Below are 144,179 nucleotides of genomic sequence, written 5' to 3' on the forward strand. Positions count from 1 at the left end.
TCTACAGCCATGCTTAAAGTCTTCCACAAAACAGCCATTCTCATTGAATCTTACTTGTAGTCCCTGCTCAACCATTTGGCCTACTGATGCCAAATTCTTTGTAATGGATGGTACATATAGCACTTCTGACATATTCTTCACATTTCCATCATGCATCCTCAAAGGCACACTACCAACATGTGTTATAAGATGCTGAGTATTATCTCCTGTGACCACATAACCATTTGTACCCAATGGTTGCATCTTCTCAAACCACTCACCATGACATGTCATGTGGTTTGAGGCACCCGAATCCATATACCATGACTCATCTCTAGCATTCTGAGAATCCATTGTCCCCATAATGTGCTTCATTGCAAAAAGATGATTTGAACTCCCATCATTGTTACTAGTAGATGCATAATTTCCATGTTGTGGTCTTCCATTCCTGACATCATTCTGCTTTTTGTAACAATCTTTTGCCATATGTCCAAGTTTGCCACAATAGTGACATTCAATCCCATTCAAATTTTGTTGAGGACCTTGCCATCGTCCTCTACCACGAGCACCTGTTCCAACTCTCCCCCTATGGGATTGAAATCCACGACCTCCACGTGGTCCAAATGATGACTGTGAATTCTGAAAATTCTGATTTGATTGTGGTGGTTGAGTAGACCTGTCATTCCAACCACGTCCTCCACGGCCTCGAGGAGAAAATCTCCCCCTTCCTCGTGAGAGCCTCTAGATGGGTAAAAAGCCTGATTCCTTGCATGCTCATCATTACTGGATGAGGATGCACCACCTGTAATATTCATACCACCAAGTCCAAGCTTTAATTCTTCCACAATGAGCAATGATACAAGCTCATTAAAGTCTGGCATTCCTCCCAACCTTACTGAGATGGAAGTATGAAAAGATTTGTACTCCCGGCCTAAACCACGCAATGTGAGAGCAACCAAATCATCATCATCCATTGGGGCATGAATTGATGATAGTGAATCTGCATAACCCTTGATTTCCTGAACATACTCATGAATACTTCTATTCCTGCGTGTCACACTATGAATCTGTTGCTTAAGTTGTATCTTTCGAGCACCTCTGTCTGTTTCATACATCCGACACAATATGTCCCATGCTTCTTTTGGTGTATTTGCATCTTGAATATGTATGAGCAAAGCATTTGTAACACAAATAGAAAGGTAATGCAACACTTTTGAAGACCGCTCTACCCACTGCTTGTGAGCTACCATTTGAGCATTAGTTGGTTGATGAGGTAGAAGTGGCTCCGGGTCTTCATCCAATACAAGGCTCCACAATCCTTTTCCTTTCAAAAAACTCTTCATTCGAAACTTCCACACTTGGAAGTTAGTTCTATCCAATTTCTCTCCAACAATTTGGATCGGACCATCTCCCATGATTGCAAAATGCAGTAGATGCACCCGTTGTTTGATGCTAGTTTTATGTAGTACCTGTGATGCTCCAAATCTCTCCAAATCACATAAAATTCTTGCAATATATGTGCTTTTACATCCCACACTGCTTCATCAACAATGTGTACTTGATCAAAGTTGAAAACATGAGATACTTCTTCAAGAAAAAATTTTCTGGTTTTTTTTTAGCCAGAGAACCAGTCAAAGATCTTGCTCTAATTCCTTCAAATCTTGTTCAAATTTGATGTTTATGCATTCATTGGCTTCATAACACATTGCTCCAACATATCCTAGAAGGGTTTGATCAAATTCTTCAAGTTGAGTGAGAACCACCAAGTTTTGCAACTCTCTGGAATGCTGTTTTCTGCAAATGTTAGGTACCACCTCTCACTAAAAATTCTCTATCTCCTTCAATTCTGATCCAAATCCAAAAATTCTTGAACCAATAGCTTAGAAACTCTTGGGACTCTGCTTGTACCAAAGGAATTTGTCCAATTTGATATAGACAAGGATTAATGCCTTGATTAGTGATGCTCTGTTTCTGGACAGAACTTCTGCAAACCTGCAAATCTCTGATAATTGACTTCAATGAGCTCCAAGTACATCAAATGACCTACAACCAATCTTCACAATGCCTTAGCAATGCCTTTGCTCAACTCCCCAAGCTTTGAATGGCATCAAATGGTGTAGAAATGAGTGAATGGCATGATATTTAATGAAACCTGTCTAGAATTCTGCTCAGAAAAGCGCCGCCTATTCCAGAGGGCTGTAGGAGAGGGGCATTTCACATTTGAGTTGATAGGGTTCTTAGAAATGACCTAATGTACCTTGTGCTTGAAGGGTTTGGCTCAATTCTTGCTCTAACTTCTGCAATCAATCCTCCACGGGGGGTATGTTTTCTGCTTTTGTGAAAAACCAGAAACTTTTGCATAAATTCACTTCCACTTGATTTTGCTCAAATCTGTATGCATCAATCTGCTTCAAGATTCTGTATGTTTCTTGTGCCCACTTTGCTAATACATGTGCAAGCTCAAATACACGTGCCTTTGTGTATACATTTGCCAAGAGTATATTCACTTCAAGCTTTCCATGAAAGCTTAGAGAAAAACCAGAAATTTTCACTTGCTTTATGCACTTCAATCTTCATTGAACCTGCTCTTTGGCACCTGCAATCCACTCAAGGGATTTTTGCTACTCTTACCCATTAGGCCAAGCTTCAGATCTGTAACCGAGGTGAGCTCCACAGCTTTCTTTTGCTCCACAGCTTCAATGGAAATCTTCACAACTTCTTCTTCTTCTTCCCGCTTCTCTCACTCACTCTCACAACACAACTAATGAGCTCTAGGCTCTGATACCATGATAAAAAACCAGAAGAAGGAGGGAGCACACACAAAGAGAAGCAAACCCTAATCCATATTCATCAATCATAAAGAAGGAGAGAAGCCATAGTCATCATCTCTCTCACACACACAAAAGAGAACACAACATAGTGTTATGTCCACACTACAAAGTAAACCTAATGTAATGTCCACAAACCACACATGACCAGCTGGACGCGGTCATAAACACACCACACAATATCCATCTACCATACTATCACTCTGTCAGCACCCATGTGCTATCCTCCAGCTGTATACGAGCTTGACATTTCAACACTGTCATACCATACTTGGATAACATGTCCAAGCCATACTGTCTCTACAGTAATCCAATACCATGTGGTGACCTAATCACCTCAATGCCCAAGAAATATCTAAGCTCCCCCAGATCCTTCATCTCAAACTTCTGTCTAAGCAAGATCTTTACATCAAAGAGCACAACCCCTCTATCATTGTGTCTCACATACAGTGAGAAATATGTAGATGACCTGATCATCTACATAGATGATCAGGTCATCTACATAGATGACAACAAGCACAACCCCTCTATCATTGTGTCTCACATACAGTGAGAAATATGCATTGGCTACATGAAAGCCAATAGTGACAAGATATTCAAAAATCTTGTCAGACCATGCTCTTGGTGCTTATTTTAAGCCATACAAGGCTTTCTTCAACCTGCAAGCATGCTCGGGGTGACTCACATCCTCATAACCAGGTGGCTGCAACATATACACCTCTTCCTACAAATCCCCATGCAAGAATGCATTCTTTGCATCCATCTGATGTAAAGACCATTGCTTCATTGCTATCACAACTCTCACTGTTGCCATCGTGGCAACTCGGCTGAAAGTTTCCTCATAATCAATGCCATATGTCTGCGCATATCCTTTGGCTACCAATCTAGCCTTGTACCTGCTTATGCTTCCATCACTATTATGTTTTACTTTGTACACCCACTTGCATCCAATGGCTTTCTTGCCTTCAGGCAATTGCACTAAATCCCAAGTCTCATTTCCATATAGTGCATCCATCTCCTCATCCATAGATTTTTCCCAACACACATTTTCAACAGCCTCATCAATGCATGTGGGCTCTACAACCTGCACAACTTTTGCCATGTATGCATAGTGATGTACGACATAACCATCATAGGTAATCCTCTGCACAGGATTCTTCACTCTCCTAGATCTTTGCAGCTTTGCATTCATGGCTTCCATAGCCTTCTTTACACCAGGTGTTCTCATATCTGGTATCCCAAGATCCTCATCAAGGCTCATCTCTGAGCCACTAGACTCTCCATCAACATGAGAATGCCCTGTAGAAATGTCAGGCATACTAAGGGGCTCAACCTCAACCACTTTCTCTTTGCCTTTATGTGATGTACTAATCACATTTGCAGGACTGGAATTATGACGCAACCTGCCACTCCATGGTCTATCAACTGAACCACTAGATGAGGACACTCCTGGTCCACTCAAAGACTGTGATTGCTGACTTGTATTCTGTGCAACCACATTTCCACTCACATCAGTCCCAATAGCTTCTTTTTCAACAGCATACCAACAGCTCATCTCATCAAAAACAACATCCCTGCTTACCCTCAACTCACGTGTAGTAGCAGAGGGTTATAACACCTGTATCCCTTTTCCTCCAGGGAATATCCAAATATAAACACACATTTTTCAACTTTTGGATCCAGCTTAGTTCTCAACTCATCTGGCACATGCACATATGCAATGCATCCAAGGACTTTTAGATGAGACAAATCAGGTTTTCTGCCAGTAAACCTCTCCTCTGGAGTTACATCATGTATGGCTACAGATGGAGTCCTGTTCATGATGTAAATTGATGTAGAAACAACCTCAGCCCACCAACAGCTATGTGGCATATTCTTCTCTCCCACCATTAATGTTCACGCAATCTCAGCAATGTGCCTATTTTTCTGCTCAGCAACTCCATTTTGCTACGGAGTGTATCTGCATGTAAACTATCTCCGAATACCATTCTTCTTCAAAAATTCAGAGAACTCATTAGAGAATTACTCTCCCCCTCGACCTTAGGATCTTTTCATATTTCCCTCTTTGCTTTTCAACCATAACTCTGAAACTTTGAAAATGAGTGAACACCTCACCCTTCTCCTTCATGAAGTATACCCACACTTTCCTTGTGTGGTCATCAATAAATGTCACATAATACCTACAGCCTCCCATAGACATGGTCTTCGTAGGACCCCATACATCTGAATGCACAACATCTAGTGCATTTCTACTCGCATTTCTATCACGTGGAAATACATGCTTTATTTGCTTTCCAAATTGGCATGCTTCACATATTTTCTGCATACCTTCAACTTTAAGCTTTGGCAGCCCTGTCACAATTCCTTTAGTCTGCATAGACTTCATTCTCTGCACATTCACATGTCCAATTCTTTTATGCCAAATGTCTGTGTCTGCAACAATTCCTGAACCATTTGCAAACATTGGAGCACTCACTTCACGCATGTTTACATTGTGAATGTAAACATTCTGCCCAATCTGTTGCCTTTTGCAACCAACCTGCACATGTCTTTAAAGTCTTTAACATAACAACCATCAAGGTTAACCTGCAAACCATGCTCAATCATCTGGCCAACTGAAACCAGATTCTTTGTTATGTTCGGAACATGAAGTACATCTGCAAGGTACTTCACTTTGCCATCCTGCATAGACAATGGTACATCTCCAAAATGGGCAATTGGATGAGCAGTGTCATTCCTTGTTTCGACAAAACCTGGTCTTTCAAGGTTTTTCATCTCCTTGAACCACTCCCCATGACTTGTCATGTGGTTCAAAGCACCAATCAACGTACCATACATCATCTTTATGTGTTGTTTCAATATTTTCAGACATGGCATTAATGACATGCTGCATAACAAACAACCTTTCATTATCCTCATTGTTTCTGCTCAAGGATGCATAGTTGTTTTGCTACAATTTCCCATTTTGCATGTCAGCTTGCTTTTTATAACAATCTGTTTGGTGATTTGGTGTAGGCTTTCATGGGCATGATTTTTATGTGGATTTGTATGTTGTGTGGGTCTTCTTGATATAGCTTTTGTTGTATGTATTTTTGGCATGATTTTTATGTGTATTTGTTAGGATTTGTATGTTGTGTGGGTTTTCTTGCTATAGCTTTAATTGTAAGGGTTTTTGCATGATTTTATGTGGATTTGTTAGGATTTGTATGTTGTGTGGGTTTTCTTGCTATAACTTTAATTGTATGGATTTTTGGCATGATTTTTATGTGGATTTGTTAGGATTTGTATGTTGTGTGGGTTTTCTTTAATCTATGGACTCCCTTGTAGTTTTTTTGGTGGGGGTAATTCCAAGATAACCTTGATTTTTCTCTCATCAATTGAAATCCCATTTTTGAACACTATATGCCCAAGAATAACTCCGTGTTTCACCTAAAACTAGCATTTGTAAAGGTTTAAGGACATGCAATAAAATTGACACCTTTCAAACACCTTTTTTAGGCACACTAGGTGCTCTTTCCAAGACAAACAAATCATCCAAGAAAGCTTCGAGAAACTTCTTAAGAAGTCCTTAAAAGCAGTATTCATAAGTCTTTGGAACATGGTTGGTGCATTGATTAGACTAAATGGTGCATTGGTTAGGCTAAATGGCATAACTCTGTAAGCATATACACCAACAAAAAACAAAGGCTATTTTGGCTTAGTCCTCAAGCACAATCAAAATTTGATTATAGCTTGAGTATCCATCCAGAAATCTATAAGCCTCCTTGCGCAACTCATTCAAGCACATGTTCTAAATATGGCAAGGGGTAGTGATCCATGTGCGGCAGCATTCATTTCTTGATATCAACACACACTCTAAGTTTTGGCTTGGTCCTCAGGCACGATCGAAATTTGATTATAGCCTGAATATCCATCTAGAAATCTATAAGCCTCCTTTCTTGCAACTCGTTCGAGTACATGTTTTGAATATGGCAAAGGGTAGTGATCCCTACGTTTGACAACATTCATTTCTTGATATCAACACACACTCTAAGTTTTCCATTCTTCTTGGGCATAACCACAATGGATGAGACCCATTTTGAGTGTTCAATCTCATAGATGAATCCACACTCAATGAGTTTATCGATCTCTTCCTTAACAATTCTTGCATATTTGGGATTCATTGGATAGGGTTGCTATTGGACTGGTTTTACTTCGGGGTACCATGGGGATGGTGTGTCGAACCACTTCTACAAGAATTCCCTTCATATCATCATATGTCCATGCAAAGCAATCCCTATACTCCTTGAGGAAAGCTACAAGTTTAGCCTCCTCAACCTCATTTAAGTCCTTGGCTATGTAGACAGGCTTAGGATCTTCGCCTAGTTCAGCCAAGTCTACTTCCTTAACCTCTGTAGGCCCGAAGACTTCTCACTTTCACTTGTGGGGTTATGTTTAGCATTACCAAACATAACTTGCGTTCCCCTATGGTGTATGACTTGTAATGATCAGATGCTAGGTGAAAATAAGGCTCATTTTCCTTTCCTTCATCACCTGCTTTAATTGCATCTTTATCGTCTTGTTCCTTTTGTGTGAGTTCACAATTTTGTTTCCTTCTAGCGGAGTGGCTTGGTTTTGGTTCATTAGAGACTTTCAACTTAGCTATATCAATTGGGGGTAGTTTGCAATACTAGACCTTTTGTAACTCTTCTCCCCAGTCATCTATAAACTTTCGATGTAAGTCAATTGCACCCATGTACTAGAGCCATTGGGTGGTAGTGGTTCTTTCTTGTAGCCTTTTATGATGATTCACTACATAGCATTTACGTCTCCACCATCTTTAGAGATGCTCCTTGGCATCTTGATGCACTTCATCCCTTTCCTTAGAGTGGAAATCCGTATTAGATTTAGAGCTACTCCTTGACATTTCTTTGGATGTTGTGAGCTCTTTTTTTCTTATGGTGACTGAGGAGTTGGTGTCAATTTCAGTCTCTATTTCAAACCCCTCATCACTATTTGTGCTTGAGCTTGAGTCATCCCATGTGGACTCAAGTTCACTATAACCTATCCCCTCGGTATTGGAATGTAGAGCATGAATCATTCGTAGGGGCATGACCTTAGGGAGCTCCTCACCATTAGGTGTAACCCATGTAGATCTTCTAGCTCCCCAACTATTGATTGTAGCCATCATATGTATCAAGTTAAGATCATCTTCAGGCTCAATATAGCTTGTTTGTTTGCATCCTTGTGGGATGGATCCTTTCCTACCTCAATCTCTTCTCTACAAGTATAGCAATATTGCAATGGGACTAAATGAGTGGTGGTGTCTAAATGGTTTTCAAAAATTCCTCCACTACCCATAGGATGTACGTGGCTAGTCACAAGATCAACTCATGATGATGGAATCATCGAATTGGAGGTAGACATGGTTCTTAGACCAGTCATGTACCATCTTTTCTTCTCTCATGAGTGAATAGGCATCCTAAGATCATTTCATATGATTCTTGTTGTTTGGAAAATTCCATAACAATGAAGGTATGTTTAACCTGATGTTTAAGAACCTTGATCTTTAAATCTCGTAGCATCCCAATAGGTTTGGCAACAGTCCCGTCATCCATCTTGACAATGATGTCGGATACTTCTAGACATGGTTTGGCCATCTTCTCCCAGCATTTCTTGGTGATTATGCTTACTCCCACGCCACCATCTAGGACTCCCATTACTATGATGTCCTTGGTGGCTGTAAATTGGTAGTAGTGCATTAGATTCATCACCCTCAAAATATTGTCCTAGCTTATTATGTGGAATTTTAACCATGGATTTGGTATTTTCTTCTTCCACTGGGACTATCAATTCAAGTACAACTCAAGGTGTCTCCATTGTATATTGGGGACATGCCTTATGCATGCCAACAAATGGTGGTGATTTGATATTGAGTTCCCCATTGTATATTGGGGACATGCCTTATGCATGCCAACAAATGGTGGTGATTTGATATTGAGTTCTCCATTAAGGAGAGCTCTCATTTTTCCAAACAATTCAGGATCTTCACTCAATCGGGTTGTTATAGTTGTACTAGCTTGTAAGGTCATAAAGTCTAACAATTTGGGGATATTTAGAGGTGCATTCATGACCTCCTTGATATAAGTAGATTCCAGTGAGATTGGAAAATCCATTTTTGAGATGGGCTCAGGTTTTCCATATGGTAGTTGTCCCTTGAACCAATCAGGTATCAAACTATGAGAGGTGGAGGCTCGGTCTCTTCCATGATGACACTCATAACATCTAGAGGTTTGTGAATCTCAGTAGGCATTAAGGTACTAGGTTGTATAGTATCTGACACTCTCACTTGCTTGCTCCTCTTGGTTTTTCTTAACTAAATCACCGAATTCTTGGAGTTTCTCAATTTCCCTCTAAGGGTTAGGATAAAATCCAAGTTTTGTCATGTGTAATCTAGTTTGAGGGATCACATGTTCTCATGGGGTATGCTTCTCTATGCTCTTGGTTTTTGAGGGTACTTCCCTACCCTATTCAAAATTAACCCTCGTGTCTAAGGAGTTTGAGTCCTCATCTAGGTCCCTAATGAAGACTAGATCTTGAGGCATCCCAAGATTTCTCTTTTGGTTTCCTTTATTTTCCCATTCTTAACATGCCTTTTTCTCCTATTTTCTTCTTCTTCTTAGATTCAACTATCGAGGCCACATATTGTTTCTCGAGAACATGTTGGTTTTGGTCATGTAGCCAGGTGATAGCATTCAATGGTGTGTGATCTAGATTTTTAAGGATTGGATTTTGAGTTTGATTACTTACCCCAATCATATTTAGGGGTGTGATGGGTCCTCTTTGTGGACTTGTCATATTTAGGGGTGTGATGAATCCTCTTTGTGGACTTGTCACCATAGTCTTGTTAATCTATGCCACAACAGTCCTTAATCCAATGATCTATGCCACAACAGTTTACAAGTAGCTTGTGGCATGTTTGAGGAGACTACTTGGTTGAGATGAGAAACTTAAGAGGGCATTCTGAAACTCGATGGGGACCTTGATAGTGGTAGCATTAAAGAGGCATTATTCTAGATGTGGCATTGATGTCCCGGCCCCTTCCCATCGCAGACAAGTTGGTAAACTAGCTTGACTCCCCCTCTGCCATCCACTACATAATAGTCAGGTTGAAGTTCTGTGGGCTCCTTAAAGAGGTGGGGGGGAGTTTGACATCTACCTCATAGTCTTGGTAATCAATAGGCTCCTTGAAGCTTACTTGATTAAGAGGTGTGATCCTCGGGGAGGTGGTTGAGGTCCCAAAATTAGTGGAGGTAGCGACACATTTTGTGCATTGAAAATCCCCCTTGCAATGGGTTGTTATGTCATTTGATCCACATTGGGTCAAGATGTTGCTATATGTGAGATCCCTCTGCCCCCTCCGTGCACCGGACTCCCGGTAGTAGCTGGCAGTAGCGGAAGCGGCCCCCTCATGCGCGGGGCAGGGTTTCTTACTCGGGGCCTCACCCTCGAATGTCCGGGCACGAGACTAGGCTGGTGGTCACTCCGAAAACCAAAACCGGGAAAAATTCCCATGCCCGGAAAGCGGGGACGATTCCACCTTTTTGAATTTTTCTTAACGAGTTTTCTAACGACATCAAAATCTAAACTATCCTCCACCTGAATTAAACCAGATAGAAGGAAACTATTACTGATATAAATTGATCATCTGAGCAATTCAACGCTTTTTTCCTAATCAAGATTAGGCACAGCCGCCGTTGATCCACTCAATCGAGAATTTTATCAGGGAATTAACTATCTACTCAAATCCTAGCGTAGTCCTAAGATTTTTCAGTTTGATTATTAAAACTCCATGATTCCAGCCTAACCCCATCCGGCCCATGGGTTAGCCACCACCCTACCACTGGAATCGGTGGAACCAAACAAGTACTCACCCACCCATAATTGAAATGCCTTTCTTAACTTTAGCTTTAGAAAATAGATACGCACACACTCCTCTTTAAAACTTTAATAAAAACAATCCATTGACAAACAATTTACTGGTTACATGTCATACTTCAAAATTTCATTGAGTCTTTGTTTCTCACAAAACAGTATCACTCTGGACTCTCCGTTGAGACCAGCGAGTCAACAACGAGATCCAGTGATAGATTACAATAACATTGGTCTGTCATACAATATCTTCCTCAACATGCGTATGGGTGTTCTCGGCATCGCGAGCCCATGCATCACCTGGTCAGAACCCTCCAAGATCCTCCTTAGGTGTCCTGGCACTTCACTCAGGGGACCGCTTCGTCGGCCCTCGTCCATCATACCGGAAGCGCACCATTTTAACCATACTGAGGTTGGTCAAGACCTCGGCAGGCTTTGCCGCGTGAGCTATCCCTCGAACACTCCCCGCCAGCTGTTGCAACCGAACTTCCCTTAGATAAACATATATGCCAAATGCTCCCTCCAGCATTCTGGCGTAAGACAGTCTTTTAAGAAAACAGGGTTTCTATGCAAGTTTTGTTTTGATTTTGTTTGAAAACCATGAATAATCTTAAATCCGTATCTTAATACTTCTAGATCCAGGTCTGAATTCCAAACAGAATTCCTTGAATTCTGTTAACTTGATCCTCAGATCAAAATCAAGAGTCTTAACTAGATTCAGATTCGGTGGGTGTTTTGAGTACATTTTCCCTGAACTGATCACATCGTCATTGTGACGAAGGAATTAGGTCTTGGTCAATAGTCTGAATCAGAGTTTAGGTCTGGAAAGGTTCTTCCTAAATTATCTTTCTCGAAAGGTACTATTTCAATTTCTCTTTTTCTAAATTTCTTTCGACGAATATTTGTTTACAGATTTCTAAAACATGGATTTCTTAAGAGGAATAAAATAATCATTTATCTCGATCTCTGACTTCGATAGTTTAATTGAATTTTCTCATTACCATCTTAGTGAATATGAAATGGTAGAATTTCCTCTCACATATTATCTACCTATTCATTTTTCCAATTCTTACGAAATTTAAATAGAGGATTAAAGAGAACCCTTATTTAATTATAAAGATTCAATATGCATCTAATTATGCATAAAATCCGATTCTAATGAAAGTCACACTTTTATCATTATAAAAAAATCATTTATGGTAAAAATCACTCTTTTAATTAAAAAATATCTTCTATGCATATGTTTATGCATGAAAATCATTTATGATGAAAATCACACTTTTAGTATTAAAAAAATATCTTCTATGCATAAGTTTATGCATAAAAAACTTTTATGATGAAAATCACACTTTTAGTATAAAAAAATATCTTCTATGCATACAAATCAAATATGATAAAAGTAACACTTTTATAATAAAAATTAATCTTTATGCAACCATTTATGCATAAAAATCAATTATGATAAAAGTAACACTTTTATATATATAAAAAATATCTTTTATGCATACTTTTATGCATAAAAATCAAATATGATAAAAGTAACACTTTTATAATAAAAAATATCTTTTATGCATACTTCTATGAATGAAATTCAAATATGATAAAAGTAACACTTTTATAAAAAAAATATCTTTTATGCATACTTTTATGCATGAAATTAAATTATGATAAAAGTAACACTTTTATAATAAAAATTAATCTTTGTGCAACCATTTATGCATAAAAATCAAATATGATAAAAGTAACACTTTTATATATATATATAATCTTTTATGCATAAAAATTAAATATGATAAAAATAACACTTTTATAATAAAATCATAATCTTTTATGCCTAAAAATTCCATTTTGATGAAAGTAACACTTTCATAAGAAAATTATTCCTTTGTGCATAAAAATCTATTTTGATGAAAGTAACACTTTCATAATAAAAGAAAATTATTCCTTTATGTATAAAAATCTATTGTGATGAAAGTAACACTTTCATAATAAAAGAAAATTATTCCTTTATGCATAAAAATAACAATAATCAATAAGCAATTTCTATGCATGAAAATGACACTCTTAGAGTATAGAATTGATAGGAATTACTCTTTTAGCATAATAAAAGATAATTCTTAGTTCTAAAAAATTTTGCCATAACCTCCTTTGTATGGCTGACCATTTTTTAATTTTCCCTACTTGATTTTGTCATAAAAATTGATTCGAATTGATTTAAAGTAATCTATACTACTCAAAAGTTTAATTTCATCCATTATCACTTAGCTAGGATAAAGAAGGGTTGATTTACTAGAGAAGAGAGGGGAATGCCTTTTTGTAATGAGGCATAACATTATTTGCAATTTTTGAGAAGACATAAAACATAAAAACCATTTAAAATCATAAAAACCATAAAATAAGTGTAAAAAGAGAAGAATCACCAACTTACTAATGACTTTGAGAGCTTTCCTTTGGCTTGATGGTTTGAGGGTTCAACTCTTGTTTGAGACAAGAGTGGCCACCAATCTTTGGAAGAGGAAAATGTCAAAAACTAGTGAATTATTAATTAAATTCACAGTTCTTGGCTTGGGAGAAGTAGAGTAACAGTGCATAAAACACTATTAAGTTTCAACAAAGGGGAGGGATTCTATTTATAGGAAAAAGTGAGCTTCTAACCAAGCCAATTGATTCTAGATTTTTCCAGATCAGTTTGGTCAATTTTTTAACAATTTTGGGTTAGTTTTGGTCACTTTTTGGATCTAACTGAAACAGGAGAGAGGAGAGATAAAAATATCCCATTATTTGGGAGTTTAAAACTCATTCAAGCATGTGAAATAGGCGCCTCCTTCATGAGGGAAATTCCCCCATGCAGAGGTGTCAAAAATGCATCATTTCACCTAAATATCTCTCTTTTTTAACTATTAACCTTGTCCTTAGTCAACTCTTCATCTTATGTGAGTATTTACTCATTTTTGGGGGATTTTTCTTTTATTCTTCTATTTATCTCCTCCTTACATTTGGATGAATCTTATTGGTCCATAGGAACCTTAATTTAAAATTTTAAAAAAATCTTTACCCCCAGGATAATGCCTCTTGAACAGATTCTACTTAATTTCTAATGCACCTTCTGAAAATCTTTTTGAGCTTCTGTTTCAGGGAAACTTATTTTAATAAGATGAGAATTTTTTCTATCCAAAAATATTTAATATCTGAATATTATCTCTCTAGAATATTTTCTCTCTCTAGGCCAAAACTGGTAGAAACAAAATCTTTTATATTTCTGAAGAGGGATTTGATTACAGGGGAAGATGCTGGACATCTTGAGAGGCTGGGGAGGAATCTTACATTCTCTCCCACTTGAAAAATGCGAGATGTCCTCATCTCGCAAACAAGGTATAATTCCGCAAACAGATCGGCTTCAATCTCCCAGATGGCATCTTCAAAAGGATAGAACTTCCATTTTACTAATAATTCTCTGAGAATTCTGTTCCTGAGAATCTTCTCTCGAACATCAAGAATTTCTTCAGGTTGGAGTTCCATCTGTCGTCCTTGGGTTGAAGAAGTTAGGATTTCATCATTAAGCACATGATTTGGGCTTGGCACATATTTCTTTAGAAGGCTTACATGAAATACATTATGAACTTTGAGATGAGGAGGCAGAAGAAGCTCATAGGCTAAGTCACCTACTTTCTTTGTAATCAGATATGGCCCACAATATCTTGGGGATAGCTTCTTGTACTTCCCAAGAGATAAAGAACTTCTTTTGGGCCGTACTCGAATGAAGACCATATCTGCTTCTTTGAATTCTCTGTCTGTCCTCTTCTTATCTGCATACTGCTTCTGTCGATCCTGGGCAGCTTTTATATCTTTACGAATTGCCTGCATCTACTGCTCCATGTCGTCAAGCATCTGTCTGGACATCTCAACCCTAATAAATGGGTCGGACCAAGTTAATGGAGTTAAGCAATCTTGTCCATACAGAGCTTTAAAAGGGCTCATCCCGATACTTCGGTGATAAGAAGCATTGTAGGCGAACTCGACTAGATGCAGATAGCTTAGCCATTTCTTGGGTTCCCTGCCACAGCATGACCAAAATATATCTTTGATTACTTTGTTTACCCTTTCAATTTGACCATCCGTCTCAGGGTGATAAGCTGTGCTGAGATCCAAGAAAGTTCCCACTGCTTCGAAAAATGCAGTCCAGAACCTTGAAGTAAATTTGGGATCTCGATCACTTACTATTCTCCTGGGTAGGCCATGCAATCTGAAGATTTCTTTGAGGAACACTCTGGCCACATCCACTGCAATGTAGGTTTCTTTTACTGGGATCAGCAGATGGGCAACTTTGGTTAATCTGTCAACTACCACAAAAATGGAGTTGTAACCTGATTGCATTGAAGGTAATCCCGTAATAAAATCCATACTGATACATTCCCACTTCATCTGATGTAACTTCCCATGCCTTTTTACTCTTTCAGCTTTGACTTTCTGGCATGTTAGACATTGACGTACATGATTCAGTACATCCTTTTTCAGACCAGGCCAAAAGAAGCTTTTCTTTACAGACATGTAGGTTTTGATGAAACCTGGATGGTTTTAATGCTGTCATGGGCTTCATTCAGAATTTGGTCCTTGGTTCCCTCATCATTGGGGGGAATGCATAGCCTGCAATTATAATACATAATGCCATCATCCAGGCTGTACCCTTGAACTCTGTTCAACTCCTACAGAGTTTTGCTTTCCTGCATAAGTAGGGTAGCAATAAGGCCAAAGAATCTATCCTACATGATCTTCTCTCTTGCTTCAATAATCAAGGGATTTGATATTATAGTAATTGCAAGCAAGGAGGCTTTTCTACTGAGGGCATCTGTTACCACATTCTCTTTGCGTGGGCGGTACTTGATTTCAAAATCAAATTCCTGCAAGGTCTGCATCCACCTTCTTTGGTGCATGTTGAGGTCCTTCTGAGTAAAGATCCACTTTAAGCTCTGATGATCTGTCATCAAAGTGAATCTTTTTCCCAGTAGGTAATGTCTCCACAACTTTAAGGCATAGACTACTGAAATCAATTCCAAGTCGTGGACAGCATAATTTCTCTGATGCGTTCTGAGCTTTCGGGATTCATAGGCCACTGCATGACCTTCCTGCATGAGTGCACCTCCCAAGGCAAAACCACTTGCATTAGTTTACTACCTCAAAGGGTAGAGAAAAATCTGGCAGCTTCAGAACGGGACTGGTTACCAAGGCGGTCTTCTTCTTATCAAAAGCACTCTGGCACCTGGCAGACCACTGAAACGGGGTATTCTTCTTAAGAAGATTAGTCAGGGGGAAGCTATGAGAGCATACTTTGGTATAAAAATTCTATACCAACCAGTCAATCCCAATAATCCTCTGACTTCTTTCACTGTCTTTGGTTCCGGCCAATCTATGACTGCTTGGACTTTTGCGAAATCTGGAGAAATTCCATCTTTGGATACCAAAAAGCCCAAGTATTCAACGTGGTCGGTAGAGAAAGTGTATTTGCTCTTTTTGGCAAAGAGTTGATGCCTTCTTAGAATCTCAAGAACTTTTCTGACATGAGTCTCATGGTCAGCTGCATTCCTTGAGTAAATCAGATCAATGTCATCAAAGAAAACTAGAACAAAATCATCCAAGTATTCTCGGAGGATGTCCTGCATTAGGCGATTGAATGTAGCTGGGGCATTAGTTAACCCTAACGGCATGACAGTAAATTCATAATGCCCATAGCGAGTATTGATGGTATATCTTGATCATTGATCCTGATCTGGTAATACCCGGATTTGAGATCTATTTTTGTGAATATCTGGGCTCCATTTAGCCTGTCCAAAAGCTCATCAATTCTTGGGATAGGATACTTATTCTTAACTGTCCTGATTTAGACCTCTGTAGTCTACATAGAGTCTAAGCGTTCCATTTTTCTTTTTCTGAAAGAGAACTGGCGCACCCCAAGGTGAAACACTGGGTCTTACAAACCCTTGTTCTAACAACTGTCTAAGCTGTTCCTTGAGTTCAATGGCTTCTGGAACTGGCATTTTGTACGTGCGTAGGGCTACTGGTTGAGCTCCGGGGGTTAACTCAATCACATGATCTACTTCCTGGATTGGAGGCATTTCAGTTAGCTCTGCTAGGAATAGATCATCAAATTCACTTAACCATTCTGGTTCTTTAGCCTTAAGCTTTGACTCTACTGGGTTCATTTTGACAAGATAAATTTGCTGCTTCTTCCTAAGTCCTTTCAACAACCTGGAAGCTTTTACTAACTGAAGGTCTGGGGATCCGGAAACTCCAGTTCCTTGAACTTTGTTCCCGTGAAGGTCATGGAAGGAGATGGTTCCATTGTGACAGTGTACGTCAGCTTGATTTTTGTGGAACCAATCCATTCCAAGGATTCCATCAAAAACTCCCAGAGGTAAAACTTTGAACTGAGAATTGGTCACATTACCATCTAGATTGAACTGGATAAGATCTGTCTCATGGGGTGAGTGAAAAGAGTCTTCCCACTGGCCAATTCAACTTGCATAGGTTTCCCTGATTTCTGTTCTAAGACTAGCTTACACAAGCATCCAGGGGAAATGAATGAATGAGAACTGCCAAAATCAATTAAAAGCTTAAAAGGCTTACCCTAATACTCTGCTGGAGTATGGATGATAGAGAACTGCTGGTTAGGCCCTTGATTTTCAATTGTAGCATAGATCTACCCTTTTTCCTCTTCTACTACATCTGAAATTGTGACTGCTCTGGCTGCTGCAGTCTGAGGTGGAACTCTTTCTCTTTGGTTGCCCTAGTTTTGGGAAGGAGTTCTGAGATTACTCTCTAGACAGAGGCAGAATTCTATTAACTTGATCCTCAGATCAAAATCAAGAGTCTTAACTAGATTCAGATTCGAAGGGTGTTTTGAGTACATTTTCCCTAAACTGATCACATCGTCATTGACGAAGGAATTAGGTCTTAGTCAATAGTCTGAATCAGAGTTTAGGTCTGGAAAGGTTCTTCCTAAATTATCTCTCGAAAGGTACTATTTCAATTTCTCTTTTTCTAAATTTCTTTCGACGAATATTTGTTTACAGATTTCTAAAACATGGATTTCTTAAGAGGAATAAAATAATCATTTATCTCGATCTTTGACTTCGATAGTTTAATTGAATTTTCTCATTACCATCTTAGTGAATATGAAATGGTAGAATTTCCTCTCACATATTATCTACCTATTCATTTTTTCAATTCTTACAAAATTTAAATAGAGGATTAAAGAGAACCCTTATTTAATTATAAAGATTCAATATGCATCTAATTATGCATAAAATCCGATTCTGATGAAAGTCACACTTTTATCATCATAAAAAAATCATTTATGGTAAAAATCACTCTTTTAATAAAAAAATATCTTCTATGCATATTTTTATGCATGAAAATCATTTATGATGAAAATCACACTTTTAGTATAAAAAAAATATCTTCTATGCATAAGTTTATGCAAAAAAATAATTTATGATGAAAATCACACTTTTAGTATAAAAAAAAATCTTCTATGCATACTTTTATGCATACAAATCAAATATGATAAAAGTAACACTTTTATAATAAAAATTAATCTTTATGCAAAACCATTTATGCATAAAAATCAATTATGATAAAAGTAACACTTTTATATATAAAAAAAATATCTTTTATGCATACTTTTATGCATAAAAATCAAATATGATAAAAGTAACACTTTTATAATAAAAAAATATCTTTTATGCATACTTCTATGCATGAAATTCAAATATGATAAAAGTAACACTTTTATTAAAAAAATATCTTTTATGCATACTTTTATGCATGAAATTCAATTATGATAAAAGTAACACTTTTATAATAAAAATTAATCTTTATGCAACCATTTATGCATAAAAATCAAATATGATAAAAGTAACACTTTTATATATATATAAAATCTTTTATGCATAAAAATTAAATATGATAAAAATAACACTTTTATAATAAAAACATAATCTTTTATGCCTAAAAATTCCATTTTGATGAAAGTAACACTTTCATAAGAAAATTATTCCTTTGTGCATAAAAATCTATTTTGATGAAAGTAACACTTTCATAATAAAAGAAAATTATTCCTTTATGCATAAAAATCTATTGTGATGAAAGTAACACTTTCATAATAAAAGAAAATTATTCCTTTATGCATAAAAATACCAATAATCAATAAACAATTTCTATGCATGAAAATGACACTCTTAGAGTATAGAATTGATAGGAATTACTCTTTTAGCATAATAAAAGATAATTCTTATTTCTAAAAAATATTTTGTTTTAGATGGCTTCCCAATCCACCAAAGGAGACTTTGACCCTGATTATGAAGAGAACTGTGCTTCTGTCACTCAAGAAAGTGCCACCAAATCTTCTACAACAAAGAAGAAGAAGAAGACAAAGTCGAATCCTACGATGGAGTCACCGAAAGGCAAGAAGAGGAGGCATTGAGGAATCGAACTGACTTATCTCAGCCCTGTGCCAAGGACCTGAACGATGATCCAACACGACGTCCAGAAAGAGCAAGGGAACCTCCTCTTCCAATATCACAACCCAAAATTCCTCAAGATTTTTGAGGATACAGATGTGCAGTATAAGATGGAGAAAGTGGAGTTGGGAAGGATGGACGAGGTACTCCCTAGAACCTTCAACCATGCCTTATGTGTAGAATATCTCAAGACATATGGCAAGAACACAAAGAGAGGAACCATCACCAAGCCTGATGGATCCAAGGAGTAAATCCATATCATGGAACACATGATCAGAGAAGCCCTCCACTTGTGACCTGGAGTCACAACACATCTCCACCACATTGATCAAATGCCTGTAGAAGATATGCTGAAGAAAATATCCTACAATTCTAATGGGGCAGAGTACGACAACATAAAGGAAGAAGTGGATGAGAGAGCCTGTCGTGCAATGTCAATGATTATGCAAATCAAGCTGGTGGACAGGTACAGCCGAATTCCCCTTCACAAGATAGCCCGTGTGTATGAGGAGAAAGAAGATGATTGGGCTTGGTACCTACACAAAGAGATATAACATTTGTAGGCCTTTCGATCCTGTGCATATCCAACAAATACACATTTCTCTGCCTTAGGATCCAACTTTCATCTTCTTTCATCAGGCACATGGACATAAGCTACGCATCCAAAGACTTTGAGATGTCCAATGTCTGGCCTGTAACCTGTAAGCCGCATCTCTGGCGTGCTTCCATGAATGGCTGCTGTAGGTGTTTTGTTCAGGATATACACTGCAGTAGCACATGCTTCTGCCCAATAGTAATCTGACATGCTCTTTTCATTGAGCATTGCCCTTGCCACTTCACATATGACTCGATTCTTTCTCTTAGCCACACCATTCTGCTGAGGTGTATACCTGCATGTCAACTGTCTTCTTATCCCATGCTTCCGCAAGAAATGCTCAAAAGCTTTAGAGGTGTATTCACCACCTCCATCTATTCTCAAACATTTAATCCAACAGCCATATTGCTTTTCTACAAGAGCTTTGAAATCCATGAACTTTTCCAGCACTTCACTCTTCTCTTTCAGAAAGTATATCCATGTCATCCTGCTGAAGTCATCTATAAATGTCACATAGTATAGACTTCCTTTGATAGATGGATTTTGTGCTGGGCCCCAAACATCACTGTGCACTATCTCAAGTGGCCTATTACTCATATTTCCTTCTCTAGGAAACCTCAACCTTGCCTGCTTTCCAAACTGACAGGCTTCACAAACATGCATATGTCCATCATATTTAAATCTAGGCAATCCACTGACAATGCCTCTTGTTTGCATGTTCTTTAATCTCTGTATATTGACATGTCCAATCCTCTTGTGCCACATGTCAATGTCCTGCACAATCCCATTGCTCTTTGAAAACATGGCTGAGCTCAATTCTAGTATGCCTGCATCCAATTTGAACAACCTTCCTTCCTTCTTGCCCTTGGCAATCAATCTACAGCCATGCTTAAAGTCTTCCACAAAACAGCCATTCTCATTGAATCTTACTTGTAGTCCCTGCTCAACCATTTGGCCTACTGATGCCAAATTCCTTGTAATGGATGGTACATATAATACCTCTGACATATTCTTTACATTTCCATCATGCATCCTCAAAGGCACACTGCCAACATGTGTTATAAGATGCTGAGTATCATCTCCTGTGACCACATAACCATTTGTACCAATGGTTGCATCTTCTCAAACCACTCACCATGACATGTCATGTGGTTTGAGGCACCTGAATCCATATACCATGACTCATCTCCAGCATTTTGAGAATCCATTGTCCCCATAATGTGCTTCATTGCAAAAAGATGATTTGAACTCCCATCATTGTTACTGGTAGATGCATAATTTCCATGTTGTGGTCTTCCATCCCTCACATCATTCTGCTTTTTGTAACAATCTTTTGCCATATGTCCAAGTTTGCCACAATAGTGACATTCAATCCCATTCAAATTTTGTTGAGGACCTTGCCATCGTCCTCTACCACGAGCACCTGTTCCAAATCTCCCCCTTTGGATTGAAATCCATGACCTCCACGTGATCCAAATGATGACTGTGAATTCTGAAAATTCTGATTTGATTGTGGTTGAGTAAACCTGTCATTCCAACCATGTCCTCCACGGCCTCGAGGGGTAAATCTCCCCCTACCTCGAAAGCCTCTAGATGAGTAAAAAGCCTGATTCCTTACATGCTCATCATTACTGGATGAGGATGCACCACCTGTAACACTCATACCACCAAGGCCAAGCTTCAATTCTTCCACAATGAGCAATGACACAAGCTCATTAAAGTATGGCATTCCTCCCAACCTTATTGAGATGGAAGTGTCAAAAGATTTGTATTCTTTGCCTAAACCACGCAATGTGAGAGCAACCAAATCATCATCATCCATCGGAGCATGGATTGATGACAAGGAATCTGCATAACCCTTGATTTCCTGAACATACTCATGTATACTCCTATTCCTTCGTGTTACACTGTGAATCTGTTGCTTTAGTTGTATTTTCCTTGCACCAGTGTCTGTCTCATACATTCGGCACAATATACCCCATGCTTCTTTCGGTGTATCTGCATCTTGGATGTGAATAAGCAAGGCATCTGTTACACATATTGAAAAATAATGCAACACCTTCGAAGACCGCTCTACCCATTGCTTGTGAGCCAGTAACTGAGCATTATTTGGTTGAGGAGGTAGGTATGGCTCCGGGTCTTCCTCCGAGACGAGACTCCATAAACCTTTGCCTTTTAAAAAACTTTTCATTCGAAACTTCCACACTTGAAAGTTATTTCTGTCAAGCTTCTCTCCAACAATCTGTATCGGACCATCTCCCATTGTTGCAAAAATATAGTAGATGTACCCCTTTGACAAGTTGTATGCAGAACCTGTAAAGCTTCAAATCTCTCCAAATCACATCAAATGCTTGCAAATTGTGTGCATTAACATCCCACAATGATTCACCAACAATGTACACTCGATCAAAGTTGAAACCAAATGATACTCCTTCACAAAAAATTTTCTAGTTTTTTTCTCGCCAGTAACCAGTCAAGATTATGCTTTAAATCCTTCAAATCTTGTCCAAATTCAATGATTCAACTTGCATTGGCTTCCCAACACATTGCTCCAACATATCCTAGAAGGGTTTGATCAAATTCTTCAAGGGGAATGAGAACCACCAATTTTTGTAGCTCCCTGGTTTGCTTTTTTCTGCATCTGTCAGGTACCACCTCTCACTAAGAGTGCTCTATCTCCTTCAAATCTCATCCAAATTCAAAACTTTTTGAATCAAAAGTTTAGCAACTCATAGGACTCTACTTGTACCAAAGGAATTAGGCCAATTTGATATAGACAAAGATTAATGCCTTGATTAAAAATGCTCTGTTTCTAGACAAAATTTCTGCAAACCTGCAAACCTCTGCTAATTGAGTTCAATGAGCTCCAAATACATCAAGTGAGCTGCCCCAAATGTTATCTTGCTCTCAATAACACTTTTTCTAAGTACTCCAAGCTTTAAAACATTCAATTTGGTGTCCAAATGAGGGAATTAGACCAAATTCATTGCAAACTTTCCAAGAAACTCTTCCAGAAAGCACCGCCTGCTCTTGGAGCTCTAGGAGAGAGGGGTAATCACTAATGAGTGGATAGGTCTCTTAGCAATGACCTAATCTATCATGGGTATGAAGGGTTTGACTCAATTTTGAGTAGAATTGCCACAATTGATCCTCCACGGGGCATATATTCTCTGGTTTTCAGGAGTCAAAAAAACCAGAATTTTTCTTTCACAAATCTTCTGAAATACATCAATGTTTCATGCAATGGTTTGCTCCAGTGTTGCTAATACATGTGCCCTTTCACAATACATGAGAACCTCTGTGTTTCCTTTGTATTTGCCCCAATACATTTGACAAAATACATTCCTTCACAAGCTTTCCATGAAAGCTTCAAAACCAGAAATTTTTTGCTTGCTTTATGCACTTCAATCTTCACTGAACTTGCTCTTTGATGCCTACAATCTGTAGAGGGGGTCTTGCTACACTTACCAATGGTCCTTAGCTCTCAGATCTGATGCCGATGTGTGCTCCACAGCTTCTCCTTTGCTCTAAGCTCCAATGGCTTCCTTCACACCTTTTTCTTCTTCTTCCCTCTTCTCTCACTCACTCTCACAACACAGCTAATGAGCTCTTGGCTCTGATACCATGATAAAAAACAGAAGCAGGATGAAACACACACAAGAGAAGCAAACCCTAATCCATATCCATCAACCATAAAGAAGGAGAGAAGCCATAGTCACCATCTCTCTCACACACACAAAGGAGAACACAACATAGTGTTATGTCCACACTACAAAGTAAACCTAATGTAATGTCCACACCACACATAACCAGCTGGACGCGGTCATAAACACACCACACGATATCTATCTACCATACTGTCACTCTGTTAGCACCCATGTGCTATCCTCGAGCTGTATACGAGCTTGACATTTCAACAAATATTACCAGCATGGCTTAGAATTATGGTGAGGAGATAAGGGTTGAAGACCTTGGATTGGTGGGATGTGAGGTACTGCCCTCAAACTAGACAAGTAGTCATCTCACGAGATGTTGTGTTTGATGAGCTTGCTAGTTGGTACAAAGCAAAAGATGAGGGAGTTATTGACTCACTTGAGGCAGATGTGTCTGTGAACTTGCCATCACAGGCAAGTTCTAGTTCTACTACTATGTCTGGGCCAGCAGCAGCTGAGAGTAGCAGTGTACGTCCATGGTCAGGACGTTTGAGGCATGAGAGTGTGAGCACTGGGAGTAGTGCTATGGATAAAGGCAAGAAGAAAGTCGAAGGAATTGGGATCACAGGTTATGAGTCCTCTAGTTCTGAGAGTTTGGATGAGGAGCTCGGCATACCTATTTTACGCACACCTGGTGCTAGGCAGGACAGATATGTGCCACACATGCTCGTGTTACAGGTGTACAGAGTGACCCGCATGCATTGCAGAGATCCCAGAGAGTCAGATATCCAGTGGAAAGATTGACATATAGAGATTTTGCTATGCACTATGCATACATGACATCTATGGTAAAGCATGTGGAACCCGCATGCTATACAGAGGCTATTGGAGAGCATGTATGGCAGAAAGCCATGGATGAAGAGATGGATGCTTTGGACAAAAATGATACATGGGAATTGGCTGAGTTACCTCAAGGAAAGAATGCAATTGGTTGCAAATGGGTGTACAAGGTAAAGTGCAAATCAGATGGCAGCCTAGAGAGACATAAGGCAAACCAGCTAAAGGATATGCACAGACTTATGGTCTTGATTATGATGAAACTTTCAGCCCAGTGGCTAAGATGGCTACAGTGAGGTCTATCATTGCACTAGCAGCACAAAAAGGTTGGGCTTTACATCAAATGGATGTAAAAAATGCTTTCTTAAATGGTGAACTACAAGAAGAGGTGTACATGGAGCAGCCAGAAGGATATGTACATCCAAAATATCCTACTTTTGTTTGCAGGTTAAAGAAAGCACTCTATGGTTTGAAGCAAGCACCTCGTGCTTGGAGTGGCAAGATCAGCAGATATCTTGTCAGTATTGGATTTGTGGTTGGAAATGCAGACTCTTCACTTTATGTGAAGAAGACACATGATGGCATCGTGATGATAGTCATTTATGTTGATGATCTGATTATCACAGGTGATTATGGGAAAGGCATTGATGAGGTTAAGGCCTCTTTATGCAAAGAGTTTGATATGAAAGACCTTGGTGATTTAAGGTTCTTTCTTGGCATTGAGGTGATTAGAACAAGCAAAGGTATATGGTTGGTGCAAAGGCAATATGCACTTGACATGCTGGCAAAGTATGGTATGACAGCATGCAAACCAATGTTGACACCATTAGAGCAAAACATGAAGCTTAGGGCTGATTTGGGTGATGAGCTTGATGATATCACCATGTACAGGAAAATGGTTGGTAGCCTTATCTACATGACCATTACGAGGCCAGATCTCAGTTATGCAGTTGGTTTGGTGAGTTAGTTTATGCAGAGTCCTCGTAAACCTCATTTGGATGCTGTGAGACGTATTCTGAGATACGTCAAAACTACCGTGCATTATGGTCTTTTCTATGAGGCAGGAAAAGACATGCATGTCTATGGATATACAGATGCAGATTGGGCCGGTAGTGCATATGACAGGAGATCTACCAGTGGCTATGTTTTCAGCCTTGGTAGTGGAGCTGTGAGTTGGAGCAGTAAAAAGCAACCTACAGTTGCTTTATCTACCACAGAGGCAGAGTATCGTGGAGCAGCCATAGCTGCATGTGAGGCTATGTGGTTGAAGAAGTTGCTAGATGATGTCAGGTTACAGAGTGATATGCGAGTTGTCATTCATTGTGACAACATGAGTAGTATTCAGCTTGCTAGCAACCCAGTTTATCATGCCAGGACCAAACATATTGAGGTCCACTATCACTTCATCAGAGAGAAAGTGCTAGATGGGCATGTTGATTTGACATATGTGCAGACAGATGAGCAGGTTGCAGATATCTTTACCAAAGCACTTGGTAAGGATAAGTTCGAGTATTTTCGTACTAGATTGGGAGTCCTAGAGATGGACATGTCGAGCTTGAGGGGGAGTGTTGAAATGTCAAGCTCGTATACAGCTGGAGGATAGCACATGGGTGCTGACAGAGTGACAGTATGGTAGATAGATATCGTGTGGTGTGTTTATGACCGCGTCCAGCTGGTTATGTGTGGTGTGGACATTACATTAGGTTTACTTTGTAGTGTGGACATAACACTATGTTGTGTTCTCCTTTGTGTGTGTGAGAGAGATGGTGACTATGGCTTCTCTCCTTCTTTATGGTTGATGGATATGGATTAGGGTTTGCTTCTCTTGTGTGTGTTTCATCCTGCTTCTGTTTTTTATCAATATTATGATACCAAAGGCACCTAAAGAACAAGCTATCCCACAAGCCCAATAGGAGGTGATGCCAGATCCACCATAGCTATAAGCAAATCTACCATTAGGGCAAGCTATCCTAAAGGACACCAAAGAGCTAATGAAGGTCCAAAGGCGCCAAGGAAGGAAAGAAGTGAGACAAACCCCAAAAAATGAGAGGCAGCATTATAGAACCCTCACAAAAGCCAATAACCATGCAATAGATCGAAGAGGAAGCTAGAAGACTGGAAGAAGATGTTGTGAGGAGAATCCTGAGCCTAATTCAAACACGATGTATAGGTGGATGTAGTGTGTATATGATCATGTATAGTGGATCCTTGGTGATAAAAATGAGCATGGCAGACAATGTACATGTGCATGATAGCATAGAGTTTGTCCCCACCAACTCTCACAATGCCCAAATGATGCACCTCTTGATGGGCTTATGTCTTCGCAATGCTGGCAAGACATTGGGGTGTAACTCCTGATATCTTGAATTGATCGAATGAACATGGATGTGTAAACATACTTAGAAAGCGTGCTAGAGGCACGTCCGTATCGATGAACTGCATGCCTATGCTTATGATCGATGGAGATCTTGAAGTACCTCACAAAAGGATAATTACAAATTGATTAGCACATCTGAATCTAAGTTACACGTCATTGTTTAAGTCATAGGAATTTTGTGCTTGTTTGGGGGAGTGAAAAAAAAACCATACATAAAGTATGGTGAGGAGTTGGCACAGTCCTCCCTAAAATTTTATAAACATAAGGGAACGTGCCCTTCCCGCCTTTCCCAAATAACACTCTCGGTATCGAAAGTGGACCAAAGATACACCTTCAATGTTGAAAGTGGCCATTAGTTTGTTCGAATATAAACAAGAGAAAAATAGGAATACCTTTGTCAATCTGCGATACTGAAGTCGATGATGCGACGAGTCTCGTATGATATTGTTTCACAATCACTGATTAATGTAGAGCTATAACCATTGTCGGTGCGCACCAGTCATCTTTGACCTCGTAATTTAACCGAAGCCGTAATTTGTAAAAAAAACATCCAAATCAAGAACAAAATTAAGATGTAGGCAAAGGTTCTCCTACAATTGGTACAATTGGCTATCGAGGTAGAAAGCTCATTTTGAACCTCTTTCTTCCTCTTCTAAGCTCTCCATTGCTGCAGAAACTCCATACCTCTCAAGCTCTCCCTCCTTGTCAAGCTCCCTCTGAGCCCTCTTTCTTCCTTTTCTAAGCTCTCCATTGCTGCAGAAACTCCATCCCTCTCAAGATCTCCCTCCTTCTCAAGCTCCCTCCCTATCAATCTCCCTCTCTCTCTCTCTCTCAAGCTTTCTCCCTCTCCATTGTTGCAGATACTCTATCCCTCTTTAGCCTACTTAAGGTTTAGGAAGCCTATTCTCAAACTCTAACCCTCTTTCAAGCTTTCCATTGCTGCACTGCAAACCCTGAACTTTCTCTCCTCTCCACTCCTCTGTTGTAAAACAAGCTTTTCTTTTCCCTTCTTCTCTTTCTTTACCACCATGGCCTCTTCCAATAATGTGAGAAGACCTAGGGAGCCATAACCTCCTTTGTATGGCTGACCATTTTTCAATTTTCCCTACTTGATTTTGTCATAAAAATTGATTCTAATTGATTTAAAGTAATCTATACTACTCAAAATTCACTTATACAAGAGAAAATATTATAAAAAGTTTAATTCCATCCATTATCACTTAGCTAGGATAAAGAAGGGTTGATTTACTAGAGAAGAGAGGGGAATGCCTTTTTGTAATGAGGCATATCATTATTTGTAATTTTTGAGAAGACATAAAACTAAAAACCATTTAAAATCATAAAAACCATAAAATAAGCGTAAAAAGAGAAGAATCACCAACTTACTAATGACTTTGAGAGCTTTCCTTTGGCTTGATGGTTTGAGGGTTCAACTCTTGTTTGAGACAAGAGTGGCTACCAATCTTTGGAAGAGGGAAATGTCAAAAACTAGTGAATTATTAATTAAATTCACAGTTCTTGGCTTGGGAGGAGTAGAGTAACAGTGCATAAAACACTATTAAGTTTCAACAAAGGGGAGGGCTTCTATTTATAGGAAAAAGTGAGCTTCTAACCACGCCAACTGATGCTAGAATTTTCCAGATCAGTTTGGTCAATTTTTGACCATTTTTGGATCAGTTTTGGTCACTTTTTGGATCTAACTGAAACAGGAGAGAGGAGAGATAAAAATATCCCATTATTTGGGAGTTTAAAACTCATTCAAGCATGTGAAATAGGCACCTCCTTCATGAGGGGAATTTCCCCATGCAGATGTGTCAAAAATGCATCATTTCACCTAAATATCTCTCTTTTTTAACTATTAACCTTGTCCTTAGTCAACTCTTCATCTTATGTGAGTATTTACTCATTTTTGGGGGATTTTTCTTTTATTCTTCTATTTATCTCCTCCCTACATTTGGATGAATCTTATTGGTCCATAGGAACCTTAATTTAAAATTTCAAAAAAATCTTCACCCCCAAGATAATGCCTCTTGAACAGATTCTACTTAATTTCTAATACACCTTCTGAAAATCTTTTTGAACTTCTGTTTCAGGGGAACTTATTTTAATAAGATAAGATTTTTTTCTATCCAAAAATATTTAATATCTGAATATTTTCTCTCTCTAGGCCAAAACTGGTAGAAACAAAATCTTTTATATTTTTGAAGAGGATTTGATTACAGGGGAAGATGCTGGACATCTTGAGAGGCTGGGGAGGAATCTTACATTCTCTCCCACTTGAAAAATGCGAGATGTCCTCATCTCACAAACTGGGGATAATCCCGCAACAAATCGGCTTCAATCTCCCAGGTGGCACCTTTAAAAGGATGGAACTTCCATTTTACTAAAAATTCTCTGAGAATTCTGTTCCTGAGAATCTTCTCTCAAACATCAAGAATTTCTTCAGGTTGGAGTTCCATCTGTCCTTGGGTTGAAGAAGTTAGGATTTCATCATCAAGCACATGATTTGGGCTTGGCACATATTTCTTTAGAAGGCTTACATGAAATACATTATGAACTTTGAGATGAGGAGACAGAAGATGTAAGATTCCTCCCCCAACCCCCTTTTTGATGTCTAGTATCTTCCCCTGTAATCAATCCCTCTTCAGAAATATAAAGACCTTGTTTCTAACTGTTTTAGCCTAGAGAGAGAAAATTATTCTAGAGAGAGAATATTCAGATTATGAATATTTTTGGATAGAAAAATAACTCATCTTATTAAAATAGTTTCCCCGAAACAGAAATTCAAAAAGAACTTTCCAATGTGCAATTGGAATTAATTGGAAATGGGTATAAAGGACCTTAGCCTAAGGGTCTAGATTTTCAAAAAATTTTGGATTATGGTCCAATTAAGGTTCCTATGGGCCAATAGCATCAATCCATGTGTAGGGAGGAGATAAATCCAATTTGTAAAAGAAGATACCCAAAAATGAGTAAATGCTCACATAAGATGAAGAGTTGAAAATATACAAGGTTTATTAGTAAAAAACTATGAGCAATATTAAAAATATGAGATATTTTGGGTATCCAAAAATGAGTAAATGCTCACATAAGATGAAGAGTTGAAAATGTACAAGGTTTATTAGTAAAAAACTATGAGCAATATTAAAATGATTCCATTATGACACATATGTAAGGAAGGGGAGTTCTTTAAAGGAGGTGCATATTTCACATAAGATGAAGAGTTGAAAATGTACAAGGTTTATTAGTAAAAAACTATGAGCAATATTAAAATGATTCCATTATGACACATATGTAAGGAAGGGGAGTTCTTTAAAGGAGGTGCATATTTCACATAAGATGAAGAGTTGAAAATGTACAAGGTTTATTAGTAAAAAAACTATGAGCAATATTAAAATGATTTCATTATGACACATATGTAAGGAAGGGGAGTTCTTTAAAGGAGGTGCATATTTCACATGCTTGAATGAGTTTTAAACTCATAAAAATTGAGATATTTCATCTCTCCTCTCTCCTCATTCAAGTCTAGTTCCAAAAAGTTAGCTTAACTGACCTAAAAATGGTCAAATATTGACCAAACTGATTTAGAAAATTCTAGAATCAGTTCGTTTGGTTAGGAGCTCAATTTTTTCTATAAATAGAAGCCTCCCCCTTGTTGAAAAATAGATAGTGTTTATGCATCGTTACTCTACTCCACCTAAGCCAAGAACTGTGAATTCATTTAATAATTCACTAGTTTTTGGAGCTTCCCTCTTTCTTCAATCCCAATTAGTGGCTCCATCAACATACTTAACCAATTGATTGGTTGGGGGCCTCTACCGTGAACAAAGAATCAAGCAATTTGTAAGGTAATTAGTGAATATTGATCTTTTCTATAATTTCTTAATGTTTCTCTCTTCTCAACCCCTCTCAAGCTTGAGAGGCTTAATTGGTATGGTTTTTTAAATGCTATTGAAGTTAATTGGTGAATAGTAGTGAAGAGTTACATAATTTAATAAATGCTATTGAAGTTAATTTCCATTTATGTTTAAATTCTAATGGTTTTTATGTAATTTCTCTCTCTCACTCAAGAAATGGTCATACTCATGACCCATACTCAATCTAAATCAAGCTTTTCATAAAGCTTTTCCTTAACCCAAGATTAAGCTATGCTTGAGGCCAAATTAATGGCTTTTTTCTATGCTTTTAGTTTATGTATATTGATGATTCAATCCATTATGGATTAATGATCCAATTAGAGATCATTTTAATTATTTCCTTAATGATAAGCTTTATCCCTTAGAAAAATTGAGATTTATCAGTCATAGTAGCGGAGCTATGGCAAAATTTTTATAAAAATTATGCATAAAATAATTTCATTCAAAGCATAAAAAGAGGACTTCCTACCATATTCTAGGAATTATCATCCTAGATTAATTGAAAGATATTCATTGTAATCATAGAGAAATTGATATTATGCATAATTGATTTTCATGCATAGAGGTATGCATAAAAGATTATTATTTTAACATAAAAGTGTTACTTTTATCAATTTTCATTTTCATGCATAGAAGTATGCATAAAGTATATTTTTTTAATATTAAAAGTGTTACTTTTATCATTTTTAATTTTCATGCTTAGAAGTATGCATAAAAGAAAATTTTTATATCAAAAGTGTTACTTTTATCATTTTTAATTTTCATGCATAGAAGTATGCATAAAGGAAAAAAAAAATTTATCAAAAGTGTTACTTTTATCATTTTTAATTTTCATGCATAGAAGTATGCATAAAGGAAAATTTTTTATATCAAAAGTGTTACTTTTATCATTTTTAATTTTCATGCATAGAAGTATGCATAAAGGAAAATTTTTTATATCAAAAGTGTTACTTTTATCATTTTTAATTTTCATGCATAGAAGTATGCATAAAGGAAAAATTTTTATATCAAAAGTGTTACTTTTATCATATTGGATTTCATGCATAGAGGTATGCATAAAAGTTGATTATTTTATTATAAAAGTGTTACTTATATCACAATTGAAATTCATGCATAGAAGTATGCATAAGAGTTGATTATTTTATTATAAAAGTGTTACTTTTATCATATTTGGATTTCATGCATAGAAGTATGCATAAAAGATATTCTTTTTATACTAAAAGTGTGATTTTCATCATAAAGGGATTTTATGCATAACTTAGATGCCTAAGAGAAATTCTTTTATTCTAAAAGTGTAATTCCTACCAAATTGAATTTATGCATAGGAAGATGCATAAAAGATTGATTCAAAAGTGCCATTCTCATCTAAATTGAATTCATGCATAGGAAGATGCATGAAAGATTGAATTTTAATTCAAAAGTGTCATTTTCATTTAAAATGAATTTATGCATAGGAAGATGCATAAAAGATTGATTTTTACTTCGAAAGTATTAATCTCCTTAAATGGAATTTATGCATAAATAAATGTGTAAAGAAATCTTATATCAAATATAAGAATTCTCTTGTATTCTATAAATAGAAATAAGAGGTGATAGGATGTGATAAGAAGTGTATAAGATGTGATAAGAGGTGATAAGATGCTTATGAAATAAGTTAGGAGGTGATAAGATGAATTAAGATGTGTATGGGATGAGGTAAGAAGTGTATGTGATAGGATAAGGGTTGTGATAGGGCGAGAATGGATGTGATGTAAAAGATTAGATGTGAAGGCATATGGGGTTATATGAATGGGAATGTGGAAATGGATGTATGTATGTGGATGTGTGGATGTGGAGATGGGAGTGTGGATGTGTGAATGTGAATGTGGATGTATGCATGAGGATGTATATGCATAGATGTGAATGTGGATGTATAGATGTGAATGGGAATGTGGATGTGGATGTATGTGAATGTGGATGTAGATGTGGATGTATAGATGTGAATGTGGAATGTGGATGTGGATGTATGTATGTATGTGGATGTAGATGTGGATGTATAGATGTGAATGGGAATGTGGATGTGGATGTGGATGTGGATGTGGATGTATGTATGTATGTGGATGTAGATGTGGATGTATAGATGTGAATGGGAATGTGGATGTGGATGTGGATGTATGTATGTATGTGGATGTAGATGTGGATGTATAGATGTGAATGGGAATGTGGATGTGGATGTATAGATGTGAATGGGAATATGGATGTGGATGTATGTGAATGTGGATGTAGATGTATGGAAATGTGGATGTGGATGTATGTGAATGTGGATGTAGATGTGGATGTATAGATGTGAATATATGATATGTGATGTAAAGGAATCTGAAGTGAAGAGATGGAAAATGATGTGATTAGATGAGTACATATATAAATGGATGTGGATATGGATATGGATGTGGATGTGGATATGGATGTGAATATATGATATGTGATGTGAAGGAATCTGAAGTGAAGAGATGGAAAATGATGTGATTGGATGAGTACATATATAAATGGAATGTGGAATAAGTAATGTGGATTAATGAGGGATAATGTGAAAAAAATGAGAGTTAATATAGAAACTGTATTTGTAAACTGTTGTAAATGCTGTTTGTAAATGGCTGTTTTATGTCAAGAATGCTGGGAAAGCATTTTGACCATCTTGTGATTAAGGTCGTGGAGCCTAACTAATAAAGTTGCAACTGCTGACGGAGAGTCAATGGAGGACGTCTCGCGTAGCAAGGTCGGCCGAGGTCTTGACCAGCCTCGGTTCGATTAAAAATGGTGAGCTTCCGGTACGGTGGATGAGGGACCAAGGAAGCGGCCTATGAGTGAAGCGCTAGGTCACCTGCGAAGGATCCTAGAGGGTGCTGACCATACGGTGCTCGGGCTCTGGGTCGCCTAGGATACCCACGCGTGTGTCGAGGAAGATATTGGAACAAGGAGTAAGAGTTGTTTTGTGAAACCGGGCATGGATCTGGTTGATTGACCTTGCTGGTCTTCAATGGATGAGTCCATGGCTCTTTATATGGATCTGTTGGTTGATCTTGCTGATCTTCAATGAGAGTCCATCTTGATTTTTATAAGTAATTTATTGCCGAGTATTATGGGCTAGGAACTATTGAAAAGGCCCCTGTGTGGACAGGTGGTGAGCGTTCTAGTTGCCAATGATGCCATAGATACTCTGATGAAGGAATGATGGGAAATTATGAATCAACCGGATAAATTGGAAGATTGTGATCAGTGGTACTATGGTTTCATTAAAGGATTGTTTTAAAGTTAGCCGATGCTAAGAAAAAGGCAATTTCATATTGGGTGTGTAAGTGGTGTGGCTAGTTTTATGTTTGCATGAACTTCCGGCTAGGGGGCCTTGGAACTCTTTTCCTTGGTACCCGGGACAAAACCTAACCAAATTCCAAATTGGATCCCATCACTACAGTGGTTGGGCGGTTGGCTAACCCATGGGATCGGATGGGGTTAGGCTGGACTGATGGATCCGTAAATCGAGATTTAATTTCTATTATTACGATAGATGAAGTAAATGCCGGATAGAAATTGTTCTATGGATAGGAATCAACGGCTGTGCCTCTTGATGGGGAAAAAAGCGTTGATCCCAATGATCCAAGTGCAAGTTTCTTCCTTGATTTGACCAAGTACCGTTAAAGGTGCAGTCAGATCAGTTGATCCGTAATGATCTTGACTACGTTAGAGTAAAGAGTTATCCTGGTGGAATCGCCCATGTTTTCCGGGTAAAGGAAGTTTTTCCGGTTTCGGTTTTGGACAAACCAACGGATTAGTCTCTTGTCCGGATATCCGTGGGTGAGGCCCCGAGTGTGAGACCCCTACCCACGCATGATGTGCTACTTCCGCTGCTAGTACCCCGAATCCGTCGCATGGTGGGGACAGGGATCTCACAGTTGGTATCAGAGCTTTTTGGTTAATAAGGATCAACCGAGAAGCCAAATATATCAAAAATTTATCAAGAATCAAAAAGGTTGTAATTGTGTGATATAATTCATACAAATTGATATTCAATCTGAAAATTCATAAATTAGTAATTGGGTCTTCAAATGGAAGTACCGCAATTATATAGAATCCTGACTTGCTTGAGGCCTAGACATGATGGTATTTACCTTATAATTCCAAGGGCCTTGACTACCCGTATATACCGAGAGTATACTGCAGCTCTTTACTGACAGTATATACGAGTAAATCTAAGACTTGAAATTATAAGCGTTAATGCTATCTAGATGATGAATTCGAATGTGGTTGATATGATTTTTAATTCTGTTTGAGAATCGATGAATTGAATTGGATTCTGATTGAAAAATGATGATTTTCGAAATTTAGTTGAAATGTAATAAGCTGAGCGAAACCACAATGAGGATGAATGGGACGAGTCCCAGTGATGATATTCATAACTGGAATGATGATAATGATTTCAGCAAATCACTATGAGATTAGTGGATTGTGCTGTCAGATTGCTACTGTTAACACTTGAGACGGTAGATTAAGTTAAGGGATGACAAATTGAGAACTTGCTTAACTAAAATTCCTGTGGAGGAATGTTCAGAAGGAAAATTTTCAGTCTAATGGACCATTATCGTGTTAAAGATATGAATGATATGATCTGAATGAATTGTTATTTAATGATGAGTTCTATATAAGGGATAATTATCCCCGTATTCTGTTGGGTTGACCAGAATATAAGGAACCCCAGAATAAATTGGATCTTAAGAAAAAGAGTTGTCCTCTACCTTGCGAGATGAGGACATCTCGCACTTTTCAAGTGGGGTAGAATGTAAGATTCTCCCCCAGCCTTCGAGGTATACAGGAGTAAGAATCTCCCTTTCTGATCTTATAATTATTCTCTCTCTAAAATAAAAGAAAGATTCTGTTTAAAAAAGGAAGAACCTTTTCCCTGAATACTTCTCAAGAGTCCCACCTGTTTTAAGATTCGGAACAATGAGTTCAGAAGTGAGAATCGATGTTTTGGATATCAAGGTTTTGGTCTTCATTCGAGTACGGCCCAAAAGAAGTTCTTTATCTCTTGGGAAGTACAAGAAGTTATCTCCCAGATATTGTGGACCAAAGAAAGTAGGTGATTTAGCTTATGAACTTCTTTTATCTCCTCATCTCAAAGTTCTAAATGCCTTCTATAGAAAAATATGCCAAACCCAAATCATGGAAAGACGGTAAAACTTCAGTGGCAAGTTACCGTTGGCTTCTAAGTTACGCTAGCTCCTTCCTTTATATAAGTCGTAACTTTTACTTGTCGTTCACAGTAATCTTACTCCCATCGATCTCCTTTCTTTCTTAATCTCCTTCATGGCTTGGCAACAAGAATTAGTTTTATCCATAATGATTCCTCACCTTCAAGACGCAAGTGAGTCTGTGAAGAAGGATTTTATAGAACAGTATGAGCGCTCACTTTTTCCTCACCTAGGAACTTCTGTAGCGCAGACCAAATGGCGGACCTATCAAGACATAACTAGGGTAACACCCTGGGGTCAGCAGCACTTTCGTAACAATGTCCGCTTGGCCATGGTTATCGAAGCCTTGGGTTTGGGTCCTCGATACTACTGCGTCATGAGATCAAGACATCTTGGGTTTTCTGAGCGGGTCTTCTTACTGGCGTGTTTTCTTCCTCATGAGAAGATATGCCTTTACCCCGTTTTTGGCTTGCCTCTCAGAGGTCCTTTTGTTAGAACACCTCATACCACTGAGATAGGCGCAGCAATAACCAACAGAATCATTCCCATAGATGAGTTACCTTATACTTGTGCAGCTTGTGAGGACTGCTTTTGTGACCATATGATGGACGGGCTTATGGAAGTGTAAAGAGTTCCTCTATCTTTACTGTATAAGTTCCGAGAATGAATAAAGTTTAAATCTTGTTCGTATTTTGAATCTTGCTCTCTTTAAGACTTATCTTGGTGGTTAATCTTGATTAAAATTTTTCTCTAAGTCTCATATTCGTGAATCTTGCGAAATTATCACAAGTTGCGAGATGAGGACATCTCGCGTTTTTTAAGTGGGGTAGAATGTAAGATTCCTCCCCCAACCCCCTTTTTGATGTCTAGTATCTTCCCCTGTAATCAATCCCTCTTCAGAAATATAAAGACCTTGTTTCTAACTGTTTTAGCCTAGAGAGAGAAAATTATTCTAGAGAGAGAATATTCAGATTATGAATATTTTTGGATAGAAAAATAACTCATCTTATTAAAATAAGTTCCCCCGAAACAGAAATTCAAAAAAAACTTTCCAATGTGCAATTGGAATTAATTGGAAATGGGTATAAAGGACCTTAGCCTAAGGGTCTAGATTTTCAAAAATTTTTGGATTATGGTCCAATTAAGGTTCCTATGGGCCAATAGCATCAATCCATGTGTAGGGAGGAGATAAATCCAATTTGTAAAAGAAGATACCCAAAAATGAGTAAATGCTCACATAAGATGAAGAGTTGAAAATATACAAGGTTTATTAGTAAAAAACTATGAGCAATATTAAAAATATGAGATATTTTGGGTATCCAAAAATGAGTAAATGCTCACATAAGATGAAGAGTTGAAAATGTACAAGGTTTATTAGTAAAAAACTATGAGCAATATTAAAATGATTCCATTATGACACATATGTAAGGAAGGGGAGTTCTTTAAAGGAGGTGCATATTTCACATAAGATGAAGAGTTGAAAATGTACAAGGTTTATTAGTAAAAAACTATGAGCAATATTAAAATGATTCCATTATGACACATATGTAAGGAAGGGGAGTTCTTTAAAGGAGGTGCATATTTCACATAAGATGAAGAGTTGAAAATGTACAAGGTTTATTAGTAAAAAACTATGAGCAATATTAAAATGATTCCATTATGACACATATGTAAGGAAGGGGAGTTCTTTAAAGGAGGTGCATATTTCACATAAGATGAAGAGTTGAAAATGTACAAGGTTTATTAGTAAAAAAACTATGAGCAATATTAAAATGATTTCATTATGACACATATGTAAGGAAGGGGAGTTCTTTAAAGGAGGTGCATATTTCACATGCTTGAATGAGTTTTAAACTCATAAAAATTGAGATATTTCATCTCTCCTCTCTCCTCATTCAAGTCTAGTTCCAAAAAGTTAGCTTAACTGACCTAAAAATGGTCAAATATTGACCAAACTGATTTAGAAAATTCTAGAATCAGTTCGTTTGGTTAGGAGCTCAATTTTTTCTATAAATAGAAGCCTCCCCCTTGTTGAAAAATAGATAGTGTTTATGCATCGTTACTCTACTCCACCTAAGCCAAGAACTGTGAATTCATTTAATAATTCACTAGTTTTTGGAGCTTCCCTCTTTCTTCAATCCCAATTAGTGGCTCCATCAACATACTTAACCAATTGATTGGTTGGGGGCCTCTACCGTGAACAAAGAATCAAGCAATTTGTAAGGTAATTAGTGAATATTGATCTTTTCTATAATTTCTTAATGTTTCTCTCTTCTCAACCTCTCTCAAGCTTGAGAAGCTTAATTGGTATGGTTTTTTAAATGCTATTGAAGTTAATTGGTGAATAGTAGTGAAGAGTTCCATAATTTAATAAATGCTATTGAAGTTAATTTCCATTTATGTTTAAATTCTAATGGTTTTTATGTAATTTCTCTCTCTCACTCAAGAAATGGTCATACTCATGACCCATACTCAATCTAAATCAAGCTTTTCATAAAGCTTTTCCTTAACCCAAGATTAAGCTATGCTTGAGGCCAAATTAATGGCTTTTTTCTATGCTTTTAGTTTATGTATATTGATGATTCAATCCATTATGGATTAATGATCCAATTAGAGATCATTTTAATTATTTCCTTAATGATAAGCTTTATCCCTTAGAAAAATTGAGATTTATCAGTCATAGTAGCGGAGCTATGGTAAAATTTTTATAAAAATTATGCATAAAATAATTTCATTCAAAGCATAAAAAGAGAACTTCCTACCATATTCTAGGAATTATCATCCTAGATTAATTGAAAGATATTCATTGTAATCATAGAGAAATTGATATTATGCATAATTGATTTTCATGCATAGAGGTATGCATAAAAGATTATTATTTTAACATAAAAGTGTTACTTTTATCAATTTTCATTTTCATGCATAGAAGTATGCATAAAGTATATTTTTTTAATATTAAAAGTGTTACTTTTATCATTTTTAATTTTCATGCTTAGAAGTATGCATAAAAGAAAATTTTTATATCAAAAGTGTTACTTTTATCATTTTTAATTTTCATGCATAGAAGTATGCATAAAGGAAAAAAAAATTTTATCAAAAGTGTTACTTTTATCATTTTTAATTTTCATGCATAGAAGTATGCATAAAGGAAAATTTTTTATATCAAAAGTGTTACTTTTATCATTTTTAATTTTCATGCATAGAAGTATGCATAAAGGAAAATTTTTTATATCAAAAGTGTTACTTTTATCATTTTTAATTTTCATGCATAGAAGTATGCATAAAGGAAAAATTTTTATATCAAAAGTGTTACTTTTATCATATTGGATTTCATGCATAGAGGTATGCATAAAAGTTGATTATTTTATTATAAAAGTGTTACTTATATCACAATTGAAATTCATGCATAGAAGTATGCATAAGAGTTGATTATTTTATTATAAAAGTGTTACTTTTATCATATTTGGATTTCATGCATAGAAGTATGCATAAAAGATATTCTTTTTATACTAAAAGTGTGATTTTCATCATAAAGGGATTTTATGCATAACTTAGATGCATAAGAGAAATTCTTTTATTCTAAAAGTGTAATTCCTACCAAATTGAATTTATGCATAGGAAGATGCATAAAAGATTGATTCAAAAGTGCCATTCTCATCTAAATTGAATTCATGCATAGGAAGATGCATGAAAGATTGAATTTTAATTCAAAAGTGTCATTTTCATTTAAAATGAATTTATGCATAGGAAGATGCATAAAAGATTGATTTTTACTTCGAAAGTATTAATCTCCTTAAATGGAATTTATGCATAAATAAATGTGTAAAGAAATCTTATATCAAATATAAGAATTCTCTTGTATTCTATAAATAGAAATAAGAGGTGATAAGATGTGATAAGAAGTGTATAAGATGTGATAAGAGGTGATAAGATGCTTATGAAATAAGTTAGGAGGTGATAAGATGAATTAAGATGTGTATGGGATGAGGTAAGAAGTGTATGTGATAGGATAAGGGTTGTGATAGGGCGAGAATGGATGTGATGTAAAAGATTAGATGTGAAGGCATATGGGGTTATATGAATGGGAATGTGGAAATGGATGTATGTATGTGGATGTGTGGATGTGGAGATGGGAGTGTGGATGTGTGAATGTGAATGTGGATGTATGCATGAGGATGTATATGCATAGATGTGAATGTGGATGTATAGATGTGAATGGGAATGTGGATGTGGATGTATGTGAATGTGGATGTAGATGTGGATGTATAGATGTGAATGTGGAATGTGGATGTGGATGTATGTATGTATGTGGATGTAGATGTGGATGTATAGATGTGAATGGGAATGTGGATGTGGATGTGGATGTGGATGTATGTATGTATGTGGATGTAGATGTGGATGTATAGATGTGAATGGGAATGTGGATGTGGATGTGGATGTATGTATGTATGTGGATGTAGATGTGGATGTATAGATGTGAATGGGAATGTGGATGTGGATGTATAGATGTGAATGGGAATATGGATGTGGATGTATGTGAATGTGGATGTAGATGTATGGAAATGTGGATGTGGATGTATGTGAATGTGGATGTAGATGTGGATGTATAGATGTGAATATATGATATGTGATGTAAAGGAATCTGAAGTGAAGAGATGGAAAATGATGTGATTAGATGAGTACATATATAAATGGATGTGGATATGGATATGGATGTGGATGTGGATATGGATGTGAATATATGATATGTGATGTGAAGGAATCTGAAGTGAAGAGATGGAAAATGATGTGATTGGATGAGTACATATATAAATGGAATGTGGAATAAGTAATGTGGATTAATGAGGGATAATGTGAAAAAAATGAGAGTTATCCAGTTTTATCCAGTTTATGCTGGACTGGGACAATGCTTGGAGAGCAAATTTTGGGAGGTAAGGTACTTAAAATGAGGGATCCGTAAATCGAGATTTAATTTCTATTATTACAATAGATGAAGTAAATCCCGGATAGAAATTGTTCTATGGATAGGAATCAACGGCTGTGCCTCTTGATGGGGAAAAAAGCGTTGATCCCAATGATCCAAGTGCAAGTTTCTTCCTTGATTTGACCAAGTACCGTTAAAGGTGCAGTCAGATCAGTTGATCCGTAATGATCTTGACTACGTTAGAGTAAAGAGTTATCCTGGTGGAATCGCCCATGTTTTCCGGGTAAAGGAAGTTTTTCCGGTTTCGGTTTTGGACAAACCAACGGATTAGTCTCTTGTCCGGATATCCATGGGTGAGGCCCCGAGTGTGAGACCCCTACCCACGCATGATGTGCTACTTCCGCTGCTAGTACCCCGAATCCGTCGCATGGTGGGGACAGGGATCTCACAGTTGGTATCAGAGCTTTTTGGTTAATAAGGATCAACCGAGAAGCCAAATATATCAAAAATTTATCAAGAATCAAAAAGGTTGTAATTGTGTGATATAATTCATACAAATTGATATTCAATCTGAAAATTCATAAATTAGTAATTGGGTCTTCAAATGGAAGTACCGCAATTATATAGAATCCTGACTTGCTTGAGGCCTAGACATGATGGTATTTACCTTATAATTCCAAGGGCCTTGACTACCCGTATATACCGAGAGTATACTGCAGCTCTTTACTGACAGTATATACGAGTAAATCTAAGACTTGAAATTATAAGCGTTAATGCTATCTAGATGATGAATTCGAATGTGGTTGATATGATTTTTAATTCTGTTTGAGAATCGATGAATTGAATTGGATTCTGATTGAAAAATGATGATTTTCGAAATTTAGTTGAAATGTAATAAGCTGAGCGAAACCACAATGAGGATGAATGGGACGAGTCCCAGTGATGATATTCATAACTGGAATGATGATAATGATTTCAGCAAATCACTATGAGATTAGTGGATTGTGCTGTCAGATTGCTACTGTTAACACTTGAGACGGTAGATTAAGTTAAGGGATGACAAATTGAGAACTTGCTTAACTAAAATTCCTGTGGAGGAATGTTCAGAAGGAAAATTTTCAGTCTAATGGACCATTATCGTGTTAAAGATATGAATGATATGATCTGAATGAATTGTTATTTAATGATGAGTTCTATATAAGGGATAATTATCCCCGTATTCTGTTGGGTTGACCAGAATATAAGGAACCCCAGAATAAATTGGATCTTAAGAAAAAGAGTTGTCCTCTACCTTGCGAGATGAGGACATCTCGCACTTTTCAAGTGGGGTAGAATGTAAGATTCTCCCCCAGCCTTCGAGGTATACAGGAGTAAGAATCTCCCTTTCTGATCTTATAATTATTCTCTCTCTAAAATAAAAGAAAGATTCTGTTTAAAAAAGGAAGAATCTTTTCCCTGAATACTTCTCAAGAGTCCCACCTGTTTTAAGATTCAGAACAATGAGTTCAGAAGTGAGAATCGATGTTTTGGATATCAAGGTTTTGGTCTTCATTCGAGTACGGCCCAAAAGAAGTTCTTTATCTCTTGGGAAGTACAAGAAGTTATCTCCCAGATATTGTGGACCAAAGAAAGTAGGTGATTTAGCTTATGAACTTCTTTTATCTCCTCATCTCAAAGTTCTAAATGCCTTCTATAGAAAAATATGCCAAACCCAAATCATGGAAAGACGGTAAAACTTCAGTGGCAAGTTACCGTTGGCTTCTAAGTTACGCTAGCTCCTTCCTTTATATAAGTCGTAACTTTTACTTGTCGTTCACAGTAATCTTACTCCCATCGATCTCCTTTCTTTCTTAATCTCCTTCATGGCTTGGCAACAAGAATTAGTTTTATCCATAATGATTCCTCACCTTCAAGACGCAAGTGAGTCTGTGAAGAAGGATTTTATAGAACAGTATGAGTGCTCACTTTTTCCTCACCTAGGAACTTCTGTAGCGCAGACCAAATGGCGGACCTATCAAGACATAACTAGGGTAACACCCTGGGGTCAGCAGCACTTTCGTAACAATGTCCGCTTGGCCATGGTTATCGAAGCCTTGGGTTTGGGTCCTCGATACTACTGCGTCATGAGATCAAGACATCTTGGGTTTTCTGAGCGGGTCTTCTTACTGGCGTGTTTTCTTCCTCATGAGAAGATATGCCTTTACCCCGTTTTTGGCTTGCCTCTCAGAGGTCCTTTTGTTAGAACACCTCATACCACTGAGATAGGCGCAGCAATAACCAACAGAATCATTCCCATAGATGAGTTACCTTATACTTGTGCAGCTTGTGAGGACTGCTTTTGTGACCATATGATGGACGGGCTTATGGAAGTGTAAAGAGTTCCTCTATCTTTACTGTATAAGTTCCGAGAATGAATAAAGTTTAAATCTTGTTCGTATTTTGAATCTTGCTCTCTTTAAGACTTATCTTGGTGGTTAATCTTGATTAAAATTTTTCTCTAAGTCTCATATTCGTGAATCTTGCGAAATTATCACAAGTTGCGAGATGAGGACATCTCGCGTTTTTTAAGTGGGGTAGAATGTAAGATTCCTCCCCCAACCCCCTTTTTGATGTCTAGTATCTTCCCCTGTAATCAATCCCTCTTCAGAAATATAAAGACCTTGTTTCTAACTGTTTTAGCCTAGAGAGAGAAAATTATTCTAGAGAGAGAATATTCAGATTATGAATATTTTTGGATAGAAAAATAACTCATCTTATTAAAATAAGTTCCCCCGAAACAGAAATTCAAAAAGAACTTTCCAATGTGCAATTGGAATTAATTGGAAATGGGTATAAAGGACCTTAGCCTAAGGGTCTAGATTTTCAGAAATTTTTGGATTATGGTCCAATTAAGGTTCCTATGGGCCAATAGCATCAATCCATGTGTAGGGAGGAGATAAATCCAATTTGTAAAAGAAGATACCCAAAAATGAGTAAATGCTCACATAAGATGAAGAGTTGAAAATATACAAGGTTTATTAGTAAAAAACTATGAGCAATATTAAAAATATGAGATATTTTGGGTATCCAAAAATGAGTAAATGCTCACATAAGATGAAGAGTTGAAAATGTACAAGGTTTATTAGTAAAAAACTATGAGCAATATTAAAATGATTCCATTATGACACATATGTAAGGAAGGGGAGTTCTTTAAAGGAGGTGCATATTTCACATAAGATGAAGAGTTGAAAATGTACAAGGTTTATTAGTAAAAAACTATGAGCAATATTAAAATGATTCCATTATGACACATATGTAAGGAAGGGGAGTTCTTTAAAGGAGGTGCATATTTCACATAAGATGAAGAGTTGAAAATGTACAAGGTTTATTAGTAAAAAACTATGAGCAATATTAAAATGATTCCATTATGACACATATGTAAGGAAGGGGAGTTCTTTAAAGGAGGTGCATATTTCACATAAGATGAAGAGTTGAAAATGTACAAGGTTTATTAGTAAAAAAACTATGAGCAATATTAAAATGATTCCATTATGACACATATGTAAGGAAGGGGAGTTCTTTAAAGGAGGTGCATATTTCACATGCTTGAATGAGTTTTAAACTCATAAAAATTGAGATATTTCATCTCTCCTCTCTCCTCATTCAAGTCTAGTTCCAAAAAGTTAGCTTAACTGACCTAAAAATGGTCAAATATTGACCAAACTGATTTAGAAAATTCTAGAATCAGTTTGTTTGGTTAGGAGCTCAATTTTTCCTATAAATAGAAGCCTCCCCCTTGTTGAAAAATAGATAGTGTTTATGCATCGTTACTCTACTCCACCTAAGCCAAGAACTGTGAATTCATTTAATAATTCACTAGTTTTTGGAGCTTCCCTCTTTCTTCAATCCCAATTAGTGGCTCCATCAACATACTTAACCAATTGATTGGTTGGGGGCCTCTACCGTGAACAAAGAATCAAGCAATTTGTAAGGTAATTAGTGAATATTGATCTTTTCTATAATTTCTTAATGTTTCTCTCTTCTCAACCCCTCTCAAGCTTGAGAAGCTTAATTGGTATGGTTTTTTAAATGCTATTGAAGTTAATTGGTGAATAGTAGTGAAGAGTTACATAATTTAATAAATGCTATTGAAGTTAATTTCCATTTATGTTTAAATTCTAATGGTTTTTATGTAATTTCTCTCTCTCACTCAAGAAATGGTCATACTCATGACCCATACTCAATCTAAATCAAGCTTTTCATAAAGCTTTTCCTTAACCCAAGATTAAGCTATGCTTGAGGCCAAATTAATGGCTTTTTTCTATGCTTTTAGTTTATGTATATTGATGATTCAATCCATTATGGATTAATGATCCAATTAGAGATCATTTTAATTATTTCCTTAATGATAAGCTTTATCCCTTAGAAAAATTGAGATTTATCAGTCATAGCAGCGGAGCTATGGCAAAATTTTTATAAAAATTATGCATAAAATAATTTCATTCAAAGCATAAAAAGAGGACTTCCTACCATATTCTAGGAATTATCATCCTAGATTAATTGAAAGATATTCATTGTAATCATAGAGAAATTGATATTATGCATAATTGATTTTCATGCATAGAGGTATGCATAAAAGATTATTATTTCAACATAAAAGTGTTACTTTTATCAATTTTCATTTTCATGCATAGAAGTATGCATAAAGTATATTTTTTTAATATTAAAAGTGTTACTTTTATCATTTTTAATTTTCATGCTTAGAAGTATGCATAAAAGAAAATTTTTATATCAAAAGTGTTACTTTTATCATTTTTAATTTTCATGCATAGAAGTATGCATAAAGGAAAAAAAAAATTTATCAAAAGTGTTACTTTTATCATTTTTAATTTTCATGCATAGAAGTATGCATAAAGGAAAATTTTTTATATCAAAAGTGTTACTTTTATCATTTTTAATTTTCATGCATAGAAGTATGCATAAAGGAAAATTTTTTATATCAAAAGTGTTACTTTTATCATTTTTAATTTTTATGCATAGAAGTATGCATAAAGGAAAAAATTTTATATCAAAAGTGTTACTTTTATCATATTGGATTTCATGCATAGAGGTATGCATAAAAGTTGATTATTTTATTATAAAAGTGTTACTTATATCACAATTGAAATTCATGCATAGAAGTATGCATAAGAGTTGATTATTTTATTATAAAAGTGTTACTTTTATCATATTTGGATTTCATGCATAGAAGTATGCATAAAAGATATTCTTTTTATACTAAAAGTGTGATTTTCATCATAAAGGGATTTTATGCATAACTTAGATGCATAAGAGAAATTCTTTTATTCTAAAAGTGTAATTCCTACCAAATTGAATTTATGCATAGGAAGATGCATAAAAGATTGATTCAAAAGTGCCATTCTCATCTAAATTGAATTCATGCATAGGAAGATGCATGAAAGATTGAATTTTAATTCAAAAGTGTCATTTTCATTTAAAATGAATTTATGCATAGGAAGATGCATAAAAGATTGATTTTTACTTCGAAAGTATTAATCTCCTTAAATGGAATTTATGCATAAATAAATGTGTAAAGAAATCTTATATCAAATATAAGAATTCTCTTGTATTCTATAAATAGAAATAAGAGGTGATAGGATGTGATAAGAAGTGTATAAGATGTGATAAGAGGTGATAAGATGCTTATGAAATAAGTTAGGAGGTGATAAGATGAATTAAGATGTGTATGGGATGAGGTAAGAAGTGTATGTGATAGGATAAGGGTTGTGATAGGGCGAGAATGGATGTGATGTAAAAGATTAGATGTGAAGGCATATGGGGTTATATGAATGGGAATGTGGAAATGGATGTATGTATGTGGATGTGTGGATGTGGAGATGGGAGTGTGGATGTGTGAATGTGAATGTGGATGTATGCATGAGGATGTATATGCATAGATGTGAATGTGGATGTATAGATGTGAATGGGAATGTGGATGTGGATGTATGTGAATGTGGATGTAGATGTGGATGTATAGATGTGAATGTGGAATGTGGATGTGGATGTATGTATGTATGTGGATGTAGATGTGGATGTATAGATGTGAATGGGAATGTGGATGTGGATGTGGATGTGGATGTATGTATGTATGTGGATGTAGATGTGGATGTATAGATGTGAATGGGAATGTGGATGTGGATGTGGATGTATGTATGTATGTGGATGTAGATGTGGATGTATAGATGTGAATGGGAATGTGGATGTGGATGTGGATGTATGTATGTATGTGGATGTAGATGTGGATGTATAGATGTGAATGGGAATGTGGATGTGGATGTATAGATGTGAATGGGAATATGGATGTGGATGTATGTGAATGTGGATGTAGATGTATGGAAATGTGGATGTGGATGTATGTGAATGTGGATGTAGATGTGGATGTATAGATGTGAATATATGATATGTGATGTAAAGGAATCTGAAGTGAAGAGATGGAAAATGATGTGATTAGATGAGTACATATATAAATGGATGTGGATATGGATATGGATGTGGATGTGGATATGGATGTGAATATATGATATGTGATGTGAAGGAATCTGAAGTGAAGAGATGGAAAATGATGTGATTGGATGAGTACATATATAAATGGAATGTGGAATAAGTAATGTGGATTAATGAGGGATAATGTGAAAAAAATGAGAGTTAATATAGAAACTGTATTTGTAAACTGTTGTAAATGCTGTTTGTAAATGGCTGTTTTATGTCAAGAATGCTGGGAAAGCATTTTGACCATCTTGTGATTAAGGTCGTGGAGCCTAACTGATAAAGTTGCAACTGCTGACCGAGAGTCAATGGAGGACGTCTCGCGTAGCAAGGTCGGCCGAGGTCTTGACCAGCCTCGGTTCGATTAAAAATGGTGAGCTTCCGGTACGGTGGATGAGGGACCAAGGAAGCGGCCTATGAGTGAAGCGCTAGGTCACCTGCGAAGGATCCTAGAGGGTGCTGACCATACGGTGCTCGGGCTCTGGGTCACCTAGGATACCCACGCGTGTGTTGAGGAAGATATTGGAACAAGGAGTAAGAGTTGTTTTGTGAAACCGGGCATGGATCTGGTTGATTGACCTTGCTGGTCTTCAATGGATGAGTCCATGGCTCTTTATATGGATCTGTTGGTTGATCTTGCTGATCTTCAATGAGAGTCCATCTTGATTTTTATAAGTAATTATATTGCCGAGTATTATGGGCTAGGAACTATTGAAAAGGCCCCTGTGTGGACAGGTGGTGAGCATTCTAGTTGCCAATGATGCCATAGATACTCTGATGAAGGAATGATGGGAAATTATGAATCAACCGGATAAATTGGAAGATTGTGATCAGTGGTACTATGGTTTCATTAAAGGATTGTTTTAAAGTTAGCCGATGCTAAGAAAAAGGCAATTTCATATTGGGTGTGTAAGTGGTGTGGCTAGTTTTATGTTTGCATGAACTTCCGGCTAGGGGGCCTTGGAACTCTTTTCCTTGGTACCCGGGACAAAACCTAACCAAATTCCAAATTGGATCCCATCACTACAGTGGTTGGGCGGTTGGCTAACCCATGGGATCGGATGGGGTTAGGCTGGACTGATGGATCCGTAAATCGAGATTTAATTTCTATTATTACGATAGATGAAGTAAATCCCGGATAGAAATTGTTCTATGGATAGGAATCAACGGCTGTGCCTCTTGATGGGGAAAAAAGCGTTGATCCCAATGATCCAAGTGCAAGTTTCTTCCTTGATTTGACCAAGTACCGTTAAAGGTGCAGTCAGATCAGTTGATCCGTAATGATCTTGACTACGTTAGAGTAAAGAGTTATCCTGGTGGAATCGCCCATGCTTTCCGAGTAAAGGAAGTTTTTCCGGTTTCGGTTTTGGACAAACCAACGGATTAGTCTCTTGTCCGGATATCCGTGGGTGAGGCCCTGAGTGTGAGACCCCTACCCACGCATGATGTGCTACTTCCGCTGCTAGTACCCCAAATCCGTCGCATGGTGGGGACAGGGATCTCACAGAAGAAGGTCGTAGGCTGAGTCACCTACTTTCTTTGTAATCAGATATGGCCCACAATATCTAGGGGATAGCTTCTTGTACTTCCCAAGAGTAAAGAACTTCTTTTGGGCCGTACTCGAATGAAGACCATATCTGCTTCTTTGAATTCTCTGTCTGTCCTCTTCTTATCTGCATACTGCTTCTGTCGATCCTGGGCAGCTTTTATATCTTTACGAATTGCCTGCATCTGCTGCTCCATGTCATCAAGCATCTGTCTGGACATCTCGACCCTAATCAATGGGTTGGACCAAGTTAATGGAGTTAAGCAATCTTGTCCATACAGAGCTTTAAAAGGGCTCATCCCGATACTTCGGTGATAAGAAGCATTGTAGGTAAACTCGACTAGGTGCAGATAGCTTAGCCATTTCTTGGGTTCCCTGCCATACAGCATGACCAAAGTATATCTTCGATTACTTGGTTTACCCTTTCAGTTTGACCATCCATCTCTCAGGGTGATAAGCTGTGCTGATATCCAAGAAAGTTCCCACTGCTTCGAAAAATGCAGTCCAGAACCTTGAAGTAAATTTGGGATCTCGATCACTTACTATTCTCCTGGTGGGTAGGCCATGCAATTTGAAGATTTCTTTGAGGAACACTCTGGCCACATCCACTGCAGTGTAGGTTTCTTTTACTAGGATCAGATGGGCAACTTTGGTTAGTCTGTCAACTACCACGAAAATGGAGTTGTAACCTGAAGGTAATCCAGTAATAAAATCCATACTGATACATTCCCACTTCATCTGGGGGATGTCCAATGGATGTAACTTCCCAGGCATCTTTACTCTTTCAGCTTTAACTTTCTGGCATGTCAGACACTGACGTACATGATTCAGTACATTGACGTACATGATTCAGTACATCCTTTTTCAGACCAGGCCAAAAGAAGCTTTTCTTTATAGACATGTAGGTTTTGATGAAACCTGGATGTCCTGCTATAATGCTATCATGGGCTTCATTCAAAATTTGGTCCTTGGTTCCCTCATCATTGGGAATGCATAGCCTGCGATTATAATACATAATGCCATCATCCAGGTTGTACCCTTGAACACTGTTCAACTCCTGCAGAGTTTTGCTTTCTTGCATAAGTAGGGTAGCAATAGGGCCAAAGAATCTATCTTGCATGATCTTCTCTCTTGCTTCAATAATCAAGGGATTTGATATTACAGTAATTGCAAGCAAGGAGGCTTTTCTACTGAGGGCATCTGTTACCACATTCTCTTTGCCTGGGCGGTACTTGATTTCAAAATCAAATTCCTGCAAGGTCTGCATCCACCTTCTTTGGCGCATGTTGAGGTCATTCTGAGTAAAGATCCACTTTAAGCTCTGATGATCTGTCATCAAAGTGAATCTTTTTCCCAGTAGGTAATGTCTCCACAACTTTAAGGCATAGACTACTGAAATCAATTCCAAGTCGTGGACAACATAATTCCTCTGAGCTTTCGGGATTCATAGGCCACTGCATGACCTTCCTGCATGAGTGCACCTCCCAAGGCAAAACCACTTGCATCAGTTTACTACCTCAAAGGGTAGAGAAAAATCTAGCAGCTTCAGAACGGGGACTGGTTACCAAGGCGGTCTTCTTATCAAAAGCACTCTGGCACCTGGCAGACCACTGAAACGGGGTATTCTTCTTAAGAAGATTAGTCAAGGGGAAGCTATGAGAGCATACTTTGGTATAAAAATTCTATACCAACCAGTCAATCCCAAGAATCCTCTGACTTCTTTCACTGTCTTTGGTTCCGGCCAATCTATGACTGCTTGGACTTTTGCGGAATTTGGAGAAATTCCATCTTTGGATACCAAAAATCCCAAGTATTCAACGTGGTCGGCAGAGAAAGTGCATTTGCTCTTTTTGGCAAAGAGTTGATGCCTTCTTAGAATCTCAAGAACTTTTCTGACATGAGTCTCATGGTCAGCTGCATTCCTTGAGTAAATCAGAATGTCATCAAAGAAAACTAGAACAAAATCATCCAAGTATTCTCTGAGGATGTCCTGCATTAGGCGATTGAATGTAGCTGGGTCATTAGTTAATCCAAACGGCATGACGGTAAATTCATAACACCCATAGTAGCGAGTATTGATGGTGGCTGTTTTTGGTATATCTTGATCATTGATCCTGATCTGGTAATACCCGGATTTGAGATCTATTTTTGTGAATATCTGGGCTCCATTTAGCTTGTCCAAAAGCTCATCAATTCTTGGGATAGGATACTTATTCTTAACTGTCTGATTTAGACCTCTGTAGTCTACACAGAGTCTAAGCGTTCCATCGTTCTTTTTCTGAAAGAGAACTGGCGCACCCCAAGGTGAAACACTGGGTCTTACAAACCCTTGTTCTAACAAGTGTCTAAGATGTTCCTTGAGTTCAATGGCTTCCGAAACTGGCATTTTGTACGTGCGTAGCATAGAAAACTCTAGTGAGGCTTTGGAGTGGTTGTTCCTCAACATAATTAGAGGGAAAAATATCTGCAGAGCAGAGAGACATAAGAAAATGGAGAATCATAAGAAAATTTGAAACAAAAAATCCAATATTAGCATGTTGTTAAGGCTGTGTTTATGTTACACTGACAATTTGAAGGAAACCTTGGTCGTTGGCCTTGAATGTACAGGTCTCCAATGTTGAGATATCGAGCTCGTCTAGTGAGGCGGTGGACACTGATGACCCGCCTGGGGGATAGGCCCCACACTTACACCACTGGCATGGTTGGTGAAATCTTGGGTGATATGCGGCCAGTGGGATGATAGGCTGTGTGACAGCCATTCTAGAGACTGGCATAGTTATAGCGCCAGCTCATTTAGTTGGGTTCACACTATAGAGAACCCGTGTATGTATTGGTTGAGTACCTTTCATATTATGTGTACTCTTATCTTGTATATGGTGTGTTGAGTGTTGAGTGAAGAAGAAGAAGATTTTTCAGCCTCTCACCTTGTGTGTTCTCTATTAGGGTTATGTGAGTGTGTGTGTGTGCTTACAAGAGCTCAAGCTCTCTTCCCCCCTGCATCTTTTCATGGTATCAGAGCCTGGTTCGTGCTAAGGGCTGAGCTGCAAGCAAGAGAACCACAGGAAGCGGTACGAGGGTAAGAGCTGCAACAACTACTCTTCCCTATTTGTGTTGGTGACTACACCCTTGTCTCGGGAGACCCTTGTCGGGAGCTCTACGGGAGGCACCAGTAAACGATCTCTGATTGAGGAGCTTTCTTCGCGGGAGTAAAGCTATAGGGCAACTAAATAGTCCTATTGGACACCCCCACTTGGACACCCCCATTTTCTGGGCCGAAAACACGTTTCGGGCGCGTCTGGACCTCCGTTTTTCAGAAAGCAGGCGATTTCAAGCTCTGCGGGTAAGTCATCGATTCCCTGCAGAACTCTGTTTTAAGAATTGCAGAAAGACAGATTGACTGTGCAGACACTGTGGGTGCTGCAAAGAGGTCAACAGTTGCCATTGGGTGTATGTATGCACATTGAAGTCAAAAGTTGTGACATTTGAGAGTACTACAGTACCGCTGTGCAGAAAATACAACAGTTTATGCAGGAAAAACCAGAGTGCTATTTCTAGTAAATTTGTGTATCTGGCAAGATGTCAAATGATGGCATAACTCAGATTGTGGCTGAGAAGCTTGATAAGAATAACTTCCATGCTTGGAGGTTCAGGTTGACGAATTTCCTGATGGGAAAGGGCTATTGGGACTACATAGAAGGTGAGCATGAAAAGGCACCAGAGATACCGGACATAAATCTGACTGCTGCAGATGTGAAAGAGTTTAAAGACTGGAACCAAGGATCCAGGAAAGTTATGTATTGGCTCTCCATTAGTATACAAGACACCATGATTGCGCACATTCAGGATGCCAAGTCCCCCAAGGAGGTGTGGGACACCTTGGTAAAGCTCTATGAAACAAATACCAAGGCACGTAAGATACAATTGAAGAATGAACTTCATACTGTGGAGAAAAAGAGCATGTCTGTGAATGACTATGCGTTGAAGATAAAGGGTATTGTGGAATCCCTTGCATCTATTGGTGTGTCAGTAGATGATGATGATAAGGTGGAGGTCTGTCTACGTGGTCTCGGGCCACAATACAAGGCATTCAAGACGTCTATTCAGACTCGGGAAAACATTCCCAACTTTACAGATTTGGTGTCTATGCTGATTATAGAAGAGAAGAGCTTGGGTGAAGACCAACAGTCTTCACAAAACAAAAACAGTTCAGAGCAACAGGCCTTCTACACACATTCAGGAAGAGGACAAGGTAGAGGAGGCCGTGGACGCGGTCAAGGAGGTGGCCGAATAGGTAATCAGAATTATGGCCAGCAGTAGCAACAACAACAGTCCAAGAATACACAATAACAACAACAACAACACGCAGGTGGAAGAGGCAAATTCAGAGGCAGGGGGAGTCAAAGAGGCCGTGGAAATTGGCGAAGGCAGTATAATGATGCACGTGAATACTATTATTGTGGTAAGCCTGGACATGTGCAGGCATAATGTTATAAGAAGCAGGCTGACATGCGAAATGGGAAAGTGTAGCAAAACAACTATGCATCCTCAAGTAGAAATAATGAGGATAATGAAAGGTTGTTTGTTATGCAGCATGTCGTGAATGCCATGTCTGAAAATGTTGATGCAGCACAAAAAGATGATGTATGGTATGTGGATTCAGGTGCTTCGAACCACATGACAAGTCATGGGGAGTGGTTCAAGGAGATGAAAAACCCGGAAAGACCAGGTTTTGTGGAAACAGGGGATGACACTGCTCATCCAATTGCCCATGTTGGAGATGTGCCATTGTCTATGCAGGATGGCAAAGTGAAGTATCTTGCAGATGTACTTCACGTTCCGAACATAACAAAAAATCTGGTTTCAGTTGGCCAGATGATTGAGCAGGGTTTGCAGGTTCGGTTTAACCCTGATGGTTGTTATGTTGAAGACTTTAAAGATAAGTGCAGGTTGGTTGCAAAAGGCAACAGAGTGGGCAGAATGTTTACGCTGGATGTAGACATGCCTGAAATGAGTGCTGCGATGTTTGCAAATGGTTCAGGAATTGTTGCAGACACAGACATTTGGCATAAAAGAATTGGACATGTGAATGTGGAGAGAATGAAGTCTATGTAGACTAAAGGAATTGTGACAGGGCTGCCAAAGTTTAAAGTGGAAGGTATGCAGAGAATATGTGAAGCATGCCAATTTGGAAAGCAAACAAAGCATATATTTCCACGTAATAGATATGTGAGCAGAAATGCACTAGATGTTGTGCATTCAGATGTATGGGGTCCTACGAAGACCATGTCTATGGGAGGCTGCAGGTATTATGTGACATTCATTGATGACCACACAAGGAAAGTGTGGGTATATTTCATGAAGGAGAAGAGTGAGGTGTTCACTCACTTTCAGAATTTCAGAGTTTGGGTTGAAAAGCAAACAGAGAAATATGTAAAGTGCCTAAGGTCAAATGGAGGGGGAGAGTACTTCTCCAATGAGTTCTCTAAATTTTTGAAGAAGAATGGTATTCAGAGACAGTTTACATGCAGATACACTCCGCAGCAAAATGGAGTTGCTGAGCAGAAAAACAGGCACATTGCTGAGATTGCGCGAGCATTGATGGAAGAGAAGAATATGCCGCATAGCTATTGGGCTGAGGCTGTTTCTAGAGCAGTATACATCATGAACAGGACTCCAAGTGCAGCCATACATGATGTAACTCCAGAGGAGAGGTTTACTGGCAGAAAACCAGATTTGTCTCATCTGAAAGTCTTTGGATGCATTGCATATGTGCATGTGCCAGATGAGCTGAGAACTAAGCTAGATCCGAAAGCTGAAAAATGTGTGTTTATTGGATATTCCCTTGAGCAAAAGGGATACTGGTGTTATAACCCTGCCACACGTGAGTTGAGGGTAAGCAGGGATATTGTATTTGATGAGATGAGCAGCTGGTATGTGAAAAGATGCAGCGGGGAAGAGAGCTTGAGCTCTTGCAAGCACACACACACTCACAAAACCCTAATAGAGAACACACAAGGTGAGAGGCTGAAAATCATCTTCTTCTTCACTCAACACTCAACACACCATATACAAAGATGAGAGTACACACAATATGAAAGGTACTCAACCAAATACATACACGGGTTCTCTATAGTGTGAGCCCAACTAAATGAGCTGGCGCTATAACTATGCTAGTCTCTCGAATGGCTGCTGCACAGCCTATCATCCCACTGGCCACATATCACCCATGATCTCACCAACCATGCCAGTGGTGTAAGTGTGGGGCCTATCCCCCAGGCGGGTCATCACTGTTGTCCACCACCTCCTGGATGAGCTCAATATCTCAACACTCCCCCTCGAGCTCAACTCCATCTCATGTACACCAAGCGAAGCCCTGAATCTGCGGAGCTTCTCTGTACCCAATGCTTTGGTGAAGATGTCAGCTACCTGATCCTCTGTGCTGACATAAACAAGGTCGAGCTCTCCTGCCAAGACCTTCTCTCTGACGAAGTGGTAGTGGACCTCTATATGCTTCGTACAAGCATGAAAGACTGGGTTCTTGGCCACATGTATACTGCTAATGTTATCACAGAAAATGACAACTTGTCTATCCCCACTGATAGATCCAAATCTGCAAGTAGCTTTCTCAACCAAGCTACCTCACATGCTGCCATAGCAGCTCCTCTGTACTCGGCCTCTGTACTGGATAGAGCAATCGTAGGCTACTTCTTGCTGCTCCAAGTCACAGCAGCACTCCCCAAAGAAAACATGAATCCACTAGTAGATCTCCTATCTGAGATACTACCAGCCCAATCAGCATCTGTGTACCCATGTACACATATCTCTGTCCCAGTCTCATAGAATAGTCCACAATGCAAAGTAGACCTCACATACCTTAGTATGCGTCTCACTGCATCCAAATGCGGTTTCCGTGGAACCTGCATAAACTAACTCACCAACCCAACAGCATAGCTCAAATCTGGTCTGGTGATCGTCATATAGATCAAGCTTCCTACTATGCGTCTATACATAGTAGGATCCTCCAAGATCTCTCCTAAATCTGCACTCAACTTGCCATTCTGATCCAATGGCACGAAAATAGGCTTACAGCCTATCATACCTTACTTGGACAACATGTCCAAGCCATACTGTCTCTACAGTAATCCAATACCATGTGGTGACCTAATCACCTCAATGCCCAAGAAATATCTGAGCTCCCCCAGATCCTTCATCTCAAACTTCTGTCTAAGCAAGATCTTTACATCAAAGATCTCTGCATCATGGTCCCCCGTAATGATCAAGTCATCTACATAGATGACAACAAGCACAACCCCTCTATCACCATGATGACAACAAGCACAACCCCTCTATCACCATGTCTCACATACAACGAGAAATCTGCATTGGCTACATGAAAGCCAATAGTGACAAGATATTCAAAAATCTTGTCAGACCATGCTCTTGGTGCTTGTTTTAAGCCATGCAAGGCTTTCTTCAACCTGCAAACATGCTCGGGGTGACTCACATCCTCATAGCCAGGTGGCTGCAACATATACACCTCTTGTTGCAAATCCCCATGCAAGAATGCATTCTTTACATCCACCATTGCTTTGACACAGCCACTGCTATCACAACTCTCACTGTTGCCATCTTGGCAACTGGGCTGAAAGTTTCCTCATAATCAATGCCATATGTCTACGCATATCCTTTGGCTACCAATGTAGCCTTGTACCTGTTTATGCTTCCATCACTGTTATGTTTTACTTTGTACACCCACTTGCATCCAATGGCTTTCTTGCCTTCAGGCAATTGCACTAAATCCCAAGTCTCATTTCCATATAGTGCATCCATCTCCTCATCCATAGCTTTCTCCCAACACACATTTCCAACAGCCTGATCAATGCATGTGGGCTCAACAACCTGCACAACCTTTGCCATATATGCATAGTGATGTGCCACATAACCATCATAGGTAAATCTCTGCACAGGATTTTTCACTCTCCCAGATCTTCGCAGCTTTTCATTCATGGCTTCCATAGCCTTCTTTACACCAGGTGTTCTCATAGTTAGCTGGGATCCCAAGCTCCTCATCAAGGCTCATATCTGAGCCACTAGACTCTCCATCAACATGAGAATGCCCTGCAGAAATGTCAGGCATACCAAGGGGCTCAACCACTTTCTCTTTTCCTTTACGTGATGTACTAATCACATTTGTAGGACTGGTATTATGACGCAGCCTGCCACTCCATAGTCTATCAACAGACCCACTAGATGAGGACTCTCCTGGTCCACTCAAAGACTGTGATTGCTGACCTGCATTCTGTGCAACCACACTTCCACTCACATCAGCCCCAACAGCTTCTTTTTCAGCAGCATACCAGCTGCTCATCTCATCAAAGACAACATCCCTGCTTACCCTCAACTCACGTGTAGCAGGGTTATAACACCTGTATCCCTTTTGCTCAAGGGAATATCCAATAAACACACATTTTTCAGCTTTCGGATCCAGCTTAGTTCTCAACTCATCTGGCACATGCACATATGCAATGCATCCAAAGACTTTTAGATGAGACAAATCTGGTTTTCTGCCAGGAAACCTCTCCTCTGGAGTTACATCATGTATGCCTGCAGTTGGAGTCCTGTTCATGATGTATACTGCTGTAGAAACAGCCTCAGCCCAATAGCTATGCGGCATATTTTTCTCTTCCATCAATGCTCGCGCAATCTCAGCAATGTGCCTGTTTTTCCGCTCAGCAACTCCATTTTGCTGCGGAGTGTATCTGCATATAAACTATCTCCGAATACCATTCTTCTTCAAAAATTCAGAGAACTCATTGGAGAAGTACTCTCCCCCTCCATTTGACCTTAGGCACTTTACATATTTCCCTGTTTGCTTTTCAACCAAAACTCTGAAATTCTGAAAGTGAGTGAACGCCTCACTCTTCTCCTTCATGAAATATACCCACACTTTCCTTGTGTGGTCATCAATGAATGTCACATAATACCTGCAGCCTCCCATAGACATGGTCTTCGTAGGACCCCATACATCTGAATGCACAACATCTAGTGCATTTCTGCTCACATATCTATATTACGTGGAAATACATGCTTTGTTTGCTTTCCAAATTGGCATGCTTCACATATTCTCTACATACCTTCCACTTTAAACTTTGGCAGCCCTGTCACAATTCCTTTAATCTGCATAGACTTCATTCTCTGCACATTCACATGTCCAATTCTTTTATGCCAAATGTATGTGTCTGCAACAATTCTTGAACCATTTGCAAACATCGCAGCACTCATTTCAGGCATGTCTACATCCAACCTGCACTTGTCTACATCTAACGTAAACATTCTGCCCACTCTATTACCTTTTGCAACCAACCTGCACTTGTCTTTAAAGTCTTCAACATAACAACCATCAGGGTTAAACCGAACCTGCAAACCTTGCTCAATCATCTGGCCAACTGAAACTAGATTCTTTGTTATGTAGTACGGAACGTGAAGTACATCTATAAGGTACTTCACTTTGCCATCCTGCATAGACAATGGCACATCTCCAACATGGGCAATTGGATGAGTAGTGTCATCCCCTGTTTCCACAAAACCTGGTCTTTCCAGGTTTTTCATCTCCTTGAACCACTCCCCATGACTTGTCATGTGGTTCGAAGCACCTGAATCCACATACCACACATCATCTTTTTGTGCTGCTTCAACATTTTCAGACATGGCATTCACGACATGCTGCATAACAAACAACCTTTCATTATCCTCACTATTTCTACTTGAGGATGCATAGTTGTTTTGCTGCACTTTCCCATTTTCCATGTCAGCCTGCTTCTTATAACATTCTGCCTGCACATGTCCAGGCTTACCACAATAATAGCATTCACGTGCATCATTATACTACCTTTGCCAATTTCCACGGCCTCTTTGACTCCCCCTGCCTCTGAATTTTCCTCTTCCTGCGTGTTGTTGTTGTTGTTGTTGTTGTGTATTCTGGGACTGTTGTTGTTGCTGCTGCTGCTGGCCATAATTCTGATTACCTGTTCGGGCACCTCCTTGACTGCGTCCACGACCTCCTCTACCTCGTCCTCTTCCTGAACTTGTGTAGAAGGCCTGTTGCTCTGAACTATTTTTATTTTGTGAAGACTGTTGGTCTTCACCCAAGCTCTTCTCTTCTATAATCAGCATAGACACCAAATCTGTAAAGTTGGGAATGTTTTCTCGAGTCTGAATAGACGTCTTGAACGCCTTGTATTGTGGCCCGAGACCACGTAGACAGACCTCCACCTTATCATCATCATCTATTGACACACCAATAGATGCAAGGGATTCCACAATACCCTTTATCTTCAACGCATAGTCATTCACAGACATGCTCTTTTTCTCCTTAGTATGAAGTTCATTCTTCAACTGTATCTTACGTGCCTTGGTATTTGTTTCATAGAGCTTTACCAAGGTGTCCCACGCCTCCTTGGGGCACTTGGCATCCTGAATGTGCCCAATCATGGTGTCCTGTATACTAATGGAGAGCCAATACATAACTTTCCTGGCTCCTTGGTTCCAGTCCTTAAACTCTTTCATTATCTACAGCAGTCGGATTTATGTCCGATATCTCCGGTGCCTCTTCATGCTCACCTTCTATGTAGTCCCAATATGTAGTCCCAATAGCCCTTTCCCATCAGGAAATTCGTCAACCTGAACCTCCAAGCATGGAAGTTATTCTTATCTAGCTTGTCAGCCACAATCTGGGTTATCCCATCATTTGACATCTTGCCAAACACACAATTTTACCAGAAACAGCACTCTGGTTTGTCCTGCACAAACTGCTATATTTCCTGCAGCGGTACTGTAGTACTCTCAAATGTCACAACCAGTGACTTCAATGTGCATACATACACCCAATGGCAACTGTTGACCTCTTTGCAGCATCCACAGTGTCTGCACAGTCAATCTGTCTTCCTGCAGTTCTTAAAACAGAGTTCTGCAGAGAATCGATGACTTACCCGCAGTGCTCGAAATCGCCTGCTTTCTAAAAAACGGAGGTCCAGACGCGCCTGAAACGCGATTTCGGCCCAGAAAATTTTGTCCGATAGGACGGTATAGTTGCCCTATAGCTTTACTCCCTATAGTCGACAAGGGTGTAGTCACCAACACAAATAGGGAAGAGTAGTTGAAGCTCTTACCCTCGTACCGCTTCCTGTGGTTCTCTTGCTTGCAGCTCAGCCCTTAGCACGAACCAGGCTCTGATACCATGAAAAGATGCAGGGGGGAAGAGAGCTTGAGCTCTTGCAAGCACACACACACTCACAAAACCCTAATAGAGAACACACAAGGTGAGAGGCTGAAAATCATCTTCTTCTTCACTCAACACACCGTATACAAAGATGAGAGTACACACAATATGAAAGGTACTCAACCAAATACATACACGGGTTCTCTATAGTGTGAGCCTAACTAAATGAGCTGGCGCTATAACTATGCCAGTCTCTAGAATGGCTGTCGCATAGCCTCTCATCCCACTGGCCGCATATCACCCATGATCTCACCAACCATGCCAGTGGTGTAAGTGTGGGGCCTAACCCCCAGGCGGGTCAACCGCCTCACTGGATGAGCTCGATATCTCAACAGTATGCTGTTGAAAAAGAAGCTCTTGGGACTAATGTGAGTGGAAGTGTGGTTACACAGAATGCAGGTCAGCAATCACAGTCTTTGAGTGGACCAGGATAGTCCTCATCTAGTGGGTCTGTTGATAGACCATGGAGTGGCAGGCTGCGTCATAATACCAGTCTTGCAAATGTGATTAGTACATCACGTAAAGGAAAAGAGAAAGTGGTTGAGCCCCTTGGTATGCCTGATATTTCTACAGAGGGCATTCTCATGTTGATGGAGAGTCTAGTGGCTCAGATATGAGCCTTGATGAGGAGCTTGGGATCCCAGCTATGAGAACACCTGGTGTAAAGAAGGCTATGGAAGCCATGAATGAAAAGCTGTGAAGATCTGGGAGAGTGAAAAATCCTGTGCAGAGATTTACCTATGGTGGTTATGTGGCACATCACTATGCATATATGGCAAAGGTTGTGCAGGTTGTTGAGCCCACATGCATTGATCAGGCTGTTGGAAATGTGTGTTGGGAGAAAGCCATGGATGAGGAGATGGATGCACTATATGGAAATGAGACTTGGGATTTAGTGCAATTGCCTGAAGGCAAGAAAGCCATTGGTGGATGCAAGTGGGTGTACAAAGTAAAACATAACAGTGATGGAAGCATAAACAGGTACAAGCTAGATTGGTAGCCAAAGGATATGCGCAGACATATGGCATTGATTATGAGGAAACTTTTAGCCCAGTTGCCAAGATGGCAACAGTGAGAGTTGTGATAGCAGTGGCTACGTCAAAGCAATGGTCTTTACATCAGATGGATGTAAAGAATGCATTCTTGCATGGGGATTTGCAAGAAGAGGTGTATATGTTGCAGCCACCTTGTTTATGAGGATGTGAGTCACCCCGAGCATGTTTGCAGGTTGAAGAAAGCCTTGTATGGCTTAAAACAAGCACGAAGAGCATGGTCTGACAAGATTTCTGAATATCTTATCACTATTGGCTTTCATGTAGCCAATGCATATTTCTCGCTGTATGTGAGACATGGTGATAGAGGGGTTGTGCTTGTTGTCATCTATGTAGATGACTTGATCATTACGGGGGACCATGATGCAGAGATCTTTGATGTAAAGATCTTGCTTAGGCAGAAGTTTGAGATGAAGGATCTGGGGGAGCTCAGATATTTCTTGGGCATTGAGGTGATAAGGTCACCACATGGTATTGGATTACTGTAGAGACAGTATGGCTTGGACATGTTGTCCAAGTATGGTATGACAGGCTGTAAGCCTATTTCTGTGCCATTGGATCAGAATGGCAAGTTGAGTGCAGATTCAGGAGAGATCTTGGAGGATCCTACTATGTATAGGCGTGTAGTAGGAAGCTTGATATACATGACGATCACCAGGCCAGATTCGAGCTATGTTGTTGGGTTGGTGAGTCAGTTTATGCAGGTTCCACAGAAACCGCATTTGGATGCATTGAGATGCATACTGAGATATGTGAGGTCTACTTTGCATTGTGGACTATTCTATGAGACTAGGACAGAGATATGTGTACATAGGTACACAGATGCTGATTGGGCTGGTAGTATCTCACCAAATAGAAGATCTACCAGTGGATTCATGTTTTCTTTGGGGAGTGCTGCTATGACTTGGAGCAGCAAGAAGCAGCCTACGGTTGCTCTATCCAGTACAGAGGCTGAGTACAGAGGAGCTGCTATGGCAGCATGTGAGGTAGCTTGGTTGAGAAAGCTACTTGCAGATTTGGGTCTATCAGTGGATAGACAAGTTGTCATTTTCTGTGACAACATTAGCAGTATACAGTTGGCCAGAAACCCAGTATTTCATGCTCGTACGAAGCATATAGAGGTCCACTACCATTTCATCAGAGAGAAGGTCTTGGCAGGATACCTTGACCTTGTTTATGTCAGCACAGAGGATCAGGTAGCTGACATCTTCACCAAAGCATTGGGTACAGAGAAGCTCCGCAGATTCAGGGCTTCGCTTGGTGTACATGAGATGGAGTTGAGCTCGAGGGGGAGTGTTGAGATATCAAGCTCCTTTAGTGAGGCGGTGGACACTGATGACCCGCCTGGGGGATAGGCCCCACACTTACACCACTGGCATGGTTGGTGAGATCTTGGGTGATATGCGGCCAGTGGGATGATAGGCTGTGTGACAGCCATTCTAGAGACTCACATAGTTATAGTGCCAGCTCATTTAGTTGGGTTCACACTATAGAGAACCCGTGTATGTATTGGTTGAGTACCTTTCATATTATGTGTACTCTTATCTTGTATATGGTGTGTTGAGTGTTGAGTGAAGAAGAAGAAGATTTTCAGCCTCTCACCTTGTGTGTTCTCTATTAGGGTTATGTGAGTGTATGTGTGTGCTTGCAAGAGCTCAAGCTCTCTTCCCCCCTGCATCTTTTCTATTGAGATATCGAGCTCGTCTAGTGAGGCGGTGGCCACTGATGACCCGCCTGGGGGATAGGCCCCACACTTACACCACTGGCATGGTTGGTGAGATCTTGGGTTATATACGGCCAGTGGGATGACAGGCTGTGTGACAGCCATTCTAGAGACTGGCATAGTTATAGCGCCAGCTCATTTAGTCGGGTTCACACTATAGAGAACCCGTGTATGTATTGGTTGAGTGCCTTTCATATTATGTGTACTCTTATCTTGTATATGGTGTGTTGAGTGTTGAGTAGAGAAGAAGAAGATTTTCAGCCTCTCACCTTGTGTGTTCTCTATTAGGGTTTTGTGAGTGTGTGTGTGTGTGCTTGCAAGAGCTCAAGCTCTCTTCCCCCCTGCATCTTTTCATGGTATCAGAGCCTGGTTTGTGCTAAGGGCTGAGCTGCAAGCAAGAGAACCACAGGAAGCGGTACGAGGGTAAGAGCTTCCACTACTCTTCCCTATTGTGTTGGTGACTGAATAGTTGCCTTGTAGCTTTACTCCCGCGAAGAAAGCTCCTCAATCAGAGACCATTTGCCGGTGCCTCCCGTAGAGCTCCCGACAAGGGTGTAGTCACCAACACAAAATATCAATCCGAGGGGTGTCGTTTCGGGCACGTCTGGACCTCCGTTTTTTAGAAAGCAGGCGATTTTGAGCACTGCGGGTAAGTCATCGATTCTCTGCAGAACTCTGTTTTAAGAACTGCAGGAAGACAGATTGACTGTGCAGACACTGTGGGTGCTGCAAAGAGGTCTACAGTTGCCATTGGGTGTATGTATGCACATTCAAGTCACTGTTGGTGACATTTGAGAGTACTACAGTACTGCTGTGCAGAAAATACAGCAGTTTGTGCAGAAAAACCAGAGTGCAGTTTTTGGTAAAATTGTGTGTTTGGCAAGATGTCTAATGATGGCATAACACAGATTGTGGCTGAGAAGCTGGATAAGAATAACTTCCATGCTTGGAGGTTCAGGTTAACAAATTTCCTGATGGGAAAAGGCTATTGGGACTCCATAGAAGGTGACCATGAAGAGGCACCGAAGATACCGGATATAAATCCGACTGCTGCAGATGTGAAATAGTTTAAAGACTGGAACCAAGGAGCCAGGAAAGTAATGTATTGGCTTTCCATTAGTATACAGGACACCATGATTGGGCACATTCAGGATGCCAAGTCCCCCAAGGAGGCGTGGGACACCTTGGTAAAGCTTTATGAAACAAATACCAAGGCACGTAAGATACAGTTGAAGAATGAACTTCATACTGTGGAGAAAAAGAGCATGTCTGTGAATGACTATGCGTTGAAGATAAAGGGTATTGTGGAATCCCTTGCATCTATTGCTGTGTCAGTAGATGATGATGACAAGGTGGAAGTCTGTCTACGTGGTCTCGGGCCACAATACAAGGCGTTTAAGACGTCTATTCAGACTCGGGAAAACATTCCCAACTTTACAGATTTGGTGTCTATGGTGATTATCGAAGAGAAGAACTTGGGTGAAGACCAACAGTCTTCACAAAGCAAAAACAGTTCAGAGCAACAGGCCTTCTACACGAGTTCAGGAAGAGGACGAGGTAGAGGAGGCCGTGGACGCGATCAAGGAGGTGGCCGAACAGGTAATCAGAATTATGGCCAGCAGCAGCAGCAACAACAACAGTCCCAGAATCAACAACAACAACAACACGCAGGTGGAAGAGGCAAATTCAGAGGCAGGGGGAGTCAAAGAGGCCGTGGAAATTGGCAAAGGCAGTACAATGATGCACGTGAATGCTATTATTGTGGTAAGCCTGGACATGTGCAGGCAGAATGTTATAAAAAGCAGGCTGACATGCAAAATGGGAAAGTGCAGCAAAACAACTATGCATCCTCAAGCAGAAATAATGAGGATAATGAGAGGTTGTTTGTTATGCAGCATGTCGTGAATGCCATGTCTGAAAATGTTGATGCAGCACAAAAAGATAATGTTTGGTATGTGGATTCAGGCGCTTCGAACCACATGACAAGTCATGGGGAGTGGTTCAAGGAGATGAAAAACCCGAAAAGACCAGGTTTTGTGGAAACAGGGGATGACACTGCTCATCCAATTGCCCACGTTGGAGATGTGCCATTGTCTATGCAGGATGGCAAAGTGAAGTACCTTGTAGATGTACTTCATGTACCGAACATAACAAAGAATTTGGTTTCAGTTGGCCAGATGATTGAGCAGGGTTTGCAGGTTCGGTTTAACCCTGATGGGTGTTATGTTAAAGATTTCAAAGACAAGTGCAAGTTGGTTGCAAAAGGCAACAGAGTGGGCAGAATGTTTACATTGAATGTAGACATGCCCGAAATGAGTGCTGCGATGTTTGCAAATGGTTCAGGAGTTGTTGCAGACACAGACATATGGCATAAAAGAATTGGACATGTAAATGTGCAGAGATTGAAGTCTATGCAGACAAAAGGAATTGTGATAGGGCTGCCAAAATTTAAAGTGGAAGGTATGCAGAAAATATGTGAAGCATGCCAATTTGGGAAGCAAACAAAGCATGTGTTTCCACGTAACAGATATGTAAGCAGAAATGCACTAGATGTTGTGCATTCAGATGTATGGGGTCCTACGAAGTCCATATCTATGGGAGGCTGCAGGTATTATGTGACTTTCATTGATGACCACACAAGGAAAGTGTGGGTATATTTCATGAAGGAGAAGAGTGAGGTGTTCACTCACTTTCACAATTTCAGAGTTTTGGTTGAAAAGCAAACAGGGAAATATGTAAAGTGCCTAAGGTCAGATGGAGGGGGAGAGTACTTCTCCAATGAGTTCTCTGAATATTTGAAGAAGAATGGTATTCGGAGACAGTATACATGCAGATACACTCCACAGCAAAATGGAGTTGCTGAGCGGAAAAACAGGCACATTGCTGAGATTGCGCGAGCATTGATGGAAGAGAAGAATATGCCGCATTGCTATTGGGCTGAGGCTGTTTCTACAGCAGTATACATCATGAACAGGACTCCAACTGCAGCCATACATGATGTAACTCCAGAGGAGAGGTTTACTGGCAGAAAACCAGATTTGTCGCATCTGAAAGTCTTTGGATGCATTGCATATGTGCATGTGCCAGATGATCTGAGAACTAAGATGGATCCAAAAGCTGAAAAATGTGTGTTTATTGGATATTCCCTTGAGCAAAAGGGATACAGGTGTTATAACCCTACTACACATGAGTTGAGGGTAAGCAGGGATGTTGTCTTTGATGAGATGAGCAGCTGGTATGCTACTGAAAAAGAAGCTGTTGGGGCTGATGTGAGTGGAAGTGTGGTTGCACAGAATGCAGGTCAGCAATCACAATCTTTGAGTGGACCAGGAGAGTCCTCATCTAGTGGGTCTGTTGATAGACCATGGAGTGGCAGGCTGCGTCATAATACCAGCCCTGCAAATGTGATTAGTACATCACGTAAAGGAAAAGAGAAAATGGTTGAGCCCCTTGGTATGCCTGACATTTCTGCAGGGCATTCTCATGTTGATGGAGAGTCTAGTGGCTCAGATATGAGCCTTGATGAGGAGCTTGGGATCCCAGCTATGAGAACACCTGGTGTAAAGAAGGCTATGGAAGCCATGAATGAAAAGCTACGAAGATCAGGGAGAGTGAAGAACCCTGTGCAGAGATTTACATATGATGGTTATGTGGCACATCACTATGCATATATGGCAAAGGTTGTGCAGGTTGTAGAGCCCACATGCATTGATGAGGCTGTTGGAAATGTGTGTTGGGAGAAAGCTATGGATGAGGAGATGGATGCACTATATGGAAATGAAACTTGGGATTTAGTGAAATTGCCTGAAGGCAAGAAAGCCATTGGATGCAAGTGGGTGTACAAAGTTAAACATAACAGTGATGGAAGTATAAACAGGTACAAGGCTAGATTGGTAGCCAAAGGATATGCGCAGACATATGGGATTGATTATGAGGAAACTTTCAGCCCAGCTACCAAGATGGCAACGGTGAGAGTTGTGATAGCAGTGGCTGCGTCAAAGCAATGGTCTTTACATCAGATGGATGTAAAGAATGCATTCTTGCATGGGGATTTGCAAGAAGAGATGTATATGTTGCAGCCACCTGGTTATGAGGATGAGGGTCACCCCGAGCATGTTTGTAGGTTGAAGAAAGCCTTGTATGGCTTAAAGCAAGCACCAAGAGCATGGTCTGACAAGATTTCTGAATATCTTGTCACTATTGGCTTTCATGTAGCCAATGCAGATTTCTCATTGTATGTGAGACATGGTGATAGAGGAGTTGTGCTTGTTGTCATCTATGTAGATGACTTGATCATTACGGGGGACCATGATGCAGAGATCTTTGATGTAAAGATCTTGCTTAGACAGAAGTTCGAGATGAAGGATCTGGGGGAGCTCAGATATTTCTTGGGCATTGAGGTGATTAGGTCACCACATGGTATTGGATTACTGCAGAGACAGTATGGCTTAGACATGTTGTCCAAGTATGGTATGACAGGCTGTAAGCCTATTTCTGTGCCATTGGATCAGAATGGCAAGTTGAGTGCAGATTTAGGAGAGATCTTGGAGGACCCTACTATGTACAGACGCATAGTAGGAAGTTTGATCTACATGACGATCACCAGACCAGATTTGAGCTATGCTGTTGGGTTGGTGAGTCAGTTTATGCAGGTTCCACGAAAACCGCATTTAGATGCAGTGAGACGCATACTGAGGTATGTGAAGTCTACTTTGCATTGTGGACTATTGTATGAGACTGGGACAGAGATATGTGTACATGGGTACACAGATGCTGATTGGGCTGGTAGTATCTCAGATAGAAGATCTACCAGTGGATTCATGTTTTCTTTGGGGAGTGCTGCTGTGACTTGGAGCAGCAAGAAGCAGCCTACGGTTGCTCTATCGAGTACAGAGGCCGAGTACAGAGGAGCTGCTATGGCAGCATGTGAGGTAGTTTGGTTGAGAAAGCTACTTGCAGATTTGGGTCTATCAGTGGATAGACAAGTTGTCATTTTCTGTGACAACATTAGCAGTATACAGTTGGCCAGGAACCCAGTCTTTCATGCTCGTACGAAGCACATAGAGGTCCACTACCACTCTGTCAGAGAGAAGGCCTTGGCAGGAGATCTTGACCTTGTTTATGTCAGCACAGAGGATCAGGTAGCTGACATCTTCACCAAAGCATTGGGTACAGAGAAGCTCCGCAGATTCAGGGCTTCGCTTGGTGTACATGAGATGGAGTTGAGCTCGAGGGGGAGTGTTGAGATATCGAGCTCGTCTAGTGAGGCGGTGGCCACTGATGACCCGCCTGGGGGATAGGCCCCACAACACCGCTGGCATGGTTGGTGAGATCTTGGGTGATATACGGCCAGTGGGATGACAGGCTGTGTGACAGCCATTCTAGAGACTGGCATAGTTATAGCGCCAGCTCATTTAGTCGGGTTCACACTATAGAGAACCCGTGTATGTATTGGTTGAGTACCTTTCATATTATGTGTACTCTTATCTTGTATATGGTGTGTTGAGTGTTGAGTAGAGAAGAAGAAGATTTTCAGCCTCTCACCTTGTGTGTTCTCTATTAGGGTTTTGTGAGTGTGTGTGTGTGCTTGCAAGAGCTCAAGCTCTCTTCCCCCCTGCATCTTTTCATTTTCATCCAAGGGTATACACATGTTGCACTATGGCAACCTTCCTTCTTAGTATGCTTGAAGCCTTGTAGCAACCCCTTCCAATGATGTAGCATACTCCCCAGTTGTTGACGCACTCGATGTGGTCTCTTAGAGCTTGGCTGCATGTAGACCCAAGCCCCAACCCTGAATCTTGTTGGAGCCCAAACTCCATTCTCCAATCACATGATCTACTTCCCAGATTGGAGGCATTTCAGTTAGCTCTGCTGGGAATAGATCATCAAATTCACTTAACCATTCTGGTTCTTTAGCCTTAAGCTTTGACTCTACTAGGTTCATTTTGACAACATAAATTTGCTGCTTCTTCCTAAGTCCTTTCAACAACTTGGAAGCTTTTACTAACTGAAGGTCTGGGGATCCGGAAACTCCAGTTCCTTGAACTTTGTTCCCGTGAAGGTCATGGAAGGAGATGGTTCCATTGTGACAGTGTATGTCAGCTTGATTTTTGTGGAGCCAATCCATTCCAAGGATTCCATCAAAAACTCCCAGAGGTAAAACTTTGAACTGACAATTGGTCACATTACCATCTAGATTGAACTGGATAAGATTTGTCTCATGGTGAGTGAAAAGAGTCTTTCCACTGGCCAATTCAACTTGCATAGGTTTCCCTGATTTCTGTTCTAAGACTAGCTTACGCAAGCATCCAGGGGAAATGAATGAATGAGAACTGCCAGAATCAATCAAAAGCTTAAAAGCTTACCTTGATACTCTGCTGGAGTATGGATGACAGAGAACTGCTGGTTAGGCCCTTGATTTTCAATTGCACCATAGATCTGCCCTTTTTCCTCTTCTACTACATCTGAAATTGTGACTGCTCTGGCTGCTCTGCAGTCTGAGGTGGAACTCTTTCTCTTTGGTTGCCCCAGTTCTGGGAAGGAGTTCTGAGATTACTCTGGATAGATGTAGACGGCTGAGCTAGAGTTCTTCTGGGGTTTCCCTGGCAAGATGGACCCTGATTAGACTGGTATGAAGGGGTTGGTCTCTAAATTCAGGGTCCTTGACTTCCGTGTCCCCTTGACATGGCAGGAGTCATGCAGTCTTTTAACTGGTGGCCAAAACCCTGGCATCCAAAACATCGGTTTTCAGTTCTGAGCTCATCCCTCTGATTTCTTGAAAGAGGAGGGGTTCCTGAGAAAGTACTCTGGGGGAAGGGTCTTCCTTCACTTCTGAATCTTCGTGCATCCTGATTCTGATTCGGGCCTTGCTGCCTCTTTGGGGGTGGAAAGTTTGAAGTACTTCCCTGGGCTTGGAATCTTTTAAAGTTAGAGAGTGCAGGCTTTGGCGGGACCTTTACTACAAACGCTTTGGCAAAATCCTTTGCCATTCTTACTGCTTCAGCCATGGACACTGGCTTGGCAGTTTTGACCAGTGTGTCCAAGGGTTTGTTCATTCCCCGAATGAACCTCGCCATAAGTTGCTCTTCATCTAGAGGTGGTGAATATTTGAGTAGAAGAGCAAAGGCCTGGTGATATTCCTCGATGGTTTTGCTCTCCTGCTTTAGCTCTAAGAATTCGTTCATTTTGGTTTCCAAAAATCCAGGAGGGCAAAATCTCTTTCTTAGATAGGTTTTTAGATCATTCCAGGACTGAGTATTTCTGTCCAGACGGTTGGTGTTACAGTGGTTCCTCCATGCTACCCTGGCTGTTTCCACTATTTTCAGCCGGGCAAGAGCCATTTTGCTCCGCTCATTGTAGCCTGTGACGTCAAAATATTCTTCCATGGCTTCCACCCATTTCTCCACAGCCTCGCCCAGGTTCTCCCCTTCTCCTTTGAAGGGTCCTGGCTGAGTCCTATGAAGAGGCTTGCGAACATCAGGGTCAAGCTCATCATCTTCAGAGACAGGGTCTGGCTGACGGCCAGTTTCCTCGTCTCATGATTCTGTCAAAAATTTATATATTATTAAATTTTTATTTTGATATTATCCACGAGATCCTAGGACTTAAGAGGTTCAGAAAACAATTTCTTAAACAAGACAATGATCTTATTGGAGATCTATGACATATGTCCGATAACAGATTTTTCTTTATCAGATCGTCCGTTGTAAACAATCATTTATACAACAGGAAATTTTTCTCCGAAAAACATTTCTTTATTTATATAAAAGTTGCAATATGTACATAGAGCAGCTCGGCTCTAGAATTTAAAATCTCCTCAGGAGACGCATATGACGACGATATTGGGCCATAGCCATGCCCTGATACAAACGTCCACTTACTGACAAGGGAGCTATTATCTTCCATTTAGGAATAAAGCAACTGAGGAGTTTGTAGACTTGGCATGAAAGTCTGAAATTTCGAGGCGTTGAATGATATAGGATGACGCCACACACTATTTTTAGCTTTAACAGAATCATTGCCAAGGAGAGGTTCTGCCACAGCATTGCACGGCGGTCGCAAGAGGTGTGGACATATTGCCCTGCAAACCACTTATGCTGTAGTCTCTCCACTTGGTTAGGAAAATATAAATTCTTGAAATGGCGTGCGAGTCTAGCTCGACTTGTTTGAGTTGAAGCGGAAGAAATGAGATGCTCGAAGTCAAACGCAGTCATATCTAAAGACTGGGTGAGGTCGGAAATACCAGATAAATAGGGAACTTCCATCTATAAAAATAATTTCTTTGATTAAAAATTCTTCATTAAAGAAGCTTATGGAATGAAAATACATTATGAAAAATGCTTTTTTTGAGTTTTTATAATCAATTTCTGATAAGAATTTGTTTATCCTTATTAGTTTTCAACTTCGCTCTGATACCAACTGTGAGATCCCTCTGCCCCCTCCGCGCACTCGACAGAAGCAGCCCCCTCATGCGCGGGGTAGGGTTTCTCACTCAGGGCCTCGCCCTCGAATATCCGGGCACGAGACTAGGCTGGTGGTCACTCCGAAAACCGAAACCGAAAAAAATTCCCATGCTCGGAAAGCGAGGACGATTCCACCTTTTTGAATTTTTCTTAACGAGTTTTCTAACGAGATCAAAATCTAAACTATCCTCCACCTGAACTAAACCAGATAGAAGGAAACTATTACTGATATAAATTGATCATCTGAGCAATTCAATGCTTTTTTCCTAATCAAGATTAGGCACAGCCGTTGATCCACTCAATCGATAATTTTATCAGGGAATTAACTATCTACTCGAATCCTAGCGTAATCCTAAGATTTTTCAGTTTGATTATTAAAACTCCATGATTCCAGCCTATCCGGCCCATGGGTTAGCCACCACACAAGAATTTTATTTTTATTTCAAAAGAGTTATTTTCATCAATTTTGATTTTATGCATAAATAGATGCATAAAGAATTTTATTTTTATTCCAAAAGAGTTATTCTTATCAATTTTTATTTTATGCATAGAAAGATGCATAAAGAATTTTATTTTTAATTCAAAAGAGTTATTCTCATGAGTTTTGATTTTATGCATAAATAGATGCATAAAGAATTTTATTTTTAATTCAAAAGAGTTATTCTCATCAATTTTGATTTTATGCATAAATAGATGCATAAAGAATTTTATTTTTATTCCAAAAGAGTTATTTTCATCAATTTTGATTTTATGCATAGAAATATGCATAAAGAATTTTATTTTTAATTCAAAACAGTTATTTTCATCAATTTTTATTTTATGCATAAATAGATGCATAAAGAATTTTATTTTTATTTCAAAAGAGTTATTTTCATCAATTTTGATTTTATGCATAAATAGATGCATAAAGAATTTTATTTTTATTACAAAAGACTTATTCTTATCAATTTTGATTTTATGCATAGAAAGATGCATAAAGAATTTTATTTTTAATTCAAAAGAGTTATTTTCATCAATTTTGATTTTATGCATAGAAAGATGCATAAGGAATTTTATTTTAATTCAAAAGAATTATTCTTATCAATATTGATTTTATGCATAGAAAGATGCATAAAAGATTTACTTTTATTTCGAAAGTATTATTTTCATTGAAATTAAATTTATGCATAGTTAGATGCATAAAAGATTTATTTTTATTTTGAAAGTGTTATTCTCATTAAAATGGAATTTATGCATAGTAAAATGCATAAAAGATTTATTTTTATTTTGAAAGTGTTATTCTCATTAAATGGAATTTATGCACAGTAAAATGCATAAAAGATTTATTTTTATTTTGAAAGTGTTATTCTCATTAAAATGGAATTTATGCATAGTAAAATGCATAAAAGGTTTATTTTTAATTCGAAAGTGTTATTTTCCTTAAAATTAAACTTTATGCCTAAATAGATGCATAAAAGGATTTTTATAAAAGTGTTATTCCTACTAAAGTTGTCTTTATGCCTAATTAGATGCGTAAAGAATCTTTATATCAAAAAATTAGAATTCTCCTACATTCTTTAAATAGATGTGATAAGATGTGATATGAATCAAATAGATGTAAATGGATGTGGGTATGGATGTGGATGTATGGATGTAGGTGTGGAATGTGGATATGGATGTATGGATGTGAATGTGGATGTGGATGATGTGGATGTATGAATGTAGATGTGGATGTGGATGTATGAATGTGAATGTGAATATGGATGTATGAATGTGGAATGTGGATATGGATGTATGGATGTGAATGTGGATGTGGAAATGGATGTATGGATGTGAATGTGGATGTGGATGTGGATGTATGAATGTAGATGTGGATGTGGATGTATGAATGTGAATGTGGATATGGATGTATGAATGTGGAATGTGGATATGGATGTATGGATGTGAATGTGGATGTGGATGTGGATGTATGGATGTAGATGCGGATGTGGATGTATGTATGTGGATGTGGATGTGAAAATGGATGTATGGACGTAGATGTGGATGTATGGATGTGGATGTGGATGTGGATGTGGATGTATGGATGTATGTATGTGGATGTGGATGTATGGATGTATGTATGTGGATGTGGATGTATGAATGAGGATGTGAAAATGGATGTATGGATGTAGATGTGGATGTATGGATGTGGATGTGGATGTGGATGTATGGATGTGGATGTATGGAAGTATGTATGTGGATGTGGATGTATGAATGAGGATGTGAAAATGGATGTATGAATGTGAATGTGGATGTGGATGTATGAATGTGGAATGTGGATATGGATGTATAAATGTGGAATGTGGATATGGATGTATGGATGTGAATGTGAATGTGGATGTATGGATGTGGAAATATAGATGTAGATATGGAATGTGGATGTGGATGTATGAATGTGGATGTGGAAATGGATGTATGCATGTGGATGTGGATGAGGAAATGGATGTATGGATGTGGATGTGGATATGGATGTATGAATGTGGATGTGGATATGGATGTGTATGTATGAATGCGGATGTGGAATTGGATGTATGATGTGGATGTACGAATGTGGATGTGTATGTAGAATAATGAATGCGAATGTGTACGTGAAATGATGTGTTGTCGATATGAGTGAATGGATGAGATGTGATGATATGTGAATTGGGATGTGAATATATGATATGTGATGTGAATGAATCTGAGGTGATGAGATGGAAAATGATGTGATTAGATGAGAATGAGTACACATATGAATGGAATGTGGAATAAGTAATGTGGACTGATGAGGGATAATGTGGAAAGACGAGAGTTCAATATAGAAACTGTATTTGTGACCTGTTTGTAAATGACTGTTTTATGTCAAGAATGCTGGGGAAGCATTTTGACCGTCTTGTGATTAAGGTCGTGGAGACCTAACTGATAAAGTTGCAACTGCTGGACGGAGAGTCAATGGAGAACGTCTCGCGTAGCAAGGTCAGCCGAGGTCTTGACCAGCCTCGGTTCGATTTAAATGGTGAGCTTCCAGTACGGTGGATGAGGGACCAAGGAAGCGCCCTATGAGTGAAGCGCTAGGTGACCTGCAAAGGATCCTAGAGGGTGTTGACCATACGCTGCTCGGGCTCTTGGTTGTCGAAGATACCCACACGTGCATCGTGGAAGATATTGGAACAAGGAGTAAGAGTTGTTTTTTGAAACCGAGTATGGATCTAGTTGATTGACTTTGCTGGTCCTCAATTGATGAGTCCATAGCTCTCTTATATGGATCTGTTGGTTGATCTTGCTGATCTTCAATGAGGATTCCATCTTGATTTTTATAAGTGATTTTCTGCCGGGTACTATGAGCTAGGAACTATAGAAAAGGCCCCTGAGTGAACAAGTGGTGAGCGTTCTGGTTGCCAATGATGCCATAGATACTCCGATGAAGGAATGATTGGAAATTAAGATTCAACCGGATACTTGGAAGTTTATGATCAGTAACACTATGATTTTATTAAATGACTGAATTAAATACATTTGAATCTAGGAAAAAGGCAATTTCATATTGGGTGTGTAAGTAGTGTGACTGGAGTTAAATTGCTTGAAAATCTGGTTAGGGGGGCTGGGAACTCTTTTCCCTGGTACCCAGAACAAAACCTAACCAAATTCCTAATTGGATCCCATCACTACAATGGTTGGGCGGTTGGCTAACCCATGGGACTGGAAGGGGTTAGGCTGGACTGATGGATCCGTAAATCGAGACTCAATTTCTGTTTAGTTCAATAGATGAAGTAAATCCCAGACAAAAATTGTTCTATGGAAAAGAATCAACGGTTGTGCCTCTCAATGAGGAAAAAAGCGTTGGTCTCTATGATCCAAGTACAGTCTTTTTCCCTAATCTGACTATGGGACTTACGGGTTCGGTCAGATGAGCTCAGTTAGTTAAGGCTTTTGACTACGTTAGGGAAAAGTTATCCTGGTGGAATCACTCGTGCTTTCTGAGCAAAGGAAGTTTTTCGGGTTCAGTTTTGGAAAAACCGATGGATTAGCCTCTTGTCCGGATATCCGTGGTGGGCGAGGCCCCGAGTGTGGGACCCTGCCCCGCGCAAGAAGTGCTACTTCCGCTGCTAGCACCCCTAAAATTGTTACGTGGTGGGGACAGGGATCTTACAGTTGGTATCAGAGCGAATTGACTAATGAGGATCACCCAAAAAGCCAAAAAAGTCAAAAATTTATGAAGTAGCAGTATAAGATCAGAATTGTGTGATGAAATTCATACAAATTGTTATTTGAACTGAAATTCATAAATTAGTAATTGGGTCTTCAGATGGAAGTACCACAATTGTATGGAATCCCTGACTTGCTTGAGGCCTAGACATGATGGTCTTTACCTTATAATTCCAAGGACCATGACTACCCGTATATACCGAGGGTATAGTTGCAGCTCTTTACTGGCAGTATATACGAGTAAATCTAAGACTTGAAATTATAAGCATTAATGCCATCCAGATGATGAATTCGAATGTGGTTGATATGATTTTTAAATTCTGGTTGTGAACTGATGAATTGATTTGGATTTTGATTGAAAAATGATGATTCCTGAAATTTGGTTGAAATGTAATAAGCCGAGCAAAACCACAATGAGGATGAATGGGACGAGTCCCTGTGATAATGTTCGTAGCTAGAATGACGTTAATGACTTCAATGTATCACTATGAGATTAGTGGATTGTGCTGGCAGATTACTACTGTTAACTTTTGATCAGTGGATCAAGTTAAGGGTTGATAAATTAAAAATCTAAAAATTTGAAATCCCCATGGAGGATTGTTTAGATAGAAAAATTCAATCTGATGGACCATTATTGTGTTAAAGATATGAATGAGATAATTCTGAATGAATTGATAATGCGTTCTATATGAGTATCTTTATCCCTTGACTCTGTGGGAAGCCGACCTATTTAGAGAACCCCGAAATTAGTTGAATCAAAAATCGGATTGAATCATAAATAAAGAGACTTAACAAGAATTTTCGTATTGATAGGAACATGGATCGAGGTCGTCGTGGTAGAAATGTTAACCCCCAACTCGATGAAGAAGAGCTCGACCTGGATGTTTGTAAAACTCTTCATAGTTTGCAGCCTGGACCTTTCAAGGGTGAAGGGGAAAACTTGGGCGAGGCTGTGGAGAAGTGGATCGAATAAATGGAAGAATACTTCGATGTCACCGGGTACAATGAGAAGAGCGAAATGGCTCTTGCAAGGCTAAAGATAGTGGAGTCAGCTAGAGTGGCATGGAGAAACCACTGCGAGACAAACCGTCTTGACCGAAATACCCAAACCTGGACTGATCTCAAAATTTACCTAAGGACGAGGTTTTGTCCTCCCAGCTTTTTAGAAACAAAGATAAATGAATTCTTAGAGTTAACCCAGGGGAGTAGAACTATTGAAGCATATCACCAAGCATTCGCCCTCCTCCTCAAATACTCGCCTCCGCTGGATGAAGAACAGCTGATGGCCAGGTTCATTCAGGGACTGAACGAACCTTTGAATATCCTGGTGAAGAATGCCAAGCCAGTTTCCATGGCCGAAGCAGTTCGGATGGCGAAGGATTTTGCCAAGGCCTTTGATGTTAAAGTCCCGCCAAAGCCAGCACCACACCTTTCAAAAGGTTTTTATTCCCAGAAGGTGATTCCAACCTTCCTCCACCTAAGAGATATCAGGGTCAAACCCAAGATATGGGAAGTTCCAGAATGGAAGAAATGTCCTTTTTTCGAAACTCAATCCCCTGGATTTCAACTTCAGAAGTTCCACCCTTGAACAAGAGAGTGAAATGCTATAACTGTCAAGGGTTTGGACATCGCAGCATAGATTGCCCAACTCCTTTTGGATCAAGGTTTTCAGGCGGCAGAAAAATCACGGATCAAGATTCCAAACTCCAGCCCCTTCCATCCAGAGTAATCAGGGTTCTATGCCAAAATCAGGGAAATCCCAGAGGTAGACCCTCTATCCAACCTGCAGTTTCAATCCAAGGAAATGCAAGACCTCCACCTCAGAATAGAGGAAGTCAAAGAGAGTTCTTCCCAAATCGGCCATCCACTTCCAAGGCAGTAACGCTGGAAGTGATTGAAGAAGAAGAAGACGATGAAAGAGATCATACTCCACCTGCGAGATGAGGACATCTCGCATTTTTTAAGTGGGGTAGAATGTAAGATTCCTCCCCAGCCTCTCAGGATGTCCAGTATCTTCCCCTGTAATCAAATCCCTCTTCAGAAATATAAAATATCTTGTTTCTACCAGTTTTGGCCTAGAGAGATAAAATCTTCTAGAGAGTGGTAATTCAATTTTTAATATTTTTGGATGGAAAAATATCTCTTCTTATTAAAATAAGTTCCCCTGAAACAGAAGTTCAAAAAGATTTTCAGAAGGTGCATTAGAAATCAAGTATAATCTGTTCAAGAGACCTTATCCTAAGGGTCAAGATTTTTTTAAAATTTTAAATTAAGGTTCCTATGTGCCAATAAGATTCATCCAAATTTGTGGAGGAGATAAATGGAAGAAATAAAGAAAATCCCCCCAAAAATTAGTTAATACTCACATAAGATGAAGAGTTGACTAAGGACAAGGTTATTAGTTAAAAAAGAGAGATATTTAGAAGAAATGATGCATTTTTGACACCTCAGTATGGGGGAATTACCCTCATGAAGGAGGTGCCTATTTCACATGTTGGGGAGAGTTTTAAACTCCCAAATAATGAGATATTTTTATCTCTCCTCTCTCCTGTTTCAACTAGATCCAAAAAGTGAGCTAAATTGACCTAAAAATGGTCAAAATTGACCAAACTGATCTGAAAAATTCTAGAATCAGTTTGCTTGGTTAGAGGCTCACTTTTTCCTATAAATAGAAGCCTCCCCCTTTGTTTAAGCTTAATAGTGTTTTTTACACTATTACCCTGCTTCTCCCAAGAGCCAAAAACTGTGAATTTACTCATAATTCATTAGTTTTTGACCTTCCCTCTTCTAAAGATTGGTGGCCACTCTTGTTTCAAACAAGAGTAGATCCCTCAAATCATCAAGCCAAAGGAAAGCTCTCAAATTCTCCTTGTAAGTTGGAGATTCTTCTCTTTTCTATTTCATTTTATGGTTTTTATGATTTTTGTCTTCTCTAAAATTATTATGATGTTATGCCTCATTGAAAAAAGGCATTCCAACCATTCTTTATCCTAGATGAATGATTAATGGATAAAATCAAGTTTTTCATAATGTTTCGCTTTGATAAGTAGAAAATGTTTACATTAGAATGATTTAAATACTCTTGGTGAACTTCCAATTAATTTTAGAGAATTAAAAATTGAAAAATGGTCAGCCATACAAAGGAGGTAATGGCAAAATTTTCTAAAATTGTGAAAAATAAGTTTTTTTTTTTAAATTCAAAAAGAGTAATTCCCATCGTATATGTATTCTTAAAGTGTTAATTTTCATCCTAGGTATAAGAAAATGCATACTAAAAATATTTTATTAAAAAAGTGTTACTTTCTTTAGAATTAAATTCCATGCATAGAAGAAAGTATATTGAAATTGTTATTTTGATTATAAAAGTGTGATTTTCATCATAAATGATTTTTATGCATAAATAGATGCATAAAGAATTTTATTTTTAATTCAAAAGAGTTATTTTCATCAATTTTGATTTTATGCATAAACAGATGCATAAAGAATTTTATTTTTTTTCAAAAGAGTTATTTTCATCAATTTTGATTTTATGCATGAATAGATGCATAAAGAATTTTATTTTTATTTCAAAAGAGTTATTTTAATCAATTTTGATTTTATGCATAAATAGATGCATAAAGAATTTTATTTTTATTCCAAAAGAGTTATTCTTATCAATTTTGATTTTATGCATAGAAAGATGCATAAAGAATTTTATTTTTAATTCAAAATAGTTATTCTCAGCAATTTTAATTTTATGCATAAATAAATGCATAAAGAATTTTATTTTTAATTCAAAAGAGTTATTCTCATCAATTTTGATTTTATGTATAAATAGATGCATAAAGAATTTTATTTTTAATTCAAAAAAGTTATTCTCATCAATTTTGATTTTATGCATAAATAGATGCATAAAGAATTTTATTTTTATTCCAAAAGAGTTTTTCTTATCAATTTTGATTTTATGCATAGAAAGATGCATAAAGAATTTTATTTTTAATTCAAAAGAGTTATTTTCATCAATTTTGATTTTATGCATAGAAAGATGCATAAAGAATTTTATTTTTATTTCAAAAGAGTTATTCTTATCAATTTTGATTTTATGCATAGAAAGATGCATAAAAGATTTATTTTTATTTCGAAAGTATTATTTTCATTGAAATTAAATTTATGCATAGTTAGATGCATAAAAGATTTATTTTTATTTTAAAATTTTTATTCTCATTAAAATGGAATTTATGCAAGTAAAATGCATAAAAGATTTATTTTTATTTTGAAAGTGTTATTCTCACATTAAATGGAATTTATGCATAGTAAAATGCATAAAAGATTTATTTTTATTTTGAAAGTGTTATTCTCATTAAAATGGAATTTATGCATAGTAAAATGCATAAAAGCTTTAGTTTTAATTTGAAAGTGTTATTTTCCTTAAAATTAAACTTATGCCTAAATAGATGCATAAGAGGATTTTTATAAAAGTGTTATTCCTACTAAAGTTGTCTTTATGCCTAATTAGATGCGTAAAGAATCTTTATATCAAAAAATTAGAATTCTCCTACATTCTATGAATAGATGTGATAGGAATTAGATAGATGTAAATGGATGTGGGTATGGATGTGGATGTATGGATGTAGATGTGGAATGTGGATATGGATGTATGGATGTGGATGTGGATGTGGATGTGGATGTGGATGTGGATGTGGATGTGGATGTATGAATGTAGATGTGGATGTGGATGTGGATGTATGAATGTGAATGTGGATATGGATGTATGAATGTGGAATGTGGAAATGGATGTATGGATGTGAATGTGGATGTGGATGTGGATGTATGAATGTAGATGTGGATGTATGAATGTGAATGTGGATATGGATGTATGAATGTGGAATGTGGATATGGATGTATGGATGTGGATGTGGATGTGGATGTGGATGTGGATGTGGATGTGGATGTGGATGTATGGATGTAGATACGGATGTGGATGTATGCATGTGGATGTGGATGTATGAATGTGGATGTGAAAATGGATGTATGGACGTAGATGTAGATGTATGGATGTGGATGTGGATGTGGATGTGGATGTATGGATGTGGATGTGGATGTATTGATGTGGATGTATGGAAGTATGTATGTGGATGTGGATGTATGAATGAGGATGTGAAAATGGATGTATGAATGTGAATGTGGATGTGGATGTATGAATATGGAATGTGGATATGGATGTATGAATGTGGATATGGATGTATGGATGTGAATGTGAATGTGGATGTATGGATGTGGGTATGGATGTGGATGTATAGATGTAGATATGGAATGTGGATGTGGATGTGGAAATGGATGTATGCATGTGGATGTGGATGAGGAAATGGATGTATGGATGTGGATGTGGATATGGATGTATGAACGTGGATGTGGATATGGATGTGTATGTAGGAATGCGGATGTGGGATTGGATGTATGATGTGGATGTACGAATGTGGATATGTATGTAGAATAATGAATGCGAATGTGTATGTGAAATGATGTGTCGTCGATATGAGTGAATGGTTGAGATGTGATGACATGTGAATTGGGATGTGAATATATGATATGTGATGTGAATGCATCTGAGGTGATGAGATGGAAAATGATGTGATTGGATGAGAATGAGTACACATATGAATGGAATGTGGAATAAATAATGTGGACTGATGAGGGATAATGTGGAAAGACGAGAGTTCAATATAGAAACTGTATTTGTGACCTGTTTGTAAATGACTGTTTTATGTCAAGAATGCTGGGGAAGCATTTTGATCGTCTTGTGATTAAGGTTGTGGACTGACAATGGGTCGGACCAAGTTAATGGTGTAAGGCAATCTTGTCCGTACAGAGCTTTGAATGGACTCATCCCGATACTTCGGTGATAAGAGGCATTATATGCAAACTCAACCAAGTGCAAATAGCTTAACCACTTCTTGGGTTCCCTGCCACAGCATGACCGATACTTCGGTGATAAGAGGCATTATATGCAAACTCAACCAAGTGCAAATAGCTTAACCACTTCTTGGGTTCCCTGCCAAAGCATGACCGATGGATATCTTCAATTACTTGGTTTACTCTTTCAGTCTGACCATCTGTCTCTGGATGATAAGCTATACTGATATCTAAGGAATTCCTATTGCTTCGAAGAATGGAGTCCAGAACCTTGATGTGAACTTAGAATCTCTATCACTCACTATTCTTATGGGTAAGCCATGCAGCCTAAAAATCTCATTGAGAAAGACTCTGGCAACATCCACTACAGAGTAGGTTTCTTTTACTGAATCAGATGGGCAACGTTGGTTAATCTGTCAACTACCACAAAAATGGAGTTGTAACCTGATTGCACTGACGTTAATCTAGTAACAAAATCTATATTGATACATTTCCACTTCATCTATGGAATGTCCAAGGGATGCAGCTTACCTGGAATTTTAACCCTTTCTGCCTTGACTCTTTGACATATTAAGCATTGACGTACATGATTGAGTACATCCCTTTTGAGTCCTGGCCAGAAGAAGCTCTTCTTTACAGACATGTAGGTCTTTATGAACCCTCGATGTCCAGTATCGGGCTATCATGGGCTTCCTTCAGAATTTTTCCCTTTGTTTCCTCATCATTAGGAATGCATAGCCGATTATTGTAATACATGCATCCTTCATCCAATTTGTATCCAATAACTCGACTCATTTCCTGAGGAGTCTTGCTTTCCTGCATCAGTAGGGTAGGGGCAAAGAATCTGTCTTGCATGATTTTCTCCCTTGCTTCACTGATCAATGGATTTGACACCAATGTTATTGCAAGCAAGGAGGCTTTCCTACTGAGTGCATTGACTACCACATTTTCTTTCCCAAGTCGGTACTTTATCTCAAAGTCAAATTCCTGCAAGGTCTGCATCCACCTTCTTTGATGCATGTTGATATCCCTTTGGGTGAAGATCCACTTTAGACTTTGATGATCTATCTCATCAAGGTGAATCTCTGTCTCAAGAGATAATGTCTCCACAACTTCAGAGCATAAACTACTAAGAGTAACTCCAAGCCATGGAAATCATAATTTCTCTCATGCGTTCTGAGCTTTCTGGATTCATAAGCTATTGCATGACCTTCCTACATAAGAGCACCTCCTAGGGCAAAACCACTGGCATTTGTAACTACCTGAAAAGTTTTTAGAAAAATCTAGCAATTTAAGGACAGGGTTGGTTACTAAAGCTATCTTCAGCTTATCAAAAGCACCCTGAGACATGGCAGTCCACTGAAATAGGGTACTCTTCTTGAGAAGGCTAGTTAAAAGGGATGCTATTTGAGCATACCTAGGTATAAAGATTCTATACCATCTAGTTAGTCCCAAGAATCCTCTGACTTCTTTCAATGATTTGGGCTCTGACCAATCCACAACTACATGGATTTTAGCGGGGTCACAAGAAATCTTGTCTTTAGATACTATGCATCCCAAGTATTCTACATGGTCAGCAGAGAAAGTACACTTGCTCTTCTTTACAAAGAGTTGGTGCTTCCTTAGGATTTCCAAGACCTTGCGCACATGATCTTCATGATCTAGAGTATACTAGGATGTCATCAAAGAAAACAAGAACAAAATCATCCAAGTATTCTTTGAGAATATCTTGCATGAGGTGATTAAACGTCTCGCTGGGGAATTAGTTAATCCGAATGGCATGACTGTGAATTCATAATGCCCATAGCAAGTATTGAAAGCTGTCTTAGGGATATCTTGTTCCTTGATTCTGATATGGTAATACCCGAATTTAAGATCTATCTTTGTGAACATTTGGTTTCCACTTAACCGATCCAGAAGTTCATCAATCCTAGGGATAGGATTTTCTGAAAGAGAACGGGCGCACCCCAAGGTGAAACACTGGGTCTTACGAATCCTTGCTCTAGCAGTTTCCTTAACTGTTCCTTAAGTTCTATGGCTTCTAGAACTAGCATTTTGTATGCGCGCTAGGCTACTGGCTGAGCTCCGGGGGTTAGTTCTATCTCATGATCTACTTCATGAGTCGGAGGCATCTCAGTCAGCTCTTCTAGGAATACATCAACGTACTCACTTAGCCATTCTGGTTCCGTAGCCTTGCATTTACTATCTACTAGATTCATTCAACTACATAGATAGTTTTTCTCTTTCTGATTCAATGAGTTTTAATTCAAAAATATTAAGATATTTTTCTCTCCTCTCTCCTGGATCAAACTGGATCAAAATGGGAGCTAAACTAGTCCAGATCTTGTCCAAATTCAGCCAAACTGAAGCTGAAAAATTTTAGAACTTAGTTGGACTCAGTTAGTGGCCTCCCTCACCTATAAATAGATCCTCATTCTTTTGTATTCTCATATGTGAACTAGACCATGCTAGTATTACATTAAAATAAGTATATTTTCTATTATCCCCTAAAAATCCTCTACAATTTGGAGAGATTGGAGCTTCTCTCTCTCTTCAACCTTCCTTGGAGCTTTCCTCTCAACATACTAACCAATTGATTGGTTGGGGGCTTCTTCTAAGAATAGAGAAGCAAGAAAATCAAGAGGTAAGATGTGATTTTATGGTTTTTTCTCTAATATTCTAAATGTTTTCACTTCTCAACCCCTCTCAAGCTTGAGAAGTATTCAAATGAATGGTTTTTCAATGCAAATGAAGCTCTCTAATGAATTATAATGATTGATCACAAAAAGATTATCTTTATGCTTAATTTAGGATGTTTTTTAAGTATATATCTCTCTCTCTCTCCCAAAGAATGGTCATTTCTATGACCAATTCTCTGTTCAAATGACGCTTCTCATGGAGCAATTCTTAATTCTAAAATCAAACTCTATGCTAGTTAAGCTAGAGACTAAAGAAATGGCTTTTTAATGCTTTTATATTACATAAATTATGATTAACTTATGATTTAGATCCACAAATTGGATTTAGATCTATTGATAGTTAATCTATCATAATTGTATTACTAAGTTTTATTCTTTTTAAAATTAATAAAAATTATCAATAATAGCAGCGGAGCTATGGTAAAATTTTTAGAAATTAATACATGTCATTTTTATGCATAATGTGAAAAGAGGACTTCCTACCATATTCTAGGATTAGTCATCCTATGTTAAAAGAATAATTCTCATCATATCCATGGAAAATTAATTTTTAATGTTTATGCATAAATAGTTAATTAGAGAAAAAGAGAAATTTTTAGTAAATTTATTTTTATGCAAAAAGGGAAATTCCCATGATAATGGAGATCCATGTATTTCAATGGAGAAAGAGAAAAATAGGTATATTAAAATAATGAATATTTTTATTTAAAGTTAAAGAGAAATTTTAGATAAATTATTTTTATGCATGAATAAATTTAAATGATGAAAGAGGAATTCCCATCATATTTGGAATTCAATCATTTAAATGAGAAAAGTGGAATTCTTAGTATAATGGAATTAATGGATATTTGTAATTAATTTTAAGAGAAATTTTAGTTAAATTTATTTTTATGCATAAGAAAAATTTAAATAATAAAAGAGGAATTCCCATCATATTTGGAATTCAATCATTTAAATGGTAAAAGTGGAATTCTTGGTATATTTGGAATATTGAATATTTTTATTTAATTTAAAGAGGAATTTTAGATAGATTTATTTTATGATAGAAGGGGAATTCCCATGACATTTGGATTGCACTCATTAAATGAGAAAAAGGAGAATTTTAAGCTTATTCAAAAAAAAAGATATTGGTATTTAGTTAAAAGAAAATTTTTATAATATTTAAGTAAAAAAAGATTTGAATTAATTTTTGGTGTCAAAAGATGAATTTTCACCATAATTCTACCTAGGGAATTAAGGTTGAGAAATTAAGTGGTAGAAAGAATATCTTTAGATATTTATGTGGTTAAATCGCCAAATTAGTATTTACCCAAAATTAGATTAAATGGAAGAAGAGTATTTTCATTAAAATCCAATATTCTCTAATAAAACCATTTCTTAATCTACTATGTAAAAGAAAGAATGAAATTCACAAAGTTGGAATTTCCTTACGATTAGAAGTTCAGTAGTTGTTTATCTGAGAAAATCCTTGTTAGAACTAAACCGAATGATTTTGGTTAGACTACGTGTAAGATCCCTATTCCCACCGCGTAACAATTTCAGGGGTGCTAGCAACGGAAGTAGCGCTTCTTGCGCGGGGCAGGGTCCCACACTCGGGGCCTCACCCACGGATATCCGGACAAGAGGCTAATCCATCGGTTTTTCCAAGACCGAACCCAGAAAAACTTCCTTTGCCCGGAAAGCACGGGCGATTCCACTAGGATAATTTTTTCCTAACCTAGTCAAAAGCCTTAACTAACTGAGCTCATCTGACCGAACCCGTAAGTCCCATAGTCAGATCAGGGAAAAAGACTGTACTTGGATCATAGAGACCAACGCTTTTTTCCTCATTGAGAGGCAGAGCCGTTGATTCTTTTCCATAGAACAATTTTTGTCTGGGATTTACTTCATCTATCGAACTAAACAAAAATTGAGTCTCGATTTACGGATCCATCAGTCCCAGCCTAATGGGTTAGCCAACCACCCAACCACTGTAGTGATGGGATCCAATTAGGAATTCGGTTAGGTTTTGTCCCAGGTACCAGGGAAAAGAGTTCCTAGGCCCCCTAGCCAGATTTTCAAGCAAATTTAACTCCAGTCACACCACTTACACACCCAATATGAAATTGCCTTTTTCCTAGATTCAAATGTATTTAATTCAATCATTTAATAAAATCATAGTGTTACTGATCATAAACTTCCAAGTATCCGATTGAATCTTAATTTCCAATCATTCCTTCATCAGAGTATCTATGGCATCATTGGCAACCAGAACGCACCACTTGTTCACTCAGGGGCCTTTTCTATAGTTCCTAGCTCATAGTACCCGATAGAAAATCATTTATAAAAATCAAGATGGAATCCTCGTTGAAGATCACCAAGATCAACCAACAGATCCATATAAGAGAGCTATGGACTCATCAATTGAGGACCAGCAAGGTCAATCAACCAAATCCATACTCGGTTTCAGAAAACAACTCTTACTCCTTGTTCCAATATCTTCCACGATGCACGTGTAGGTATCTTCGGTGACCCAGAGCCCAAGCACCGTATGGTCAGCACCCTCTAGGATCCTTCACAGGTCACCTAGCGCTTCACTCATAGGCCGCTTCCTTGGTCCCTCATCCACCGTACCGGAAGCTTACCATTTAAATCGAACCGAGGCTGGTCAAGACCTCGGCCGAGACCTTGCTACGCGAGACGTCCTCCATTGACTCTCCGTCACACAGCAGTTGCAACACGAGACATCCAGATAGATGCTTGATGATATGGAGCAGCAAATGCAGGCAATTTGTAAGGATATCAAGGTTGCCCAGGATAGACAAAAGCAGTATGCTGACAAGAAGATATTGGAGAGAGTGTTTGAAGAAGCAGATATGATTTTCATTCGTGTACAACCCAAGAGAAGTTCTTTATCTCTAGGGAAGTACAAAAAGTTGTCTCCAAAATACTATGGGCCATACACCATTACTAAGAAAATAGGAGATCTAGCTTATGAACTTCTTCTGCCTCCCCATCTCAAGGTATATAATGTATTCCATGTCAGTTTACTTCAAAAGTATGTACCCAGCCCGAGTCACGTGCTTGATGATGAACAGTTGATTTCTCCGCCTCAAGGCCATATGGTACTCCCTGAAGAAATCCTTGACATTCAGGAGAAGGTTCTTAGGAGCAGAGTCCTCATAGAATTTTTGGTCAAGTGGAAGTTATACCCTTTAGAGGATGCCACTCAGGAGAAAGAAGAAGAGCTGGTAGTAAAGGATTAATCCCACTTTGCGAGATGAGGACATCTCATGTTTTTCAAGTGGGAGAGGATGTAAGATTCCTCCTCAGCCCTAAAAAATGTATAAGCTCTCACCTCAATCCCTTGTAATCATCCCCTATTTCAGAATGCAAGAAAATATTGTTTTCCCTTGTGTTTTAGCCTAGAGAGAGGAAATGTTCTAGAGAGAGATAATTCAAAATTGAGATATTTGTGGATACAAAGTTTCTCCTAATATCTAAGATGAATTCCCTTGAAACAGAAGTGCAAAAAGAATTTTCCAATGTGCATTAGAAATTAATTGAATATGTGTATTAAAGGCCTTAGCCTAAGGGTCCACATTTTCAAAAAAAAATTTGATTAAGGTCCAAATAAGGTTCTAAAGGGCCAATAGGATTAATCGAAGTGATTGGATGACAAAATGCAAAGAGTAAAAGAAAATTCCCCAAAAATGAGTAAATGCTCACATAAGATGAAGAGTTGACTAAGTATTGGGTTTATTAGTTATAAACTAAGGTTTATTACTAAAAAAATCAATTTTTGACCCCTCAGTAAGGAGGGAGAGGCCCCATGAAGTAGGCACCTTTTTCTCATCATTACTTGGCATTTTTAATTCAAAAAAATGAGATATTTGTATCTCTCCTCATGCAAACTGGATCAAAAACGGAGCTTCACTGGTCCAAATCTTGTCCAAACAGGATCAAACTGAAGCTAGAAGCCTCTAAAACTCAATTGGACTTGGTTAGTGGCCTCCCTCACCTATAAATAGACCCTTATTCCTTTGTATTTTCATCTTTGAGTAATTACATGCCAATATTATCTTCAATTTTAGTGTAATTTCTATTATCCCTCTATTTTGTCTCTTCTTTGAAAAGCTTGGAGCTTCACAATTCTCTTGAAGATTACCCTCCCCATCTTGGTGGCCAAATCTTGCTTTGTGGGAATCACTTCTCTCCAAAAGAATCAAGCTAAAATCAAAGGTAAGCCTTAATTTAATGGCTTTTTCTATTCTTCTCAATGACGTTCTTCTTCTTGTAAGAAAGCATTATGGGCCCAAGGCCATGGACAACTAGTAAGTAGGTGTGAACTCTTGGGTGGAGTATAAATACCAATGTAAATGGGATTATGGCTCATTCATGATAATGTTATCTATTCCAAGAATCAATGGTGAGCTTCTCCCGTGAGATGCTAAGTGGTGACTCCTTCATGAGCCACTCCCTTGGTGAGGGACTAACCCACCCCAGTTACTTTCTTTCATTGGTATCAGAGCCTGGCTTTTGATCCATGATTTTTAATTTTTCTTTTCTTCTTCTCATTTCGTGAAATTTCTGCTTCATTTGATTCATGGGGGAAGGGGATATGGCTAAGGTAGAGTTTGTGGTTCAAATCTAAGCACATGGACCTATTTTTTGAATGAGTGGACCAAATTGGGAAAAATTTCTAATCTTGATTAGCAGTTGTTAATCAAAAACGTTTTTTTGTTTGGAAGCTTTCTTGCAAACCCTAGCCATGGAATCTCAACATGAGCAAAGGGCATTGAGTCTCTCATGTATCTAGCAATGTTTTATGAAGTATTTCACCTATTTTCCATGAGCAATGGGGCTCCCAATGTGGCAGAGAATCACTACCAAAGCTGCCCACGTTTTTCACCAAAGTGACCCTAATCTTCATCTCCTTCAACAAATTCAAGCATTAAGGCTTCCCGGGTGACATTGGTGAGTTGCTCCATCACTTCCTTACAATTTTGAAGCATTCTTTCAAGCTATGGAGTGAATTAGGGTTTTATTACACATAAAACCCTAATTTTCAGAAATTGGACTTTAATCATGGCCATTCATGCTGCTCTTTATGCATTATGAATGCTTGAATGCTACACATAGCCATTCAATGCTATGCCTTGCATATTGGCATAAGTGAGCATAGCTTTTGGCACATTTGGGGGATTGAATAAAATGTTTTGGGTTGGAAGCCCACTTTTTGGTGACCGTTTTCCATTGCCGGTTGCACATTTTTGGTCATAACTCTCTCATACGAACTCCGTTTTTGGAGTTCTAGTACTCAAAACGACCGGCTCGTCGTCCTCTTCGAGATGAGCTATAGGTCTTGAGGTGCAGGATTCAGCAAGTGCTCTCTGTTTTTACTTTTGTACTGGATTTTCTAGTCCCGAGCGGGAACTCGCGCCCAGAACGCGACCCGAGACCACCGCTTCGTGACACTTGGATGTTGTTGATGTATGTGGAAATGTATTGACATTGCCATGAGTGGATGTGATGAAGGAAGCACTATGAACCATGTATTATGATATGAATGAGCATGAGTCATGCTATAAATCAATTGTAAGTCAACTCTACTCATTCATTTGAGCTTGTAACCACATTCCACTACCGATTGTACCCCACTTTATTCCTAGAATCTAGAATGAAGTAAGGGTACCTTGGCATTTGGAGGAGAGGCCAAGGAGAGAATGTCTTTAATCTTCCTTGCCGTTAGTGCCGGGTAACGCGGTAAGGAAGAGGATTAGGTACTTGGTGGTAAAGAAATGGCCTCAACCTTCACCTTGGATGTAAACTTGTGGTGAAGGGGTGAGAAGTGCTTGGCCGGGAGATCGGCAAGCATCGACGCGCTTCATCGACCACTTCATTCGACTTGAGCAAACAAGCAAATCCTCTACATCGACTTCTTATGCAAAAGGACAAAATTGATGCCATAAGGTCACATGCTCAGATGGAAAAATGATTGAGGATTGATTTGCTTACAGTGTTCAAATGCATAAGGATTTTAATACTTGATTGAGATGCTTTGATTTGATTGAGATTTGGTGCAAAAAGAGGGGAGACTATGGCAAAATTTTTGCAAAATTTGTCTACTTGCAGCCAAGACAAATCCTTGAATTTCTAGGGTTTTTCAAAAGCTTTTCAAATTTATCCTGAAAGCCCTTCAATCTACCCGAAAACCTCTTTCAAACAAGCTAAAGATCACTCAAATCGGAGTAGTATTGAGCGGTCAAAGTCAAGAGTTGACTTTTAGCTAGAACAGTTGACTGGTCAAAGGCTGTTGACTTTTTCAAATCTGTTTTTGGGGATCCTTACTCGTCTTGTCAAGAGCTTCGCATCGATATAAAGATCACCCAAATCGGATAAGAATTGAGCGGTTAACATTAAGAGTTGACTTTCAGCCGGTACAGTTGACTGGTCAAAGGCTGTTGACTTTTTTAGATCTGTTTTTGGGGATTCTTATTCGTCTCATCGAGAGCTTCGCGTTGATATAAAGATCACCCAAATCGGATACCGTTTGAATAGAGAAAAAAAAATCAAGTAAGTGGTCTTTGCAAGGAGGGATCAATTACGCGCATGGAAATGACTAGAGGAGGTCAAAACAAGGGAGCCCGGAATGAAAATGATCAAAGATAACCGGAAGCAATGATGGCAACGAGTTCATCAACGAGGAATGAAGAAAGTTCAACCATAAAAGCACCATCTCCAGATGAATCTCAGCCAGTGGAAATGCCTCAATCTTCTTTGGGAACTACTCCGCTAACAGTGGACATGATGTTAATGGCTATGGAGAGTATGTTTCAAAGGATTGAAAATAACCAAACAAATCGGCAACAACAATTTGGTGAACACCTCATGGAACGGTTCGACAAGTGACACCACTACCTGGATGACGTGATGCAAAGAGGGTTAAAAGACTTGGAGAAAGCCATTAGTGCATTGGCTCCTCTCAAGCTCAACCAAGAAGCCGATATGAATGCAATGGATGGTGTACATTATGATGCCAAACATGATGGAAAGCCTTCTATGCCAGAAGAGAACAAAGTAAGACAAATGATGCCACCTCAAATGATGCCACATTCTTCTTACATGGACAAGGGTAAGAGACCTATGGGTGATGCTTCTTATGAGAGATCCAATGCCAGTATTCCAAGAACTTCATCCTTTATGCAAGATGCAAGAAGAGGGTATGAACAGAAGGGATTTAAAGATGCAGGTGATTGGCAATTGGAAGACGAGCAAATGCATAGACACTTGGGTGAAGGAAGAGGATTTGATGATCCAAGAGCACGGCAGAGGGGTTCAAGAATGCATGGTGATTTTGACAATGCTGTGAAGGACAAAATCATATTTAATAAGTTCAAAGGAGAATCAAATTCTATCGAAGACTTTGAAGAGTGGGCAAACAAGATGGATCTCTACTTCGAAATCAGCCCAAGGAGCGAGATTGCCAAAGTCTACTTCGCCTCACTTCATCTTGAAGGTTTTGCTCACACTTGGTGGAGGAGGAAGCAATCTCATGGTTATGTCATCACTACTTGGGAAGAATTCAAGAATGACATGGCAGAAGAGTTTACTTCTCGCATGCAAAGGGACAATCACATTGTGGAATGGGACAAGCTAGAGCAAATCACTACCGTGAAGGAATATTCTCACAAGTTTCTAAAGCTTCTATTATACTTGGACGACTTTGATGAGCATTATCTTGTTGTCAAGTATATAAGGGGCTTGAAAGCTCCTATTGGTGGTGATGTCAAGTCTCATGAACCCGTCACTTTGAAGAAGGCAATGATGCTTGCAGAAATTTATGAAGAGAAGTACTTGACAAAGTGGGCTAGCAAAGGGAATATCAAAGGGGAAGTGATCACAAGGACTGACATGGGTTCTCATGCAAACACAAGACCTAATCTTCCAAGATTTCCTACCGTGTATGGTAGAGGGTCTAATAGACTTCCATTTAAACCACCATTTATGTCCAACAAAGCTACATACAATGAGTCCAAGCTAGCAAATGGGGGTTCAAAAAGCAAGGTTATCAAGGAGGACCGTTTGCATGAAATGAGGCTCAAAGGTCTATGTTTCAAATGTGGAGAAAAATGGAACAAGGATCACTTCAAAGTATGCAAATCCAAGGATATTTCCATAAGCTACATTATCACTGAGGACAATGCTAATCATGAGGAGGAGGAATTCCTTGAATGCAATGATGCCTTAGGATGGGGAGATCCTCATGAGGGTGGAGGTTCTCATGATGATGGTTTTGATGAAGAAAATCCCGAGTTTCCTTTTGATCCGGGTGGGAAACTAAAGTTTGCTCATGACAAAATGGATGATGGGATGCCTCTATGCGTGTGGAATGAAAACAATAGTGCACATACTACCTTGTGTACAATCTCTCATGATGCTTATGCGGAAAGTAAGGGTGCCAACACATTGAGATTGAAGATCAAGGTGAATGGGAGAACAGCATATGCACTCATTGATACTGGAAGCACGCATAGTTTTGTCAATAAAAGGTCTTTGAACACTCTCAAAATGCAACCAACTTCTTTACCAAACAAGCACATGGTGCAAGTGGCCAATGGTGATTCAATGGGTTGCAATATGAAGTGTCAAAGTACAGAATTGGAGTTGTCCAAGAGCTACTCTTGCAAAGTTGATCTTTTGGTGATTGAGTTGGGACCAATTGACATAGTACTTGGATGTGATTGGCTGTCCACTTTGAACTCTTTTACCATGAACTTAGAGAAAAGTTTCATGAGTTTTGTGCATCATGGAGGGGTTATTACATTGAATGGAATGCAAGGGTCCAAGCTCTTCATGATCAATGCTACTCAAATGAAGAAAGAGTTCAAGAAAGAGGGCTATGTTTATGTACTACAGCTTTGCAAAGAGGAAGATAATAGCAAAAAGGATTGCATCGAAAATGTGGACATGGTTAAGCTACTCAAGGATTATGAAGATGTGTTTACCATGCCAAAATCAATGCCGCCAAAGAGGAGTGTTGATCATGCTATTGATTTGGAACCAAATGCCAAACCAATCAACAAGCCTCCCTATCATTTGTCAAAGGTTGAAAAGGAAGAGGTGGCAAAGCAAGTCAAAGAACTCATTGACATGGGATGGGTTGAACCAAGTCAATCTCCTTTTGCTTCTCCGGTGCTACTTGTGAAGAAAAAGGAGGGTACTTTCCGCATGTGCATTGATTACCGTGATTTGAATAAGATCACCATCAAAAATCGTTTTCCAATACCAAGGGTGGATGATCTTTTGGATGAGTTGAAGGGTGCCACATGCTTTTCAAAGATTGATTTGTGTTTCGGATACCATCAAATAAGGATGAAAAGTGGTGATGAGTTCAAAACAGCATTTCGTACAGAAAGGGGTCTTTACCAATTCATGGTTATGCCGTTTGGATTATGCAATGCACTGGCAACTTTTCAAGCATTGATGAACAAAGTGCTTCAACCTTTCCTCTACAAGTTTGTATTGGTCTTTTTCGACGACATACTTATCTATAGCAAAGATGAGGAAGTGCATTTGAAGCACATGAAAGAGGTTTTGGAGGTCTTGAGGCAAAACAAGTTGTATGTTAAGGAGACAAAATGTACCTTCATGGCACATGAGGTGGAATATTTGGGTCACATTGTGAGCAAGGATGGCATTTGTGTGGATCCAAAGAAAGTGGAATGTATTAGGAATTGGCCGGTTCCTTCAAACACTACTCAATTGAGGGGATTTTTGGGGTTATCTTCATTCTATAGGCGCTTTATTGCCCACTAGATGCATTGTACTCCTATGGCTGGTCATTTGGGTGTCTACAAAACCTTTGATGCAATAAGGAAAAGTTTCTTTTGGAAGGGGATGTGGAAGAGCATTCATGCTTATGTAAGTGGGTGCCGGTCATGTCAATTGAACAAGGATCCTACACATAAACCGGGAGGTTTGCTTCAGCCATTGCCCATTCCCGAAGGCAAATGGAGTCATATATCAATGGATTTCATTACTAACCTTCTGCGCACAAAGAAAGGGTGGGACAGCTTGTATGTTGTGGTGGATAGATTGACCAAAGTGGCCCATTTCATTCCTTCCAAGGTCACATATTCAGCCCAAAATGTTGCCAAGCAATTTGTTGATGGGGTTTTCAAGTTACATGGTATGCCGTCACAAATTGTGAGTGATCGCGATGTCAAATTCATGAGCACTTTTTGGAGAACATTGTTTGAATATATGGGAACCAAGCTTACTCCAAGCACCGCCTATCATCCCGAAACCGATGGTCAAACAGAAAGAGTAAACAAATGGGTGGAAACATATCTACGCCACTATTGTCATGATACTCAAAGCACATGGGATGATTGGTTACCTTTGGCTGAGTTTGCTTACAACTCAACATATCATGTGAGCATTGGCATGTCACCCTTTGAGGCTTTATATGATTACAAGGTCAATTTGCCTATGTTGGTGGGTACATATGAGACTTCTAACCATAATGCCAAGGAGGAAGCTGAAAGGATGCAAGCTTTGTTGCAACAATGCAAAAGTAATTTGAAGGTTGCACAAGAGAAAATGAGACAATATGCCAATGTTCATCGAAGACCATTAGAATTCAAAGTGGGAGATTGGGTTCTTTTGAGAATACCAAAGTCAAGATATGCGTCTTTGAAGGGAAGCACCAACACCAAGCTAGCTCATCGCTATTATGGTCCTTATCAAGTGATACGAAGAGTTGGGGAGGTTGCATATCAACTCTTACTTCCATCTACAACAAAGATTCATGATGTGTTTCATGTCTCTCACTTGAAAGGATATGTGGGTATGATCGATCAAATGGTTGATGAGTTACCTCCAATGAATGAAGAGGGAATGATTGAATACATTCCAGAAGCTATCTTGGGTACAAGGAAAAAGGTACTTCGCACTCGTACCTTGGTGGAGTATCTTGTTCAATGGAAAGGTTTACCTAAGGAAGAAGCTTCATGGCAACCTATTTCAGCATTGGAGGGATATGAAGCATTGATAGAGCAATATGGGTTGGTGTAAATTCAGCCACATGGAACATTCTTCTCTGAATTTGGGGGTATTCATTTGAGGTTTCGAGGACGAAACCATTGGGGAAGGGATGGTTTGTAAGAAAGCATTATGGGCCCAAGGCCATGGACAACTAGTAAGTAGGTGTGAACTCTTGGGTGGAGTATAAATACCAATGTAAATGGGATTATGGCTCATTCATGATAATGTTATCTATTCCAAGAATCAATGGTGAGCTTCTCCCGTGAGATGCTAAGTGGTGACTCCTTCATGAGCCACTCCCTTGGTGAGGGACTAACCCACCCCAGTTACTTTCTTTCACTTCTCAACCCTCTAATGCTTGAGAAGCTTTCAATTGAATGGTTTTTTCTTGAAATTAAGCTTTCTAAAGATTCATATTGTTTAATTAGATTAATACTAATCTTTATGCTTAATTAAAGTATTTTTATTATGTGAATCTCTCTTTTTTGAAAGATTAATCATCTTTATGGTTAGATCCTTGTTAGAAGGATGGTTCTTAATGATAATCTCATTATCTTAATCAATACTCTAGGCTTGGCAAGCTAGAGAAAAAGATTAGGTATTTCTATGATTTTAGCTAGCTAAAGATGATGATTAATTCTTTTAAGCTAATTTATGATTAAGAAAAATCATACTAATTCATTTTAAGTTAAAAGAGGGTTATGCTAACATCTTTGAAATGAGGAATGGTTATTTAAGAATAATCAAGAAATTAATCGTAATTATGCTTATAAATATATTATATATGCATGATTAAATTTTAGTCTAAAAGAGGAGAGTTACCATCACCTTTCAATTACAAGTATTCATTTTAGAGTAGAAAATTGAACATTCCCAGTATTTGCAGGTGAAGGTATCACAAAATTTTCTAGAAAAAAAAAAGATAAATCTTATTTTTATGCATAATTTTAATAAAGCAAAAAGAGGAATTCCTATCATATTCTTGGCATAGATATTTTTATGCTAAAATAATGATTTTTGTCATATTTATGGAAAATACTTTTATAGTATTTATGTATAATTATTTAAATAGAGAAAAGAGAAATTTTTGATATATTTATTCTCATGCATAAAAATTTAGATGCAAAAAAAGGAATTCCCATAATATTCTAGATACAACATTTAAATGTTAAAAGAGGAATTTTTGGCATATTCCAAAATATGGATATTTTTATTTATTTAAAAGAGAAATTTTCATTGTATTTTAAGTAAAAAAAATACATAAATTAATTCCGACGTTGAAAGAGAAGTTTTACCATTATTTCATGTAGGAAATTATGGTATGTTAATGTTGAGGATCAATTTGATGAAAAAAATATTTTAAGATATTTCTACGTGAATAAATTAATAAAATGATGTATATTCACCAATGGATTATTGGAAAAAGAGTTATCTTTATAAAATTCCATTATTCTCGAATAGAACTATTCTATTGTGGTCAAGAAGAATAAATCTTCATAAATTTGGATTTTTCCTTACGATTGGAAATCACCGTTAATTTTTCAGATAATTAGAAGAAAAATACATAGGAACCAAAGTTAGGATTAAACCGAGTGATTTATAGTTAGACTACGACCATGTGAGAATGGTGGGCCAGTAAGATACTTGGCCATCTCTCGATTTTAAATTAAGCGAAACCTCATGACCATTTCCAACTCTTCAAATACAAAGAATGGACTACCGGCTAATTAAAGAAGTTTTCCTTAGACCGAATTCATCGAGAAATAAGTTGGAAATTCATTGGAATTGATGGGTGGAATACCCTGATATGAGATTCGTGATTTTCATTAAGAAAATCTGGATTGTGAGAAAAAGGGTTTTGTGGAATTAAACTCAAATGGGAAATTCTTACTTGCATAGAAACTCTGTTTTTTGAAAAAGGACTATCTTACGTCAGAATGCTGGAGAATGCTGGAGGAAGCATTTGGCTTATGGTATAAACTAAGGAGAGTTTTGTTGTAACAGCTGGCAGGGAGTCATCAAAGGATGTCGCTCGTGGCAAAGCCTGCCAAGGTCTTGACCATCCTCCGTACGATTAAAATGGTGTGCTTCCGACGATGGGCAAGGAACGACGAAGCGGTCCTTGAGTGAAATGCTACGACACCTAAGGAGGATCCTAGAGGGTTCTGACCAAGCGATGCACAGGTTCGTAGTTGCTAGGACACCCATGCGTATGTCAAGGAAGATATGGATGGACTAATAAAAGGAATTATCTATGTGAACTAGAACTTGAAATTGGATCTCATTGGTTGACTAGCTGGTCTCCAATGGAGAGTCCAGATGATATTTTGATTGTAAAACAATAGACTAGATATTTTGGAGGATTATGATTCGAAATACTATGGTTTCATTTCATGTTTGCTTTAAAGACAACTGAATCTGTAAAAGGCAATTTCATATTGGGTGCGTAAGTGGTGCAGTTAAATTGTATTTTGCATGAGCACCGGCTAGGGGGCCTGGGAACTCTTTTCCCTGGTACCCGGGACAAAACTCAACCAAATTTTTATATAAAAGGATCCCACCAATATAGTGGTTGGGCGGTTGGCTAACCTATGGGCCGCCGGTTGGGGTTAGGCTAGATTGGTGGATTCCTACGATACAGTTTAGATATGTTCAAGTTACATTGGTTAGAATAAGTCCCAGGAAGATTCTTGTTCTATGGGAAAAATCAACGGTTTTGCCTCGCTTAAGGGGGAAAAAAACAATGATTTCTATGAACCAAGTACAAGTCTCTTCCTTGATCTGGCCATGTGACCTTCAGGTTTGGTCGGATTAGAAAGGATAGTTAAGGCCTTGACCCATTAGATGAATCTTCCCTTAGATTATTTTCATGGTGGAATCGCCCGTGCCTTCTGGGCAAGGAAAGTTTGTCCCTTGCCCGAACATTCGTGGACAAGGTCTTGAGTGGGAATCCCTGCCCTGCACGAGAGGCTGCTGCTTCCACTGCCAGCGCCCCAGCAGAGGAGGCCACTTCCGGGGATTTGTGGTTGTTATCCTAGCCCGTGTGATAGTTTTTTATGGTTTTCCAAGTATTTTTTTAATTTTATGAGCTCACTATGTGAAAATATAGTGAGTGGGAGAAGAGAAAAAAAGGGATAAGGTTGGTTCACTCAAGGATTTGAGTGGGTTATTTTGTGTTTTTGTAGTTAAATTTTGTGTTTTTCATTTGATTTGAGGTTCTCGATGATAATTTATGGAGTAGATTTGGGTTTTTTTATGTTTTCTTATTGGATTTTGTTTAAAAAAATGGAATCAAAATGTCTGTTTTTGTTCTCTATAAAGTTTTGTACAATGAAGTAAACTAGATTTAATTAATCATTAATCTCTCTATTTATCAAAAATAAATAAAAATTAATCATAAAAATTACATTCCTAGCATTAATAGATGCATTTTGTTAACTGAGATAAGAATTAATTAAGTAATAATTAGGAGATAATCAAATCATCATTTTTCAGCTATTTTCTAGCAAGTGCTAAATTGATCATAACTTGAGTTCTCTAACTTGGAATTCGATTCCGTATCACCGTTAAAAGCAGGAGATTGAGCTCTACAACCCTATAGGTTCAGTTTGGGCTGATTACGATTGTTAAAAAATATTATTTTTAGACTCCTAAAAATCAAGATTAATGATGTAATTAGTCATAATCTAGGCATCTTTTCCTTATTATTTGTAAGGTCCCTCCCAAGCCATGTATGTATATGTCTCTTTTAATATAGATTTCAATAAGAAAAGAGAGTGTAATTAGAAAGAGTGAGACAATAAGGCTAGAAACATTAGAAAAGTGTTAGAATAAAAATATTAGCTCCAAAAAAATCCTAAAAGAAATAAGAACATAAGAATAGTTCTATTAAGAGATAAGTATCCCCAAAAAATAGAATTTCGATTTTAGGTGATAAGAGGTCATATTTAGAGTACTTTTACACATTTAGAGTCCATGCATACTAAAAATGTGGAAAAACAATGTGTTTCTAAAGATGGCGCGTTTCTGGCTATATACGGACGTTTTTGCCTATTCTGCCTACGTTGGCTTGTAGACCAGTTGTCTTTCCATTCTTTTGAGTGGTTACATGACTATATTCTGAGTTTTTATCAGAGAGTTATGGCCGAAATAATTTGCTATTTCTGTCAGGGTCTCTACACAGAGAAAACTGTGAGAAGGCAGCAAGTAGCCTCAAGGTAATCCTAGAGTTTGAGATGCATATATCCCTTCATTCTTATCTAATATCTCAGAAAATAAGCTTAGATTTCTATGGTCTTTCGAAGGAAGAGACCAAAACTCCATAGCTTTTCTTGTAGAAAAAGAATAGTAGACCGTAGTCCTATAAGAGAAGGCTATTTTGCCATAGACCTTAGAAAGAGAGAAGAGTCACAGTATAAGTAAGAGAAGATAAAGCTTGGAGATTATTGGATGATTTCAATCAAAAGACAAGGTATTAGAAGACTCTATTCTCATATGTCAGGCTCTAAAGCTCTTGTTAACAAGCAAGGACAACGATAAACGACAAATTTCCATAAGGTATATACATATTTTGTTTTTCATTTACATATCATTCTTAGGGGTTGCGGTATGGCCCTGGCTTCTCTATTAATTGTTAATGGTGATTTATTTGATTGATTGATTTACTATTTAAAGTTTGTATTCTTTTAAGCAATAGCATATGCCTTAATAAAGAATGTCTTATCGCAATCTCAAGTTGAAATGCTAAAATCTGTGTGAGAAAAAGATTGTTTTCTTAAAGAAGGTGACATGGATCCTAGTCATATGGTTTAGTGAGTAAATGGATTGTTATCTTGGTTAAATTAAGGTACAGGTACAACTTCTCCCTGCCTTGACGCTGCCCCATTCTTGTGCTTGTGTAGCCGAACGGCGGAGACGTTAGTAAGGCCCGGAGTTGGCCCATGGTATCCCTCATACCATTGGGAGAATGAGGTTTGCCGATTGAGGCAAGTGATTGTGATGCTGCCTAGTTCTGAGGGCCCAGGCTAGTGCGGTGAATTAGCCCACCCTAGTGCGCAGACATCCCTCTGAGGGGCGGGAGGATCAAGCGATGGAGCCTGAGAGGGCGACAGGCCGGCTTGAGTCCTCGCCAGCGGCGGCCGACGATGAGGTGTATGGTCCCGTAGGGTTTTGCCCAGCATGTGGAGGCTGGAAGGCCGAATTCTAGATCATCGGCGGTATAAAGGAAAAGAATAAGAGAGTCACTTTGGCTTGTATGAAATTGATTCATGTTTAAACTTTGTTTTTATAAATCTTATCTTTGGTATGATTGTATTGTAGAAAAAGGCTGTTTTAACAAACCTTGTGAAAAGGGCCTTAATTAAGGAACATGTTTATTTATGTCAAACAGTGTGGTAGGATTAATTAGAAAACAAATTGACGCGTGAGTAGGGTAGAAAGTGGGAGGATGGAATGCCCCGACGGCACCATCCTACGGATGGGTGGACCCGATTAGTCGGGTAGCTTTTCAACAGATTAAGTGAAAGCCCTACGCTAGATAAATAGGTTCTCGGGCAACTCTATTCTAGAAGACTAGGCCAGCGGCTGTGCCTTGCATGGATGAGGAAAAAAGCGTTGCCTCTAGAAATCAAGTCTTGTAGTTGCCCAATTTATGTGATCAATTACCCTATGGGTGATTTGATTTTAGAAGACCACGCTCCCCCTGCGGGATAGAACTAGGTCTTACCTATGAATCGTATCCTTGAATCTCTGTATGGTCAAGGTGTCGATGAGTAGGAAATTTTCTCTAAGATAAGACTTAGCGGACTATCTTAAGTGTTTCCCCTATTTTTGGAAAGGGGGGGAACCTTACAAGTGGTATCAGAGCGATCTTAGTTCCTAGGATTTGTTTTTCAAAGGTTAACTGTCAAGGGATTAAAACAAGTGATTGTTTATCATATGAGGACGAATCAATCATCTCTACTGGCCATAGAAGTGATTTGAATATCCTCACATGTTGAGACAATCATCTTATGAAATTGTGCTTGTATCTTGGGGGTGCACATGCAAGATATTTGTACAATAAATTTGAGAAATAAGATTGGGGGGAAAACCTTTTGTAAGGAAAAATATAGGGTGATCAAATTAAGAAACTAGTGAAAGACTGAATAGAAGGATAGACCAAAACTTTGTTTAGAGAAATTTTTAGGATATATCTCATTAACTTGCATATTATAAATTATTAAGATTCTAATTCCATTAAGGTTTGAATAGTTGATGTGTGAATCCCATCCATTGGATGCTTTACACTAGGATAATCATCCAAGATCTTGAACCTGTCTCAGACAAACATGGGTCTCGGATGTGTAATTCCTAGAGGATCATGCTATTAGATGTGTTAATCCAAAGATACTAGATGTGTAATTTTCAGAAAACTAATCATCTCAGACATGTTAATCCTGATAATCTTTGGATGTGTCAATCCCAAGGCACCAGATGTATAATTCTCAAAAAATGAAGATCTCACATATATTAATCCAAAGTGCCTTTAGATGTGGCGCTATGATAAGTATTTGATAGTTTTGAACTTTTAATGGATACAATGAAAGAAGCAAGCTCACCCTTGCTCGCGTCTAAAAATCGTAAGAAATGCCAAATTAGTTGGAAGCATTGTTCTCAATCTAACCACTGGAGCTAGAAAGTTAGAAGCATTGTTGTCAATCTAACCACTGGAGCTAGAATCAGTTATGAGATGCCATGAAAGTACACCTTCGTGAAAGGTTTTGTCCTCTAGGATTTCGAGAGGATAAAATGAACGAATTTTTAGAGCTAACCCAAGAAAGGAAGACCCTAAAAGAATACCACCAAACTTCTCCGATTTGCTCTAGAGATGGATGAGGTAACTCTTCTCCATCAATTCATTTGGAAGCTTAATCTACCTTTGAATAACCTCATCAAGAATGTGAAACCATCCTCTATTTCAGAAGCTATAATTATAGCCAGAGACTATGATAAAGTTTTTTTTAATAGAAAGTGTCGAGAAGGACATGAGTCCTTCCATGTTAATCAAGAAGAGGTCTCCTAATTCAAGAGAAACGTCAAGCCCATCCCTGGCTACAAGGAATCATGAGCTAGAGCAAAAAGTAGGTCAAGAATTTGGGATAGCTGGGTTAAAGATAACCGAATTTGGGATAGCTAGGTTAAAGATAACCGAATTCAACAAGTATTTCTATGAGTAAATAGAAGAGGATTGGTGCAAGATTCATGTGAAGTAATGTGCAAGATGAATAGAGGTATTCTACACGATACTAAAATTATGAAATTGCTATCATAGGTTAGATTGCGTAAAGAATTGATTTCCTTACGTTTTTCCATGACAATTTGTTAAGTACCATATTACATGGGGGTATAGAATAAGGAATTCGAAGGTTCATAGCATATGAGAGGTATATGGATGCATGAACTTAGGATAATAAGGCCAATTAACTTTAGAATAATAGACCTTTTGGAGGCACAACAAAACGAGCCAAACACATGAAATAAGGGACTCGGAACAATGTTTAGATAAAAAGAAGATTTCTGCCTAGTGGGGACACCACTTTGAAAGAGACGGGAGGATTTACTTAGATACTACCCTAGCTCGCGAGATGAGGACATCTCGAATCTTTTAAGTGGGGGAGATTGTAAGGTCCCTCCCAAGCCATGTATGTATATGTCTCTTTTAATATAGATTTCAATAAGAAAAGAGAGTGTAATTAGAAAGAGTGAGACAATAAGGCTAAAAACATTAGAAAAGTGTTAGAATAAAAATATTAGCTCCAAAAAAATCCTAAAAGAAATAAGAACATAAGAATAGTTCTATTAAGAGATAAGTATCCCCAAAAATAGAATTTCGATTTTAGGTGATAAGAGGTCATATTTAGAGTACTTTTACACATTTAGAGTCCATGCATACTAAAAATGTGGAAAAACAACGCGTTTCTAAAGATGGCGCGTTTCTGGCTATATACGGACGTTTTTGCCTATTCTGCCCATGCTAGCTTCTAGACCAGTTGTCTTTCCATTCTTTTGAGTGGTTACATGACTATATTCTGAGTTTTTATCAGAGAGTTATGGCCGAAATAATTTGCTATTTCTGTCAGGGTCTCTACACAGAGAAAACTGTGAGAAGGCAGCAAGTAGCCTCAAGGTAATCCTAGAGTTTGAGATGCATATATCCCTTCATTCTTATCTAATATCTCAGAAAATAAGCTTAGATTTCTATGGTCTTTCGAAGGAAGAGACCAAAACTCCATAGCTTTTCTTGTAGAAAAAGAATAGTAGACCGTAGTCCTGTACGAGAAGGCTATTTTGCCATAGACCTTAGAAAGAGAGAAGAGTCACAGTATAAGTAAGAGAAGATAAAGCTTGGAGATTATTGGATGATTTCAATCAAAAGACAAGGTATTAGAAGACTCTATTCTCATATGTCAGGCTCTAAAGCTCTTGTTAACAAGCAAGGACAACGATAAACGACAAATTTCCATAAGGTATATACATATTTTGTTTTTCATTTACATATCATTCTTAGGGGTTGCGGTATGGCCCTAGCTTCTCTATTAATTGTTAATGGTGATTTATTTGATTGATTGATTTACTATTTAAAGTTTGTATTCTTTTAAGCAATAGCATATGCCTTAATAAAGAATGTCTTATCGCAATCTCAAGTTGAAATGCTAAAATCTGTGTGAGAAAAAGATTGTTTTCTTAAAGAAGGTGACATGGATCCTAGTCATATGGTTTAGTGAGTAAATGGATTGTTATCTTGGTTAAATTAAGGTACAGGTACAACTTCTCCCTGCCTTGACGCTGCCCCATTCTTGTGCTTGTGTAGCCGAACGGCGGAGACGTTAGTAAGGCCCGGAGTTGGCCCATGGTATCCCTCATACCATTGGGAGAATGAGGTTTGCCGATTGAGGCAAGTGATTGTGATGCTGCCTAGTTCTGAGGGCCCAGGCTAGTGCGGTGAATTAGCCCACCCTAGTGCGCAGACATCCCTCTGAGGGGCGGGAGGATCAAGCGATGGAGCCTGAGAGGGCGACAGGCCGGCTTGAGTCCTCGCCAGCGGCGGCCGACGATGAGGTGTATGGTCCCGTAGGGTTTTGCCCAGCATGTGGAGGCTGGAAGGCCGAATTCTAGATCATCGGCGGTATAAAGGAAAAGAATAAGAGAGTCACTTTGGCTTGTATGAAATTGATTCATGTTTAAACTTTGTTTTTATAAATCTTATCTTTGGTATGATTGTATTGTAGAAAAAGGCTGTTTTAACAAACCTTGTGAAAAGGGCCTTAATTAAGGAACATGTTTATTTATGTCAAACAGTGTGGTAGGATTAATTAGAAAACAAATTGACGCGTGAGTAGGGTAGAAAGTGGGAGGATGGAATGCCCCGACGGCACCATCCTACGGATGGGTGGACCCGATTAGTCGGGTAGCTTTTCAACAGATTAAGTGAAAGCCCTACGCTAGATAAATAGGTTCTCGGGCAACACTATTCTAGAAGACTAGGCCAGCGGCTGTGCCTTGCATGGATGAGGAAAAAAGCGTTGCCTCTAGAAATCAAGTCTTGTAGTTGCCCAATTTATGTGATCAATTACCCTATGGGTGATTTGATTTTAGAAGACCACGCTCCCCCTGCGGGATAGAACTAGGTCTTACCTATGAATCGTATCCTTGAATCTCTGTATGGTCAAGGTGTTGATGAGTAGGAAATTTTCTCTAAGATAAGACTTAGCGGACTATCTTAAGTGTTTCCCCTATTTTTGGAAAGGGGGGGAACCTTACAAGTGGTATCAGAGCGATCTTAGTTCCTAGGATTTGTTTTTCAAAGGTTAACTGTCAAGGGATTAAAACAAGTGATTGTTTATCATATGAGGACGAATCAATCATCTCTATTGGCCATAGAAGTGATTTGAATATCCTCACATGTTGAGACAATCATCTTATGAAATTGTGCTTGTATCTTGGGGGTGCACATGCAAGATATTTGTACAATAAATTTGAGAAATAAGATTGGGGGGAAAACCTTTTGTAAGGAAAAATATAGGGTGATCAAATTAAGAAACTAGTGAAAGACTGAATAGAAGGATAGACCAAAACTTTGTTTAGAGAAATTTTTAGGACATATCTCATTAACTTGCATATTATAAATTATTAAGATTCTAATTCCATTAAGGTTTGAATAGTTGATGTGTGAATCCCATCCATTGGATGCTTTACACTAGGATAATCATCCAAGATCTTGAACCTGTCTCAGACAAACATGGGTCTCGGATGTGTAATTCCTAGAGGATCATGCTATTAGATGTGTTAATCCAAAGATACTAGATGTGTAATTTTCAGAAAACTAATCATCTCAGACATGTTAATCCTGATAATCTTTGGATGTGTCAATCCCAAGGCACCAGATGTATAATTCTCAAAAAATGAAGATCTCACATATATTAATCCAAAGTGCCTTTAGATGTGGCGCTATGATAAGTATTTGATAGTTTTGAACTTTTAATGGATACAATGAAAGAAGCAAGCTCACCCTTGCTCGCGTCTAAAAATCGTAAGAAATGCCAAATTAGTTGGAAGCATTGTTCTCAATCTAACCACTGGAGCTAGAAAGTTAGAAGCATTGTTGTCAATCTAACCACTGGAGCTAGAATCAGTTATGAGATGCCATGAAAGTACACCTTCGTGAAAGGTTTTGTCCTCTAGGATTTCGAGAGGATAAAATGAACGAATTTTTAGAGCTAACCCAAGAAAGGAAGACCCTAAAAGAATACCACCAAACTTCTCCGATTTGCTCTAGAGATGGATGAGGTAACTCTTCTCCATCAATTCATTTGGAAGCTTAATCTACCTTTGAATAACCTCATCAAGAATGTGAAACCATCCTCTATTTCAGAAGCTATAATTATAGCCAGAGACTATGATAAAGTTTTTTTTAATAGAAAGTGTCGAGAAGGACATGAGTCCTTCCATGTTAATCAAGAAGAGGTCTCCTAATTCAAGAGAAACGTCAAGCCCATCCCTGGCTACAAGGAATCATGAGCTAGAGCAAAAATTAGGTCAAGAATTTGGGATAGCTGGGTTAAAGATAACCGAATTTGGGATAGCTAGGTTAAAGATAACCGAATTCAACAAGTATTTCTATGAGTAAATAGAAGAGGATTGGTGCAAGATTCATGTGAAGTAATGTGCAAGATGAATAGAGGTATTCTACACGATACTAAAATTATGAAATTGCTATCATAGGTTAGATTGCGTAAAGAATTGATTTCCTTACGTTTTTCCATGACAATTTGTTAAGTACCATATTACATGGGGGTATAGAATAAGGAATTCGAAGGTTCATAGCATATGAGAGGTATATGGATGCATGAACTTAGGATAATAAGGCCAATTAACTTTAGAATAATAGACCTTTTGGAGGCACAACAAAACGAGCCAAACACATGAAATAAGGGACTCGGAACAATGTTTAGATAAAAAGAAGATTTCTGCCTAGTGGGGACACCACTTTGAAAGAGACGGGAGGATTTACTTAGATACTACCCTAGCTCGCGAGATGAGGACATCTCGAATCTTTTAAGTGGGGGAGATTGTAAGGTCCCTCCCAAGCCATGTATGTATATGTCTCTTTTAATATAGATTTCAATAAGAAAAGAGAGTGTAATTAGAAAGAGTGAGACAATAAGGCTAAAAACATTAGAAAAGTGTTAGAATAAAAATATTAGCTCCAAAAAAATCCTAAAAGAAATAAGAACATAAGAATAGTTCTATTAAGAGATAAGTATCCCCAAAAATAGAATTTTGATTTTAGGTGATAAGAGGTCATATTTAGAGTACTTTTACACATTTAGAGTCCATGCATACTAAAAATGTGGGAAAACAACGCGTTTCTAAAGATGGCGCGTTTTTGGCTATATACTGACGTTTTTGCCTATTCTGCCTACGTTGGCTTGTAGACCAGATGTCTTTCCATTCTTTTGAGTGGTTACATGACTATATTCTGAGTTTTTATCAGAGAGTTATGGCCGAAATAATTTGCTATTTCTGTCAGGGTCTCTACACAGAGAAAACTGTGAGAAGGCAGCAAGTAGCCTCAAGGTAATCCTAGAGTTTGAGATGCATATATCCCTTCATTCTTATCTAATATCTCAGAAAATAAGCTTAGATTTCTATGGTCTTTCGAAGGAAGAGACCAAAACTCCATAGCTTTTCTTGTAGAAAAAGAATAGTAGACCGTAGTCCTGTACGAGAAGGCTATTTTGCCATAGACCTTAGAAAGAGAGAAGAGTCACAGTATAAGTAAGAGAAGATAAAGCTTGGAGATTATTGGATGATTTCAATCAAAAGACAAGGTATTAGAAGACTCTATTCTCATATGTCAGGCTCTAAAGCTCTTGTTAACAAGCAAGGACAACGATAAACGACAAATTTCCATAAGGTATATACATATTTTGTTTTTCATTTACATATCATTCTTAGGGGTTGCGGTATGGCCCTGGCTTCTCTATTAATTGTTAATGGTGATTTATTTGATTGATTGATTTACTATTTAAAGTTTGTATTCTTTTAAGCAATAGCATATGCCTTAATAAAGAATGTCTTATCGCAATCTCAAGTTGAAATGCTAAAATCTGTGTGAGAAAAAGATTGTTTTCTTAAAGAAGGTGACATGGATCCTAGTCATATGGTTTAGTGAGTAAATGGATTGTTATCTTGGTTAAATTAAGGTACAGGTACAACTTCTCCCTGCCTTGACGCTGCCCCATTCTTGTGCTTGTGTAGCCGAACGGCGGAGACGTTAGTAAGGCCCGGAGTTGGCCCATGGTATCCCTCATACCATTGGGAGAATGAGGTTTGCCGATTGAGGCAAGTGATTGTGATGCTGCCTAGTTCTGAGGGCCCAGGCTAGTGCGGTGAATTAGCCCACCCTAGTGCGCAGACATCCCTCTGAGGGGCGGGAGGATCAAGCGATGGAGCCTGAGAGGGCGACAGGCCGGCTTGAGTCCTCGCCAGCGGCGGCCGACGATGAGGTGTATGGTCCCGTAGGGTTTTGCCCAGCATGTGGAGGCTGGAAGGCCGAATTCTAGATCATCGGCGGTATAAAGGAAAAGAATAAGAGAGTCACTTTGGCTTGTATGAAATTGATTCATGTTTAAACTTTGTTTTTATAAATCTTATCTTTGGTATGATTGTATTGTAGAAAAAGACTGTTTTAACAAACCTTGTGAAAAGGGCCTTAATTAAGGAACATGTTTATTTATGTCAAACAGTGTGGTAGGATTAATTAGAAAACAAATTGACGCGTGAGTAGGGTAGAAAGTGGGAGGATGGAATGCCCCGACGGCACCATCCTACGGATGGGTGGACCCGATTAGTCGGGTAGCTTTTCAACAGATTAAGTGAAAGCCCTACGCTAGATAAATAGGTTCTCGGGCAACTCTATTCTAGAAGACTAGGCCAGCGGCTGTGCCTTGCATGGATGAGGAAAAAAGCGTTGCCTCTAGAAATCAAGTCTTGTAGTTGCCCAATTTATGTGATCAATTATCCTATGGGTGATTTGATTTTAGAAGACCACGCTCCCCCTGCGGGATAGAACTAGGTCTTACCTATGAATCGTATCCTTGAATCTCTGTATGGTCAAGGTGTCGATGAGTAGGAAATTTTCTCTAAGATAAGACTTAGCGGACTATCTTAAGTGTTTCCCCTATTTTTGGAAAGGGGGGGAACCTTACAAGTGGTATCAGAGCGATCTTAGTTCCTAGGATTTGTTTTTCAAAGGTTAACTGTCAAGGGATTAAAACAAGTGATTGTTTATCATATGAGGACGAATCAATCATCTCTACTGGCCATAGAAGTGATTTGAATATCCTCACATGTTGAGACAATCATCTTATGAAATTGTGCTTGTATCTTGGGGGTGCACATGCAAGATATTTGTACAATAAATTTGAGAAATAAGATTGGGGGGAAAACCTTTTGTAAGGAAAAATATAGGGTGATCAAATTAAGAAACTAGTGAAAGACTGAATAGAAGGATAGACCAAAACTTTGTTTAGAGAAATTTTTAGGATATATCTCATTAACTTGCATATTATAAATTATTAAGATTCTAATTCCATTAAGGTTTGAATAGTTGATGTGTGAATCCCATCCATTGGATGCTTTACACTAGGATAATCATCCAAGATCTTGAACCTGTCTCAGACAAACATGGGTCTCGGATGTGTAATTCCTAGAGGATCATGCTATTAGATGTGTTAATCCAAAGATACTAGATGTGTAATTTTTAGAAAACTAATCATCTCAGACATGTTAATCCTGATAATCTTTGGATGTGTCAATCCCAAGGCACCAGATGTATAATTCTCAAAAAATGAAGATCTCACATATATTAATCCAAAGTGCCTTTAGATGTGGCGCTATGATAAGTATTTGATAGTTTTGAACTTTTAATGGATACAATGAAAGAAGCAAGCTCACCCTTGCTCGCGTCTAAAAATCGTAAGAAATGCCAAATTAGTTGGAAGCATTGTTCTCAATCTAACCACTGGAGCTAGAAAGTTAGAAGCATTGTTGTCAATCTAACCACTGGAGCTAGAATCAGTTATGAGATGCCATGAAAGTACACCTTCGTGAAAGGTTTTGTCCTCTAGGATTTCGAGAGGATAAAATGAACGAATTTTTAGAGCTAACCCAAGAAAGGAAGACCCTAAAAGAATACCACCAAACTTCTCCGATTTGCTCTAGAGATGGATGAGGTAACTCTTCTCCATCAATTCATTTGGAAGCTTAATCTACCTTTGAATAACCTCATCAAGAATGTGAAACCATCCTCTATTTCAGAAGCTATAATTATAGCCAGAGACTATGATAAAGTTTTTTTTAATAGAAAGTGTCGAGAAGGACATGAGTCCTTCCATGTTAATCAAGAAGAGGTCTCCTAATTCAAGAGAAACGTCAAGCCCATCCCTGGCTACAAGGAATCATGAGCTAGAGCAAAAATTAGGTCAAGAATTTGGGATAGCTGGGTTAAAGATAACCGAATTTGGGATAGCTAGGTTAAAGATAACCGAATTCAACAAGTATTTCTATGAGTAAATAGAAGAGGATTGGTGCAAGATTCATGTGAAGTAATGTGCAAGATGAATAGAGGTATTCTACACGATACTAAAATTATGAAATTGCTATCATAGGTTAGATTGCGTAAAGAATTGATTTCCTTACGTTTTTCCATGACAATTTGTTAAGTACCATATTACATGGGGGTATAGAATAAGGAATTCGAAGGTTCATAGCATATGAGAGGTATATGGATGCATGAACTTAGGATAATAAGGCCAATTAACTTTAGAATAATAGACCTTTTGGAGGCACAACAAAACGAGCCAAACACATGAAATAAGGGACTCGGAACAATGTTTAGATAAAAAGAAGATTTCTGCCTAGTGGGGACACCACTTTGAAAGAGACGGGAGGATTTACTTAGATACTACCCTAGCTCGCGAGATGAGGACATCTCGAATCTTTTAAGTGGGGGAGATTGTAAGGTCCCTCCCAAGCCATGTATGTATATGTCTCTTTTAATATAGATTTCAATAAGAAAAGAGAGTGTAATTAGAAAGAGTGAGACAATAAGGCTAAAAACATTAGAAAAGTGTTAGAATAAAAATATTAGCTCCAAAAAAATCCTAAAAGAAATAAGAACATAAGAATAGTTCTATTAAGAGATAAGTATCCCCAAAAATAGAATTTCGATTTTAGGTGATAAGAGGTCATATTTAGAGTACTTTTACACATTTAGAGTCCATGCATACTAAAAATGTGGAAAAACAACGCGTTTCTAAAGATGGCGCGTTTCTGGCTATATACGGACATTTTTGCCTATTCTGCCCATGCTAGCTTCTAGACCAGTTGTCTTTCCATTCTTTTGAGTGGTTACATGACTATATTCTGAGTTTTTATCAGAGAGTTATGGCCGAAATAATTTGCTATTTTTGTCAGGGTCTCTACACAGAGAAAACTGTGAGAAGGCAGCAAGTAGCCTCAAGGTAATCCTAGAGTTTGAGATGCATATATCCCTTCATTCTTATCTAATATCTCAGAAAATAAGCTTAGATTTCTATGGTCTTTCGAAGGAAGAGACCAAAACTCCATAGCTTTTCTTGTAGAAAAAGAATAGTAGACCGTAGTCCTGTAAGAGAAGGCTATTTTGCCATAGACCTTAGAAAGAGAGAAGAGTCACAGTATAAGTAAGAGAAGATAAATCTTGGAGATTATTGGATGATTTCAATCAAAAGACAAGGTATTAGAAGACTCTATTCTCATATGTCAGGCTCTAAAGCTCTTGTTAACAAGCAAGGACAACGATAAACGACAAATTTCCATAAGGTATATACATATTTTGTTTTTCATTTACATATCATTCTTAGGGGTTGCGGTATGGCCCTGGCTTCTCTATTAATTGTTAATGGTGATTTATTTGATTGATTGATTTACTATTTAAAGTTTGTATTCTTTTAAGCAATAGCATATGCCTTAATAAAGAATGTCTTATCGCAATCTCAAGTTGAAATGCTAAAATCTGTGTGAGAAAAAGATTGTTTTCTTAAAGAAGGTGACATGGATCCTAGTCATATGGTTTAGTGAGTAAATGGATTGTTATCTTGGTTAAATTAAGGTACAGGTACAACTTCTCCCTGCCTTGACGCTGCCCCATTCTTGTGCTTGTGTAGCCGAACGGCGGAGACGTTAGTAAGGCCCGGAGTTGGCCCATGGTATCCCTCATACCATTGGGAGAATGAGGTTTGCCGATTGAGGCAAGTGATTGTGATGCTGCCTAGTTCTGAGGGCCCAGGCTAGTGCGGTGAATTAGCCCACCCTAATGCGCAGACATCCCTCTGAGGGGCGGGAGGATCAAGCGATGGAGCCTGAGAGGGCGACAGGCCGGCTTGAGTCCTCGCCAGCGGCGGCCGACGATGAGGTGTATGGTCCCGTAGGGTTTTGCCCAGCATGTGGAGGCTGGAAGGCCGAATTCTAGATCATCGGCGGTATAAAGGAAAAGAATAAGAGAGTCACTTTGGCTTGTATGAAATTGATTCATGTTTAAACTTTGTTTTTATAAATCTTATCTTTGGTATGATTGTATTGTAGAAAAAGGCTGTTTTAACAAACCTTGTGAAAAGGGCCTTAATTAAGGAACATGTTTATTTATGTCAAACAGTGTGGTAGGATTAATTAGAAAACAAATTGACGCGTGAGTAGGGTAGAAAGTGGGAGGATGGAATGCCCCGACGGCACCATCCTACGGATGGGTGGACCCGATTAGTCGGGTAGCTTTTCAACAGATTAAGTGAAAGCCCTACGCTAGATAAATAGGTTCTCGGGCAACTCTATTCTAGAAGACTAGGCCAGCGGCTGTGCCTTGCATGGATGAGGAAAAAAGCGTTGCCTCTAGAAATCAAGTCTTGTAGTTGCCCAATTTATGTGATCAATTACCCTATGGGTGATTTGATTTTAGAAGACCACGCTCCCCCTGCGGGATAGAACTAGGTCTTACCTATGAATCGTATCCTTGAATCTCTGTATGGTCAAGGTGTCGATGAGTAGGAAATTTTCTCTAAGATAAGACTTAGCGGACTATCTTAAGTGTTTCCCCTATTTTTGGAAAGGGGGGGAACCTTACAAGTGGTATCAGAGCGATCTTAGTTCCTAGGATTTGTTTTTCAAAGGTTAACTGTCAAGGGATTAAAACAAGTGATTGTTTATCATATGAGGACGAATCAATCATCTCTACTGGCCATAGAAGTGATTTGAATATCCTCACATGTTGAGACAATCATCTTATGAAATTGTGCTTGTATCTTGGGGGTGCACATGCAAGATATTTGTACAATAAATTTGAGAAATAAGATTGGGGGGAAAACCTTTTGTAAGGAAAAATATAGGGTGATCAAATTAAGAAACTAGTGAAAGACTGAATAGAAGGATAGACCAAAACTTTGTTTAGAGAAATTTTTAGGATATATCTCATTAACTTGCATATTATAAATTATTAAGATTCTAATTCCATTAAGGTTTGAATAGTTGATGTGTGAATCCCATCCATTGGATGCTTTACACTAGGATAATCATCCAAGATCTTGAACCTGTCTCAGACAAACATGGGTCTCGGATGTGTAATTCCTAGAGGATCATGCTATTAGATGTGTTAATCCAAAGATACTAGATGTGTAATTTTCAGAAAACTAATCATCTCAGACATGTTAATCCTGATAATCTTTGGATGTGTCAATCCCAAGGCACCAGATGTATAATTCTCAAAAAATGAAGATCTCACATATATTAATCCAAAGTGCCTTTAGATGTGGCGCTATGATAAGTATTTGATAGTTTTGAACTTTTAATGGATACAATGAAAGAAGCAAGCTCACCCTTGCTCGCGTCTAAAAATCGTAAGAAATGCCAAATTAGTTGGAAGCATTGTTCTCAATCTAACCACTGGAGCTAGAAAGTTAGAAGCATTGTTGTCAATCTAACCACTGGAGCTAGAATCAGTTATGAGATGCCATGAAAGTACACCTTCGTGAAAGGTTTTGTCCTCTAGGATTTCGAGAGGATAAAATGAACGAATTTTTAGAGCTAACCCAAGAAAGGAAGACCCTAAAAGAATACCACCAAACTTCTCCGATTTGCTCTAGAGATGGATGAGGTAACTCTTCTCCATCAATTCATTTGGAAGCTTAATCTACCTTTGAATAACCTCATCAAGAATGTGAAACCATCCTCTATTTCAGAAGCTATAATTATAGCCAGAGACTATGATAAAGTTTTTTTTAATAGAAAGTGTCGAGAAGGACATGAGTCCTTCCATGTTAATCAAGAAGAGGTCTCCTAATTCAAGAGAAACGTCAAGCCCATCCCTGGCTACAAGGAATCATGAGCTAGAGCAAAAATTAGGTCAAGAATTTGGGATAGCTGGGTTAAAGATAACCGAATTTGGGATAGCTAGGTTAAAGATAACCGAATTCAACAAGTATTTCTATGAGTAAATAGAAGAGGATTGGTGCAAGATTCATGTGAAGTAATGTGCAAGATGAATAGAGGTATTCTACACGATACTAAAATTATGAAATTGCTATCATAGGTTAGATTGCGTAAAGAATTGATTTCCTTACGTTTTTCCATGACAATTTGTTAAGTACCATATTACATGGGGGTATAGAATAAGGAATTCGAAGGTTCATAGCATATGAGAGGTATATGGATGCATGAACTTAGGATAATAAGGCCAATTAACTTTAGAATAATAGACCTTTTGGAGGCACAACAAAACGAGCCAAACACATGAAATAAGGGACTCGGAACAATGTTTAGATAAAAAGAAGATTTCTGCCTAGTGGGGACACCACTTTGAAAGAGACGGGAGGATTTACTTAGATACTACCCTAGCTCGCGAGATGAGGACATCTCGAATCTTTTAAGTGGGGGAGATTGTAAGGTCCCTCCCAAGCCATGTATGTATATGTCTCTTTTAATATAGATTTCAATAAGAAAAGAGAGTGTAATTAGAAAGAGTGAGACAATAAGGCTAAAAACATTAGAAAAGTGTTAGAATAAAAATATTAGCTCCAAAAAAATCCTAAAAGAAATAAGAACATAAGAATAGTTCTATTAAGAGATAAGTATCCCCAAAAATAGAATTTCGATTTTAGGTGATAAGAGGTCATATTTAGAGTACTTTTACACATTTAGAGTCCATGCATACTAAAAATGTGGAAAAACAACGCGTTTCTAAAGATGGCGCGTTTCTGGCTATATACGGACGTTTTTGCCTATTCTGCCTACGTTGGCTTGTAGACCAGTTGTCTTTCCATTCTTTTGAGTGGTTACATGACTATATTCTGAGTTTTTATCAGAGAGTTATGGCCGAAATAATTTGCTATTTCTGTCAGGGTCTCTACACAGAGAAAACTGTGAGAAGGCAGCAAGTAGCCTCAAGGTAATCCTAGAGTTTGAGATGCATATATCCCTTCATTCTTATCTAATATCTCAGAAAATAAGCTTAGATTTCTATGGTCTTTCGAAGGAAGAGACCAAAACTCCATAGCTTTTCTTGTAGAAAAAGAATAGTAGACCGTAGTCCTGTAAGAGAAGGCTATTTTGCCATAGACCTTACAAAGAGAGAAGAGTCACAGTATAAGTAAGAGAAGATAAATCTTGGAGATTATTGGATGATTTCAATCAAAAGACAAGGTATTAGAAGACTCTATTCTCATATGTCAGGCTCTAAAGCTCTTGTTAACAAGCAAGGACAACGATAAACGACAAATTTCCATAAGGTACATACATATTTTGTTTTTCATTTACATATCATTCTTAGGGGTTGCGGTATGGCCCTAGCTTCTCTATTAATTGTTAATGGTGATTTATTTGATTGATTGATTTACTATTTAAAGTTTGTATTCTTTTAAGGAATAGCATATGCCTTAATAAAGAATGTCTTATCGCAATCTCAAGTTGAAATGCTAAAATCTGTGTGAGAAAAAGATTGTTTTCTTAAAGAAGGTGACATGGATCCTAGTCATATGGTTTAGTGAGTAAATGGATTGTTATCTTGGTTAAATTAAGGTACAGGTACAACTTCTCCCTGCCTTGACGCTGCCCCATTCTTGTGCTTGTGTAGCCGAACGGCGGAGACGTTAGTAAGGCCCGGAGTTGGCCCATGGTATCCCTCATACCATTGGGAGAATGAGGTTTGCCGATTGAGGCAAGTGATTGTGATGCTGCCTAGTTCTGAGGGCCCAGGCTAGTGCGGTGAATTAGCCCACCCTAGTGCGCAGACATCCCTCTGAGGGGCGGGAGGATCAAGCGATGGAGCCTGAGAGGGCGACAGGCCGGCTTGAGTCCTCGCCAGCGGCGGCCGACGATGAGGTGTATGGTCCCGTAGGGTTTTGCCCAGCATGTGGAGGCTGGAAGGCCGAATTCTAGATCATCGGCGGTATAAAGGAAAAGAATAAGAGAGTCACTTTGGCTTGTATGAAATTGATTCATGTTTAAACTTTGTTTTTATAAATCTTATCTTTGGTATGATTGTATTGTAGAAAAAGGCTGTTTTAACAAACCTTGTGAAAAGGGCCTTAATTAAGGAACATGTTTATTTATGTCAAACAGTGTGGTAGGATTAATTAGAAAACAAATTGACGCGTGAGTAGGGTAGAAAGTGGGAGGATGGAATGCCCCGACGGCACCATCCTACGGATGGGTGGACCCGATTAGTCGGGTAGCTTTTCAACAGATTAAGTGAAAGCCCTACGCTAGATAAATAGGTTCTCGGGCAACTCTATTCTAGAAGACTAGGCCAGCGGCTGTGCCTTGCATGGATGAGGAAAAAAGCGTTGCCTCTAGAAATCAAGTCTTGTAGTTGCCCAATTTATGTGATCAATTACCCTATGGGTGATTTGATTTTAGAAGACCACGCTCCCCCTGCGGGATAGAACTAGGTCTTACCTATGAATCGTATCCTTGAATCTCTGTATGGTCAAGGTGTCGATGAGTAGGAAATTTTCTCTAAGATAAGACTTAGCGGACTATCTTAAGTGTTTCCCCTATTTTTGGAAAGGGGGGGAACCTTACAAGTGGTATCAGAGCGATCTTAGTTCCTAGGATTTGTTTTTCAAAGGTTAACTGTCAAGGGATTAAAACAAGTGATTGTTTATCATATGAGGACGAATCAATCATCTCTACTGGCCATAGAAGTGATTTGAATATCCTCACATGTTGAGACAATCATCTTATGAAATTGTGCCTGTATCTTGGGGGTGCACATGCAAGATATTTGTACAATAAATTTGAGAAATAAGATTGGGGGGAAAACCTTTTGTAAGGAAAAATATAGGGTGATCAAATTAAGAAACTAGTGAAAGACTGAATAGAAGGATAGACCAAAACTTTGTTTAGAGAAATTTTTAGGATATATCTCATTAACTTGCATATTATAAATTATTAAGATTCTAATTCCATTAAGGTTTGAATAGTTGATGTGTGAATCCCATCCATTGGATGCTTTACACTAGGATAATCATCCAAGATCTTGAACCTGTCTCAGACAAACATGGGTCTCGGATGTGTAATTCCTAGAGGATCATGCTATTAGATGTGTTAATCCAAAGATACTAGATGTGTAATTTTCAGAAAACTAATCATCTCAGACATGTTAATCCTGATAATCTTTGGATGTGTCAATCCCAAGGCACCAGATGTATAATTCTCAAAAAATGAAGATCTCACATATATTAATCCAAAGTGCCTTTAGATGTGGCGCTATGATAAGTATTTGATAGTTTTGAACTTTTAATGGATACAATGAAAGAAGCAAGCTCACCCTTGCTCGCGTCTAAAAATCGTAAGAAATGCCAAATTAGTTGGAAGCATTGTTCTCAATCTAACCACTGGAGCTAGAAAGTTAGAAGCATTGTTGTCAATCTAACCACTGGAGCTAGAATCAGTTATGAGATGCCATGAAAGTACACCTTCGTGAAAGGTTTTGTCCTCTAGGATTTCGAGAGGATAAAATGAACGAATTTTTAGAGCTAACCCAAGAAAGGAAGACCCTAAAAGAATACCACCAAACTTCTCCGATTTGCTCTAGAGATGGATGAGGTAACTCTTCTCCATCAATTCATTTGGAAGCTTAATCTACCTTTGAATAACCTCATCAAGAATGTGAAACCATCCTCTATTTCAGAAGCTATAATTATAGCCAGAGACTATGATAAAGTTTTTTTTAATAGAAAGTGTCGAGAAGGACATGAGTCCTTCCATGTTAATCAAGAAGAGGTCTCCTAATTCAAGAGAAACGTCAAGCCCATCCCTGGCTACAAGGAATCATGAGCTAGAGCAAAAATTAGGTCAAGAATTTGGGATAGCTGGGTTAAAGATAACCGAATTTGGGATAGCTAGGTTAAAGATAACCGAATTCAACAAGTATTTCTATGAGTAAATAGAAGAGGATTGGTGCAAGATTCATGTGAAGTAATGTGCAAGATGAATAGAGGTATTCTACACGATACTAAAATTATGAAATTGCTATCATAGGTTAGATTGCGTAAAGAATTGATTTCCTTACGTTTTTCCATGACAATTTGTTAAGTACCATATTACATGGGGGTATAGAATAAGGAATTCGAAGGTTCATAGCATATGAGAGGTATATGGATGCATGAACTTAGGATAATAAGGCCAATTAACTTTAGAATAATAGACCTTTTGGAGGCACAACAAAACGAGCCAAACACATGAAATAAGGGACTCGGAACAATGTTTAGATAAAAAGAAGATTTCTGCCTAGTGGGGACACCACTTTGAAAGAGACGGGAGGATTTACTTAGATACTACCCTAGCTCGCGAGATGAGGACATCTCGAATCTTTTAAGTGGGGGAGATTGTAAGGTCCCTCCCAAGCCATGTATGTATATGTCTCTTTTAATATAGATTTCAATAAGAAAAGAGAGTGTAATTAGAAAGAGTGAGACAATAAGGCTAAAAACATTAGAAAAGTGTTAGAATAAAAATATTAGCTCCAAAAAAATCCTAAAAGAAATAAGAACATAAGAATAGTTCTATTAAGAGATAAGTATCCCCAAAAATAGAATTTCGATTTTAGGTGATAAGAGGTCATATTTAGAGTACTTTTACACATTTAGAGTCCATGCATACTAAAAATGTGGAAAAACAACGCGTTTCTAAAGATGGCGCGTTTCTGGCTATATACGGACATTTTTGCCTATTCTGCCCATGCTAGCTTCTAGACCAGTTGTCTTTCCATTCTTTTGAGTGGTTACATGACTATATTCTGAGTTTTTATCAGAGAGTTATGACCGAAATAATTTGCTATTTCTGTCAGGGTCTCTACACAGAGAAAACTGTGAGAAGGCAGCAAGTAGCCTCAAGGTAATCCTAGAGTTTGAGATGCATATATCCCTTCATTCTTATCTAATATCTCAGAAAATAAGCTTAGATTTCTATGGTCTTTCGAAGGAAGAGACCAAAACTCCATAGCTTTTCTTATAGAAAAAGAATAGTAGACCGTAGTCCTGTAAGAGAAGGCTATTTTGCCATAGACCTTAGAAAGAGAGAAGAGTCACAGTATAAGTAAGAGAAGATAAATCTTGGAGATTATTGGATGATTTCAATCAAAAGACAAGGTATTAGAAGACTCTATTCTCATATGTCAGGCTCTAAAGCTCTTGTTAACAAGCAAGGACAACGATAAACGACAAATTTCCATAAGGTATATACATATTTTGTTTTTCATTTACATATCATTCTTAGGGGTTGCGGTATGGCCCTGGCTTCTCTATTAATTGTTAATGGTGATTTATTTGATTGATTGATTTACTATTTAAAGTTTGTATTCTTTTAAGCAATAGCATATGCCTTAATAAAGAATGTCTTATCGCAATCTCAAGTTGAAATGCTAAAATCTGTGTGAGAAAAAGATTGTTTTCTTAAAGAAGGTGACATGGATCCTAGTCATATGGTTTAGTGAGTAAATGGATTGTTATCTTGGTTAAATTAAGGTACAGGTACAACTTCTCCCTGCCTTGACGCTGCCCCATTCTTGTGCTTGTGTAGCCGAACGGCGGAGACGTTAGTAAGGCCCGAAGTTGGCCCATGGTATCCCTCATACCATTGGGAGAATGAGGTTTGCCGATTGAGGCAAGTGATTGTGATGCTGCCTAGTTCTGAGGGCCCAGGCTAGTGCGGTGAATTAGCCCACCCTAGTGCGCAGACATCCCTCTGAGGGGCGGGAGGATCAAGCGATGGAGCCTGAGAGGGCGACAGGCCGGCTTGAGTCCTCGCCAGCGGCGGCCGACGATGAGGTGTATGGTCCCGTAGGGTTTTGCCCAGCATGTGGAGGCTGGAAGGCCGAATTCTAGATCATCGGCGGTATAAAGGAAAAGAATAAGAGAGTCACTTTGGCTTGTATGAAATTGATTCATGTTTAAACTTTGTTTTTATAAATCTTATCTTTGGTATGATTGTATTGTAGAAAAAGGCTGTTTTAACAAACCTTGTGAAAAGGGCCTTAATTAAGGAACATGTTTATTTATGTCAAACAGTGTGGTAGGATTAATTAGAAAACAAATTGACGCGTGAGTAGGGTAGAAAGTGGGAGGATGGAATGCCCCGACGGCACCATCCTACGGATGGGTGGACCCGATTAGTCGGGTAGCTTTTCAACAGATTAAGTGAAAGCCCTACGCTAGATAAATAGGTTCTCGGGCAACTCTATTCTAGAAGACTAGGCCAGCGGCTGTGCCTTGCATGGATGAGGAAAAAAGCGTTGCCTCTAGAAATCAAGTCTTGTAGTTGCCCAATTTATGTGATCAATTACCCTATGGGTGATTTGATTTTAGAAGACCACGCTCCCCCTGCGGGATAGAACTAGGTCTTACCTATGAATCGTATCCTTGAATCTCTGTATGGTCAAGGTGTCGATGAGTAGGAAATTTTCTCTAAGATAAGACTTAGCGGACTATCTTAAGTGTTTCCCCTATTTTTGGAAAGGGGGGGAACCTTACAAGTGGTATCAGAGCGATCTAAGTTCCTAGGATTTATTTTTCAAAGGTTAACTGTCAAGGGATTAAAACAAGTGATTGTTTATCATATGAGGACGAATCAATCATCTCTATTGGCCATAGAAGTGATTTGAATATCCTCACATGTTGAGACAATCATCTTATGAAATTGTGCTTGTATCTTGGGGGTGCACATGCAAGATATTTGTACAATAAATTTGAGAAATAAGATTGGGGGGAAAACCTTTTGTAAGGAAAAATATAGGGTGATCAAATTAAGAAACTAGTGAAAGACTGAATAGAAGGATAGACCAAAACTTTGTTTAGAGAAATTTTTAGGATATATCTCATTAACTTGCATATTATAAATTATTAAGATTCTAATTCCATTAAGGTTTGAATAGTTGATGTGTGAATCCCATCCATTGGATGCTTTACACTAGGATAATCATCCAAGATCTTGAACCTGTCTCAGACAAACATGGGTCTCGGATGTGTAATTCCTAGAGGATCATGCTATTAGATGTGTTAATCCAAAGATACTAGATGTGTAATTTTCAGAAAACTAATCATCTCAGACATGTTAATCCTGATAATCTTTGGATGTGTCAATCCCAAGGCACCAGATGTATAATTCTCAAAAAATGAAGATCTCACATATATTAATCCAAAGTGCCTTTAGATGTGGCGCTATGATAAGTATTTGATAGTTTTGAACTTTTAATGGATACAATGAAAGAAGCAAGCTCACCCTTGCTCGCGTCTAAAAATCGTAAGAAATGCCAAATTAGTTGGAAGCATTGTTCTCAATCTAACCACTGGAGCTAGAAAGTTAGAAGCATTGTTGTCAATCTAACCACTGGAGCTAGAATCAATTATGAGATGCCATGAAAGTACACCTTCGTGAAAGGTTTTGTCCTCTAGGATTTCGAGAGGATAAAATGAACGAATTTTTAGAGCTAACCCAAGAAAGGAAGACCCTAAAAGAATACCACCAAACTTCTCCGATTTGCTCTAGAGATGGATGAGGTAACTCTTCTCCATCAATTCATTTGGAAGCTTAATCTACCTTTGAATAACCTCATCAAGAATGTGAAACCATCCTCTATTTCAGAAGCTATAATTATAGCCAGAGACTATGATAAAGTTTTTTTTAATAGAAAGTGTCGAGAAGGACATGAGTCCTTCCATGTTAATCAAGAAGAGGTCTCCTAATTCAAGAGAAACGTCAAGCCCATCCCTGGCTACAAGGAATCATGAGCTAGAGCAAAAATTAGGTCAAGAATTTGGGATAGCTGGGTTAAAGATAACCAAATTTGGGATAGCTAGGTTAAAGATAACCGAATTCAACAAGTATTTCTATGAGTAAATAGAAGAGGATTGGTGCAAGATTCATGTGAAGTAATGTGCAAGATGAATAGAGGTATTCTACACGATACTAAAATTATGAAATTGCTATCATAGGTTAGATTGCGTAAAGAATTGATTTCCTTACGTTTTTCCATGACAATTTGTTAAGTACCATATTACATGGGGGTATAGAATAAGGAATTCGAAGGTTCATAGCATATGAGAGGTATATGGATGCATGAACTTAGGATAATAAGGCCAATTAACTTTAGAATAATAGACCTTTTGGAGGCACAACAAAACGAGCCAAACACATGAAATAAGGGACTCGGAACAATGTTTAGATAAAAAGAAGATTTCTGCCTAGTGGGGACACCACTTTGAAAGAGACGGGAGGATTTACTTAGATACTACCCTAGCTCGCGAGATGAGGACATCTCGAATCTTTTAAGTGGGGGAGATTGTAAGGTCCCTCCCAAGCCATGTATGTATATGTCTCTTTTAATATAGATTTCAATAAGAAAAGAGAGTGTAATTAGAAAGAGTGAAACAATAAGGCTAAAAACATTAGAAAAGTGTTAGAATAAAAATATTAGCTCCAAAAAAATCCTAAAAGAAATAAGAACATAAGAATAGTTCTATTAAGAGATAAGTATCCCCAAAAATAGAATTTCGATTTTAGGTGATAAGAGGTCATATTTAGAGTACTTTTACACATTTAGAGTCCATGCATACTAAAAATGTGGAAATAACATGTGTTTCTAAAGATGGCGTGTTTCTGGCTATATACGGACGTTTTTGCCTATTCTGCCCATGCTAGCTTCTAGACCAGATGTCTTTCCATTCTTTTGAGTGGTTACATGACTATATTCTGAGTTTTTATCAGAGAGTTATGGCCGAAATAATTTGCTATTTTTGTCAGGGTCTCTACACAGAGAAAACTGTGAGAAGGCAGCAAGTAGCCTCAAGGTAATCCTAGAGTTTGAGATGCATATATCCCTTCATTCTTATCTAATATCTCAGAAAATAAGCTTAGATTTCTATGGTCTTTCGAAGGAAGAGACCAAAACTCCATAGCTTTTCTTGTAGAAAAAGAATAGTAGACCGTAGTCCTGTACGAGAAGGCTATTTTGCCATAGACCTTAGAAAGAGAGAAGAGTCACAGTATAAGTAAGAGAAGATAAAGCTTGGAGATTATTGGATGATTTCAATCAAAAGACAAGGTATTAGAAGACTCTATTCTCATATGTCAGGCTCTAAAGCTCTTGTTAACAAGCAAGGACAACGATAAACGACAAATTTCCATAAGGTATATACATATTTTGTTTTTCATTTACATATCATTCTTAGGGGTTGCGGTATGGCCCTGGCTTCTCTATTAATTGTTAATGGTGATTTATTTGATTGATTGATTTACTATTTAAAGTTTGTATTCTTTTAAGCAATAGCATATGCCTTAATAAAGAATGTCTTATCGCAATCTCAAGTTGAAATGCTAAAATCTGTGTGAGAAAAAGATTGTTTTCTTAAAGAAGGTGACATGGATCCTAGTCATATGGTTTAGTGAGTAAATGGATTGTTATCTTGGTTAAATTAAGGTACAGGTACAACTTCTCCCTGCCTTGACGCTGCCCCATTCTTGTGCTTGTGTAGTCGAACGGCGGAGACGTTAGTAAGGCCCGGAGTTGGCCCATGGTATCCCTCATACCATTGGGAGAATGAGGTTTGCCGATTGAGGCAAGTGATTGTGATGCTGCCTAGTTCTGAGGGCCCAGGCTAGTGCGGTGAATTAGCCCACCCTAGTGCGCAGACATCCCTCTGAGGGGCGGGAGGATCAAGCGATGGAGCCTGAGAGGGCGACAGGCCGGCTTGAGTCCTCGCCAGCGGCGGCCGACGATGAGGTGTATGGTCCCGTAGGGTTTTGCCCAGCATGTGGAGGCTGGAAGGCCGAATTCTAGATCATCGGCGGTATAAAGGAAAAGAATAAGAGAGTCACTTTGGCTTGTATGAAATTGATTCATGTTTAAACTTTGTTTTTATAAATCTTATCTTTGGTATGATTGTATTGTAGAAAAAGGCTGTTTTAACAAACCTTGTGAAAAGGGCCTTAATTAAGGAACATGTTTATTTATGTCAAACAGTGTGGTAGGATTAATTAGAAAACAAATTGACGCGTGAGTAGGGTAGAAAGTGGGACGATGGAATGCCCCGACGGCACCATCCTACGGATGGGTGGACCCGATTAGTCGGGTAGCTTTTCAACAGATTAAGTGAAAGCCCTACGCTAGATAAATAGGTTCTCGGGCAACTCTATTCTAGAAGACTAGGCCAGCGGCTGTGCCTTGCATGGATGAGGAAAAAAGCGTTGCCTCTAGAAATCAAGTCTTGTAGTTGCCCAATTTATGTGATCAATTACCCTATGGGTGATTTGATTTTAGAAGACCACGCTCCCCCTGCGGGATAGAACTAGGTCTTACCTATGAATCGTATCCTTGAATCTCTGTATGGTCAAGGTGTCGATGAGTAGGAAATTTTCTCTAAGATAAGACTTAGCGGACTATCTTAAGTGTTTCCCCTATTTTTGGAAAGGGGGGGAACCTTACAAGTGGTATCAGAGCGATCTTAGTTCCTAGGATTTGTTTTTCAAAGGTTAACTGTCAAGGGATTAAAACAAGTGATTGTTTATCATATGAGGACGAATCAATCATCTCTACTGGCCATAGAAGTGATTTGAATATCCTCACATGTTGAGACAATCATCTTATGAAATTGTGCTTGTATCTTGGGGGTGCACATGCAAGATATTTGTACAATAAATTTGAGAAATAAGATTGGGGGGAAAACCTTTTGTAAGGAAAAATATAGGGTGATCAAATTAAGAAACTAGTGAAAGACTGAATAGAAGGATAGACCAAAACTTTGTTTAGAGAAATTTTTAGGATATATCTCATTAACTTGCATATTATAAATTATTAAGATTCTAATTCCATTAAGGTTTGAATAGTTGATGTGTGAATCCCATCCATTGGATGCTTTACACTAGGATAATCATCCAAGATCTTGAACCTGTCTCAGACAAACATGGGTCTCGGATGTGTAATTCCTAGAGGATCATGCTATTAGATGTGTTAATCCAAAGATACTAGATGTGTAATTTTCAGAAAACTAATCATCTCAGACATGTTAATCCTGATAATCTTTGGATGTGTCAATCCCAAGGCACCAGATGTATAATTCTCAAAAAATGAAGATCTCACATATATTAATCCAAAGTGCCTTTAGATGTGGCGCTATGATAAGTATTTGATAGTTTTGAACTTTTAATGGATACAATGAAAGAAGCAAGCTCACCCTTGCTCGCGTCTAAAAATCGTAAGAAATGCCAAATTAGTTGGAAGCATTGTTCTCAATCTAACCACTGGAGCTAGAAAGTTAGAAGCATTGTTGTCAATCTAACCACTGGAGCTAGAATCAGTTATGAGATGCCATGAAAGTACACCTTCGTGAAAGGTTTTGTCCTCTAGGATTTCGAGAGGATAAAATGAACGAATTTTTAGAGCTAACCCAAGAAAGGAAGACCCTAAAAGAATACCACCAAACTTCTCCGATTTGCTCTAGAGATGGATGAGGTAACTCTTCTCCATCAATTCATTTGGAAGCTTAATCTACCTTTGAATAACCTCATCAAGAATGTGAAACCATCCTCTATTTCAGAAGCTATAATTATAGCCAGAGACTATGATAAAGTTTTTTTTAATAGAAAGTGTCGAGAAGGACATGAGTCCTTCCATGTTAATCAAGAAGAGGTCTCCTAATTCAAGAGAAACGTCAAGCCCATCCCTGGCTACAAGGAATCATGAGCTAGAGCAAAAATTAGGTCAAGAATTTGGGATAGCTGGGTTAAAGATAACCGAATTTGGGATAGCTAGGTTAAAGATAACCGAATTCAACAAGTATTTCTATGAGTAAATAGAAGAGGATTGGTGCAAGATTCATGTGAAGTAATGTGCAAGATGAATAGAGGTATTCTACACGATACTAAAATTATGAAATTGCTATCATAGGTTAGATTGCGTAAAGAATTGATTTCCTTACGTTTTTCCATGACAATTTGTTAAGTACCATATTACATGGGGGTATAGAATAAGGAATTCGAAGGTTCATAGCATATGAGAGGTATATGGATGCATGAACTTAGGATAATAAGGCCAATTAACTTTAGAATAATAGACCTTTTGGAGGCACAACAAAACGAGCCAAACACATGAAATAAGGGACTCGGAACAATGTTTAGATAAAAAGAAGATTTCTGCCTAGTGGGGACACCACTTTGAAAGAGACGGGAGGATTTACTTAGATACTACCCTAGCTCGCGAGATGAGGACATCTCGAATCTTTTAAGTGGGGGAGATTGTAAGGTCCCTCCCAAGCCATGTATGTATATGTCTCTTTTAATATAGATTTCAATAAGAAAAGAGAGTGTAATTAGAAAGAGTGAGACAATAAGGCTAAAAACATTAGAAAAGTGTTAGAATAAAAATATTAGCTCCAAAAAAATCCTAAAAGAAATAAGAACATAAGAATAGTTCTATTAAGAGATAAGTATCCCCAAAAATAGAATTTCGATTTTAGGTGATAAGAGGTCATATTTAGATTACTTTTACACATTTAGAGTCCATGCATACTAAAAATGTGGAAAAACAACGCGTTTCTAAAGATGGCGCGTTTCTGGCTATATACGGACGTTTTTGCCTATTCTGCCCATGCTAGCTTCTAGACCAGTTGTCTTTCCATTCTTTTGAGTGGTTACATGACTATATTCTGAGTTTTTATCAGAGAGTTATGGCCGAAATAATTTGCTATTTCTGTCAGGGTCTCTACACAGAGAAAACTGTGAGAAGGCAGCAAGTAGCCTCAAGGTAATCCTAGAGTTTGAGATGCATATATCCCTTCATTCTTATCTAATATCTCAGAAAATAAGCTTAGATTTCTATGGTCTTTCGAAGGAAGAGACCAAAACTCCATAGCTTTTCTTGTAGAAAAAGAATAGTAGATCGTAGTCCTGTAAGAGAAGGCTATTTTGCCATAGACCTTAGAAAGAGAGAAGAGTCACAGTATAAGTAAGAGAAGATAAATCTTGGAGATTATTGGATGATTTCAATCAAAAGACAAGGTATTAGAAGACTCTATTCTCATATGTCAGGCTCTAAAGCTCTTGTTAACAAGCAAGGACAACGATAAACGACAAATTTCCATAAGGTATATACATATTTTGTTTTTCATTTACATATCATTCTTAGGGGTTGCGGTATGGCCCTGGCTTCTCTATTAATTGTTAATGGTGATTTATTTGATTGATTGATTTACTATTTAAAGTTTGTATTCTTTTAAGCAATAGCATATGCCTTAATAAAGAATGTCTTATCGCAATCTCAAGTTGAAATGCTAAAATCTGTGTGAGAAAAAGATTGTTTTCTTAAAGAAGGTAACATGGATCCTAGTCATATGGTTTAGTGAGTAAATGGATTGTTATCTTGGTTAAATTAAGGTACAGGTACAACTTCTCCCTGCCTTGACGCTGCCCCGTTCTTGTGCTTGTGTAGCCGGACGGCGGAGACGTTAGTAAGGCCCGGAGTTGGCCCATGGTATCCCTCATACCATTGGGAGAATGAGGTTTGCCGATTGAGGCAAGTGATTGTGATGCTGCCTAGTTCTGAGGGCCCAGGCTAGTGCGGTGAATTAGCCCACCCTAGTGCACAGACATCCCTCTGAGGGGCGGGAGGATCGAGCGATGGAGCCTGAGAGGGCGACAGGCCGGCTTGAGTCCTCGCCAGCGGCGGCCGACGATGAGGTGTATGGTCCCGTAGGGTTTTGCCCAGCATGTGGAGGCTGGAAGGCCGAATTCTAGATCATCGGCGGTATAAAGGAAAAGAATAAGAGAGTCACTTTGGCTTGTATGAAATTGATTCATGTTTAAACTTTGTTTTTATAAATCTTATCTTTGGTATGATTGTATTGTAGAAAAAGGCTGTTTTAACAAACCTTGTGAAAAGGGCCTTAATTAAGGAACATGTTTATTTATGTCAAACAGTGTGGTAGGATTAATTAGAAAACAAATTGACGCATGAGTAGGGTAGAAAGTGGGAGGATGGAATGCCCTGACGGCACCATCCTACGGATGGGTGGACCCGATTAGTCGGGTAGCTTTCCAACAGATTAAGTGAAAGCCCTACGCTAGATAAATAGGTTCTCGGGCAACTCTATTCTAGAAGACTAGGCCAGCAGCTGTGCCTTGCATGGATGAGGAAAAAAGCGTTGCCTCTAGAAATCAAGTCTTGTAGTTGCCCAATTTATGTGATCAATTACTCTATGGGTGATTTGATTTTAGAAGACCACGCTCCCCCTGCGGGATAGAACTAGGTCTTACCTATGAATCGTATCCTTGAATCTCTGTATGGTCAAGGTGTCGATGAGTAAGAAATTTTCTCTAAGATAAGACTTAGCGGACTATCTTAAGTGTTTCCCCTATTTTTGGAAAGGGGGGGGAACCTTACATTATTAATGTATTCACTTTGCATTTTAGCTTAAGATTTTGCATGGTAGAGTAATTTTTATTTCTTTGTTATGTTATGGAGAGAAAGAAAAAAAAAAGAGTACTTGAATTTGCTTAATTTTGCCCATTTTGAAAGGGATACTGTGTGCAATTTGCGTGAGATGATTTTCATTGAATATTATGTCGTAATTTCGGCTTATTGCTTCAATCTCATGCATATTTTTCTTGCATGTTTTCGTGTTGTGGATCATTTCCAAGCTTAAGTATTTTGACATTTTTATTAGAGTAGAGTGTGAAGGTTGATTCGACCTGGAGGAGACAACATAAGGGAAAGGTATTGTTGGGTAAAGGTTTATTTTCTCTATCTCACCAAAAGTTTGTAAATTTGGCCGAGAGAGCTTTGCCTCTCCTTGCCCGTTCCATGTATGCATGCGTATCCTTTATGGTGAGAGATGGATTTGTCATCTACATTATATGTTTAATGCATTTGGTATCTTAGTGGTGCTTACAGGTGCAATTAGGCTCCATTGAGCACATCTTTGTAAATTTGGCCAAGAGAGCTTTGCCTCTCCTTGCCCGTTCCATGTATGCATGCGTATCCTTTATGGTGAGTGAGATGGATTTGTCATCTACATTATATGTTTAATGCATTTGGTATCTTAGTGGTGCTTACAGGTGTAATTAGGCCCCATTGAGCACATCTTTGGAGGTGTTTTTTTGGCTACAAAAAAGAGGAAAGAGGAGATGGGGAGTAAGGCAAATTCGACCTCATGGTGGCTTGGACTTCTTCGGTGATTATGGCACAAAGACCAACTGCTATAGTTGCATGCTAGGTTCGTCTGTGGGGGGGAGGTCTGCCTCAAAGGCAGGATCGTGAGCTGGTGCCAGTGTACTCGGGAGCTCACGAGTCCCAAAAGCTGCTATAGCCCTCTCTCTCTCTCTCTACATCATGCTAATGCAAGACGTCTCTGTCTGTAAACCCAAAATCTATAATCTGCAAATGGTACGTGTCTGCCACTCTGCTCGTGTAAGCTCCTCTGCTGTAAGGACACGCTGCTCATGAGAAGCAGCACTGCTGCTAGCACCATCACCCGAGGTGCCACTAGGACCAGCACCACCCACGCGCTCATATGCTGTGATCTGGCTCTCATGTAGGACTCTCTGGTATGCATCAAACTCATGTGACCTCCACTCAATCTCTGGAGGAACCTCAGGCTCCTGATCTCTATCGTCGAAGAGGCGTCGAGTCCCAAGTCAATAGCTGATGTAAAATCAATAGGCCTGCCAGTCCTAGCATCTACTCAAACGAGGCCTGGGTGAAGATCATCAATGCCCAAAACTCTGTATGTCGCTAGGTCGATGCATGCACGGCAAGAGGGGCATGCTAAGAACCGTACTAGCTCCTGGGTGATGAAAGACAAATGGAAAAAATGTCCACATCCCAGGGCATATCCACCAGTAGTATCAATGTCCCCGATACATAAAGCGCAGCACGCATCACGTAGGAAGGGTGGTGCATCCTGCGGGAGGGTCGTCGAAAAACCTCTGTAATAACAGGCCATGGATATAAAGGTAGGTAAGGCACTGTCACGTCCGAGGATCTGTGAAACTCTCGAACATGCAGCATCAGCTGCTCTGCCCTATGCTGGGCAATCCACTCCATAATCTGATGATGCTGTGCCTCAGCTCTAGAGCTCTCTACCTCGGTCCGAGCCTACGCAAAAAAGTAAAGCATTAAAATAATTGATTAGTCTCTCTCATTAGGTATTACTTAAAGAAATTTATAACTTAGGACCTTAATTATAACTCTTTTACGTGCAAGAGAAACCTACCTGCTAGATGTCGAACTCTCTCAGATGCTGTGCCTCTGCAGTATAGCTGCCTCTGCCGTCTGTAATGCAGCTCTGAGGCGGTCAATCTCTGCTCTCGCCTCTCTACCAATTCCTGAGTGAGTCTCTCAGTGGTAGGTGTGGGACCCTACGTGACACAATCAACCATGCCGCTCATGTAAAAATATAGAAAAGTACATATAAACATGTAAATAAATGACCAAAAAAACTTAAGAAGTAATAAATATGTAAATACCTCGACATCTGTCATCGGTATCGATCGTGAGAACAGGCGCACCACGTGCTAGATGCTCTCCGGTGGTACTCCGTACGTCGATGCCGACCTGGGTGCCAAGAGCCTCTACTGTCAACAATGGCACAAATGAAGGATCTGTAGTCGGTGCTACACGAAGGGCTGGTGGAGGCCGCCTACCCTGGTCCTGGAGATGGCCTCGGCCAGCACCACCACCCGACCGATGGCTAGTGTAATCCACCTCCTCCCCTAAGACAAACTCCGCATATAATTGCTTTACGAAGTATATGGGAATCTGGCGGTTGTTCGGCGTCCTCCCATATGCGGCAACATATCGACTATAGATATGTGCCGCCATACAAGGATGCGAACACCGCAAAATAGTAAGGGGCTTGCCCGCCCCCAGGCCTCATCCCACGACTATCGAGGAAAAGATCTAAGTAGGCTCCATCCCTAATCGGAGCAAGATCACAGACCTAACGATATGTCAAGCCATGTGACACAGGAGCAGTGTGATGGTGGGCTATCCACTCATCTACATAAACAATATCGTGAAGGCTACGAAGGGACGAAAGCATCGCCTCCAAGTCTACCACGATATGTAATGTAGACGCTGTGTCTCTAGCACTACGGATCGCGGTCTATCTCCGCGCGATGAGGTCTACACTAGATGAGCGGCTCTCCTCGTGGCCCTCCTCGTGTGACTCCATGCTAAAACCTAAGCCTAACACAAAGGTCCAATGTGAAGTGTCCAATGTGAAGGGTCTAATGCTTAGTGCTAAGTAGCACTAATGAAGCTATAAAACAATGCTAATGGGCCCACTAATGCTAATCCAAATCAAGAGAGCAAGGAGAGTGAAAATGACTTGTGACAAATGAGGCAAAAAAAAAGTTTTTCGATTTTATAACCTCGATCGAGGTTCGGTAGCATCATGCAATTTAGGGTTTGCAAGATTAACGCTCTGGATATTAGGGTTAGTGCAACATACGGCCAAGATACACACTTAATTTTAGGGTTGGTGAAGGATCGACGACTGAGATTTGATATTACTATCTCGTTCGAGGTACATGGATGGCTACGATTTAAAGTCATTACCACGACCAAGGTATGTCAACGGTCGAGATTCATTATATACCTCGATCGAGATATTTAAACGGCTGAGATCGCATCTTCCAACGTACCTGAATAGACGGTAGAGATTGCGTTTACGTATCTCGAACGAGATATTTGGACGGTGGATATTACATTTACATATCTCGAATGAGATATTTGGACGGTGGAGATTGTATCTCTGTATCTCGAACGAGCTATTTGGACGGTGGAGATTGGATCTCAATATCTCGTTCGAGATACGTGGACAGTGGAGATTGTATCCCATTACCTCGAACAATGAATGGTCGCGATTTGATTTTAATTTCTCGTTCGAGATACGTGGACGATGGATATGTGCTAGTCAAATATGCCTAGGGGGATACAGCGTGGCCCTGATGTGGATCCGAGTGGCATAGATATCTCGATCGAGATAATGTGGTGGCGGTGACATGTAATGGTGACATGGATGATGACTGGAAACCCGGACCTGCTAGCGTGGCATTAGTTGGCATCTCGATCGAGATATGTCGATTTAGGCGTGGGAGGCACGTGTCGTGTTTTAATTCACAACGCTATCACGATCGAGGTACTCCGCCCGAGATGCATGGATGTCCCAATTTTAGAGAGAGTGAACGAAAGTGAGTATCCTCATCTTGCAACCTCCTCCCAAGAACTGAAAATATATTGGAGGAAAAAAAATTTAGTGCTTAGAAGAAAAAAAAAAGGTGACAAAAGAAACTAGAGTAGCACTCGAACAAGAAGAGGCAAAGTATAAGGAGTTGGAAGATAGATCCCTCAAGAAAAAACAAGAAATGCAAGACTCTATAACCTACTTGATAGAGGAGAGGAACAAAATCAAAGAAACCTGCAGTTCATTGTAACAACTCAAGCAAGGGTGGCCTCCAAATTGAATGAGAAAATTCAAAACATGGAGATGGGAGATTTAGCCATTGTTATTTGCAATTAGAGATCATGTCGCTCCTCTACCTAAATTGATCTCTAGCCCTTGTTCACCAACCACCTCATGGGATGATGATGATCTCACCTTTGCAACTTTCACTCATCATCCAACTAAAGATTGATCTTCAAAATACTATAGCATTCCATCAACTTACACGACTGACCTAGGTGTGCTGACTTGGTATGCTCACCTAACCTTAGTGATGGGAGTATTACATGATGATGTATACTTGGAAAATCCACAAGACTTGGTGGAAACTCTTGATCTACATCCGATAGTTCTCAATTTTTAGGCGTGGGATTTACTTCTTAGGAAATCAAATGTATTCCCACATGATGAGGAGATGCACAAACTCTTTGTGCCTCATGCATTGAAGAAAGTTGTGGAATGTCCTCCAAACAAACTGCATAATAGCTTAGCATGGATGTGGACTTTAGGAATCTCAAAAGCACAAGCTACATACTATTATCTTGACTCAGAAGATTTGCCACTATATCCATCATTTGGCATTTTAAAGCTTCATTTCATTATTACATAGCATCTTCTCCATCTAATACAAAGATGTGGCTCCCAAGGATACTTCCATAACAACCATGTGAATTACCCACAAGTCCTAGAGGAAGAAAAGGTGCAATGGAAAACTTATCTTTTGCGACAACCACATGAATGGATGTAAGGGTGGAACTTGACAGAATCAGCAAGAAGATAAAACCAATTGACTTCTCCTCATCTCTCTTACCTCTCCCATTTTCAAAGACCAATGGATAAGGAAGCGGAGGATCTGCAACACAAGCTACACAATAATGAAGCATATCCTGAAGAAAATGATGTAATTGATGATGATGCTTGGGTGGACACTCATGATGTTTTGCCACCACTGCCTATGCTGCCAAATGAACCGTCAGCAAAAAATTGAGTCGTATTATACAAGTCATATGTCATAGATTCAAAGGAGTGCTTTGACACAGTACTGCATATATTCTTAATAGCATTTATTCATGGGAATATGACTTCATCACCAAAGGAGAAATCCACACAAGACCAGATCTTTTGTACAAGGTAGTACGACAAATTATTTGTTATGATCCTCTAAGTAAACCAATCCTCCCAAAGGATAATGTTCAAAGGATTCTCTTGGCTTATGTACCACGCCTAAGTAAGCAAGTGACAATGGAATTATAGCCATCCTTAGGAGCAAAATCACTGCGGGGGACACAATAGCACGTGATGCCAATCTGTCGAACCCTCATCTAGCAAATCTCTCGAACCCTCATCTAGCAAATCTCTTCGAGATACGGATGGTAACTTTCATAATTCATTGATGCTATAGAAAATGGAGAAGAGAAAAACTTCCTAGAGAACAAAGGAGGGTACAAAATCATAGAGATAGATAGAGTAGCCCAAACAAACGGATGGTATGGGAAACAACCAGAATGGAGGATCAAGTGGTAACCAAACCACATTACGTAAATTTGTATGCCACTACACCTCTTTCATTCAGATTTGAACCAAGTTATATGCCACATGAAAGAAGATGGTCCAATTTGGAGTTCTACAATCTGCAAAAGCAAGATCCCAACTTATATGCAACATGAAATAAGATGGTCCAATTTGGAGTTCTATAATCTAGAAAAGAAAGATCCCAACCACATTTACAATTTCCCTCGCTTCTAGCTAGCCCACCAGTCATCTTTCAAAGATTTTCGTGCCTACATCTTGTCACTACTTCTTTTATGGAAGGATATCCCAAATCTATATTTTATTGCAACCAAGCACTTTCTTAACCTCACCATCATTCCCATTGATAGAATGCAACCATCGCATGGGGAAAATCTAACTTCATTTTTGACCTCAATGAAGGCCCGGACATGGATCACATCAACTTTTACTACTATCATTTGCAATATCTACTTGGTCGTTCACGATCATGTCACTTTTGAAGATATGATCTAGACACATTTTTGGTGAACCCCGACACATGCCTATCATCAACATACTCCTATCCTCAATCATTGGCTACAAACATTTGTCAACAATCCAAAATCTTTCCTACCACAACCAAATTCACTTGGTTCACAAGTCTAACAAGAGTTGTGTTTCCCACTAGCTCACTTCATGTATGTATGTCTCACGTGTGCTGGAGAGACATGCATAAGACTCTATGTCAAGTTGCATGTGCTGGAGAGACACGCATAAGAGTCTAAGTTGAAGTCGCTAGTCTAATACATGGACATACATAAAGGCCACCTCATTTTTTTGGAGAAGAGTGAATAATATATATACATCTATATATATATATATATGGCCAACACCCATGCACTATGCACATTGAACAATTTCTTAATCCTCCTCAACATCAATAACCCTCCCCATCAACTCTTCCTTGCATAGCATATTGTTCAATTTTGAATAGCATATAAGCAGGTAGGTGCTTGCAACATTCAAGCACATCATTTACACACCCTTACTTGTATTTTCCCATGCACACGCATTTGCAACAACATATGTACCCTCAACATCGACTCTTCAATCAAACACCACTGACTAGCCTCGCCATGTGACATGTCTTGAAACTTCACAACCAATAACCTCCCAAATCACTTTCCTCTTAGGCTTGCATCATAACCAATTTTCCCCTAGGTCCAGGGATGGAACTAGAACCAAGAGGGGGGAATATAAACCCAAGGTTAACAGGCACCACCCCCAAAACCATCTTGGCAGGAGAAGTCATCATCAACAAACGAGCTAAGAAGACACATCCAGCTTGTGAAAGAGCTAAGAAAAGGGCTTATATGTTTACAATCAAGAAGGGGTAGCCACAAACATCCAAACCATGCAATGTCTGCCCAGTGGGACTTTAGATGCACATAACACGCCCTAATCTTGCATTTTCACTTCATGTTGTACTCAATGGGGATGGCATAGCTTGTATAAAGGCCATCATCCTATGCACCTCATGAAAGATCTCTAGTTAATTCTCATTAGTTCACTTTTTAAGTGTTGGGCGCCCAACTTTAGTAAGTGTGAACGCCCATGGCCAATAAGTGACTTTAACTAATGAGAAAGGGACATTCCCTTGAGTGTTGATGGAGAGTGTACTCTCGTTCCTTGTGCTCTAGCTCTCCACCATATCCTCTTTCCCTCTTGGTAGTTCTTGTGTGAGAGTTAGTGTGTGTGAGAGTCTTTCCCTCTTGCCCTCTTGGTCTTGCCATGTCTTGCTATTGAGAGAGTGAACTATTGTCTTGCTATTGAGAGAGTGAGAGTGAACTATTGTCTTGCATGGTGGACCATGGTCTTGCAACAGCGAGGAGTCCTAAGCTCTACATAGATAACTATTGTGGTGACAACGGGAGCTAGGTCTTCTCAAGTGCTAGCTTGCATTTGTGTGGTTTCCTCTTCTATGAGATGGCAGGTAAGTAACCAAATCCCCAACGACACCTGAAAGGTGAGTACTCCTCATTTGGTTAGCTTTGTGTTAGTGAGTGTGGTATATTTGAGCTTTCCATCACACCATCTCTAAGGCATAAAAAGTTTTGGGAAAATGTGTACATGATGTGTGCTTGTTTGGTGAAAAGTATTGCTACATCAAAGGAGGAATTGCAAGTCGCAGTCTTCTGAGGAGGCGGTTTTGTAGAGCTCATCTAACCACCGCAATTTGGCTGACTGGAAATTGTAAATTTATGGTTGCACTACTTGTTTACATTGGCGGGAAAAGATTATGGAGAGGAAGCTTCAATCATAACTCGTCTATCTGCCATCAGGACGAGCTGTTCACCTACTTGGATCATTATATAAGCTTGTCTTTTATGTAGCCTAACAGTGAACAAGAGTAAACAATACGTGTACAATAAGGCTAAGCCTAACACCCACATCACTATATGAATTGTTAGATCTAAGCTGATTGAGATCCTTAGCATTAGGATAGGGTTTTGGGAATTAGCCCTTCCATATTAGAATCAACATTTATCATTTGTTGTATATCATCTAATTCAGTAATATAAGAAGTGCTGATTTGGTTTCAACTTATTCATTCAATCTGATTGCTGGTCATTGTGTCCTCTTCCCCATAATTTTAACATGGTATCAGAGCCTCGTTTACTGCCATTGTGTAGAGTCTGCCTAGGCACCACCTAGCCTCTGAGATCAAGCACACTAGCATCTACATCAGCTTCAGTCACATGCTGCCTTAGATCTGCATCGTACTGCTTTGCGATGACATTGCACAAGTGCTAAGTCAGTCTTCTACATTCTAGAATTCATCATTCTACACTTGGGTTATAGATTCAGCATCAACTACTTTCACTTGTTGCAGACTCAAATTTGTAGAATCTGCATCAGCTTCCGACGCCCTACTGATGTTATGTCATCTTTTAGCCATCGGAGTCAGCTATATGAAACAGCTGATTAAATTTGCTATATAAAATAGTTGATTGAATCTGTTGTCTAAAATAGCTATCGGAGCCAGCTATTTGAACCAGTTGGAGCCAGCTGATGTGCCTGAATCAGCCTGCTACTAGTGTTGAAATCATCTTCCTAAATTGGCTGATGGAATCAATCGTCTAAATTAGTTGTTAGAGTTAGCCATATGAGTCGACCTACCTATTGACAAGCCATTAACCTATTGACAAGCCATTAACCTACTGACAAGCCATTGACTTGCTACCAATAGCTATGGACCTACTGCTCTAATAACTAGTGACTTGCCTACTAACAGTCGCATGTTGTCACACAACTTTTTGCATTCTGTTTCAGCATTTGGCCAAGTTTACTCATTTGGTCGGGTTTACTTTCTTGACCAAGTTTACTACAACCATAATTAGCTTTTGGAGTAAATTGTTAGAGTCAGCTCCATGTGTCAAAATCAAAGGCGAAATCAGCTACCTGTTCTACTGACTCAATGGCACCCAACTTAAGTAGCCTACAGTTGGAGAGGGAGCTGGAAAAACTCAATAGTCTACACTATGCAACATGGAAGCTGAAGATGGAGTCACTATTATTCTTCTAAGATTGTTAGGAGATGGTTTCTATATGGAGAGACCGACTAATCTAACTGCTAAAGCCCTAGCAAAATGGGACAAGAAGGCCATGTTTTCCATCCACATGATAAAGCTAAGTGTGAAGGCTGACATCCACAACCATTTGAGGGAGGTGCTGACTCCCAAAGAAGCTTAGGAAAATTAGAAGAAGGTATATGAGTCTAAAAGCACTTTAAGATAGATTTCCTTGAGAAATGAAATCACAAATGAAACAAGGAAGCCCAATGAGAGTGCTACGAAGAACTATATCAAGCAGGTGAAAGACCTACATCAGCAAAACTGATAGATGTGGGAGACAAGATGTCTCCATGACAACGAGCTTGCGACAAGCATCATCCATGGACTGAAGTAGGCTATGAAGGTCTTGTTCAAGGCATCATCATTCTAAGGAAAAAACCCTCACTTGACAAAATGGAGCAGATCCTTAGGGACAAGGATCAAAGACAAGTAGCCATGAAGAACATCCATGGTAGTAGCATCACTTTAGCAAGTAACAATGACAAATCCCTCTTCACAACAAGAGTCAAAGGAAGATCAAATAATCAAATAGAACAAGGAATACATAACAACTACAAGCCCAAAACAACAAAAATGATGAAGGTACTTATTCTTCTAATGGTAGAGGTTTTTATTCCTCTAGAGGTAGAAGAAGAGGTAGAACTTCCCAGAACTCCCTTCAATGTTATTATTATAAAAATAATGGGCATTTTGAGAAAGATTGTAGAAAAAGCAAACTAATCTAAAGTAGAAATCAGTTAGCTATGCTAAAGATGGAAGCTCTCAAAGCTTCACAAGTGCCAACACTTTTCTCTCTAGAAAAAGCAAACTAATCTAAAGTAGAAATCAGTTAGCTATGATAAAGATGGAAGCTCTCAAAGCTTCACAAGTGCCAACACTTTTCTCTCTATTAAAGAGATCAAAGTGACCGACCATGTAGACCATGGCAGCAAGCAAGAAGCATGGTGGATTGATAGTGGGGCAAGCTCCCACATGACTTCTCATGCTAAATACTTTTTTAAATTGGATTCTACTCATGATGGTTTGATTTACACTACGGACGGCACTTCTAATTCTATCACTGGTAAAGTAGAAGTTTTCACTTGAGCAGAACATAGAGGAAAGGAAGTAGCTTGGAGATGTTCTCTTGGTGCCTTCACTCACCAAGAGCTTACTCTCAATTGGATCCATGGTGAATAAAGGTTTCAAAGTGGAATTTGAAGGTCAGCAATGCCTGATCAAAGATCCTCAACACAGCTAAAAGATCATCAGAAGAGGTCAGAAGCATGGCAAACTCTTCAAGTTGAGTGGATCATAGCAAAACTATCAACAATGTAAGCTAATTGGTCAGCCTCCTTACCTCCATTATAATTATGGCATAAAAGGTATGGTCACTTGAGTTTTAATAGTATGTATCTGTTGAAATTAAAAGGCATGGTTTTGGGCATACTACTATCTCTGCAAAAAGTTGATAAAGTATGTGAAGCCTATTGCATTGGTAAGTAGTCTAGAGCACCACTTTCTAGAAGCACAAGTAGAGCACGAGGAGTCCTTGACCTCATTCACACAGATGTCTATGAATCAACCCACACTCCTTCACTTGGTGGGCAATACATACTATGTTTCCTTCATAGATGATTACTCCAAATACACTTGGGTTTTCTTCATGAAATCTAAAGCTGAAGTATTTGGCATTACAAAGAGTTTCATGTTATGGTTTGGAACATGATAGGTAGAAGAATCAAGGTCCTCGGGTCAGAAAATAGAAGAGAATACTCTCTAAAGAATTCAACAAATACCTTCTTGAGCATGGCATAAGAAGGCAATTGACCTACAGCTATACACCTCAACAAAATGGAGTTGCTTGAGAGGAATAATAGTGTCTTGTTTGAGTCAGCCCAGTGTACGCTAAAGGAGAAGAACCTCTCCAACACCTACTGGGCTGAAGTGCTACCTGATAAATAGATCCCAACCGAAGCACTCTAGGGCATCACCCCATATGAAGCCTTTCATGGACTCAAGCCTCACGTACATCATCTCAAAATATTTGGTTTTTTAGCTTTTTCTCATATTCTAGATGCAAATAGGAAGAAGCTTGATAACAAGTCACAAAAGTGTGTGTTTATTGGATATAGTAGTGAAAATAAGGTTTACAAACTCTATGATCCAATAAAAAAGGAAACATTTATGTCAAGTGATGTGATCTTTCATGAGACTGCCAACAGCAAAAACTGGACCTCAGTTCATCTATCAGATGAAGACACCCCTTCTTCATCAATTACATACAAAGGAGAGATAGCACCTTTGGAAGACTCCATTGAAGAGCTAGAGGAAGAAGATAATGCCCACCAAGCAGCCCTCAAGAGGTCTACCAGAGATAGAAGGAAGCCCCAAAGATTAACATATCACAGAGGTAATAATTCAGACTTTAAGCAAACAAATTATGCTCTCTTTATTAACATCACTGATGCAGCATGATGAACCTCTCTTCTATGAGGATGCCTATGATAAGAAAGAATGGACAGACGCAATGGACAAAGAGATGGCTGCATTGCACAAGAATCACACTTGGGACATATGTGAGCTTCCACCCAACAAGACAACAATAGGCTACAAATGGATCTACAAATTGAAGTACAACAAAAAAGGTAAGCTAGACACGTACAAAGCAAGACTTATGGCTAAAGGTTTTGCTCAAAAGTAGGGGTTGATTATGAAGAGACCTTTGCACCAATAGCCAAGATGAGTTCTATCAGGTTACTTCTTTCTCTAGCCTCTCTTCATAAGTGGAAATTGTGGCAAATGAATGTCAACAATGCCTTCCTCAATGGCCAGCTTGAGGAAGAAGTCTACATGCAGCAACCTGCACGTTATGTCAAAGATGGAATAGAGAATCTTGTTTGCAAGTTACAGAAGAGCTTGTATGGTCTGAAACACGCTCCAAGAGCTTGGTATGGAAAAATTGATGAGCATCTCAAAGCTCAAGGTTTCCAAAAGAGTAATGTAGATTATACTCTCTACTACATGGTGAAAGGGAAGGGCATTGTTCTTGTTCTTCTCTATGTTGATGATTTGATTTTGACATGAAGCAATGAAGCCATGGTTGCAACTAACAAATCCAAACTCTTAGCAAAGTTTAAAATGAAAGTACTTGGATACTTGCACTACATCCTTGGGATTGAAGTATCCAAGACCACATCAGGTGGTATCTTCATCTCTCAGCAAAAGTACTATAAAGTATTCTCAAGAAGTTTGGTATGGAGACCTCGAAGCCAGTGTCTACACCAATGGAATCCAATCTGAAGCTAACAAAGGATGAAACAAGTTGCCCTTTTGATACTACTTTATACATGCACCTCATTGGTTCTTTTATTTACTTAACTATCACTAGGCCTGCTGACCTCTATTCTTGTAGCAAATATTCTTGCTCAGTTTATGCAAACAGGTTGCCCTTTTGATACTACTTTATATATGCAACTCATTGGTTCTTTTATTTACTTGACTATCACTAGGCCTGTTGACCTCTATTCTTGTAGCAAATATTCTTGCTCAGTTTATGCTGCAAACTATCTCATTGGACTACTACCAAAAGAGTTCTCAGATATTTGAAAGGCACTCAACATTGGGGTATCTTATATGTAGGTGATACACTAATTCTGCATGGATTTAGTGATTTTGGCTATGCAAGATGTTTGATGGATAGAAAAAGCATTAGTGGAAATTCATTCTTCATGGTGTTCTAAGAAGTAGAATACAGTCAACCTTTCCTCTACATAGGCTAAATACAAAGCTTTAATATGGTATCTTGTGAAGCTATCTGGCTGAAAAGATATTTGCAAGAACTTGGTCTCTATGGAGTTGATGGTCCTACTCCTATTCTCTATGATAACATATCAGCAGAAACCTTAGCCAAGAATCTAGTCATGCATCAAAGAACCAAGCATATTGAAGTCAAAGACAAGTTCAATTTTTGGTTTTCTAAATTTTTCAGTTTTGAAAAGAAAAAACAGTCAATTAAACATGAAATCAAAATAATTGGGTTAAATAGACCATAGAATCGGTTTCCTAGCATAGTATTCATCTTGATTTTGACTCCTTACGTGGAGAAATCGGGATAAAAACAGAAATTAGAGGACAATTTGCAACACAAAGAAATTTTTGTGTTTTCTACACATTCTGTGTTTTTGCATTAGTGTAATTAATGCAAGTTAATTAAGCTTAATTCTCTCCCTCTAATATAAGGCATCTTGACTAGATGTTTGCATTTAATGCACACGGGCTTTTAGGCCACTATCCCAAAAAGTTCAAAAGCTTATCAATACCCATTTTTGGGTGAGTTTTGATGGGCTTCCTGCATTCAACGCACGCATGCTTTTAGGTAGGCTCCAAGTCAAAGATTCTAGGAAAACCCTTTTCAGTAAAACCAAAAAATTAAAATCGTAAACAATAAACCGAAAATGTTTAAAAAAAGTTAAAAGTACAAAAGTACAAAAGTAAAAATAACAAAAAAAAATAAAAAAGAGAAAAGAGAAGGTAAAAGATCCAGGGGAAAAAAAGTATATAAATTTTTTGAAAAGTGGACGTACAAACTTGCCTAATATGTGTTTCAGGCTATTGCGATCGTGTTGACACGACTTGTGTGACACCCCCAAAAAATTACATTTTTATGTAGTTAAGGAGCTTCCTTAACTATGTTAGCCCAGCGTCCATAGCACTTTGATTGTCCCAAAAAAAAACACTATTTCTGGTGCCAGACGGGTTAAAAGACACAAAAGACGTGTTTCAAAAAAAATGTGGATAATCCAAAATAATTTTTTTAAAAAAATAAAAAATTAAAATTTTAAAAATTCTCGAACTTGTCCAAGACATATGTCGGACCTTCCAGCACTCCATATTCACATGCACCTATGATCTAGGTGTGTATTAGAGGCCTATTTAGACGATAGCGCATCTATCGAGTTAGACACGTACTAGCCTACACACTGGGCTCAGGACCTTCGATCGGAACCCGGTCTAGCATTATACAAGGACCTGTACTGGGGGCGAGTGATACATCATCAAATTTTGAGTCAATGGAAGGATCCCCAATTCCAAGAAGTGAGAATCCTAACCAGGCCTCACCAGTCAAGCTAGCTACCAGTATTTTTAACCGTGTAGCTAGCTACCTCAGAGGTTCGGCCTCAGCTGCCACCTCCAAACCAAATCCTACTACTTACAGACCATATGATGAAGGAGTTGAGGTAAACTCTAGAGAGACACCTGGTGTACTCTCATCATTTTGTTACAAGTAGGGAGTGTTCACATTGATATCCTTGTCCATATTGCTCTTGTTGCACTTGTTGGCAACTATGACCATCAAACCACCCCCTGCACAAGTGCTTCTGCTTGATAGTAGGACATTAGAAGAAGTGCATGCAGTAGAGGCACTAATCCAGGATGCCAGAGCAAAGGAAGAAAAGACTTTGCAAGTGGCACAATAATGATTAAAAACCCAAAAAACCCAGTACACCCAAAATGAATCCTAAGCCAGGACAACACAAGTAGTACCCAACAGTCTCAATCTACATAATAACATTATGTCTACCTCGGGGAAAGAGCTAGGCTTGAAAATCATGGATCAACGTCCTCTCACAAATGATTGGGAGTATGACACATCGACAGAGACTCTTGTGGATTTCGACACGCCAAGCTTATGGTGTTAGTTGGGAAGGGATTGTCCAATCAATATCTGGGGCCACAATAGAGGAGGAACAATTGGAGGGTATCTATAATTGTGTATATAGGATCATTGAACATGAAAGGATCCAAAGACCTATGGCGCAACTCGGGACATCCAAAGACCTATGGCGCAACTCGGGACATCCAAAGCAAGAATGCCCATGATGAGCAAAATGGTAACACCTCCTCTCAGCCTATTGGATCCTACTTTTGTAGTATCACCCGACTACAACATGGACCAAGCCCTGACTGCTGCTATTATACCTCTAGGTTACACATGACTTCAAGAATATACAAGCACATACTTCACATTCTGGGACTGTAGTAGAGAGCTAACAATCCAAGATGTTGCTAGCACTCTTCCAGACCATGTGGTAATGGGTTCTACACCACTCATAATGACACCACCTGTGACCAACCATGCAAGATTGCCCACCATTAGATTCACGCCCTCGCTTACAACTTTGGCAAAACTAGGTTGCAGCAGTCCCTATTGAAAAGATGCAGGGGGGAAGAGAGCTTGAGCTCTTGCAAGCACACACACACTCACAAAACCCTAATAGAGAACACACAAGGTGAGAGGCTGAAAATCTTCTTATACTTCACTCAACACTCAACACA

The sequence above is a fragment of the Cibotium barometz genome, chromosome 4 (assembly GCF_041138505.1).
Source record: "Cibotium barometz isolate CiBa-2024 chromosome 4, ASM4113850v1, whole genome shotgun sequence".
Lineage (NCBI taxonomy): Eukaryota > Viridiplantae > Streptophyta > Polypodiopsida > Cyatheales > Cibotiaceae > Cibotium > Cibotium barometz.